Here is a 130007-nt window from a genome sequence, read left to right on the forward strand (position 1 = left end):
TACCCTGTACAGGACGACATGTTTTTTTGAAGTACAAATGCTCCATCAGGGACATATCAAATAAGGTTGAGTTAGTCTAGGGTTGAGGGCATGGAAACATGATCCAATAACCACAACTAGTATAAATGTATCCCATAATTCCAGGGGCATTCAACAAATGATGAAATTAGGCTTCAGATAATAATGGTTATAGTTATGTTATGCCATATTCAGTCTGAAGTAAAAAACAGGTAAGATTACTTATCAACCGTTAAGACAGTACAACAGATACATAAAACCTTTGGTCTGACTAGATTCAGATGATCTCAAACAATTCCACCTGTTCACTAAGGATTATATTTCTTCTTTAGATAAGCTGTTCCAATTCTGGCTTATTTGACCAAGCTTTTCCAACCTGGAAGCTAAAAGCTAGAGCCTCTTGCAGACAACCGTCTTATGTTAATTGTTACACCAGAGCTGATTGATGAAGTGCTAACAAGAGGTACTTCCTAGCAGCTTTTGTAAATAGTAACATTCTAAAAGGCACGACATACTGATCAAATGGTCATACAACAATGCATTACCATGAAAGATTAGAATACTTTATAAGCAAACTGTTCATTATAAGCACCCTTGGACAAGATAAAACTGTATAAGGCCTTTCCATTTAGACGACACCCATATGTAAGGCGCTAAGGGCTCTATGTGCAAGGTAAAAATCACTAGAAGTTCGAGCAGCAGCAACTTCTGCCTCATAAAAAATATGGTACCTGCTTGTTTATAGATTAACAAGAAAAACTCCCCAACAAGGACTACCAATAGCTTATGCCCATCAAGTATGAACTAACAAAACCATGGGATCCTTTTGGCTGTCTATGATCAGCGGGAGGACCATATTGGCTTCTCTTCTTGTCTGGCGTTTGTTTGCCCACCTTAAGAAAACTACTGACACTAAGAGAGCATCATCTATTCCAAAAGCATTTTGCATGATAATATAAAGATAAATGACTGTCGATCTGTGGATATTAACGATGAAAAGTAGAAAAGTTCATAACAGATTCAGCCATTGAATAAACTAATGGAAATTAAGTCATGAGAAAGAAAGAAATGCGTTTTATTTTGCAATACTGCCCCACTAACATAAATGGCTCCTATAATACAACTCAAAATTGTCCACAAGTGTATTGTGTACCCACCAATAGCAAAAATAACAGGGGAGCCATCAGGGTTCTGAATTTATTTTAGCTACTTCAACAAATTGTGACTAAGAGTGAACAAGTAAACGATCACTAGAGCTCTAAATGAACATTTCTAGCAAATAATTTAACACAAAAACTATCGCATAACCTTACACTTTATATTGGCACCTACTAGCCAGCAGAATCAATGATTGAAGATATAATAGAAGACCACTAGCTATATGTTTCCTCGACTAACTTGAACAAAAGGGACCACAAATTCACTTCATCATCCTGTCTGTTGCTTGGAGAATAAGCAATCCCTCAAAGAACCAACCTCTGGTACATAAAAATGATTTTTACCAGCAAGTCCAAGCAACCAACAGAATTCCATGTCATGGAGGACTCTTAGTCAATATATACAAGAGCACTTGAGATCGTTGAAAGCATATTGATTGGTGCATGATTCAAATCAGGTTAACCAAACCAAGACTGACCTATAATAAATAGTCAGTCATGTAACAGTAGGAGAGGAGGAAGGATCATGATCCGTAACACCATTACTGCCGTTACTGAGTTTTGCACTCGATTGTCTGATTCTAAAACTACCATATTTCACCGGCTTTGGTTGAAAAAGAGAGCTGAGCATTTTCTCCAAAGACTGTGCTGTATATTTTGCATACTTACTGGCACTCGCATCTTGCTCCACCAATGGCCCATAATTCTGCATGTAGCTCCTGTAAACGGGCACAATAGCCTGTACTATAAGTTGACATGTCTTCTCTCTCAGATCTTTCTCAACCATAACCCAATTGGACTGCTTCTTGTACATTTCATCGAAACTTTCATTGAATGCTTTCAGCCTTTTCTTAACCAGATCCCGAGCCGTGGCCCGCCCACCAGAGAACAGAATCAGCCCTTCCCTGCTAAGAAGAGAAGGAAGCTTCCCCCAACTCTCTCTCATGAAAATAGCGGAATAGTACTCCTTGTACTGTTCATGTTCCCTCAACCAAGAATCTCCCAATATAACCCCAAGCTTTGTGCCTTTCATATGCTTGTACAGATGCCAGTGGTTGTTCATCAAGAAAAGATGTGATAACACGGGATCATCATAACCCTTTGACCACACTTCCAAATTCGTCTCAATGGCTCGAATCGACCTCAATAACTCATCAATAAGAAGCCTATCTTGGAATTTTTCCTGCTTCCAACTCCGCTGAATGACCAAAGCTTGAGTCAATACCGGCTTGTAATCTTCCCCAAGTAGCCTATTACAGTAATCTGTAATAAAGCTCACAAGTCTCGGAACACTGCCGTCTGAAGGAGGAGCCGTTTGTCGCTGCAATTCCACTTGGACAAATAACTCCCAGAAGATATCACAAGCCCCTTCAACGACACTCTTAATCAGATCCCTAGTCAAGTTTTGGATTTCAGCACAGGCAGGACCCCCAAAAAGGCGGTTAAAATCCAACCTCAGCTTGTTCAAAGATGTAAATATATCTAACAGCTTCAGAAGCTTGATGGGATCCTTCTTACTCTCTGTAACAGTTTTCCCAAACTGAAGGAACGCAATAAAACCCGCTTGGGCAGCTATCTTAGCAAAGCAACCCATGCACACATCCAATCCCATCCTCTCAAAGACATCATTACAAAGCTTGTATTCGGCTTCAAAAAGGTGCTTCACGGCAAACTCCAAATGCTTACCCCACTGAGCTATGTAACCCTCTATACTCTGGACATCATTGAATTCCGAGACTGAAATCTCAAGGTAGTCCAAATTCAGCGCCTGCAAACTCGCCCTGACATTCGAACTCCGAACTTCAACATAAATACTTATGCACTTTTCAAGTCTGTTGTTTGCGATTAGTCTCCCGAGAATAGCATGTAGCTTCTGAATAACAGCCACAGGTAATTGGGATGGAGCAATACAAGCTGGTTCGTCAATCAAGGAAGACGAAGACATAGGGAGTGGAACACTGTTTTCAGTCAAGAGCCGCCGGAATTCACTCTCCAACCTGTCCAAAGCGGCCCCAAGAAGCCCTCCGTCAAGGTGACCCTTCTCCTCATACTGCAATTCCCTCAGGTACTTCAATGCCTTTTTCAAATACACAACATACCTATCATCTGCAACCTTATTGTCCTCCAAATACTCCACGATATCGTCTAACCACTGAATTGCCATCCCACAGTTATCACCTAAAAATCTCAACGCCTCTTCAAGCCTTTTGAGTACAGAGAGGTAACCAGGAAGATCCGATTGGGGATCTGACAACGACTTCTCTAGCCCATGGATGGCGTCGAAGACCTTAAGAACAGCGGCCGCAGGGACCACAGCTCGGTTGATGTGACCCCCAACGGCTACAAGTGCTTCTCTTTGCGCACGGATTGGTCGAACTGCGGCTTCTAGAGACGGTAATCTCTGATTAATCTCATCTAATCTAGGCCCAGCTCTCTCAAGAGCTAGCCCTAGGGCTTTTGATTTCTCTAGACTACTCTTCAGTGAATTCCTCCCAGCTGTCAAATTTTCCATACCATTGCTTTTCGCTGACCCCATTGGCACAATAAATCAAACTATATCTTCAATCCTCAAAAAGGAGGGAAAAAAAAAAAAAAAGAAAGAACCAAAACCTCCAACCCTAAAAATTTAAGAAAAAATCCAAAAATCCAGAAAAATAATTACTTAACACCACTATTTGAATCCTCAAAAACCCAGAAAAATAAAAAAGGAAAGAAAAGAAAAGAATCAAACTAGATGAACTACACCAAACAGCATCAAGAAAACACCTTTACTAGGGTAGCGTTCATCAATCTGGTTTCTCATAAAAATGAACCTCCATTTTAACCCCCCCAAACAAACCCTCACCAAACCAAACCCACCAATTGGAACAAAAACAACAAAAGTCAAATAACAACTGCCCAACGACACAAATTGAGGGCTCTTTCAAAGAATCAACGAGAGAGAGAAAGTACAATGGCAATGTGCTTGAGGAAACTCACAGGCAATCGAGGAATCAAAAGGGATCCAATCGAATCGAACTGGGGAAGTTGAATCAGAAGAATCTTTCGTTCATTCGATGCGATTGGGAAGAAGATTCAGGGAGAGAGAGAAAGAGAAACCCTAAAAATCTGAAACGGGAAAAAGGAGGCTTTTTTTTGCTTTCTTCACAACTTTGCTTCGCATTAGCTTAGTTGTGCCAAAGTGCATGACAGTAGTGTGTAAAAATGTGTATCGTGCTGTTTTTGTTTTCTTCCCTTTTACTCTCTCTGACTCTCTGTCTCTCTTTTTTCTCAAATCTCGTCTATCTAGTAGTAGTAGTAGTAGTATCTACCTTCAACGACCCGATTGTTACTTGAGAGGAAAATGAAAACGAAAGAAAAATCTTAAAATTTATTTATTTATTTATAATTTTCAAATTTAAAAATAATTGGCTTATTGAAATTTTTTTTTTTATACAATATGAATCTTATTTGATAAATCTCGATGAGTGTTTTTTAAATCTTAGTGGAACAGGGCCTATATTAGAGTAAATTTCACATACACGCCTTAAATTTCTCGTAATGGCAAGTACTTTTTGCCGTATGAAAAATGGTAGGGATGTTCAAAAAAATCGTTCGAATCGTAAAATCGGTCCGATTCGGACCAAACCATTCTATTTGATCTGGTTCTGCGGTCAGGTTATGGTTCCAAAAAAATAAGAACCATTAATTTTGGTTCGGTTACTGGTTCCCAATTAAAGAACCGTGGTTAGAACCGGACCGAACCGTTTAGAACTAATATATATAATTATATAAAAATATATATATGTGTAGAGATTGGTCTACTTTGTAAACATGGAAGAAGTTAGCACTGTTGATTTAAGTGATGTTTTGGGCATTGGAGCTTCTGTTCTTTACTTCAAAACGTGCTGCTATATTTTATAGTTTATGATATATGTTTAATTTTAGTCCTAAATATAATGGGTCATAAATGTTTTTCTGTCGCTGAATTTAATTATTCCATAAGTGGTTTTGGTTACTTTATTGGTGGTTTTCGTCAATGTTTTTCGGTCGAGTGTCAAGTATTTCGTGAACCATATTGGGTTTTGATTCGTAATAAAATGTCTATTATTATTTTATGAGTTATTTGATGCTTTAAAATTTTAATTTTATGAGTTTATATTTTGTGAATAAGGGTTTGGATGCTAATTGGATAGAACTGGAACCGAACCAAAATCGGACCAGTTTTGCGGTTCGGTTCTGGTTAGGTTCCACGCATATATTAGTTAGATTTGGTACCCGGCCAATTTCCTAGAACCGTTGGAAATGATTCGGTTACTGGTTTTCCAAAGAACCGGACCAATCCGAACCGTGTACACTCCTAAAAAATGGCAATGAGTTACATCTGATTTCTTTGTGTGTTTCACTAATACCCCAAATTGACAATTGTTTGTCAAAATGCATGATTAAAAAAGGTAAAATTTGTTAATGGTCTTTTATTTTTTACTCATAGATAGAACCATTTTGGTCATAAATTACAAATTTATTCTTGCCTCTGTCCCAATTTAATAGTCTCTTGTTCTATTCTAATCAGATAAAAAACTAGTTATATCTTTAAATCAGTAATAAATTTTATATCCAATATGGATCTTATTTAATAGATCTCAATTATTTGTATAATACAATATTTTTAAAATCACATAAAATATTATAACTTATAAGATATAATCAATTGAAAAGTAAGACAAATTCCCAAAATAGATTGTTAAGTTGGGACGGATAGAGTACTTTTGAATAAAAAATGAGAATTGAGAAATTTTATAATTTGTTTGTTATTAAGAGAGTAAATTTGACAATATAGGCTACCTTTGCCTGCTTATTACATCATGTGTTTGTTCGGACATTTGTTACTTTGGTGTCGGTCAGATCGACATTGAAATTGCAGGGTTTTGTAGTCATTTTTCAAACAGAAAGGGGTATCTATCTTCACAAGAAATCTCAAGGGTGTCAATTAAATTTATCCTAAATTACAAATGGATTCTCTCTACTGTTTTTTTTTTTTAATCCAAATGGGGTGGAGTTTGAACACTCACCAAATGAGGTGTCTATTACATGCTCCACCAAGGTAGAAGACAACTTCTTTCTGTAGGTCGCATCACCCTCTTTTTACTTTGAAAAATTATTAAGAGAGATACCATAGTTGTTGCAATCCCCCTCAACAAAGTGGGAGCAAAACAAAATTCTAAGTAATTAACTCACCCGGCTGGAGATACTTTAGTTGTCAGTTGGCCGGAGATAATTACTTAGCATTTTATTCTGCTCTCACTTTGTTATGTTTGTGCTTCAATACTTAGATATCCTATGTACTTAAAAAAGTGCACCGAAATTTCTCTATGCTTGGCGTTCCAGTTTTTAAAAAAGAAGATTTTGGGAAAAAGAAGGTAATTTGAAGGTCAAAAATCATGTGTTGACGCAAATAATTTTTCTACCAATATGGATCTTGTTTGATAGATCTCATTGAGATCTTTTAAAAGGTGCATAAAAAATTTAAAAAATTATTTTTTATTTTTGTTATATTTAATGTTGAAATTACCTTCTTTTTGAAAAAGAATGTTTTGGGAGAAAGCAGAACGGGGCCGGCCTTAGCATAATCAACATAACTCAAAAAGTTATAACCTAGGTAATAGTAGCTGGTGGGCTTTTATATACCAATCGATTCTTTTCTAATTTCCTGATATGGGATATTATTACAAGTTAAAAGTTCATAAAAAAAAAAAAAAAAAATTGCTATTAATGTATCCAATGTGATCCGGGCCCCTGCCCGGTGCAACTCACTCTTGTGTTGGAGATTGGTGTTATTTTGAAGTATCGGATAAAAAATGGATAATACGACTCCCTCCTCTCCAATGAGGGATGAAAAATGAGGGGATGGATAATAGGACTACATCCACCTTATTTTACCCAAATTAATTTAACGACTACTTCCGTTAAAAAATAAAATTAATTAAATGACCACCAAACAAGGAATTTAACAAAATTTGAAAACAAATTTTTTTATCTTCCATCCTAATTTTTTGTTTTTTTTTTTAGGGAGTTTGTGGAGAAGGGAAGAAACTTGTACGTATAATCTTTTCTGCACACTTTCAGATTTATAGGCTTAAAAAAAAAAAAAAAAGGAACCATTTGGGCCAATTGTAGCCGTTCAACGGTAGGACTTTCTACACAGTCAGATCTCCTTCAAGGCTCCAACTTTAACTCTCTCTCTATATCTAGCTCTCTCAAACCAGAGCTCCAAAAAGCAAACCAGAGTTCGAAACCCCAAACCCCCCTACTGCGGCAAACCCTCTGTGTGTGTGTTGAAACTACAAATTGCAAAACCCCAAATTGTGAAACCCTAGGTTTCCAGATTGGAGATGCTCCGGCAAGGTTGAAGCTCCGGCTGCGATCCCTCTCTCTAGCCTCTCTCGATCTCCGGCCGTGAACCCTCTCTCCGACCAGTTTTTCAGATTTCTAGATTTTCAGAGTTTTCAATTTCCAACAGGTTCAAGTTTTTCGGCCATTTTTCGACGACTTTTAGGTAACTCCGGCCATCCAATTTCTGGTACAAGTAGTTGGTTTTGGTGAACTATCCATCTTTGAATCTAGGGATGGATATATCCATCCCCATATACATCAAAGTCATTTTGCATCTCTATTTCCATTCCCCATTGGAGACCAGGTTTTTGCATTTGAGGATGAAAAATGAGAGAATAAATATTTATTTTAGTGTCAAAAAATGGTTAAAAGTTAGTTAGATGGATAATAGAACTCCCTCCTCTCCAATGGGAGATAAAAAATGAGGGGATGGATAGTTATTTTAGGATGAAAAATTAATTAACTTTTTTTTCATTTTATTTTTCCCCAAATTAATTAAAAAATAACATTTTTTAAACTTCCGTCCTAGTAATTTTTAATTTTTCGCCCACCTTAATTTTTACTTCTAAGCCAAAGCCCCAACGGGCATATTTTTAAGATTTAAAAAAAAACAAAAACAAAAAAAAACTCCAACGGCCCACCACCAATGCCTTTTCATCCATATTCTCTATGTGTGTGTGTGTCACAGTCAGAGAAGAAACGTAGAAACAAGGGGAAGAAACGAAGAAACAAGGGGTTTTGATCGGAAACCCAACTCACTCCAGCCCTCCCCACGATCTCTCTCTCTCTCTCGATCATCCATCCCCTGCCGATCCAAACCCTCATCCAAACCCTTGCATCCCGATCGGAAATCACCTCCAGATTCGACCCTAACTCCTGTCGGCGTCATCCACCTCACAGGCCCCCTCATCTCCTGCCTCCTCACCTCCAGATTCAAGATTTGTAGATTCTGGCAAAGTTCAAGTTTTTCCGGTCATTTTCCGGCAACTCAGGTATACTTCGGCCTTCCATTGTTTTGGTAAATTAGTTGATTTTCTGACCTGGAGGGGGATGGAAAGATGCATCTAGGGATGGATATATCTGTAACACCGTTTATATTTGAGGTGCTTAAATGTTATACTCTAATAACTTAAATGGGTAAAGTGTATTTTCTTTTAAGAGCTGTGCATGTGTGCCGTGTGTGAGCTGAGGTGGTGTGTGTGTGTGTTTTCTTTTAAAACAAAAGAAAAAAAAAGAAAACCCATCAGGAGGGTTGTTTCAACGTTAGAGAGAGAGAGAGAGAGAGAGAGGGGTCAGCGGAGGAAGAAGAAGGAGAAGAGAAAAGGGATTAGGGTTAGCCTTGAATTGAAGCTTATTAGGTAATTTTCATCTTCTTAGATACTGAAATTCATGTTTTCCATGCTAGGTCTTCCATTCTGTATCTAATATGTTCTGAATTAGAACCATGGGAGAGGGTTTCTAAGGTTGGAATTGAGTCTTATTTCAGAAAATTCGTGTATCACATGGTTATACTTAACTGTGTTTTGAGAAAGTAGTTAATCTGTCCTGTTTTTGACAAATTTTTCCCATCGATGTGCTGATCATGTTATTTTTTGATAATTTTACTGTAGATGCCTCTGTGAGTGTAGTTTATGCTGCAAAAATTTCAAAATTTTCTGAATAGTATGGAAAAAGATAAAAATCATGAATCGAACTGGTGTCTAATTCGCGTCTGGGCAGACAGCCCAGACACGTGTTGGAAAAACGGGCATAACTTCTTGCTCGGGTATCGGTTTTACGCACCGTTTCTTGATTCCGAAACTAGACTCATATATCTTTCTGAATATGTATGGTTTGTGTCGTGGTTCTTTCTAGATTATAGCAGTTTTTGAATTAAAGTTCAGGTTTTGGTACTTCTGAAATTCTGGACAGCTTTTGGCTTGTGTTCGTCATGAAATTTCTCAAGTTTAAGCATGCTGGGCGGACATGGGTTCTCATGAGTCTTAAACATGGATCAATTGGTGATGTTTTGGTGTTGGAATTATTGGAAAATATTGAGTATGTGATTTTTAATGAGCTTTCGATCGCAGACTGTTCTGCTGAAAACTGTGAATTCTGCTTTAGATGTGTAACTTCATTTGAGCGTATCTTGGTCATTCAGACTCCGTTTAGGACAAATTTTATATCAAAATTCATGTACCGGAGGTGTACTTTCTAATGATGGTGGTTTCATAATCTGGTTTTAACCCTATAAGAAGTTATAGGCAGAATACGACAGGCTGGTCATAGATTTCAAACCAAATGTAGGGGTTATGTGGTGTTTGAGTGTTACGCTTGTTTAGGGACACTTCTAAACCTTTGAGATAGACATGTTAGTATGCGTTAAGTATTGTTAATCTATTGTTGGTGTTATAGAGTATTGTTAGGAGGTAGTTTTGACGTTTAAGCGTTCAATAAACTGATATGGTTAGCTTGTGGTTAGGTAACAAGCCGATCAATTGGAGAGGTTCCGAAACTGTAAGTTTGGCATACCTCGGTCGATACAAGGTGAGTGTGTCTGATATGGCTCTTCCCAATAAAATATTGCTGTGGTGGTGAGTATACATCTTGCTAATCGTAGTAAGTCTTCAATATGGTAATCTTTAATGAGATATTATTGTAATGGTGAGTGTGTATCATACTATTATTGTTTAGCTTATGATATGTTGGGAATGTTCGCGTGTGAGGCATAAGTGTCGGAAGCCATATCGCTTATTTAACAATGGTTGGGAGCATGGTGTGTGGGACACGAGATTCGGTTGTGATATGTGTTTGATTCATAGATGTTATTCTATATTGAATTGAATTGATTGTTGGCTTAGTGCCCGGTGATTGGCTTCATGCCAAAAGGCTTTATGCCTTAAAATTATTGGTTGTGTGCCCGGTGAAAGGCTTTATGCCTTAAAATTATTGGCTGTGTGCCCAATGATTGGCTATATGCCAAAAGGCTTTTATGCCTTAAGTTATTGGCTGTGTGCCCGGTGATTGGCTTAATGCCAAAAGGCTTATGCCTTAAATTATTCGCTATGTGCCCGGTGTTACTCTTAATTTCTCGATAAACTGTTGACAAGTTGAGATTGTCTTTTAGCCGTTGGATATTACTGTTGTGTTGTATTTGGGGATGTGGTGGTTATATCTGTTATATACATTTGACTATCTCAGTTATGTTGGAAATTTACATTCTTCTTGTTATTCATTCGGTTGTTGCTATATTTTGTTGAGCATTTCCATATCTCACACACTCTGGCTTTCCTTTTTGGTCCGCCAGGTAGCAGGTTGCGTAGAGTGGGTCCACTACCGGTCATCGTGTTGAGAAGTGTTTGGGCTAGCATTAGATGATGTGGATGAACGAGTTGGTTGTAGGTAGTAAACTAAAAAGTTGATTTATGTTAGTTATAAATAAGTCGTTGGTGGATGTATTGAAGTGTAGAATTTTTAAAGTATTGTAAAACTATATTGTTGTTTAGTTGTGTGAGGTCGTGGTTGGTTGGTCGATACGTCGACTCATTTTTATGTTAAGTGATAAGTCTTCTGCTGGGTGTTTATTCTGATAGGTTGTGAGGTATGATTTGGTTTTATGTGTGGAATGCCACGTGGTCGTGCCGATTTGGGCCCACTTTGGGCGCCGTTTGCGGGGCGGGGCGTGACAATATCCATCCCCATCCCCATATAACTCAAAGCTATTTTCCATCCCCGGATCCATCCCCTTTTGGAAAGCTGGTTTTTGATTTAGGGCTGGATAATAACTATGACAACCCCTTTTCCATCCCCATTGGAGTTGCTCTAAGCTTTGCTCTGGCTCTCTTTTCCAATTCGAGTTCCAATCACCATCGCTCGTATGCCGACATGGAGGAGGAAGATAGAGATGGCGAAGGCGGAGGATGAGACAATGGGTTTTTATTTAAAATCGTAGGGATAAATTAATCTTTACCTTTAGGGCATTTTTGTCTATCTCTCTAGTTTAAATGAGTTGTATGGGGAAATAATGGGTTGCAAATAGAATCACCCAATGGAGAAATTCTTCGGTGCCGGGTGGGTATATCCCACGTGGTACCCGCTTGAAACATCTGGGTTGTCTAATACATTTTTGGACGGTTCGGATTGAAACCCTCTCTTCTTCTACCCCAACACTTTCTCTCATTTTTCCCTATCCAAATCTGAGCCGTAAAAAAATGCAATGGATGGCTTGGATGTGCTGAGTAGACTCCATGTGGTACCCACCCGACACTGAAATTTTTTCCCACCCAATGAGAAAACATGAGGCAATTCAGAAACGGAAGCCTAAGGTTGAATTTCTTGTGCTTCGTCTTCTAACCGTGAATTGATCTTAATGTAGCTCATGTGCATTCTAGGTTCACCTTCTATAAATGGACGCAATTTCGATCGAGACTCCAACAGAGTTGCTCTACATCCAGCAATCATCGATCTCTCACCTCGCAACATTGAATCCAGGCATCTCTCTCTCTCTCTCTCTCTCTCTCTCTCTCTCTCTGTTTAGGCTGTTTTTTTAAATGTATCTGTATGTTTGTGTATATCTTCAACATATCTCCACACTGATCGATAAATATCTGTAGTTAAAAGGATTTTCGGAAGCCTAGGGTTGAATTTCTTGTGCTTCGTCTTCTGACTGAGAATTGATCTTAATGTAGCTCATGCGCATTCTAGGTTCACCTTCTATAAATGCACGCAATTGCTAATTGATATTCTTATGACGTTTGGAGTACAAGTAATCACTGATTTGATCTGTTGCTGATATTTTTTCAACTGAAGATCTCTCTCTCTCTCTCTCTCTCTCTCTCTCTCTCTCTGTGTGATGAATTTTCTTCGTTCGATTTTGTCTGTGTACCTGATACATGTGAATGCGATTTCTGTTTGATCTTTCTTTTTTTTAGCTATGATAAGAAATGTGCTTGGTTGCAGTTGCACCAAAACAGGGTAACGCTTTTCAAACAAGTGACCTAGAGTTGATTCATAAAATTCAATAAAAGATTTAACGCGAGATATCTAATTGTTTTCACAGACTGTAAGCCTTTGATTTTTTAACTGCACTAGATACTTATAACAAAGATTGAATTTGATCCCCCCCCCCCCCCCCCCCCCCCCCCCTCCCTCTCTCTCTCTCCCCGTGTGTGTGTGTTTGTGTTAAATTGTTGTGTTGTATCATAACACAATTTTTATATGTGGTTTCTAACATGTTCTGTTTGAGGCATTTAGCCATTAAATGTGCTTTGGTTGCAAGTGTAACCATTGTAGAACAAGTGATCTAGAGTTCCTCCGTAAATTTCAGTAAATTTTGGACAGTGTGATGTCTATTGAATTCATTGAGTGTAAGCCTTGGATTTTGAAATTTTGATCAGTTGTTGATTTTTGTGTTCCATCCCCTCTAATCATTCATGTTACTCTTTATATTAGTTCTGGTGAAATCAATTTGATGTGTTTAATAGTTCAATATCCTGTTGGTTTTAGTGAGGATGCCGGATATGCTAAGTTGGGTGGCTATTTTTGTAATATTGCTTCATCACTTTATTTTGTTATAGATTCCGTTGTATTATGCATTGAAGTCCAATCTGTCTTAATTTGGATTCATGTGAATTATTCATCCAGAAGTCTTTGCATGGACCATCTATTAGTCTTGCCATCGATTCCACATGTAGTTCCTTTTTCTCTTGAGCTCAAATACTTATGGTATCGGTTGTTAGACTGGAAAGTAAACAAAATATACTTGGTTGATTATGAGATTAATTTATTATAATTTGCTTGATTTCTTTATGAAACTTCTTTTTTGCATTAGCTTTTCCTTGCAGTTGACCCTAAATTTAGGTCCTACCTTGGTAGCTTTAGTCATGGTTGAGGCAGATATGAGTTTGTTTAGCAGTAATAGCAATAATTTCTTTGCATGGAAGCTGCTCAATTAAGCTAAGTAGTTCAGATAGGCTTAATTTACTTGGAGCTTTTGTTTTCTATTGAGAAAAGAAACTGAATAGACATGCCACAACTATGTCAAAGGAAAATTTATTTGAACTGAATGGGAAAAACAGTATTGGCAAATTGACTAAAAATGAGAAGTGATAAACTGGTTATTTGGCATGGAAGCTGCTTGATGAAGCTAAGTGGTTCAGATAGGCTTAAATTACTTGTAGCTTTTTTTCCCCCTTCCACCGGACCAACTGACAAAACAAAAATGAATAGATATGTCGCATCTCTGTTGAAGGACAATTATGCAACTAGAAGTGGTAAAAACAGTCGAATAATAATAAGCTCCGAAGTTGAACCGCTGATGTACTACCAAATTCACTGAAATGTGAAGTGATAAACTAGGCTGCCATGTAGCTTTAGCCTTTAATAGCTTGTGGCTGCTTGTTTACTTGTCCAAACTTCAATAGTTATTGCTGATCTAGCCCTAGAACATACAAAATCTGCTTTGCAAAGCTCCTTGAAAGTTTGCATTTGCGTAATATATTATCTCCTTTTGATTTTGAAAGCCAATGTATCACCTGCTATAATAGACGTTACCCCCTCCATTAACATCTTCACTTTGTTGAGTTACCTATGGTCCCCACTGCTTGAGTTGTTTGGAAATGGGCCCGGCAATGTATATCAAACTATCCAACACCTTCCTTCATGTGCAACCCCAACTTGCACGTGGACGAATCTGAAGGGCGGTTTAGAGTCAATTTAGTCATCGTTCCCTTCAGCAAAAACATAGAAGTAGTATTTTACTGTAGCTATTAGAAACTGCTTGGTTATTCTTTCTTTTGTTATGCCTGCATGATTGTACTGTACATTCTGGGTTTTAATGTACCATAGACTTTTTTAGCACCCATCAGATGTGTCTTTCTGATTTTTGCAGAATTGAAGCACAAGATTGTACTGTACACTCTTTCGTCTCCAATTTCAGCTAAGCTAGGCTCTGGATTGATTATATGGTTCTGGGCAGGCTCAACATCCTCATGTTCATGATTCTCAGACACAAAGTTCTTCCTGTCAAAGAAGCAAAAACATGCAAAGGTATAGAGCGATTCGAGGAGTAAAAATGTGTTACAAAACTTTACAAAATCAAACCCCTCTAAGCAATAATTACAAATCATAAAGCAACAATTACAAATACATGGAAAATTACCAGCAGCTAACATCCCCCTTCTTAGAAACATATCCTTCTTCAAATTCGTCTATTTCAAACCAATATCTTCTACCAACGCTGCACTCTGAATTATCAGAACTCCTTCCGCTAGATGCCTTAGCCGAACTAGGCGTACTTACTTTTTCAGACCCCGCTTGTGGAATTGATGGCAGAAAATAATTTAAACAACTAAATAGTGAGCAAAGAAAGAACAAAACAAACAACAAAAGTCAAGAGGCACCTGCAAATTGTACCTCATAATCCTCATACAAATACAAATCCTCACAAGCATTAAGAATATTCTCTCTCAGACAAAAATCTTTCATTCCTATTATTGAAGCAAAAAGATGCAAAGGTCTAAGCAATGGGAGCGTTTCGAGGAGTAAAAAAATGTGTCACAAAGCTTCGCAAAAAGAAGACTTGTTAACAAAGTCAAACAGCCCAGAACAATAGCTTTCGCTAGGCGCATTTGCATATTCTGACTCATTAATCTAATGAAATGCGAAAATAATTTAAACAACCAAATGGTGAGAACAAAATAAATAACTGAAGTCAAGAAACAGTACCTCAGAACCCGCAAACGGAGTTTCATCAAATATCTACTTTAACCATTCATAGTCCAAACTATCGTCCGAGCTCGAGCGAGTTCCATGAGTTCCATCACAAACCCAATTTAACCACACTCATCGTCTGTGCTTGAGCTACTGCTGCTCGAAGCCAGAGGCTGGAGGCTGGATTTGGATTGAAGGAAACTTGACAGATTCTTTTGTCATGCTAAACAGCTCTATACAAAGACCAAAAAAATTATAAGAATCCCAAAAAAAAACAAAAAAAACTATACAATATTCTTATTGTTTAATCTGAGTTTTTGAAGTGCATCGGCGTGTTTCGAGAATGATCCAACGAGATAGGCGGCCTCTTTGACCTCCTTGCTGTTGGGAGAAGGCATCTTTCGGCGTTTTTGATTCTCAGACTATCTCGTCCATTATTTTGTTTTTAATGACTGCCATAGACGTGTCAATGTCTCAAATACTCTTTCGCCATCATCATTCATTAAGATTAGGAAATCATCCAAAAGCACGTCAGTGGTAAGATTCCACACCCACCGAACTCTCGGTGGATGGTTGGACACTATTCTCTGAGGCCAAGAGTGAGAAACTGCCAGCAAATCTTTCTGGTTTTCCGGGGGCAAATATGAAATTGTCTTGAAAATGAGGTTCATAAGGAAGACATACATATTATAAAGGTGATACATTTGGCTTTCAATCAGAGATACGATATTACACAAATGCAAGGCATGATCAGACAGAAATCCATTCACATATATTAATAGACAAAAGTCTACGAATTAATTACAACAAAACTAGATCGAACGAAGAAAATTCATTAGAGAGAGAGAGAGAGAGAGAGAGAGAGAGAGAGAGAGAGAGAGAGTTGGTGACTTACTTGTACAGTAAGATCCTACATGGTTTCCTAAGCACGTGGTTCTGGGGAAGTTATCTTCTCTTGTTGGTGACTTATTTGGTTTTTCTCCTGTGTAACGGTGGTAGTTGGGGCTATCGTCATGTCTTTCAGTATTTGAGGGAGAATTTTTCTTTATGGGTTCAAGATCTCCAAAACCACTGGCACCAACTGGAGACTCAATCTTTGTAGCGGTTGCACCCGGAAAACCAGAAAGATTTGTTGGCAGTTTCTCACTCTTGGCGTCAGAGAATCGTGTCCAACCATCCACCGACAGTTCAGTGGGCGTGGAATCTTCCCACTGACGTGCTTCTGGATGATTTCCTAATCTTAATGAATGATGGCGAAAGAGTATTCGAGACGTTGACACATCTAGGGCAGTCATTAAAAAAAATTAATGGACGATGAGCCTGAGAATCAAAAACGCCGAAAGATGCCTTCTCCCAACAGCAAGGAGGCCAAAAAGGCTGCCTATCTCGTTGGATTGTTCTCGAAACACGCCGATGCACTTCAAAAACTTAGATTAAACAATAAGAATATTGTATAGTATTTTTTTTTTTTGAATTCTTGTAATTTTTTTGGTCTTTGTATAGAGCTATTTAGCATGACAAAAGAATTTGTCAAGTTTCCTTCAATCCAGCCCCTGGCTATGAGCAGCAGTAGCTCGAGCACAAACAATGAGTGGTTAAATTGGGTTTGTGATGGAATTCATGGCACTTGCTCGAGCTCGGACTATGAACTGTTAAAGTGGATATTTGATGAAATTCCGTCTGCAGGTTTTGAGGTACTGTTTCTTGACTTCAGTTATTTATTTTGTTCTCACCATTTGGTTGTTTAAATAATTTTCACATTTCTCTAGATTGATGAGTCAGAATATGCAAATGCGCCTGCGAAAGCTATTGTTCTGGGCTGGGCTGTTTGACTCTGTTAGCAGGTCTTCTTTTTGCGAAGCTTTGTGACACATTTTTACTCCTGGAATCACTCCCATTGCTTAGACCTTTGCATCTTTTTACTTCAATAATATGAAGGAAAGATTTTTGTCTAAGAGAGAATATTCTTAATGCCTTTGAGGATTTGTATTTGTCTGAGGGTTATGAGGTATAGTTTACTCCTGGAACCCCTTCCGCTTGACTTTTGTTATTTGTTTTGTTCTTTATTTGCTCACCATTTTGTCGTTTAAATTATTTTCCGCCGTCAATTCCCTAGGCGGGGTCTGAAAATTTAAGTACTCCTGCTGAGGCGTCTAGCGGAAGGGGTTCTGATGATTCAGAGTGCAGCGTTGGTAGAAGGTATTGGTTTAAAATAGACAAATTTGAATAAGGATATGTTTTTGAGAAGGGGGATGTTAGCTGCTAGTAATTTTCCATGTATTTTGCTTCTTTGACAGGAAGGACTTTGTGGCTGAGAATCATGAACCTAAGGATGTTGAGCCTGCCCAAAACCAGATAATCAATCCAGAGCCTAGCTTAGCTGAAATTGGAGACAAAAGAGTGGAAATGGATCGAAACAAGTCTTCGGATGAAGAGAATTGATTGTTGAGTTTCTTCTGAATTGGAAGTGTTGGCATTGTTCTGTTTCTATTTGGCATTGTTCTGTTTCTATTTGGCATTGTTCTGTTTCTATTGGTGTTTGCTTGTTGGTAACCAAAAGGACTACTCCAATTGGATGTTGATATCCAATCATCATGAGTGTAATCAGGGATCAGGAATGGAGCCAGGAATTTCACCATGCAGGGGCGACTATGCATGCGAGAATAAAATATAAATACACATGCATAATCATGTAAATACATTAAAACTCAAAATAACATAAATACATAAATCGGTTTAACTAATGGGATCGATCTTATTGTATGTGTCTTGTTTTTCTTTATTGTTCATTTTTTTTCATTCATCACAACTGGACGAATTTGCTACACAGGTTTTTCATGTTACTTGATTTTACCAGTTAAAAAACAAAGAATTAGTAGAAGTCTAGAACAACAATTGGGGAAGACATATCTAGACATATCTACCTACAACTTAAATTTCACCAAAATTACTCAGAGTTTCGATAATCTCTTCTCCTCTATCTCTATTTTCTCAAAATTGCCTTTGAAATCTTATCAATTGGGGATGTTTGTGCCAAGATAGAGAGAGGGGATTTGGTGTGTCATTAAGATTTTAGGGCAAAAGAAATAAAATTGTAAAACACTAAACCCATCTGACGAAAGGTAGAAGTTTATTATTTGAATATTCACAATATTAACCCTATAGTTTTATTTTTTGTTATATTTTACCCCTTAGTCTTTAGTAATTAGTGTTGGTATCCTCGTAGTTCAAAGGTTACAATTTTTTTTTTTTTTTTCAAAATTCTACACAGAGGCGAGCCTATATACTTTTATAGGATTTTTTTTTATATATAATAGTAGTGTTTCTTTTTCTTTTTGCAGGGGCGCGACCACTTTTACTGGCCCCTCCCTGGCTCCATCGCTGAGTGTAATAAATAAGACATTGATTGGAAGCTTTTCTTCTAAGTCGCTGGAGCACTTCTTGATTTGTTGGTTATATCTGAATCATTTTTCAAATAAGTTGCATAATTGGATTCCTTTTTTTTTAAGTGAAATATATTGCGAGTAAAGGATTAGAATCGATCAGTTCGTAAGAAATGATTTGTTTGGAGATCACGCAAAAACAGATATGGTGATGATCTGATCCAAATATTCAATTACTGGGTCTAAGAACTAAATAGAGCATAATTGAAATTTTTGATCAATTACTTACTCATATTCAATTGAGCTAAATTTTTTAAACGAAATTTTACGGTTTCAATCATTGAAGGAAGGCCTATAATATGCCTCACAAATGCGTGTCAGGTTACTCTGATCAAAAGGGAATGAACGAGGATGAACTAGCTCAATGCGGTTATTAAGCAAATGGATAGAAACCGTAAACTGTGCATTATGTGAGTTGGGAGATTGTAACTTTTAACCATCTTATTACTACAACAAAGAATATAACACAAGCAAAATGAAAACTAGCACCAGAAAAATCAACTCGAAAGCAGTATGCAAAATGATCAAAACTTTTCATTTGCATTCCAAAATTACAAATAGATAGCATTCGGTTTAACATCGAATTGGTTGTACATGATGAACTTTTGCGCGTTATTCATCACGGAAAAGTACTCAAGATGGGTCTACATCTTTCCATTACCCAAGTCCTCAAGGTTGTGTAGATCGAGGATTTCCGGAGACATTTGTTGAGAGAAAAGAAAATGTCAAGGGAACGTCTTGTCATTGTGCGAAGAGATATCGCATTTTTTCTTTCCATCTACAGTACAAATTGCAGATCTCAACATAACCTGAAGTTCCACTAGCTTCACCGGTCCCCTTCCGCTCCTTCATGCAATGCTTCTGCATCAAGGAAACCAAATAGGATGTCATGCCTGGTTCAGAAGATCTATAATTCTAGAAAGCAAGCAAAGTAGTGCAAAGATTATACTGGAAGAATAGCTTTGCAACTTCTAACAAACTGGTTTTCCAGTTCATACGTCATTTAGGAAAAAGGAGGGGGAGAAGAGAGGAGCTCGTCGAAAGGCGTATAATGTGAAATGAATTTTGGTATTAGGTTAGTGCCATACAGCCTAGGGCCACATAGTCATGGAGTCCACTTCATTCATTATTTTAAGGAAGCCGATGAAAAACTATTCTTGGGGAACGATTTTTTACCGACGAGATGGATGCACTTAGAATTTTCCATTTGTCAGCATTGATTTTTATGGATGAGAAGTAATAGTCATGTGATCATAAAACAAACAAATAGCCAAATGATTTGGAAGAAGAAACACGTGGCAGTACACACATTAAACTTGTGCGACGAAACTATGCTTCGAAAGACAATGGATAAGCTGACAAATTGTATTTACCATGAACGGCAGATGCATGATCATTGATCAATACCACTACGGCTACTTCAGAATTTTTCAATAAAAACTGAATATCGTAGTTCTGCAAAATAGACACAACTCACAAAACAAGAAATTGTCAAAAGCATCTAGTTTTTCTGTCAACTTGCTCTACCAACAGCGATGCTATGCAAAAAAAAAAAAAAAATCTTGCTTTTTTCAACTACATTGAACAAAAAAAACACTCAAAAATTCCTTCTCCCCTTGTTCTGAGTAGTATTTGTCATTTTATGGAGAAAAGGCGAGAAATGAAAGGAAAAGAAAAGGTGACATGCAAATAGAAGAAGAATGAGTGACTTAATATTTTGCAACAAAGCCTTATTACCCGTTTATTTGTCAAGTAAAAATCATCACGAGTTAAATAACTACCTTAGCTACCGAGTGTGCTCATAACAACTGTTTTCCCCGAGTAAGTGGCAGCCAAGTAAACCTCTTACCATCACTTTTCATAAATACAGAACTCCAACACAATCACAATATTACGCGTGTAAACAAACAATTTAAGAGAAGTGTTGAACAGAATTTGAGCAGATGGCAAGTAATAAGAAGAAAAGAAAATCAATAGTGGTAATCATATATTAAACATTAGCATAACTCATTCCAGTTACGGATATAGATGCATATTGAGTTTGGAATTGTAATAGCTTCCCCACCTGAAATTATCTATTGGAGCCTGTAAACACCTCAAATAGTCTGCAGCAACTCATCCAGGAAGTTGTTTGCACAGATCGTGGAGTTGAAGCTACCAAAGGCTACAAATAAATTCCACCACAACTGTTTCGGAAACAACTAGCGGCAATTCTATTCTTTTGTTGAGTTGTCACGCCCTCAATTTTCAACATAAATAAAGATAGCTTTTCATAAATAAAACCCCTGTCACGCCCTCGATTTTCAACATAAATAAAGATAACTTTTCATAAATAAAACCCCTCACATTATCTTACATAATACCCCAAAAGAGTTCACCAAGTCCTAATCATTAAATTACAGATCCAACTCCAAGAGTTTGAATATATTACATCATAAAATAAAAAATAAAAATAAAATTTAGGTTCCATTACATTCCCAAAATGCATTTTATCAAAATGTCCATAGGTCTCTTTTACCACCTCTTTCGAGAATATCACTTGAATGCATGCACTTCGCTCTATGTTACTGCTCCGGGTTCATACCTGAAAAATGATAGGTTGAGCTACACTAGCCCAGCAGAGAAATCTACACAACCATTATATGCAAATGGGATGACGGGTAGAATGAATAACGGAGACAAGGTAAGGTATCTCAAAGTAGAAACAAAACATGATTAGTGATTGTCCCAATATCGACGACATAAATGAAGTACCGTGACTATCCATCAAGACTATAGGCTAACCACAACACCCTATTCCGAATACTCTATCCGCTCTTCGACTTCACTTTAGTCATAACGTCACACGTTTAAAGAAAAGAACCTGTTGATACATGACTCTATAGTGTTGTTTCGACAATCAATCATTTCTCTCATACATTCATCAAACAAACCCTTACGTTTACTCACATACATCACTCTTGCAATCCCACATCACACGTCATAAGCCATTGCTCTTTCCGGGCTGTTTATGGAGCCCTGCTACTCCTTACAAATACCTTCCTCACTAAAGGAACTAAATCACATCACGTAGTATAAGTCACCGTACCACAATTCCCCCAACACACCTCACAACTCAACCATTCATCTCAATCACATATAATGAATTCACAACAAAGACTTACTCACAAAGATGTGGTACGGACAACTTCATCTCAATCAAATCGCGATCATCACGTTATTAGTTTCTCATCACCATACAAGCACTCACATATCAAAAGATATTCTCTCACAACGATTCATAGATTTTCATCTTGCAACTCGCAAAATCATATAAGTTACGCAAGAGGTATACCACATATCAAACACAAAGAAATGTCTCACGTGTCCACGCCTAGCGTTGTTTAACTCAAAAGAGTGTTCTACGTGTTCGTTTTTCACATCGTATGTCAACACATATAACCTTCACCCACCTATATTCCTTATATCCTCTAAACCCTCGTTTCGGTGTCAAGCGACTCATACGGAACCCAATGACCACTACCAAGCGTTAAACATACCACTAGCCTCGTCAACTCATTCAACTAGTACTCAGGAGAACCTAAGAACACCCGTGCCTCACCCAAACGATTCTAAGGAAAAGGATTTTGCAACATATACGAACATATCCATCTTATTTTGGCTACCAAATCTTATTGGTTAAGAATTAGGAGACGAGACCACCACCATAGGAAAGTAAATTTCCGGTACATGAATTTCGATATAAAATTTGCCCAAAACGGAGTTTGGATGAAAAAGTTATGCCCGTTCGAAGTTTTGCCAAAATGCTGAATTTTTCATTTCCTACCGGTAGGACACATTTTCCTACCGGTAGGAGACCACAATTTCACGAAAATGACTCTATTGGACAGCGTTTCTACCGGTAGGGCCAAAACTCCTACCGGTAGGACTTGGGTTTTCAGTGCACGATTTTCAGATTTCACCAGAACAATTCCAACAACAAAACCAATGATCTAGGGTGCGATTAAAACACCAAATCAACACATAAACATATAATAGTTGTGAGAAATCCCTACCTCGAAATCGAAGAACGAAATCCAAGCCCAACCAAGCAAGCCCTAGCTCCGAAAACTCCGAATCATCTGAATACTCCTCTCCGAGCTCAAACCCACGAATTTCCAAGCTCTAGAACACTTGAATGCGAGAACTTTGCGGCGGATTGAGGTGACTTCGAGGTATTTTGGGGTGTTAGAGTGTGAGAGTTTGAGAGAGAGAGAGAACGAGAGGAGCTGAGAGAGAGAGATCGGGAGGAGAGAGAGAGAGGGTTGGGGATTTTGATCACCTGCACCCTCACACACACACAGATATACTAGGACACACACCAACCACACTTGCACTCCCTCCACTTTTAATCCTATCACATTGACCCCAAATCAAATAAATTCAACAAATTTCACATTTACTCGACAGTGTAACATTAATAAACCTTTAAACGATTTTTCGAAAATACGGGTCTCTACATCCTACTCTCCTTAAAGAAATTTCGTCCCGAAATTTGCATAGAATAGATGAAAGCACACCATCAATGGATTTCTTGTCCTAAGGGCCGTGTTCATCACATAACGCTTCGTATCCGCCACTTCCGTGTCCAAAATGCAAGAAAAGTAGAAAACTCTATAATGCCACAACTAACTAGCTTAGCTCCTTACTAAACAATTGCCAAGTTCCGATGTTCATACACGTCAAATCACGAAGTTGTCGTATTCATACAAATCATAGTCATGTTACCAACTAATTCCAGTCTCACAAACCATATCCATTCTCATTACTTCCGACTAACCAATTCTGGTTCCATGGACCGCGTCCAAACACAAAAGAGAATTTCATAACGTTGTAATTCAACAACCTTGTCAAGCAATACATAATCGAAACGTTCTAAGATTAACTCATCCATCCCAAGATTTACTAGATTCTTCGCGCACGCTTACAGGGAAATCAACTTTCATACATTTCTCCTTTTCACCTCATTTCTTTACTCCCCGACTTACTCAAATTATTAAGACTCACACAAGTAGAACTCTAATAGTTCTTAATACTAGTTCAAGACAAATTTCCTCAAAAGACAAATGCCGAGTAGTTGTTAAAGTGTCCAACACGATGAAGTCTAAACTAAACAATGATCATGAATTTCCAACTTATATTTTCCAAAGCCATGGTGAAGTGTTAGTTTTGATGAAAATTTTGCCCCCTCCTTGAAAACTCTTGTTCAAGTAGTTGCCAAACCATTGAAACATGCCCATGTGTGACAAAATTCTATAGAATTTGAAAGGAAATGTTCATTTCGGAACGACATTATCAACAATTAATTACGAACAGCTCACTTGGTCATTTGAAAATAATGACAATTTTGTCAACATGGAAATGGACTATGATGTAGCCGACTCCGAGTCTATACCGTTATCATTTTTGAAAATGAACTATGCAAAGATTCAACTTTCACCAAGCATTATCCCTTTCAGAAAATTTTTGAGTTCAAAATATGTACATCCGTAAGTGTAACAACATTCTAAACCAAGACCCACCACTCCACACATTTCACTATATTTACGCGGCGCTCCAAGTAAAGAATTCAATTCATGTTCGGCATATATCTACAACATTCATGTAGTCTTACTTATTCAATATCTCACGAAGGATTAATTAGACTATTAAAAATCTGAATAAGACCATAATCTATAAAGTAAAAGGCATGCAAAGAAATCATCAAATCATAAGGTATAACAAAATAAGAAGTTAAGATTAGAGATTTCAATCATCACATAATGTTACATCTAACTACGAGATTTGGGTCACCCCATTCAAACACTTCCTATCGATCATCTATTTAACACGTAGCAAGTACCTATACGCACATCATCATCTATCCAATATCGTGTTCCAAAAGCAAATTCCACAAGCTAAGATTACATTACAAGTTAAGCATGTAGATTAAAACTAAACAGCAACCAATTTCATACACAATTACCATAATAGACTAACCAGTTGCAAACTCACCGTACGAATTAATGGTTTACACATCATCGAACACATCTACGCATCAACGGGCTCACACAGTACCCAATACAACCACAGGCTCACATAGTGCCCAATACAATGGGTTCACACAGTACCCAATATAGTACGGGCTCACATAGTACCCAGCACACTACGGGCTCACATAGTGCCCAAAATACCACAGGCTCACACAGTGCCCAATATAGTACGGGCTCACATAGTACCCAGCACACTACGGGCTCACACAGTGCCCTATATGACAACAGGCTCACATAGTGCCCAAAATACCACAGGCTCACACAGTGCCCAATGCCATCACGGGCTCACACGGTACCCAATACAACCACGGACTCACACAGTGCCCTATCTCACCACGAGTTCACACAGTACCCTACACAACCACGGGCTCACATAGTGCCCAAACTTCATAACTCGTGGCTCTAAGAAGCCCAATAGTAATTTAGTTCATTTCAATCCCACAAGACCTTGCACGATTTCTATTCATTTTATCAATCTTGAGTATTTTCATCCCATTAGTCTAGTTGTCACAACACTTAGATTTTATCAGACAAGTTCATAGAGACAACTCTGCAATGCTATCCAACACTAGAATAGACCATACACTTCATAATAACAATCATTTGGCAATTAAGCACTTTGTATACGCATAAGTAATCTCAACATAACATATAAATTCACGTTACCTTGCAACGCGGTATGAGACGCATGACCCGACCCCGTGGGTCTTTGTACGCTCCCTCTGCTTGTCGATTGTGGACAATCTACCGCTAAGTGCCCCGGATGACGACATCGATAGCAAACCCGAGGTGGTCTCTGACCATGATATTCCTTCTCCTGAGGACAGCCTACTGCACGATGGCCCGACTGGCGGCACCGATAACACACAATTGTTGATCCCGAAGGAACTCCTGACGTTCTGGAAAGATTAGGTGGTTCTGAACTATGCTGGCTCGAGGTGGACCAAAATTGATCTCTTTGTCTCTTCCTGCCTTGGCTCCCAGATGTTTCTATAGATATGTTCTTGCTAATGGTTTGTTTCCTCGACTCCCGCACTTTCGCCTCCTCTGGTATTTCCTCAGTATACTCAATACTTCTAGCACACTCGATAATGTCAGAAAACCTTTCAATTCGTTGACCTACCACAAACTTATTGATAGACAGACATAACCCTTTCTCAAAACGCCTACATTTCCTACCATCGGTTGCAACTAACTCTGGCGCAAAACGGGACAAGGTTTGGAACCTAGTGGCATATTCTGAAACGGTCATGTCACCTTGATCTAACCTTTCGAATTGGTTTCTAAGCTGTTCGCGATACGACTCTGGAAAATATTTGTTTTCAAAAAGTGTCTCAAATTCAGCCCAAGTCAAACTTTCCTCAACCGGCTCAATTTCCTAATTTGCAACTCCAGCCGCCCTCCTAGCGTCTCTCCTTACACCTAAAACAGATTCCCACCACTCGTTCGCCTCACCGGTAAGTTGACAAGCTACTATACTCACCCGTAGGTCGTCCTCCGTAATCTTAAGGGCATTGAAGTTCTTACGAATTTGTGAAAGCCAATGGTCGGCCACAAGGAGGTCGCTACTCTCCCCATCAAACTGAGGTGGATTTCTACGGCTAAACTCTCTCATGGCTACTATGGCCCGACTGTCCGCGTTATCCCTAGGAGGTGGTTGCAAAAGATTAGCTGCCGCAAGTGCCGCTACAATATCCCTAGCAAGCTGATTCTGTCCTGCCCCCATTCTCGGATTCCCAATCCTACCCCGCCTATTCTCAGGTCTTGGAGGCATCTCACTACAAAGAAACAATGAAAAGATCATCAACAAAGGAATACACTGCGAATCTCCAACTCCACCAATCCCATCTAACAACTCTACGCCATTATACGGTAACATAAATGCAATGCCACATAGTTGGATACATATCAATCACTCAATAGCACATAAGTCATGCCACAATGCAATAATATTTTTTTTTTTGAACCCATGAGACTCAAAGTCTCCCCACGGTCTCAAGGTATTCTAAACTTATGCTCTGATACCAAGTTGTCACGCCCTCAATTTTCAACATAAATAAAGATAGCTTTTCATAAATAAAACCCCTGTCACGCCCTCGATTTTCAACATAAATAAAGATAACTTTTCATAAATAAAACCCCTCACATTATCTTACATAATACCCCAAAAGAGTTCACCAAGTCCTAATCATTAAATTACAGATCCAACTCCAAGAGTTTGAATATATTACATCATAAAATAAAAAATAAAAATAAAATTTAGGTTCCATTACATTCCCAAAATGCATTTTATCAAAATGTCCATAGGTCTCTTTTACCACCTCTTTCGAGAATATCACTTGAATGCATGCACTTCGCTCTATGTTACTGCTCCGGGTTCATACCTGAAAAATGATAGGTTGAGCTACACTAGCCCAGCAGAGAAATCTACACAACCATTATATGCAAATGGGATGACGGGTAGAATGAATAACGGAGACAAGGTAAGGTATCTCAAAGTAGAAACAAAACATGATTAGTAATTGTCCCAATATCGACGACATAAATGAAGTACCGTGACTATCCATCAAGACTATAGGCTAACCACAACACCCTATTCCGAATACTCTATCCGCTCTTCGACTTCACTTTAGTCATAACGTCACACGTTTAAAGAAAAGAACCTGTTGATACATGACTCTATAGTGTTGTTTCGACAATCAATCATTTCTCTCATACATTCATCAAACAAACCCTTACGTTTACTCACATACATCACTCTTGCAATCCCACATCACACGTCATAAGCCAGTGCTCTTTCCGGGCTGTTTATGGAGCCCCGCTACTCCTTACAAATACCTTCCTCACTAAAGGAACTAAATCACATCACGTAGTATAAGTCACCGTACCACAATTCCCCCAACACACCTCACAACTCAACCATTCATCTCAATCACATATAATGAATTCACAACAAAGACTTACTCACAAAGATGTGGTACGGACAACTTCATCTCAATCAAATCGCGATCATCACGTTATTAGTTTCTCATCACCATACAAGCACTCACATATCAAAAGATATTCTCTCACAACGATTCATAGATTTTCATCTTGCAACTCGCAAAATCATATAAGTTACGCAAGAGGTATACCACATATCAAACACAAAGAAATGTCTCACGTGTCCACGCCTAGCGTTGTTTAACTCAAAAGAGTGTTCTACGTGTTCGTTTTTCACATCGTATGTCAACACATATAACCTTCACCCACCTATATTCCTTATATCCTCTAAACCCTCGTTTCGGTGTCAAGCGACTCATACGGAACCCAATGACCACTACCAAGCGTTAAACATACCATTAGCCTCGTCAACTCATTCAACTAGTACTCAGGAGAACCTAAGAACACCCGTGCCTCACCCAAACGATTCTAAGGAAAAGGATTTTGCAACATATACGAACATATCCATCTTATTTTGGCTACCAAATCTTATTGGTTAAGAATTAGGAGACGAGACCACCACCATAGGAAAGTAAATTTCCGGTACATGAATTTCGATATAAAATTTGCCCAAAACGGAGTTTGGATGAAAAAGTTATGCCCGTTCGAAGTTTTGCCAAAATGCTGAATTTTTCATTTCCTACCGGTAGGACACATTTTCCTACCGGTAGGAGACCACAATTTCACGAAAATGACTCTACTGGACAGCGTTTCTACCGGTAGGGCCAAAACTCCTACCGGTAGGACTTGGGTTTTCAGTGCACGATTTTCAGATTTCACCAGAACAATTCCAACAACAAAACCAATGATCTAGGGTGCGATTAAAACACCAAATCAACACATAAACATATAATAGTTGTGAGAAATCCCTACCTCGAAATCGAAGAACGAAATCCAAGCCCAACCAAGCAAGCCCTAGCTCCGAAAACTCCGAATCATCTGAATACTCCTCTCCGAGCTCAAACCCACGAATTTCCAAGCTCTAGAACACTTGAATGCGAGAACTTTGCGACGGATTGAGGTGACTTCGAGGTATTTTGGGGTGTTAGAGTGTGAGAGTTTGAGAGAGAGAGAGAGAACGAGAGGAGCTGAGAGAGAGAGATCGGGAGGAGAGAGAGAGAGGGTTGGGGATTTTGATCACCTGCACCCTCACACACACACAGATATACTAGGACACACACCAACCACACTTGCACTCCCTCCACTTTTAATCCTATCACATTGACCCCAAATCAAATAAATTCAACAAATTTCACATTTACTCGACAGTGTAACATTAATAAACCTTTAAACGATTTTTCGAAAATACGGGTCTCTACATGAGTGCTTACTCAAAGCAAATAAATGGCAACCCAAGTTAAGCAACAAGATGAAATAGGCATAACCTGGCTATCACAACATTCAGACATAACAGAATCCTTTGTATGTTCTGCTGTAGAGTCCACCTTTTCCTTATTAAGTTGTGATCCCATATCCATCAAAACAGGTGAAATCCCTGAACCCTCATTTTTTCCATTTCCCTTCAACCCCGATTGAAACTGGTTATAACTCATAGCATTCTCCGCTAGCAATTCATTTACATTAACCCCCTCTTCATATACATGTTCCCTTTCGTCAACAGGGACAACCAATTATAAGCCTCGGTAACATTCAAAGCACCATCTTTAACTTGAGGTAATCCAGCAAGATCAACTGGCTTGAATACGAGGATCACAAGCGTCTACTTTTGGCTCTTTCACAGCCAAGTCATTGATTACTGGAAAACCATCACCAGCTTGATTAAGTTCAAGAAAGTCATCTCTCGCGGTCAGTTTAGGATCATACACTTTTGGCTCCCCTGACTCCTTTACCTCCCCATTCTTCTCAATATAATGAGATTTTTCATCCGAACTCTTGTTGCTACCACTGCTGTTAGAGCTCCCACTAACTCCACGTGATTCTTTCACAGACTCAACATAGTCAATACCAGCATTCTCATTGTCAGAATCATCATCGGGTTTCAAGTCCCATTCAATTTGAATAACATTGCTCTCGTCCATTACCATTTTCTGTGTGCTCTATTCCTTGCTGTCAATTTCTAACATAGGTATGCTCTCAGGGACAACAGTTGCATTGTCTTCCCTCCGCTCAATTTCTTCCTCCTCTCCCTCAGTAGATGGATTCTGGTGGTTATGGTGGTCCTCTGATGTATGAGGGCTAACTTCGCTGCTCTCTTTGTCATCTTGCATGTTCAGATCATCATCTCCTACCATAGTTTGATTCACTCATTTGAATTAAGGACCACATTGAGTAAAAGAAGAGGCGTCAAAATATACAAACAAGGTAATAACTAGGAACTAGAAAGATAGTAGTGTACTATTGGGATTTGGGAGAAAGATTGGTGTTTTTCCTCTCCTTGATGGGGCTGTGCCACAAGTTCATAAGCCTGGTACATGGAAATCCTAGTATTCACATAGAAGAAGTCTATATTTCGAGAATAAACCAAAGATAGGGAAAATATAAAATGTTTATTCAATTTTTGTGTATTGTTGGTTCTAACCAAAGCCCATGCACCTGTTATTAGACTTCATATAGCAACCTAATGAATCCATTACGGTTGAATGGTTGATATGAAAAGATTAGTGTTCTAGAAGTCGGCCTAGGCGTAGGGCCGGCCCAAGGGTTTTAGGTGCCCAAGGCCAATAAAAAAAAGTGTGCCCTTAAAGAGTTAATACTTAACAATTTTTATAGCAACAATCACAATACAAGAAAGCCAAACCAATATAAAGTTCTACTAATCATTATATACGAACACAAAATAAAAAGTCTCCAAATAGGTAAATACATATTATCTCAAGAACGCATGAGTGCCACTTGAATATTACTCGTCTTGCATTTCTAGAAGCAAAACTATTAATAAAATTTGTATAATCCACCTCTTTCACCAAGTCATTTTCAATTGATAACATGGCTAACACATTTAGTCTTTATTGTGACATGGTTGATCGAAGGTAATTTTTGATCAATTTCAATTTTGAAAAACTTCTTTCTCCCGAGGCAACACTAACCGGTATAGTCAAAAGCACTCTATACGCATTCCATGTATTTGGAAAAAAGTCCGCCATAAGTTTGATAAAATTGAGCACTTCAATTGGTTTCTGCACTCTTCTTGACAATACTTGTTTCAAGCATTTCAACTCCACAAACAAATCTCTCCCATCAATATTGGAAACCTCGCCATGCTTTAAAACTTCTTCAAGGTTGGTACAATGATTTTTCAAGCATTCATCTCTCGAACTCGCCTTTTCCAAATCAAATAAGAAACCAAAATTCTTCTCATATACTTCAAATTGTTGGAACCTATCTTTGAAGGAAGAAAGAGCTTTATCCACAATTACCAAGAAGTAATTCAATTTCATTGATTCTTCAACAGAGTGTGTCACCTCGTCCGTAACATCTTCATCAAATTGCTTCTTTCTTTGAATGATGAGCTTTTCAACAAACTTAGGTTCAATCCCCATTTCATTCGCCATTTCCGTAGCATCAACCATTGCTTCCGCAAAACTAACTTTTCTGTAGTTCTCAAAATAATCAATCAGGCCTTTTAACTTCTCGATAGCAAGGTATATGCACATGTCTTCACTTTGAAGAAATTTGCTCACAATGTTAACTGCAAACAACAACTTGTACCAAATAGCCATGGCAAACAAGAACTCAAAATTCTCAAGTTCGTTCTTTACAAAGGATTTAGCTTCACTTTGTGCTATCGACTCTGTCGTCATGTCGTTCGCCAAGTCTACCAAAGCATCTCTTAGTTTTGAGGGATGGTATCTTATCGGCTTGATGCTTTCAATGCGACTTTTTCAACGTGTTTGTGACAATGTCTTAAGCGTGAGACCCTTCACATCTTTCAAATTGTCTTTTAAAATTGCCCACCGTTGGACTGAAGAGGAAAACAACACATATAGATGTTGTACACTCCGAAAAATGTTTTTGCTTTAGAACAAGAGTTGACCATATCACAAAGAACAAGATTGAGACTATGGCAACCACATGGGGTATAGAATGCTTTTGGATTTACTTCAAGTACCCTTGCTTGCACACCCTTATTTTTTCCTTTCATGTTAGAGCCATTATCATAACCTCGTCCCCTTAAGTCACCAATATCAAGTTGAAGGCTAACTAATACTTCTTGAAGTGCACAAAATAGTCTCAATCCCGTCGTGTCATCCACCTTCAAAAATTCTAAAAAGAACTCACTCACCCTCACCTCTATTGGACTTGTTGAAATATCAACACATCATATGACGGACATTTGTTCTTCATGACTTACATCCGGGGTACAATCAAGTATAACTGAATAATATTTAGCGTCTTTGATTGTTGCAACAATTTTACTCTTCACTTCCGCCGCCAACATCTGTATCAACTCGTTCTGAATTTTGTGACTGAGATAATAGTTATGAATCTCACCCTTTTCAATTCGCCTCAAGTGCTCTTGCATTACTAGATCAAATTTTCCCATCATTTGAATAAAACATAAAAAATTCCCATTATTCCTTTGGTAAATCTTCTCATTTTCTCCATGAAATGGTAGATTATTCTGCGCAAGTGCTTCCACAAGAGCAATTTCTCTCAGTAATATCCCTCTCCAATGTTCCCTCTCTTTAATGACTTGTTCTTGAACACTTTTGTCAATTGTTTGATTCTTCTGAAATCTTCTCTCCAACTCAATCCATTTGTTCATGCACGTGAGGTGCTCCCAATTAGTTTCATGACTTTTAAGCCTATCACCAATATTTTTCCAATCTTGAAATCCACATTGGCCAATTGAGTCTTGTTTCCTTCATTCTTGAATAATTTGCAACAAAAGCAAAATACTTTATTCCAAGCTTCGAGTATACTAGCCATTTTCTATCATGTTTCTCTCCATTGGGTAAATGGCGAATATAGTGCACAGAAGAGAAATGTTTACTCTTCTCATTGTCATCCTTAGAAAAGGTAGCATCACCATTTCTTCTTACGGGTCCTCTTTCAACCAATAAGTCCCTTAATTTTTGATCCATGTTATCCCAATTACATGGATCATCAGTGTTCACAGGAGCGCATTCAACATTCAAGTCTTCATTTGGATTGACATCCCTCGAACTTTCATTACTACTCTCATTGACACATTGATAGGCTTTCTCACCCCCCAAATCCTCACATTTTTCTTCATTCACCAAGTTTTCAGCGACATCAATCACCAAATTTTCGTGTTCTTCGACTGAGCTTTGTACATTTTCGTTGCTTGAAAAAAACTTTTTAATAGCCCCTTTTTGAGAATTTATTAATGCTTCTGTCTTTTGCTTCTTTATTCTTTTCTGATGACCAGATAGTTGACGTTCAGGCATGATGCACCTAAGTAAGAATTAAAAAAAGAGGCTTATAACATTATTATTAATGATGCACTAACCGATAATCAGATAAATCAGATATTTTTAAATTTAAGCACACCAACTAATGTCAACTAAATCAGCACAAATCTAAGCACCACCAGCCAAGGCTCTGCATTTAATAACATATGTACAAATTTAAGCACCACCAGACAGGGCTGTGCATTTAACAACATACGTACAAATTTAAGCACCACCAGCCAGGGCTCTGCATAAGAAGAGAATACTTACCGATTTGAAACCTCGCAAGTCGCAAGCGAATGGGACTCTTAGACTCCGCAGTGTGTATTATACTAGTAGTATATAGTACTGGTCCTGCATTTCAATTTTCAATAATCTTAAACACAAATCAAGTGGAGAATAAAAAAAGCCCTAATATCACTATCACTAATCAACTGAACTTAATTAAAGAGAGTCTCACTTCTCAATGTTCTCATAAGCAATATTAAATTACAAACTTCATTACTTTAACACAGAGTGGCAGCTGGCAGTGCCCTTCGGGCTTCAAACCTTCCCAATTCAAATCAGTTGATTAGTATTGATTAATATTAGTATATTACATTACAAACTTCAAAGAGAGAACTATTGGCTATTGACTACTATTGAAAGTTTGAAACTGAAAGCACCAATCGGGAAAAAAAAATGACCTCGAGCTCGATTCTCGAACACAGACACAGAGGCCGTCCCAAAATCCCAATTCGGCAGCTCCCCCTTCAGCCCTTCATTTGGTGAAAGTCTCGAACACAAAGAAGGGTGGTTTGAAACTTTGAATCGATCGTCCGTTCCAGAACGGTTTCAATTTCAGCTTCACCTTGTTTTTTCTTCGTTAATATTTTTTTTTTGTTTTGGGTGAGAGTGAGACGGTGAACTGTTAGAGAAGAAGGGTTTCAATTAAAGACCATTTAGATCTCTTATTTACAAAAATGCCACTGAGCATTTTTTGGGCTTTGACTGGATCTGTGGACCACAGCTGGATTTTAATTGGAATGAGCCTTTTTTTTTTAGAAAATTAGAGGCCGGTCCTCCTTTATAGGTTTGGTTTGTTTCCAACCCTAAATATTATTATCGAGCCTATTTAGGTTCGGTTAGAGCATCTCCAGCCTTCACTTTTTTTTTCCTCAAATTTGAGTCAAATTTTGGGTAAAAACCCAATTTGGGTAGACACATCTCCAACCATCAAACCCAAATTTTACACATCTCCCTCTTTCTCTCTCTCTAACTAGCCGTTGGAGAAATAGGTTAAGGCAAAAGTTGTCTCAGATTTGGGCAAAAAAATAGGTAAAACCCAAAATGGGGAAGGGTTTGGGTCAAAGATTAGAGAGAGATTTTTGTGGTTTTTGCCCCATTTTTAAATTTGAGTCTTAAAATGGGTCAAGGCTGGAGATGCTCTTATGTTGCATTTTGACTTTTTTGCCCAAATCGACAAGGTGTGATCATTTCCTCTACTCTTTTTCTCTCTACAATAGATCTCGCGCTACCCCCGACGATTCAACTCCCTCTTCACCATCGTCGTCTTCGTGGACCTCTCTCTCGCCTCCCCGGACCAGCACAGCCTCGGTAACCCCTCCCGCCAACGCTGCCGGTGTCGCAGTGCCGAACACATCGTCATCTTCGAAGTGGCCGCCAAACACCTCGTCGTCATCTTCGAAGTGATCCCCTGAGTCCCTGACCCATCTTCTCCCACTATTCCCCCTTTCACAAACTTCAAGCCTGGGTTTCGAAAATTCCGAAAAAGAAAACAGAGAAAATTGAGGAGGCTGGACAAGAGTACACGGCAGCTCAGATTTTTGTACAGTAGTGAGGTATCTTTAACCTAGGAAATGGGTAAGCTTTGTTCACTCATATATTGGCTCTCAACATTCTTATAGTATTGTATTATATATATCATTCCCATTGTCATGTATTTTGATTTTAGAATTTTCGAGACTAGGCTTTGTTGTAGATTTCAGCTCTTTGTACAGATTTTCTCCTATTCAACAGAAAAATTGTACTCCATATTATAAGGATGTTGTGTGGTGAGACTATGAGAACTGTGTAGTTGGGCTATGTGAATTGTGTAGTGAGTCTATATGAACTATCAAAACTTTATGTGAATTATGTATTTTAGTGTGTGGTGGGACTATGAGAACTATGGGGTGGGGCTATGAGAACTGTGTAGTTGAACTATGTGAAGTGTGTAGTGAGTACTCTTTGTGAACTTTCAAAGTTTTATGTGAACTGTCTATGAGAACTATGTATTTTAGCATGCGGTGGGGCTCTGATAACTATGTGGTTGGACTATGTGAAGTGTGTAGTGAGTCTATGTGAACTGTCAAAGTCTTATGTGAACTGTCTATGAGAAATATGTATTTTAGCTTGCGGTGGGGTTATGATAACTATGTGATGAGGCTATGAGAATTGTGTGGTTGGACTATGTGAAGTGTGTAGTGAGTCTACGTGAAATTTCAAAGTCTTATGTGAACTATCTATGAGAACTATGTATTTTAGTGTGTGGTGAGACTATGAGAACTGTGTGGTGGGGCTATGAGAACTGTGCGGTGAGGCTATGAGAATTGTGTGGAGGGGCTATGAGAATTGAACAAAAATTGATCAATTTTTGTTCGTGTGTGTATTTTCTATGAGAACTGTGTTTTTTCTTATGAGAACTGTGTATTTTCTATGAGATTTGTGTATTTGTCCATGAGAACTATCTATAAGAACTATGTATTTTTCATGAGAACTGTGTATTTTTTATGAAAATTGTGTATTTTCTGTAAGAACTGTCTATGAGAATTATGTATTTTATATGAGAACTGTCTATGAGAACTGTGTATTTTCTATGAGAACACTATATTTTTCTATGAGAACTGTGCATTCTTCTATAAGAACTGTGCATTTTTCTAAGAGAACTGTGTATTTTTTATGAGAACTGTGTATTGTCTATGACAACTATTTATGAGAACTGTGTATTGTCTATGAGAATTGAGTATTGTTCATGAGAACTGTGTATTTTCTATGGCAACTACGTATTTTCTATGACAACTACGTATTTTCTATGAAAATTGTGTATTTTAGTATGTGCTGGAGCTATTTGAACTGTGTATTTTTTAGTTCACATAGACAATGATATTTTTGTCCAAAACAGGTCTCAGAATGAATAATAGTTCTTACGGGGACAGTTCTCATAGAAATAGTTATCATAGATAGTTCTCATAGGGACAATTCTTATAGAAACAGTTCTCATAGAGAGTTCTCATAGCAAAGGATATTTTTTAATCTTATATAATTTCATATTCAATATGGATCTTGTTTAGTAGATATCGTCGAGTAGGTTCCAAAAATATAATTTATTTAAAAAAATGAATATCTACAACAAAAGATATGACTTTTTAAAATTTAAACAATGTTTTAATAGTGCACCAATGCTCATGGAGCATTGGATAATTTTTCTATTCTAGATGATATCTAGTTCCGTCGCTGATGCGCGTGAAGGGGCATGGTTGGAATAAAAAATATAAATAATTGTGCAGGACTAAATTAAATCCGAATCTAATTTTTAGGGCCAGCCTAAAAATTCCCTTTTTTTTTTCTTTGATAGTGCCCAAAAAGACTTCTAGTCAAGCCCAAATACAAAAATTAGTGGAGTGCCCCTAAAATTTGGCCTTTTTGGGATGCTCAAGGCCCAGGCCTTGGGGTTGGGCCGGCCCTGCCTAGGCATTTGGTGGCCTAATAGTCGGCACCTAGGTGCTAGACACCCCTTTTCTGCTAGACTAGCGCCTAGTAATTTTTAGAACATCGGAAAAGACATGATAAGAGTATGTTGATTTATAATTTTACCCCTGCATATATATGCAACATTCAAGCCCTAACTCACCACTTCCATGGCCTCCACTCTCCAAATCACCATTATATGGTATCTCCTATTTTTTAGGGAGTTTATAAATGCAATTGCGAATTTACTGCATGTAATGTCTACTAAATGAAACACCCAAATTTTATAACAATTTGCTACATACAACCCAATAAATGTCCATGAACTCCCCAAATTACCCTTCCCTATCCTAAACCTAATTTTTCCCCCAAACTCTTGAACTTTTCTCCCCGTTCTCTCTCCCCTCATACCAAACCCAAAAGGGCTGAACCCAAAAATTGAAATTCTCCCCTTCCCCCTTCTCTCTATCTCTCTCTCTCCCCATTGTCGTCAGTTTCTTCCTCTTTGTTCTCCCATTCTCCATCACTCCATATACGAAAACCCCGTTCTCCATCACTCCATATACGAAAACCCTAGCGTGCTCTCTCTCTCTCTCTCTCTCTCTCTCTCTCTCCAGGTTTTATTTCTCCCGATTCTCCCTCTGTGTAGTCCTCATCTTCATCCTTTCACAGAACATCCGTACGAAATGTCTTGGGTTCAAATGATCGGTACTGGAATGAGTTGGCTACTGCAACGATCGGCAGTCGAAGGAGTTGTCTGCGACAACAATTGAACAACTGTTTTAGGTAAATCCATTTTACCTTCATCTAGTTTTTGCCCCACATTGTTGGGTTCGTTGGACGTCAATTTACTTAACTGCATTTTGATGTAATTTTAATTTCGATTTTGAACCATGAAATCTGTTATTCGTTGGAAATCGATTTACTTAATTATTCTAGTCTGGCCTCTTTATGTTAATTGTATGCATAAATCTAAATGAATTAGTTGCATATTACGTTTGTAGTGAAAAAAACCTGAAGTATTTTTTATTTGGAATTTTGTTGTTAAACTTGAGCTTAAAAAACTGCACTTTGTATGCGTACCTCCGCTCACAACATGACGTGGAAATCAAATGCATCCAAGAACTAGTCATAATTGATGTAAGAGTAAGACTAGAAGTGGAAAGATGTTATTGTTGGGTTAGACATTATGTTACTTTATTTGGTTTCTTTTTTTAAGTGTTTTGAATTTTTGTTGGCTTGCTGCTAGTGTTTGGACTAAAACACATTGTGGAAGTTGAAATTTTTAGTTATTTCCTTGACTACGTTGAATGGTAAATGATAATTCTTTATGTAAGATTAGATAGTCGTCGAAGGAGTTTTAGCACATAAATTTTTTCCGCCTATTTTTTTTTCCACTCTAGAGTTTGCAATTTTGGCATAATTTCAAATTTTAGAATCTGACAATGTTGGGACAGAACCAGGTTAAAAATGGGAGAGTGATGAGTTACCTTTTGCTGCAATTTCGGCTCGGAAACTACAACATCCATGGCTACCTCTTCCTTGTCAACTTCCATTTCCATTGCACAACCTTCCAATCCCCAATCCAAATGCACATTCCTCTCATATGTTTGGTCAAAGACTTCTTCTTTACCAATGGAGGGAGAGGAAGCAATGAGGTTTCCATTGACAGTAAGGAGGTGTGAGGTGAGAGTTCGGAGGCAGATGTGGATTAGGTTTATGGTGGGAGCTCCTGGAGCTTGTTTGTAGTCAACAACGGTGGTGGTGAACCTGGAACGGAACTAGAAGCAAGAAGATGGAAGAAAATGGGATTGAAATATGGTGGGAAATGTGGGTTATGGTGTCACGCCCTCGATTTTCAATATAAATATAAGAGATTTTCATAAATAAAACCTCACAATTATCCGTACCACAACCCAAAAGGATTTAACATTTCCATTTCCTTAAATTACACTTCAACGTCCAAAAGTTTACAAAAAGTACATCATCAGCTCAACGGGCCCAAAATCAACAAAAGTATCAAATGGAGTTACAAATACATCTTCCAAAAAGTGATTTACAAAGATGAATATGTAACTTCTTCAAATTAGTTTTCAAAACCATGTCCACGCCTAGGCACTCCAAGCATGCAATTATTACCCAAGGTTAGTACCTGAAAGATAATGTAAGGTCTGAGCTACACTAGCCCAGTAGAAAGCTCTAATCTAACAATGTATGCATGTGACATGTAGAAACGATCACAATATGAACAATGGCAACCGAATCCAATGGAAGAACAACAATAGCAATTCAATTCCAACCTTTCGTTTCCGAAACCAATCATGTACCTCAACGAACAACCATTGAAAGCACCACATGTCAAAACGTATTTCGTACATGTGTCATGAGCCGAAGCTCTTACTGGGCCAATTAAAGGACCCTAATGTCCTTTGCCAGGCACATTACCCATTCGGGATATCCTGCGGTATCAAATACGAGCATATAGCTCAAATCGGGCCAATTAAAGGACCTCGATGTCCTCTGCAAGGCACGGTACCCATTCGGGATGTCCTGATATGTTCTCGTCGTGTCCGTAAGTTTCGAAATCCTTTTTCTAACCAATCCGTACCGTTTAACTCCAACTTTGATTTATAAAATGATTTTCGTGAAATCAGGTTCAAATAGCATTAAAGTCATGGATACGTTCAACGAAATCATTAGGTATGAGTAATCAAGTCAAGAGATCATTTGGGAAGTATTAGAGTAGGTTGGATGTGATTGTAAACCAAAACAGTGAAGTACGAAGCAAAACAGCAAATACTGGAGATAAGCAACAGGTATCGATACCTAGCACAAAGGTATCGATACCATTTGGTCAAAATTGGTTCCAGACGCAAGGGTATCGATAACAATGATAAATGGTATCGATAACAAGTAAATTTTTGGCTTTTGGAGGTTAGAGGTATCGATAACAATACTAAGGGTATCGATAACAATGGGTTTTCTGGGCTTTGGAACAAGGTGTTATCGATAACAACGAAAATATTATCGATAACAATTGCCTTCGAACAGATTTTTAACAGATTTTCATGGGTTTCACAGCAGCAACAACATCAACAACAACAACCACGACAAATGGCAAGGCTCAAGCTCTAAGATACAAGGCACAAACATATATTGCAAGTTAGAACTCCCTACTTCAAGATTGAAGAACGAAATCAAAGGATCCTCCAAGCCCTAGCCCCAAATCTTGCAATCAAAAGGGATATGCCTCCACCGAGCTCAAACCAATGAGAACCGAGCTCCACTACGCGAAAGAATAAAGGATTGAAGGCTGTTTTTGTGTGGGTTTTGGGTGGCTTGGGTAGAATTTGGGTGAGAATGAGAGTGAGAGAGACCGAGAGATGGAGAGAAGGGAAAATGAATTCCCTGCCTCTCACCCCACACACATATATGCACACGTCACACATTTACCCTTCCAATGCAACATCTTATCACATTAGCTCCAATTCTCGATATTTTGAATCAATTTCCTCCTTTTATTCCTTATAAAATATTTAAATAAATTTTACGAATTTACGGGTCTTTACATATGGGGTATATGTTTTGAGTCTTGCTATCAATACCGACGCCTCTCGTAGAGAAATCGTACCGACGGCCGCGTCGGGCTGTCTCTAACCACCAGATGGCCAATCTGAGCTGTCCAAAAATTCTAAAAAAAAAAAAACGAGGGAACCCCCCGCGGGAATCAACGGCATTCGATGTGTGTAGGGTGATATACACGAAAAATAGAGTGTTTAGATCAAACACCCTACACACATTAGATGCTGTTGATTCCCGCGTGGGCCCCCTCGTTTTTTTTTTAAAGAATTTTGGACGGCTCGGATTGGCAGTCCCATGGCCCGAGATGGCTCGACGCGGCCATGTGGTTGTATGCAATAAAAGTAGGGGTATTTTTGTCCATTTTTGTAAGGGCATTTTTGTCCGAGCATTATTTACTTAAAAACAAGTTACATGCAGTAAATTCGCAGTTGCATTTAGAAACTTCCATTTTTTATCGGAAATTCTAATCGCAAGGAAGATTTGTAAGGAATCACATAAGGAAAAACGCGTTTGAGTTCATTTCGGGTCTCACAAAAATCTAAAAAATATCCATAAATTTTTTAATATTATTTTATGGGGCCCTGTAAAAAATTTACTCAAATGGATATTGGTATGGATTCGTAAGGGCGAAACTGCCTAGTTTGCACCTAAGAATTCAAAAATAATACTTATCAATATCCGTTGAAGGGTAATTTTTTATAAGTCCCATAAAATAATATTCAAAAATTTATAAATATTTTTATGCAAACTCATTTTTCCCAGGATCCCTGCAAATCTTCCTGATTTGGAAATTTACGAAAGAATGTTTTAAGATGGCGTGGGTGCAAAGAAAAGAGAGGGGCGTGACAAGAATTTCCCTGCTTCGACCCACAAGAAGATCCACCCAAGTGATTAGCCCCAAATCAAACAAATTTGGATGCGAGTTTGAGAGTTAACGAGGGTTTTGTGCGAATTAGGTTGATCTCTGCCACAATCCGCGGCTTTATTTAGCAAGCGGTGCTTTGAATCGACGATTGGGAAAAAACCCAAAACAGTCTTTCTATTTCTAGGGTTTCTCTTTTTTAAGATGTCTCTCAAGTAAAAGAACGATCTTTGTAGATTACTATAGGAGCTCAAACTCATGAGAACTTGATACCTAAATTACTCTTCAGAAATTCTATTTAGATGCGGTGATAGATGAATTAGTTTATCCCATGCGGAGGATAGCCCGGCGCCATGGATTTTTGGTGTTAAAATCCATGTTTTTCCTAGTTTAATGCAATAGCTATTTACGGTATGTATAATCGTGCTTTTTTCGTAACCTAGATTTTAGAACCTGCCTGAAAAACGCATTGTCTAATTGGGTTTTTGTTATATAGATTTTGTGTAGAGATTAGGAACATGCCTCGAAAAGTAAATTATGGAGTTGATTATGATGAAGACGACTACGATGATGGCTATGAAGATTACGACTATGATTACGACGTGCCAGAAAACTGTAAGTTACTTTTTTCAGTTATGCGTTTTGAATGTAGTGTGTCAATGGGCATCACGTTTTATTTTAGTTCATTCGGAGCATGCGCTAAGTTACCTATTTCGTGTCTCTTCCTTTCGCCCCTTCACTTCTATGTTCCGATTTGAAATTTGATGCTCAGGGGTCTTCTAGTTTTGTTCTTAAAATGGTATAATGAGATACCGTTAAACTTTATACTTCCGTACCAGCTTTTATGCTCAGATGTTTGGAATGCTCTGGTGATTCAAGGTATAGATATTGTCAGTCTACCAATTACTATGCGTTGTGACGTACTGGCATTACTAGGAGACAAGAGTTAGACTTATTAATGGTCACAGTCATAGCTTGAGTTCAATTTTGAAGTACAGAGTGTAAGATTGGGTGAGAATGTGATGTTTATCAAAACTCAAAGTCGTTTTAACCCGTGTCCAATTTTACTGTACTGAATATCAAATTAATCATCTTTAACTTTCAACCCATTCCTTAAATGATGTTAGTTTAGTGGATAGGAGTCATAGGAATAGTTTATTTGGTTGTTGATTCTGAGTTTATTTTATTGAAAGACCCGGAACAGAATATATCATTCGGTAAGTATTGTATGGTGGTAAATTTATTAACTCACTTGATAGTTGATAACTGTTTTTGGTTAGCTTGTTAGTTGCGAAGGGGTAGCACATCCTGTTTAACTTGAAAATTCAGAATTTGAGACCCTCACCAGATCATTCAGCCCTTTATTTGGTAGAAAGCATTTTTTTTGTGGGTATTAACAACCTCGGTGAAACCGATTCATGGAGCGGGAGTGAAAGCAAGAGCGAGAAAGTGCATCTGTAATCTGTATAAGTATTTTCAGAGCAGGAGTGAGTGGCTTCAAATTGCGCTTACCTATTATGCAAAGCAATATTTGTTGGTTAGCTTTCAAAACATGAAGGTAAAAATGTGGTTCTGAAGTAATATTGTGAAATCGCGCATTGCAAACACAAAAGTTTGGGGTTTGCAATCGCCTATAAAACCCGCACCAAAGTAAACGTAGTACCACATCAATGGCTTTTATGACTATGGACGCTTGTAGCCTCTATAAAAGCATCACTTGGGTTAGTCTCGGCTTTTACTTTGAAGTGTGCTAAATTGGATAATGTGTGAGATTCGTTAGTCTAAATAGAGTTCGTTTTTCAGATTGGAAAGTCGAGTTTTCCACAAAAATGTGGAAATTTGTCAAGAATTGTTTCCAAATCCATAATGCGCAATTAGAGCAAAGTTCGTGCACCTAACTAAGCAGATTAGGTGATATAGTTAAGAAGGAATTATCTGGCCTTTCTTGCAAAACACGAGGGTTCAGCAACCTAAACCAATAACCCGTTTAGTTGATCTATGATTCTATGGTGATTGTGTGGTGTCATCGGGAACTCAGATTCTAGTTGTAATGATCTGACAACTCCTTTTTGGGGACAGAGGATCCCAATTCATGTTGCCGGTGAGATCACTGTCTAGTTGGGTAGTCTTCGTCTTTTAGATTTGCTATCCCTCGGCAACTTTCTTAATATTCTATGAGAGAAAGGAGTTCTCAATGAAAACAAGAACACCGGGAACTACCAAACTTGAATTTAGGTGTATCAAGGGTGGGCATACACATGAGCTTGGGCTAGAACTGATTGGTATCAGCGTTCCAAGTATTTTAGGGGGTAGTTTTTTTCGTATTAGCAGACAAAATTGAACACTCTTCTCTTATGCTTGGTTTATTCTTATACTAGATTGCTGATATTTGGATATTTTGTGTGATAAAATTTTGTTTGAAGATCTGTCAGTGAAGTATATTTTCTCTGAGAATTTGATAATTGAGGTGGCTGTGGATGACCATTGGAAGCATTTTGTATCCGGATTCAAATTTTGCCTTGGTTTACGGTTTACTTTTACAAGGCACATCATGCCCTGTAGAAAGGGGTTATTTTGGTGATTAATGAGTAAACTGGCTGCAAATAACTATTTTCTTTTCTAGATTTCCTTCACTGATTTTGTATGTTATGAAATTCCAAGGCTGCCTCTGGATGTGGGATCTTGTAGGGGTTTCACTGTAGAAAGTGGGTTTGGATGTTTTAAAGTTGTATGTTTCGTTAGTTTGGTAGAGAAAGGTTTCTTAGGACTCCTTGAGTGTTTTGAGGGAGCGATTTGGAGGTTCACTCTCCTTGATATCCGAACATCTAGGCAGGTGCAGCAGTGCTGCAAGAGAAGTTCCTCAAGTGTAGATTTGTGTTTCCAAATTAAATCTGCCTTGCCACAATCGTAACCACTACTACCACTATTGTTAAGAATTCCATTGCTGTTATCAATGTTGTAACTGTTGTCCCTGCTGCCTGTTATCGTTGCCATTCCATCTACCAACTCAAGGTTGTCTCATCTTCTGTCTACTGTTCGCTATAAAGACTGTCTTATATTATCTCTTGTGTTTCTCCTCTTTGATCCTGTTTCCTGCCCTGTGGTAGGCTTCCTTTGGGCCTTTGGCCACCTTATTCTTCCTGTGGATATTACTTGTTGTAGCTGCATTCAGTTGAAGTAGTGATGTGGAAATATTACAAGTTGGGAGAACTATGTCAATTTTTTTACCTATTTAGTTTTCCTACTGAAACCTTCTCGGATTATGAAGCTTCAGTTTATTGTATGATGCCTACTTGATTGATACTGCATTGCAGTTGAAGCACCTGAGACAAAGCAGCAGACCACAAGGCCTGGGGTTTGGCGTTGCCCCATCTGCACATTTGATAATGAAGATAGTATGTCTTCATGTGATATATGTGGGGTTCTCCGTAATCCTCTAGTTAATACTCGCAGTGGTATCAAAAATAGTACAGGTAAACTTGATTTTAACTATGACCTTTTTCTTGTCCATTTCTTAGATGTGGTGAAGTGAGCTGCTGTATGGATAGGCCTATGCTAATCCATATTGCATGTGACAAGCACTCTTTACTTTGTTTTTTACTAGAGGTTTCTCATTCCCCTCCCTTCAAATACAACACACACCAACAATCCTGAACTCTAAAGTGGTCCCCATGCAGGCAGCTCACATCCTTTTAGGCACAAATTCCTAAGTTGCGTCCTTGTTATTGGGCTCATCTCATTTTCCATTTCCGCTTCATGGGATTAAATCTTTTCCATGCAGTTGATGGCATGAGCAAATATTCTGGAGCATCCGTAATGGCCAAGTCTCTTTTTGAATCATTGCAGCATTCGACACCCAACAAGACTCTAACTCTACAGCAACTCACTGATGAGTTTGTGATGGATGAGTGCAATAGCTCCTGTAAGCCTGGGGGACATTCTAATGAATTGCATAGGGTTTTTAGCTGACAAAAACATTACCGGTTCAATATAGGTGTGCACATATTCTGAGACATGATGTTGACCTGTAGAGATGACATGCCTATTAACTCATGTAAAAGAAACATGACCCAGCAGTGCATAGAGCCAGAGATAGTATAGTTTTTTTTTGAGTAAATGGTCATCTTTGGAGTCATACTTATCAGGATACCATTCTTTTTCTGACATGATTTCTGAACTTCTGTCATGACGATGACAGCCCCTTTCAAGTTTGATGCCCCGTCGCCAGATGATTTGGTATCAAAGGGATTGCGTTCGTCCAAAGCAGTTTTAAAAGGTATCCCCTTTAATGTTCTTTGAAACCTGGAATTTTCATCAAGTTATGTCCTGGCAAGGACAGCACCTTTTTTTTTTTTTCTTTCCCATTTTTGGCTCTTGCTCGGCTCTTGCTCAGAAGATAAAACTGCTCTCATTGAGTACCGAAAGACTATTGTGGAAACTAGCAATACTGTTTCCATAAAACATACTTGCATTGAGTTCTCAGAAGACAACATGAGCAATTTTTTAGTAAAACAATCCTACTTGTTTCTGTAGCTATCCAACTGGAATTTTAGCCTGACCAAATGCCTTGGGGAAGTCAATCCTCTCTCTACCCCCCCTGTTTGACCTAGGCTTTCCCCCTTTTGCAGCCGCGGGGAAAGCCTCGGTAAATTAGCTGAATTGTGGTTCCTCGTCTGGGCCAGAAAAAGAAATAAACGAATTTGTTTTCTCACTATCAGACTTAAAATATGTGAGATAAGGATATTATGAGTGATATTTCTTGTTTTTTCAACGTATTAGTTGGGTACGTACATTGATTTTTCCATCTATTTAGTTGGGAAATCTTGGTATCACTTACATGAACAATCTTTTTGTTTCTCTTCTAAAACTCACCATTTTTGTTGAGAAGCAAAACTAACATAACTGGAGAGCTATTTGTCTCATTGTTTCTCATCCTTCCTCACCTAATTTGTTATGCAAACATAAGTGAGAGTTCTCCCTCTCTTCATTTCATATCAGTATAACTTATCACCAAATCAGTCACGCCAAACCACTTGTTAGACTTTGACATTTCATATTATAAGTTTTTGTTAATTTTGGCAGCCAATAATAACAAGTTATCGTCTTCAGACGTTACTTCTAGTGTCACAGAGAAGAAAACTGCAGTTGGATTGCCCTCCAATGGTAAAAGATTTGCTAGCTCTTCAGCATTAATGTCAGAAGATAGTTATAGCAGTGTAGGGGAGAATGCCAGCTCTCCATCAAATGGGGTTCAGCAACAAAGTCTTTTGACTAGTCTGAATAATATATCCTTGAATGTCAAACCTGGATCCTCAAAGAATGTTAATGCAGGAAGAGTTATATCAAATGCTCACTATAAACCCGAAAAATGGATGCTACCTGAGCCTGTAGAAGATAGACTGACGCAACTGAATCTTGCCATTGTAAGTCAACTGTCTGTTTTTGTTACATCCACAGGGTTAAGATTATTTGTTTACATGCAGGCAACTCCTTGCTCCTTTTTTGGCATGTTTGTAATATCATCACCTTTCAATTTGTCATCGTAGGTTGGTCATGTAGATTCTGGAAAATCAACACTCTCAGGAAGGCTGCTGCAGCTCTCTGGGCGAATATCCCAGAAAGAAATGCACAAATATGAAAAAGAGGCTAAACTACAAGTAATAACTATGTTTCTTTTTGTGTCATCCTTTTCTGGCTGTTAAAGCTTGGTTTGATTTGAGTTTTTTGTTATTTAATCAGGGGAAGGGCTCCTTTGCTTATGCATGGGCGTTGGATGAGAGTGCTGAAGAAAGGGAAAGGGGAATAACAATGACTGTGGCAGTTGCATATTTTGATTCAAAACGGTATCATGTTGTTCTGCTCGACTCTCCAGGCCATAAAGACTTTGTGCCAAACATGATATCTGGGGCAACTCAAGCAGATGCTGCAATTCTCGTTATAGATGCTTCGGTTGGTTCATTTGAAGCAGGTATGGACATCTCTGGAGGGCAAACAAGGGAGCATGCACAACTTATTAGAAGTTTTGGTGCTGATCAAATTATAGTTGCTATTAACAAAATGGATGTTGTGGAATACTCCAAGGAGCGTTTTGATGCAATTAAAATGCAAGTTGGGACATTTCTCCGGTCATGTGGTTTCAAAGATTCTTCTGTATCATGGGTCCCTTTGAGTGCCATTGAAAACCAAAATTTGGTGGTAGCTGCTTCTGATAGCCGATTGCTGTCCTGGTTAGTTTGCCTGGGTCTATACTTAAATTCCTCACAGTTGTAACAGTGGGAAAATTTATCCTTGGTATTCTTGATATCTTCTTTCTAAATAGGAAACAGAAGCTGATGTTCGAATGGCAGTTTGAATGAACCAAAAAACAAAGAAACCGAAATCAAGAATTTCAGTTTTTGTCTTTTCCTCCTTTAGGTGCAGAAACAAATTTGAATTGAGATGCATAGGTATTTGGAGCTTCCCCTCTGAGGCTTGAACTTGTCCAAACTTAGGTCAACTCTTCAGAGTCTAGCTATAAAGTCTTGGTTGCTTGATATTTTTTATGATTGAAATTTGAAGCATGCAGTTGATGATTCATTATCTGGTTCAACCCAGGCTGATAGCATATATATTAGACAGTATGGTACTTGTGATTCAATGTGTTTTAGAGGTATTTTGGTGACCACACATTTTATCAGCTGATGATTGATTATCTGGTTCAACCCAGGCTGATAGCATATATTGTAGACAGTATGGTACATGTGATTCAATGTGTTTTAGAGGTATTTAACAAATATCACCAATTTGGTGACCACACATTTTATCCTAGAGACATGACTTATGAGAGGCGTGAGACCGGTGTCATGCATAGTGTTCATCTATTAGGTTCATTTCCTCACATTAATGTCATTCTTATTCTGTTGTATTCATCCATTACTTGGTTCATTACTTCATTTCTCCCTTGATACATTCACTCTACCTAGACCTCTTGGGAAGCATTTCGACACATATCATGGGCCTATGGACTGATGTAACTTCAAGCGGTTTCAGGATGAATGAAATTAAAAAAATTCCAGCAGCTTTAAGCTTTTAAAATTGTATGATGCAATCCTATTCTTTGGGAGGCCCTAGGTGTGATGCCTAATGGTTTCTAGGTGTGAGGCCTAGACTTCTCTTCTCTATCTTCTGTTCACAGCTTTGAAACAGCCGCTGTTCTCTGTTTTTGTCGTCCTTATTTCAATTCTGTCCTACATCAATTGTAGTGTTTAAATTTTAAACTAGTTTATAGTCCAAATTGATGCTTTGTAATGTGTCAGAAAATGCACTTTTTTTTTTGGGGTTTTGTGGCGATTATGCAATAAAATAAAGTTTAAATTACAGGGCTATTTAAATTTTGTGACTTGTGTCTGATCGGTAGTATTGGGCGCATGTCCTAGCCCTCTTTGGTCTGTCAAGTGTCCAATGTTGGTACCTGATTTATTTTGAAGAGTTCACGTGACATTGCCTTATGCAAACTATGCTTTTAACCAAGGAAAAGGTTACTTTTTAATCAAGTGAGCCTACTGACTTAGTAGGTGACATTGCTAGCTTGCATGAAATTTATGTTTTGCTTGAATTTCTGGATACTTCAATTGGTTATTTCTTTCTTTTGAAGTCACTAGTATGATATTATCCTGAATTTTATTGTCTGGATTTGATGAAGTTCAAAATCCGTCTGATTTAAAATTGCAGGTATAAGGGACCCTCACTGTTGGGTGCAATAGATTCTCTCCGGCCACCTGCTAGAGATTATTCAAAGCCTCTAGTGATGCCCATATGTGATGTTATCAAACTGCCACCGCAAGGGCTGGTGTCAGCATGTGGGAAATTGGAAGCTGGAGCGCTTCGAAATGGATCTAAGGTATAGAAGTCTTCTTGTTATTTTAGGTTGTTGACGATTCAGTTTTAATTAGCTCTGTGAATCTTTTCCCTCCTTTTGGTTGGAAGGTGGAGTGTTATGCCTTCATATATATTTAATTCACCATTCTCTATCTTGAATTTGATTCTTAATTGGAAATAAAGTAGTTTTTGTATGCCATTTTTCAGCTAATATATCATGTCCTTGAGAGACTGAATTCTGGTTTGCATCCTTGAATTTTGAAGCAAATGTTTTCGAAACCTTCGAAAGCTTAATGTTGTTACCCATGAGGAAATGACTCGTAATTGTTTCATGATTGCGTTTTAACTTCATCGTTTCAACTCTCTCTCTCTCTCTCTCTCTCTCTCTCTCTCTCTCTCTCTCTCTCTCTCACACGCGCGCGCGCGCGCATGCATGTGTTGGGGCGGGCATCCTGTCATATTTTGTTCGAGTCATGTCATTTGGGGTGTGTTTGGACAAAAGTAGTGTTTTTCTAAAGAATGGATGCTACTCAGGTTTCGTGATTTATTTTTAGTTTTTCGTCAAAATATTCAGGATTAAAAATTCGTCAACAGGAGGAATCTGGAAAATATAAAAATATGAACTGAAGTTAAAAAAAAATCTAGATAATACAAGCCTAAAGACACTAAAAGACAATGAAAAACTATCTTTTTCGAAGAAGTGAACTTCGAAGTGGATCAATCGTGTACAATTCGGGTTAACGTTACCCAGAAGTAATCTGTTATCCTGATCCATTTCAGATACGTGAGTCCAACCTGAATCCAATATGCAAGTTGATCCCAAATTTGTCTCCTTGAAGTTATGAGTTACCGGGTCAGGTCACATGTTTGTTCGTGTCAAAAAGTAATCGACCCATAGGGTTAACTTTGTTTTGTTTGAGCCGTGTTAACATGTAATGTCAAAATTTTCCACCCCTATGCACGTAGGAGTTAAGATGACTGTGAATGAGGCTTTCTTGTGGGATTTGAAGTACAAAGGAGGTTTAAAAAAGTTATTTCTCTATGACATGTTATCCTGGAATTTGGAAACACACTTTGACTTGTTTCTCGGATTCCTATTTGTTTTGACTATGGTACTGCATAAAACACCAAATTTAGAAACTTAAGACTTCTACTTCTATAACTCGTTGAAGTCATGGTTTGAATCGCAACGGATGTCTGTTGATTTTATATTGTAGGTTCTAGTCATGCCATCAGGAGACATAGGTACGGTGCGTTCCTTGGAACGTGACTCTCAGTCTTGTACCATTGCAAGAGCTGGAGACAATGTGGCCGTTTGTTTGCTCGGCACTGATGCAAGTCAAGTGATGGCTGGGGGTGTGCTATGTCACCCCGATTTTCCAGTTGCAGTGGCAAAGCATTTGGAACTGAAGATTCTCACTTTGGATGTTGCAACCCCAATTTTAATAGGGTTCCAGGTAACGAGGAACAAATTTTCGTTTCCTTTACAGCTGAAATGTTTCTATATGTGTCTGTTTTATAGGAGACCAAAATGGAACATTGGTTCGCTTTCGGAAATGCAACGTTTCAGCCAATGCATACTAAAACACAACGGAACATATGGAATATTGAGCTGTTTCAACATTTAATAGAAACGTCCAACAATGATATTTTCATACATTTCCATATGTTTTAATGTTTCCATTATCTTTGACTATGTTTTAGGGGAAAAAAAATTGAAAAAATCGGAAAGTTTCAAGAACTTTTCCTTTTCTAGCTAACCGAACCAATATATTGAAACATAATTCTGATCCTTATAGGCATCTGTATTCCACGTGAAGGAAAAATGTTTTTTTTTTTTTGCTCGGCAGGAAAAATGTATGTTTTAGTTGTGAGAGTTTGGTTTCTAACCAATACACTTATTCACTTATTCTTTTGCTTGGCAATGAGAAGTTGGAATTTCATATACACCACGCCAGGGAGGCTGCAAGAGTTGTAAAGATATTGTCATTGCTTGATTCAAGAACCGGGAAGGTGACGAAGAAGGCACCACGATGCTTATTAGCCAAGCAGAGTGCGGTTGTTGAGGTTTGTTAAATGGAAATTAGGTTGAATTCCTCAAATTGGTCGCTAGCAATACATGAAGGCTTATATTCCTCAAAATTATGTTGAATTCCTCAAATTGATATAGTCGTTTTATGTCTCTTATTTCAGGTGGCTCTTCAAGAAGCAGTTTGCGTAGAAGAGTTCTCGACATGTAAAGCTCTTGGGAGGGTGTTCCTAAGGGCCTTTGGAAGAACAATTGCTGTTGGTGTCGTGACTCGGATAATAGAGGAGCAGCGGGAATAGTGTTTGTTTCGGTGCAGGAGACTCCTATGTCTTAAATGAGATCATTTTGGAACGGGTATTTTTGTTTTGGTACAAGAGAATTCAGTGTCATCAAATCTACGGGCAAAATACATGCTGTAAGAACTGGTGCTATACTTTCTAGCCTAGAGTTAATCGACAATATTTATTGTTGATAACGAAGGTAGATATTTCTTTGGTAGGGTATGGTGTTGTACAATTACAGAGTAATTTCTTGCATGCATTGAGCTGGTTGGTTCCCAAAGGCAATCTGTAAATTCTTTTATTTCTTAATTTGTTCATAAAAAGAGGGTTCAAGAAGTTCAAACCTACCCTCTCTCTCTCTGTATGTATGTATGTGTGCATGCGCTAGGTTTTTGTTATGGCAGCAAAGTTTCTTTTCTTTGTTTTCCATGACCTGCTCTTTGATAGAAACACAGGCATCCACATCGCACACTGTCAGAAAAGTTTAGTCTCTGGAAACTGCCTCAAACAGGTTCATTGCGAAAGAGAGGAATATTAGCAGGTTTGTGGCCTCTGAAACTTTTTTTTTTTTTTTTAATCCGCGTGGCCTCTGAAACTTCACTCTCCATTATTGATTATTTCCGGAACAACAAAAGGAAACACTGGTTGCTTCTGTCTTTTTAAGTAGGAGTAGATTGATTTCTACTATTCGCGAATTTGCAAGGAAACAGCAAAGGGAAAAAAAAAATGGTAGTCATGTTTACTGAAATTCAAATTTCCCGTCATCTACTATATAATAAGGGCAAAAACAATTACTATGTATTGATTTTCAGAACTAAGACGCAAACAATTATCTAAAAGTATCATATAATTACACTTGAAGTGTTGAAAATGTTCACTACAAATAAATCTGTTACAGAAAGTGAAAAGCACAATGGCGCCGGCATCATCCCACTTCATGATAATGATATGTAAAGAAGCATCTCCTTCAAAATAGCTGCCATCAACTCCAATTTTATTGTCTTCATACCCTGTAAGCACATTTTAGATGTCATAATGATGATATTTACGGTCAAGCGAATTGTCCAGAATAAGCTGATCTCACCTCCATTGCATATCAAGCCTCTGGCTCTTGCAAGGATATGACAGTTTCAAAGGCTCCAACCAGAGCTTTCACCTTGTTCTTCCTCTTCTCTCGAAGCTTACTGGCTGTCTCCTCTATCACATCGTTGTACGCCTGAGTCTCCTTCTTCCCTTGCCGCTGCTGTTGCTGCTTCCCTGCTGTATTTTCCATCTGTGTCTTTGTTTCTGTCACAGTATCTACCACCTTCTCTCTTTCTTTGCACTCCGTTTGGCTTCCTTCACCAACCTCCTCCTTCTTGTCCAAGGACTTGTCTTTGGAATTTTCAGTTGCGCTCTCTTCTCCTTCCTTGTCATCACCATCAACTCTCTCTTCTCGGAGACTCTCATGACTTTCATCTTTTCTGGTTTCTTCAACAATTTCTTCGCCATCTTCAGCTCCTTCCACGTGGACATCCAGAGATTCATTTTGATTTTCTAAAACATTTGAAGGCTCAAATGTCTTAATTTCCTGGTTTTGATTTTTCACCGTTTCAGCTGCCCTGACTTGTGAACTTCCTCCAGTGTCGGCCTTTATATCCTCCTTTTGATCTTCTTCCAGTATCGGAACATGAGGTGGCAATTCACTTTTGCTCTCCTCAGCCTGTAGTTCTCTCTCTTCTTCGACATCAGTGACAGATGATTCTTGTTCCTCTTTATGACATTCAACCAGTGGAGCAGTGTCTGCTGTTAAATCTGGCAAACTACTAGCTTTGGTTGGCAGAGTAGCAGCGCTAGCAGTAGCATCGACATTTTGCTTCTTGACAGCGGTCGTCTTCTTATTGACAGAAGATAACGCATGAGATTTCCCCGCATCCCTATGTGCTTTCAAAAACCTATCCTGGTGGGGTTTTGACACAGAGGAGCTTGTTTTTGGCACAATGTTAGATGAGGACCGGACCACAGTTTTGTCCTTGGGATGAACCATGGTGTGAGATTTCTGCAAACCAGAGTTAGGTGACGGAGGCTTGTCAAAGGACCTTCTTCTGTTGAGAGCAGGTTTCTGGGCAGTGTTGTTGGAGGTGGTTTGTGTCTTGCCTTGAGTAGAAGGGTTAGGAGCTGAGCTCACAGTAGGCTTCAAGTAGTTTGGTATACGTTTCTCGGATGTAGTTGTTAAAGGCGCGTGTTTTTGATCAGGAGGGCGGCTTGGGGAAGGTGCACTGGGGCTTCTTCTACTGTTTGTGGCGGTATCAGTGTGCCGCGGATATGAAGGAGATGTTCCCCTCTTCTCCTTCCCGGGACCATGCTGATCTTTTGCTCGTGTTGCCATGCATCAATATCTAGGAATTAGTTCAGAAGACCCTGCATCCAGAATCCATAGTACATGGAGCTAAACTCTGAGAGAGAGAGAGAGAGATGATTCAACTCCTAATGAATTGAAAAGTCAATATTGCTTCACTATTTACCCGATGCCTCTTATTTTTACTTATTAGCATCATGCATCAACCAACATAAGGTTCAATTCGATCTCTTTGTAGGCTTTAATCCGATCCGATATTCCACCAACACTAAGTCCGTTCATGGGTCGCGTTGCACCACCTAAGCATCACTTTCAACAAGAGGGATGGCTATTGTGTAGTCTTATACACGTAAAATCTATATCTGATAAGCTAAAATATAAGGTAGGTAAAATATAGGCATGCAAGGTGAAAGGATAAATTGTGCTTGGAATAGACGCAAAAAACTGCAAACTAAGAGTGGTGCTTGTCATCACAATATGGTCCAAGGAGACATTAAATTGAAGGAGACGTTCAAGGAATTACCAAAGCATCGACTGGAGAATACAGGCCATTCCTAATGGATTGGGCGGATTACTTCGTGTAACTAATCTTAACATGTTTTTGCTTCTGAAAGCATTGGCAGATTATGTTTGACTAAAAGAGTTCTTTCATAGTTCCTTTTGCAGCAGAAGTTCTTTCTACGTATGATGACAAGAGCCCTGCAAAACTCCAACTAAAATTCTAGTCTCCCAAATTTAAAAAAAGTTCCTCATAAAATGGGAAATGATTCGTTTTTTGGCTCGGCAAATGGGAAATGATTCTTGAAGACATACAAGTAGGAATCATCAAAAACCAATTTCCCCAATTAGGCAGATCAAACCTTGGTGTGTTTTCCTTACATATTTTGGTTCTCTAAGAGCATCTCCAGCCTTCACCCATATTTTTTCTCAAATTTGAGTCAAATTTTGGGTAAAAACCCATTTTGGGTAGACACATCTCCAACCATCAAACCCAAATTTTACGCATCTCCCTCTTTCTCTCTCTCTAACTAGCCGTTGGAGAAATAGGTCAAGGCAAAAATTGTCTCAGATTTAGGGAAAAAAATGGGTAAAACCCAAAATGGGGAAGGGTTTGGGTCTAAGAGCATCTCCAGCCTTGACCCATTTTAAGACTCAAATTTAAAAATGGGACAAAAACTACAAAAATCTCTCTCCAATCTTTGACCCAAACCCATTTTGGGTTTTACCCATTTTTTTCTCCAAATCTGAGACAATTTTTGCCTTGACCTATTTCTCCAACGGCTAGTTAGAGAGAGAGAGAGAGAGGGAGATGTGTAAAATTTGGGTTTGATGGTTGGAGATGTGTCTACCCAAAATGAGTTTTTACCCAAAATTTGACTCAAATTTGAGAAAAAATATGGGTGAAGGCTGGAGATGCTCTTAATACTTTCATGTGCGTTTTGTGCCCTTCTGTTATGTGCAAATAATTACCAAAATCACAATCAAAAGAAGAAGAAATCAAAAACCATAAAATAAAATACCAAAAGAAGAAAGCAAAAAACTGGGATCGGGCAAGAAAATAAGAAGAAAAAGTAAGTTCAAACAAACTCTTCTGCTGTACAGAGTGATTCTTAGGGCTGAATTTCCCAAATTTCTTTAACCAGGTTGCGTCTCTGCATTTTTGCAAAACATTCACATTTTGGACGAAATTTTCCTCAATGTATTTTCTAATAAAGCATCTGATACACCCATAAATTTTTTCCAGAAAAGCTTTCAAAACACCATAGATACTTTCTATTCTACTATATATCAATTTCTTAATAAATTACCAACTAGTACGACAATCAAAATCAATATCTGTCTCTTTGTTGCCTTATATGTCACTACAAATATGCATAACTTAAAACCACCACATTCTATGCAATATTTTTTTTTTTCCCCGAATCTGTTCACTGAGGGGCCAAATATAAAACCATAAAAGGTGAAAAGATTTGAGTTTACAAGGTACACTTTTGAACATGATTATGAATCACAATCAAGGGAACTTTAGGAATCTGAACTCTATCCTATGAAAAAACAATAGAACTACATTGAAGCATCATTGTCAGTTTTCGCGTAGGATTTCAAAAGCAATACGTTTTTTCAAATTGCCATCCTCCTGTACTACTAGGCCAACCCCTCCGGATGAAGAACGATTAACAGAAAGGTTTCCATAATTCGTTTCCTTTTTTCATATGGACCGATACCGAAAGGCAAGGAAAAAAAAATCGTAATATGCCTAATGCACCCTACCCAGGTCATAACAATTGAGATTGGTTCATAATTACTGTTTTCAGAACATTTTCAATAGTCTTGTTTGACGGATTTCAAAACTTGATGTCAAGGAAATCTTCCAGAAAAAGAAGTAATTTCTAAGAGAAACAATGGAAAGGAAGCCATTTTCAATCAACAGTAAAACAAGATGGGAAAATGATGAGCGTTCTGTTTCCAAAAAACTGTTTCATTTGAAATGCCCAGAAACAGAAAATGAACAGGAACATTATTAGACTCCAACCAACCAAACAAAAAGACTCCAAAAACAAAAGACAAAAGGAAAAAACCAACTGAATGGAAGATAATAGGAAACAATTTACAAAGAGGGTTACCTCTAGTTTGCAATAATCAAACACAGACACAGTGTCATGGGGTATAACAAGAAAACATGAAGAGGAGAGAGAGAGAGAAATGGCACGAAACCCATTGAACCATACCTTGTGCAAATCATCTCATGAGAAAAAGAGGCTCTTCTTCCACCAGAAAATTAGGAAAAAAGAAATGAAAATCTGGGAATTATGGGTTAGGGATGGGTGTATATGAAGAAGGGGAAGGAAGGTTATGGATTGTAGGAAGTAAATTATAGGAAAAGAAGATCGGATTTGAGGGTTTGGCCATTTATGTTTGGTTGGTTAATTAATGGTCTCGTCTGAGCGTGAATTATGCAGGACCCAAGATCGTGTCACTAGAGGGTGGGGAGGGCAGAAAACAACTCACAACAATATTTTCGTTCAATCACCCAACCAACCGAAACAGGAGGTTTGCCATTACAACAAAAACAAAAACACCTTCTGAAAACAAAAACAAAAACAAAAAACCAAAAAGTGCCTCCATTGTAGTAATGGAAAGTTTAATGGGTGCTCATGAGGTACCAATCACCGTGACGGAGCTGCATAGGGGCTGAGGGGACCGGCACCATCCTAATTTATTAAAGTAATGTTATGGAGTAATTATTTGTATATAACTAGCATAAAAATTCCTCGAAATCTCAATAACTTTGATTGCATCTAGTCAAAAATTAAAGTTAGGTATCATTTGTTGTTTAAATTTTCTCAACTTCTTTCAATAAAACAAAAAGAGAGCAAAACATTGGCCATGCAACTGTGGACCGAAAAAAGATTCTCGCGTAATGTACTGCTCTATTCGTCCCAATTTAAATGTCTTCTACAAGAATTCGTGCATTTTCAAACCAAAAAAACATATTTCCACATTTTTTTTATTTGCTTACACCAGATTAAAGTACTCAATAAACACTTTAATTTGGTGTAAAAAAATAAAAATAATAACATGTAGAAATATATATTTTTTGGATTTGAAATTACGAATTTTTGTAAGGAACATTTAAAGTGGAACGGAGGAAGTAGTATTGTAACTAAAGCTGCACTTTATAATATATACATTTCTTTAATAAAAATATTTTTCTTGAGTTAACGATCTTTGAACAAAAATCATGACTCTGTTACTGCTGTATGCCAACGGTGCTTAACAAATAGTTACATCATATATTTATGTGGGTCCTCTACGAGGGCAAGAAATTCCAAGGAATTATTGGGTGGTTTTATCCTATATATTTTTTACAATTTTGAATTCATTTAAATTAGTTTAATTTGCACATATAAAATTTTAATTCATAAAAGGAGTATTTCCTTCAAAAATGGGAAAAAACTCTTGCCCCAACTTGCAAGTTTGACGAATCTATTCTGAAAAAAAATAGATAAATAATATTGTGCTTGTTTTATACAAGAAAAAGGGAAAAAAATAATTTATAACTTTTTTTTTTGTTATCTCGTATATCGAACAAATACAATGCTAGCCAGTAGCTTAGTAATCCATCTATAGATATGACCTTCCGAAGGGCGCAGTTGGTTTTTGGCATGGGATCGTCCGCGTGTGTTCCCATATGGTATGGAGTAGCTGTGCTGACACATTTCATCTCAATTTCTTCCTTATCCATCAAGATTCGAGAGAGAGCGACAAGACCTGATAATGAAAGGGTAAATTACATTGACATGAAGTTACACTATCCCCCCCTATATTCCTTAAAATCACAATGCCACCCCCTGTTTGGTTCCTTGCACTCTTGTTTGGGAGCCCCATGATTTTTAGTTTTTGCATTTTTCTTTTTGTAATTTTGGCCTTTTGAATTAGGGTCAGATTGTATTATTGAATGTGTAAAGTGTTTAAGAGATATTTGCAAAAAGAGTGGTGTTTAGGAGATATGTACAGAATATATTACGTAGGCTTTTATGTTAACCAAAATGAGAAAAAATGAAATATAAGAAGTCAAAAAGCTCCCTCAAATCTACCAATCTTAGAATTCATTTTGGGAGGGAAGCCATATATACAAGCAAAAGCAAAAAACGAAAAAATGAAAAAGTGAAAAATAGGCATCCAAACAGCCTTACTGCAAACACTGAGTGTTAAAGCATCTAACTTAAAATCAATTGACAATGGAAATAAAGACCACCTAAACCCATGTATTTGTTTTTTAGATGATAACTAACCTATATGAAACAAATTCCAACACTCACTTACACGTGCAACTCCTGACTCGCACTTGAAGAGATTAGCAAAGGATTTTGAAATACGGATCACAACAAAATTAAGGCCCCGTTCCAAAACACCTTCTTAAAAAATAAATACTTATTTCACATTTTCAAACTTAAAAATAATGTAAATGAAAAATAATTTTTTAATTTTTATTACACCGTATTAAAGATCTCAATGAGATCTATCAAACAAAATTCATATTGATAGGAAAATAATTTGCGTAAGCACATGATTTTTGAGCTTGAAATTGCCTTCTTGAAAAATAAATACTTATTTTCCTTTCCGGAACGGGGCCTAAGTGCAACCATGATACAACAAAAGAGAACAACCTTCAAAGACTCAACTCTGATTTGATGTTAAAGTATCCAACTTAAAACCAATTGACTATGAAGGAAGATGCTACCCAAGTTCATATACTAATTTTTGAGGTGATAACTAACCAATATGAGACAATTTCAACAATGAGGGCTTGCCAAATAGCTATTACAGTAATACACAACGCATGCTCTTATTTTACATGTTTAGCACTACTCTGAACTACATTTTCTTAAGAAGGCTTTTGTGACTACTAGAATAATACATAACTTCAAAATTTCATGAGGAAAAAGGCACAAAAATACATTGCAAATTACTAGTAAATTACAAAGTAGAACTAACAAACAACCACAAGAATGTATAACTCAACTTTATTTGGTATGCACTAGTTCATACGCCGCAAAAATTCATAGCCAATGCTACAGAAATACATCTATTGTAGTGTGGTACATTTCATGTGTACAATACGTCGACGTGGATTTTTCCTCAGACAGAAGCTTTCTAATTTGGTCTTGGCTTCGATAACCTCCCATCAGTAGCCTAACAGTACACATCAGGACAATAGTAGGGAAACCATCGCATTGGCAGATTCCGGCCCATCATTGTTTACACTTGGTACAATGTTTTCAGGAGATATAAATTTCACAAACTCTTTGAGTTCAGTAAAACTGCAATGCTCACTGTATGGAACTTCATACCTGGAGAATAGGGAAACAACATATCGACTAGTCACACTTGCTTTTGCTAAGTATCTACAGAATTATGTGAACTTTAATTTACACGCACACAATAGTAGTTGCCAAGGAATTGTGCAACTATTATGATCTGGAAAATAACCAGTTATCTTTGTTAACCGTACTGTTGTGACTATGTCCATTGTCCAACATTCACATCCAAGTTCCAACAATAAAAAACAAAGTGAGGTAAAGCATTGAGATTTGAGAAATTTGCATGAAGCATTAGACTTGACAGTTACAACAGTTTGAGGCAAATCCAACAAAGATGAGCTTTTACACGAAAAAAAGAAGGTTGAGCAGGTAGATGCTAGATTGGTTCAGTTCAAATTTATTCAACATAAACCATAATTGGACCTATTCGAAACATGAGGACAAATGCTTGAATTGCTTGGCTTTTCAAAAATCAAAAATCATAATCAATATGGCAAATAATCTTCGGATACTCTACTTTTAATGCTCTGCCCAAAAGCCAAATAAACTAAACGTGCCAGCATCACTAACTACAGTTCAAGCATAGTTGACTTGATTGGAACAACAATTTTAAGATGCTGTTACTACCATATACACAATAGGAATCAAGTAATAAAAGGCACTTTGCCGGTCATACTTATCATAGAAAGAACGAGGATGAACATTGCCACCGAGTGAAGGATTACTAGAACTTTATCAATTCACCGGAAAGCAAGTGAAATAAATTCTAAACGTACATGTGCAGCAACTTGTTAGGACAATAGCAATTGCATCAAGAAATAGAAGTTTGGGTAGGCAACTAAGGCAACTAAGCAAGTATCTTCCTATGATTCTATCCGGGGCCATCCTCAGCTAATTATTTCAGAATAATTTGACCAGAGCTGAGGGTTTGAGAAGAAACAGAAGTAGTTCTAAAAAATTACAAGGGCCTCAAATTGTTAAAAACTAGTAAAACATTACCTAACAATGGTACCCTGCTGCCACCTTCTTCCTGAAGACTTCTTCTTTCCTTTGCCGAATGTCCAACCAGTTGGGGAGAAAGCAACTATAAGACTGAACCGACGCTGATCAACAATGCCAAGCATAAGTTAGTGCAGTAAAAGAGGAAAAAAAGAAAAGAAACTTAAGGTGAAACATAAAATGGGATCTCTCTTCTTGTTTACCCCCCTTTATGTTCAAGTGGACCATTTCTAATGCTATTTTAAAATTTTAATCCTTCGGCTCACCCAAGTGCTTGTAAAATATGGAAGGGTTGTTTAAGTTTTGGTACAGAAGACAAAAGGTTCTCCTAAGTTCTGTGTATGAGTATGTTCTTCCCCATGATATTTGTCCTTTGTTTTCAAAGAATTAAAGGTCTTGAATCCTTGGTTTTGTTAAAGACTTCAATAGGCACAAAATTTCAACAAGTTCATGAATTCTGACACTTTTTGTCTTAAGGTTATTCTTTGTTACTTTTTTGCGGATCTCGGTCTCCTAAACTTTGAATATGGTTTACCTATCTAAAATAATAGAACCGAGGACTTGAGAAGCATATGCCTTAGGCTTTACAACTTGACACACCGGGGGGAAGAATGCCTCACATTGTGTTTTTACTTCTTAAATCACTGGCTAATAGCCTAATACTTCTCTTTATTCAGGTAACCTCGTTCTTTTGGCATAGCCAGTATGGCCTTCCACATATAATTCTAATTACGGAGTCGTCAAAAAGCCTAAACCGATGTCACGTACAAGAAACCTCAAACTCATGAAACAACTTATATGAAACGACTATGTGCACCCATACCGCATACTGACTAGATATGCATTTCAATCTTTTGAAGCTCGCTAGTGTCCACATAGGCACAACATGAATGTGGCTCTCCTCTTCATTTAATGTGAACCACCGCATATCTTCGACAGAAAGCCCCAAGCATTCCAATAGACGTAGCTTAGCTGCAGGGACGTAGACTTTTTTACGGAGAACACGAGCCACCTCTAGAAACAGCCTTTCCTTTCCTGTTAGATAAAAAAAATGTTTTAAGGGCACGTGAAGAGATGCGCCATACAAATGCTAGAATCAGACATGACCTTATATGTAGTATGCACACTTTTGAACCTGGAATTCCATTCGAACACCAGAAGAATAAATCTCATCAGCAGAAAACACCCCTTATGAAGGAAATATGGAGAAAACACTTTCTTTCTTTCTTATTCGGATTTGTAACAAAAACTTCAAATAATTGGAGCACTAAAAAAATGGCCAAATTCTTCATCGCATTGGCATATTGGAATTGGCACGAGGAAAGCGAAAGAGAGAGTAGAGCACTACCAACAGTGTAGCTACCAATCAAGAAAAGAGTTTCGGGGTTGAAAGCTTCAGCTTCGATAGCCTCAATGACGAACTGAATTACATCCTCCTGCTTTGGGAAGTCGTACTGCATTGGATGTGAACAAACTTCAATATTGACTCATGTGAACCATTATCTAACTTTTAGACATTCACAATACCCAATAGAAGGTTAAGTTATCACATTCCAAGATGTAAACATTATCCAATGCATTTAGTGACTCATGTGAACCATTATCCAACTTCTATACATTCACAATACCCAATAGAAGGTTTATCACATTCCAAGATGCATACGGACAAACTTATCAACATGTTAACTTGCCTCATTTTGTATCAGTCACTGAATGTGTGCTTGGCTTCTAATATAAACAACTTGAGAGAAAGAAAAAGATGAATCATGTATCTAATTGACTGCTTATGCTGCAAGTGAAATAAAAACAGAAAATGTCACTTGTTAACGGTTTGATAAGGAGCAGAATAGAGTATGCCCATAGCTTATTGTACAAGTTCTTTAGCACATGAACTATGAGATTATCCACCTTAATTTGGTACCCCAACAAAAGGCCAAAACCCATGCCTCACTATAAAACCCGAAGTCTCAGTCAATTGCACAGTTGCCATTAACTGAGCACAACTCAATAGTCAAGAAAACTTTGTAATGTCAGCCCCAAACAGATCTCTATGAACAATCGTCACGTCCCAGAGAAAGCTCCTAACATTTAGATCTGCGATACTGGGAAAACTCAGTAACTAGAGAAACAGCTACTAGTTTATGCTGCAATGTCATCTCTTCAAGTAAGGTTTGGGCTACTCAGCACGAAAACAAAAACGGAACAAGGTTTGAATGTTGGTTGATGGACTTTGAAACAAGTTCTATCCAAGGACACCACCATGTTCAGTGAGAAGCAAATAAGCTACTTCACACGCAAAAATGGGAAATTTTTCTAGCAAGTAGATGCAGTTTGCTCCCCAAGTCCAAGAATGAGAACCAACTCTTCAATAAACTGTCACCATAAATTTACCTGGGGGTTACAGTAGGTAGTATCAAGTATGAGGGTTTGGACACGACTAGTCTGCAGAACAGAGATCTTTGTCATGTTCTCACAGAACCGAAAATCTCCCGTGTGTAAAACAGCCTGGCCATGTAAAATAGGAAACAAATCAATTTCAGAATGAAGATGAATATACAAGCAAAACAACCGTACATTGTTTCAAGTCAATTCCAAACACACCTTGCCACTGGGTGATTCAAATAGTATGAGTATGGAACCTGGGCAGTGGTTTGCATCAAAGCATGTCACATCAATGCCAGAAATACTGATCTTCTGGTTGATTGGTAAAACTTCTAATTTGTCCCAGGGAATCCCAATTTTCATATTTACTAGCCTTGCTGTGATAAGTGAGCAATAAATCTTCCCATGAGAAAAAGACCTAGAGAGACCTTGATAATCTGCAAAAACAAATGGAAACAAAAGCTTTGGATTTGCTGGGGATGATGGTGTTATAGACAAAGCAAAGACAATAGAGTTGACAGGTGAATGTGGATTACAACAGGTGGCTATTGGTGGTGGTCCTAGACCTTCATTATGGGTTTGACGGTGACTACAAAAGCGAGACTAGCAGACTATAACCAGCAGCCAGTGGAACCCACATAGGTTAATATTTTATTACATGAGGAATCTCAATTCTTTGCGACCTCAGTAGCAATCTGAGAGTTGAGCAGGTAGTTTATGGCAATGCAATTCATCTCTAATTGGTTTCATATAGCCGCATCTTAAACTTTCTGTTCGAATTTCAGAGGCTCTGTGCACATGTGACTCTTATTAAACCCTAGCCCAAGGATAACAAGACATGGTATTGCAAGTCTATGATCAGTAGTCTTCTCCAACCAATGCCTCAGATCATAATATTGTTCTACCAAAGTCAATGCATTCAAATATTAAAAAGTATAGTTCAAGACATAACTCATCTGCTAGATATAATCCCATGTATTATGTAAACCAACAAGAAAACAGAAAGAATAAATGCATCAAACAATAAGATGGTAGTCAAGGAAAAACAAGATGTAACTGGGTTGACTCATAAATGTACGTTAATAAGCAACTAACATAATTCAGAAGTACATGTCCCTGTAACTACAATGCCTTTTGCATGGCACCAAATAATACAGCTAAAATACTAATGAGTAAAAGTGGACTCACGGTCTATATGAAAGTGAGTGAGAAACCAATGCGAACAATCTCTTCTAAGATATTTGAATGCATCCTGCACAGAAATTTAAGAAAAATGGAAATGCATCATGAGAGACAAAAGGCAGATAAAAAATAACGCACAAGGAAGAAGTGGAAAACAAGTAATTTTCCTTGTCAATTCCATGCATCCCTGCAAATTTGATGAACCCCAACGGCAACCAGTGGAAGATTGTACAAAGCCACCTTTGTACACATTGGTTCAAACTCATGCCATTATGTATCATAATGCCACGTACATTTATTATAGAAGCCAAATATGAAATAAGCTACCCGAAGGAAGCCTTTGGAAAACAAGAATATAGGAAATGTAATGACCTATAAGTAATCCAGCACACTTTTATCAGCTTTAGCACTTCTCAAGGGTAAGCAGGCGCATTTGGTGAGACAAAGAGAGAATCATAATAGCAGTTTTGATTACAATTACCACCAGACAAACAAATTAAATGGCAAGTATTATAGATGGACAAAAAAAAACTTACCACTCGAAATGGAGTTCCTGGTACTTGGCACCACTGGGGAATGTCCCTTAGTTTCTTATGCATGATATTTTTTTTAACGACTTTATGCTTACGCCCAGCATTTGAGGGACTTCTTTCAACCTCACGTCGTTCGCTAGAAGAAGTGCAATCCTTTCTCCTGTGACCAACAGAACCAGGAAAAAAATCGGTAATCAACTTGTTCACAGCTGGTCTACTAGTCTCATCAATTGCATCTCTACAGGCATCAGTTCTTATCTCTGCTGTGTTGGTACTTTGTTTCCTAAGTTCACTGAGAGCATGAACAATCTTTTTCCGAGGACCAAGTGCAGTAACACCCATGCTGAAGAGATCCTGCACAGGAATCAGGAATCTAAGGGGTAAAAGTTGCAAAGTAGCAAAAGCATTAATATTAATGGGTATAGAAGTCTGCAGCAGCAACAAAATGCGTCAAAAAGCCTGAAATATGGGATGGATTGATTAGCTTCATTGACAATCCAAGCCCAACCTAGAATTTGAATAGGCAGCCGCCGCAGCCCAAAACCTAAGCACGGGTACGGACACAGGACATGGAGACGCAAACTCGTCATTTCTCCACCAAAAAATAGGACAGGGACATGTTAGGGACATGTCAAACATGAAGTACTCCCTCCATCCCAAAATGGATGACAATTTCAATGCTTTTGTTGTCCCAAATTCATTGTCTTCCAACTCTGCCCTTCTCTTTAACTAATTAAGCTATCAAAGCAAAAGGACAAAATGAGTAATGATTGATGGACATTTTGGGATAGTTATAATTTTAAGATAGTAATGATTGTATATCTTAAATTCTTTAGAATTCCTAAAATGGTCATCCATTTTGGGACGGAGGGAGTTTATTAATATTCTACCTATATCTTAGGATTTCATAAAAAAGTTGAAAACATTATCACTATCAAACTGAGATAAACCAAACATAGTGTTAACATTAGGAAGATACAACTCAATAGTCACTATGCAAGTATTTATGAACAAAACATAAATGGCAATTGACTCTCAGCCAATTATTAAAACCTACATTTTGACCTCTTAATGTATCCCCAATGTATCCTAGAGTCCACAAACGTGTCCGACTAAAAGAAATATACAAAATACCGAACATGAATTTAGCCTTTAGGTGTGTCCAACACATGTTCGGGAGTGTCATGTCGTGTTGTGTTCATGACCAATGTGTGACACTTGTTAGGCTCAGATACATAAGGCCAGTAGAAGTGTCTATGCTTCTTAGCCCAAAACCAACCTTAGATGCTGGCTGAAACATGGGTGTGGCTATTAGTTAAAGTGCCAAACAAAGAATCTAATAAGCTGACTACAACACCATCCAACACTTCTTTCGTTTGAGGTAGCTCAATCAATCCCAGAGCATGTTGATAGTCATAGCATGTGGGGCTGTACAGTAGGACATGTATAATCTTTTTACAGGAATGTGTATCATAGCCACATATCATTTTATACGATTGATATAAAAGTTCTGAGCACTAAAAGTGGAACAACCAAATCCACTTAACACAGGATGAGGTAAACAGGTAAACCGTAAACTAGATGGTCTAAATTGTTACTCAACCTCACGTGCTAAGAACTAAAATTGCTGACAATTGAAAATAACTTGACCGTGCATTAAGCATTGAAGGCTTAACATAAGGTTAGTATAGGCAAATTGGAGAACCTATGATAAATTTGCAAAATTGAGCTAGCCATGTTTCCCCCTTGCAGCTGTTGCTTTTGTTCACTACATGCAAAACCAAAACAAAACAACGAAAGAACTAAAATGTTTTGTTTCTACTTTGAGTAAACAAGTCTTGGTCATTTCTTGTTTCTGAACCATACCTCTTCTGTCAACCACTGTAAAGTGTCCCAATCAATTTCTTCCTGAACGAAAATCTCCTCGTATCTAGCAAGTCCCAGATTGCGTAGCCATTCTAGAACAGGGTGCACATCGGTGTTTTGCCGACAAGCTTTAATAGGAGATTTATTAACAACTTGCCCATGGCAATGAGGTTGTACATCATTATTGGCACGAACCACCTGCCAGAAAGAGAGGGTAGAACTCCATTACAGAACTACAGATATATTTAACATATAAGAAGGAACACGTAAATTCATCAGTGCCAACGAAGTCCAAACTCCACGCACGAGACAGTGAAAGGGCCTAGTATTATTTGGAGGAATGATGGACCATCACATCTGTAAAAGCAAAAACTTGGATACTCTATAGTAATGCTTTTTTTACCTGTGTAAACCTTAGTCCCACATCGGAAGTAGTTGATAATGAAGGGTTTTATTAACATACATTGGATGGCTCACCAATAACGAGGATAAGTCAGGCTAACGTAGGTGATATGCCCATGTTGGACAGTTCACTTGATAAAGGGTAAAGAATTTGTGCTGACAATCGACATGTGTAATAGGACGTACACCACAAGTAGAACTCTAATAATATACCTGCAATGCCCTATGAAGCATTTTAAACATCAGGCTACCCAATATAGTAAAAAACTATTATTGCCAATTATGAATGGTTTGTAGGCCCTTGTCTCCTAAAAATGGACTTATGATGAATTTAACATTTTAAACTTATGTAGTTGCACAACACTTCATACAAATATACTAGCACACGACACTTTTTACGCAAGTTCCAAAAAAATGTCTAGGGCCAAATTATTTATCCTGGTGGAATACTGCATGTTTGTGAGTGATTGAACGAGTCACGAAAATCAGGTATTTTTTACGCGAAGCAGAATAAAGAAATTTTAAACTGAAGCAGAAGAATTACATCGGGAGCCTCCTCCTTGTCAAGGCAGTCATTAGTATGAACCTGTCGTAACTCATCACTCAAACAAGATATGTCAGCCCCACAAAGCGGGCAATGCACTAGACTATCACCGACACCGCAGTGTTGGCGAACACACGCAGCAGAAAAATCTTCACTTCTGTTTGATCTATCGTCGTCTGCTTTCTCAGAACATAACTTGAGTAACACATCAAGCTGTGTGCAATGCTCCTCTTCCGACTCTTCACCAGTTTCTTCATCATTACTAAAAGAATCACGGACTATCGACTTCAGTAACCTGGACTCCAAAGAATTAGACGGATAACAAACCCCTCTCTGATCCAATCCCTTTCCCTCGGAAAAACACTTGGAAGTAGTAGTTGTATCAGGAGGAGAGACAATATCCTCTACGGTCGACTCTATCGAATCTAAGCCGCAATCAGCGTATGCTGCTGCGAATCCATAATCCTCATCATTCGAAGCACGTGCGGCGGAATCTTTGGGTGAGTAGATGATAGATGGTTTGGCTAACAATGGGGTGAAATGGGTTTTTGAGTTAAATCCAGGGTTTTCCTTGCCACTGATAGAGGCTTTCACTTTGGGTGTCGTTGATGAGCCATGAATGGTGGAATCCAGGGGTTTTTTGGAAGACTGCGAGCAGCTAGGGTTAGTGAGAATTGGTGGGATGTTGGTGCTAATCTGGGTTAGAGGTAGTAGATGACAGCAGCTGGGATCTTGCGATTCGTCGTCGTCGTGGTTAGGTGGAAACTTCCACAGGAAAGGAGGTTTGGGTTTCCCGGAGTTGGAGGCCATGAGATGAGATGGAGTGAGAGGAGGTCAAGAGGTCTGTTTTGGGAGTGGGGTTTTTCTGTTTCGAAATTTTGAATAATTCATGCCCAGGGGGAATATGGAGGGAACTCATACTTGTTCAGCCTGATTGAGGCTGTGAGCTGTGCACCCGCTATGGGCCCACTTTGGATCTCATTGTTTAATCGGAATCGTTTATTTTGTTCGTCTCAATGTGTGTGTATTTCACACAAAAATCTCAGTTGATTAGACATCAATAACTATTTGATCGGTGAGCATTTAACTTACAGTTTTGTTAAAATAAAAGGGCAAATTATAGTTACCCCCTCTAACTAACCCTCGTGGACACTTACCCTCCTCTAACTTTTTTTTTGGCACTTAACCCCCTCAAACTAACTGAAATTCAAACGGTCATAACTTCTTCGTCCGAAATCGAAAATATGCAAATTATATATCGATTTCGAGGTCTTGAAGTCAGCTTTCTAATAACACCAAAATCACATTACAATTCAAAGCACACAGAAAGTTATGATCAAAACGGTCTTTTTGTCTACCAGCCCTTACTCTTTTGATCATAACTTTCTGTGTGCTTTGAATCGTGATGTGATTTTGATGTCATTAGAAAGCTGACTTCAAGACCTCGAAATCGATATATAATTTGCATATTTTCGATTTTGGACGAAGAAGTTATGACCGTCTGAAGTTATGACCATTTGAATTTCAGTTAGTTTGAGGGGGTTAAGTGCCAAAAAAAAAAAGTTAGAGGGCGGTAAGTGTACGCGAGGGTTAGTTAGAGGGGGTAACTATAATTTGCCCAAAATAAAATTCACCTACAACTGTTCCACCGCTGGGGATTTAAGTACCCTAGTTGAAAAAGGGAAAGATATTGGAGTATTTCATTTAAATCTAGAGGGCAAAGATGCGTAAACATTAGAGAGTAAGGAACCCCATGGAGACAGGTCGGACATATCACTGGAAATGGCTTTTCTTGCGCTAATATGCATTACCCGATTACGATCATTGTTTTACAAAATTAAATTCACACGAAAGGAAGGAGTCCCTATGTGTCAAAAAATTCTGAATCAACACCACAATATTGGAAGGCGGAATCATAGTGTTTTTTCTTGGTGAAAATTCTCATGAGATCTTAGTTCTTAAAATTTGTACGTAATGACATGAACATGATATCATAACCGGAAGTTCATAGTCAAAGGTGATAGATTAAAATACAGAGCCAATTCCGATAGAACGTCCCATTGGTATGTGTCCAACTAAACAATGCAGCCACAAATACATCAAGAATCTTTTACATAACTCTGACCCCCAGAAACTTGGATTCTCCAGAAAGAAAGTCTACGATTACAACATTCACGACATTTTGATACAACACATGTCTATGTGAAAGTGTTTCATTGGCAACTAGATGGATTGCTAGTTTTCATTTACTAATGAGACACTGCCGCATATGCATGTTGTACAAAATGTTCATGATATTGAGTTCCTAGACCTCCTCTCTTCCCGAGTCACGATAACTTAAAAAAAGAAGGGGTTGTTTTCTGAATCTTTGCGGTGTACTTGGATTCTCCCAATAACTACAAAAGTGTAGCATTCTTGAATCTAAATGGCGCAATGGTGATGAAACTAGATTTAAAAAAAAAAAAAAAAAGAAGAAGAGGGAAAGACTGTAGTTATAAGATATCTAATATGTATCCTTCATTTGATTTGGATATTTTACTTGTCTCATTCGCGTGCAGTAGGTCTTCTTACCATTGTATTAGATGCACATAGTGAAATGTACTAATATTTATTATATCTGAATTTTGTTGCCCTGCCAATAAAGAAAAAGATATCTAAAGGAACTGTCAGTCTTGAGTTGTCTTTTATTCAAAGGAAAAGATGTACTAAATTCTATTGTTTCCTTTTGCTTTTATTGTTTGTGTGATTCTATCCGCAAGGAACTGTCACTGGAATTGTCTTTTATTCAAAGAAATAATTTTTGTCAAAAACATCAAATTTTTTACGTATGTTAATAGGTAAAATGAGTCCTTTCCATTTGGAAAAAAGAAAGAAAATTCAGTTTTTGACAAGAATAAATATTTTTCAAGTTCTCATTTGTTTACCAAGCAATCTTTTGAAACGCAAGGAATACGAAATCGAGCACAATTTTGCAAAGAAATAGCCACTTATTTCTCGAGAATTGATGGAAAACATGCTGCTCAACATCATTTGATTGAAAAGTTGACCCAACCCCTTACTGTTTTTAGAAACCCTTCACTTCAACTTGTATTTTCTCACCAAAAAAAAAAAAAAACATGAGATAAAAAAATTCACCCCATTCCGCTAACTAAAATAAGTACTTATTTTTTGAATTACAAGTAAATAGGTAATGTATTATAAGAGAATGACATGTCTCGTAAAACGAAAAATAAGTACTTAAAAAATAAGAACCTTAGGGGAACGGGACCACGTTTGTACCCTAATTCAAGTTGATTCTATTTCACTAAAGCAGGGCAGGGTCGGGTCTAGAGTACTTTAATTTGGCACACGACACAGCAAGATTGACGAATGGGCCACGCTGAGCACGACACAACCCAAACACCTCTAAATAGGATCAAAATCAACAATTACTGATCTTATGCTAAGCTCAGTAGCCTTCAATAAACGAAATTCCTAGGTCCTCTACATTTTACACTTTTACCTTCAAGAGAAGAATTAACACCAACACAAGAAGATTCAAATATACAGTACTTCAAACAAACATAACAAGTATAATCCGACCAATATGCCGTACACCCTTTAACTTTCTCTTCTATATAATCAATAAGTTTTATACTTCTATGCAACAAAATTTTCCTTTAATACAGCAAAAAGGATCTTTACTTTTCCTGTATTTAGCATTGCAACAGGGAATTTTACAATATAGAACAGGAGGATCTCACCATGCAGAGAGAAGGTAAACCTTATAAAGGCTAACAAACTTTTGTGGTCCAACAATATTCAGAGCTGATATTTGCTGTATATACATTCATATATAGCCGGCTATACACTGTAATCAAACTTCAATTACCTATCACGTAAGATGGAGTCAGTCCAGGAAAGCATGACATCCCGGGCAACAGATGGTAAGTCTGCATTTAACAGAAGTTACCGCACTCAGAAAAACATGAACATTAATAGGAAACACTGAAACAGCATTTAAGTTCATACGAGATTTTAACAACCTAATTATTGAGCCGAAGAGGAAAAAAACTAAATTGATCAGTGCTCAAACTTCCACATTCAATGAAATTTTACCTCGTGCGACCTCCAAAGCCATTGAGGGTATATCTATTTGGTCTTCAACCAGCCTATATACATCAACAAGCTACAAGAGACACAATTATCCACATTTGAGAAATCCCATAATCGAATAAAAATTTGAAAATAGAAAATAACCCTTTGTTATTAAGTACCTCTTGAATGTGAAGCTTGGAGTCTTCAGTCAAAGCAAGAAGAAGCTGCCTTCGAATTCCTTCATCAATTAGGAAAAGGCGAGCACCGTCCTTGATGGTGTCTGTCAAGTCCAATTTCCTATCTATCTGCCAGTTTTTTGACCCCTGCCTGCCAAATAGAAGCAAAAAAATGAATGGTAGATTACGAAAAATTCAAGTGGGGTAGAGCATTTGGCTACCAGAAAGTAGAAACAGGCCTCTTAATCAGAAAGAAAAGAAAATAGCAAGTGTTCCATAAAGATACGTACGTCTTATTCACTTGCAATGCAGGATTGCTGCTCATCTTTGTCACATTTTCCTTTGCCAAAACAATAAGATTTTCAAGCCGTTTCCACTGGAAAAGATCATCTTTGAACAATACCTAACCCAGGAAACATATTGTATCCAAGAGAGGAACTCATAAGTTCTTATAACAAGAATACTTCTAAGGACCTGAAATGAGGAAACCTATAATTTGTGCAGATTATAAGTGTTCGCCTAATCGTTCAAGAAAGATCATCAATATAACAATTCAAGAGGCCTCCATTAGACACGCTAGACTAGATTATTTGCATGATGCTTTATTATGAAGTGTGAAGAGGTTTATAGCATCCAGAAGACTAGAACAAATTGGACAAAGAGGAATAAAGGAACAAGAAATTACTCAAAGGATTGAGGTAAGCAATCTGACATTCGGAGTAGGATTTACAATTGGTAGACAGTATTATATATTAGGGATGGAATTTGGTTAAATATGTTAACATCTCAATCATTTACCAGTTCAATGTTTTGTAAAACCCTGTCGATATCTACATGCTAAGGAAATCATTTTGTAATCTGTTTTGGAATATTAGGATGTGCAAACTACAGGAAACTCCCTGAGCTAGAGGAACTTGAAGCCATAAAGTCTCTGAACCCCACAACACTAAAATAAACCAGCTTCATATAAATAAGAAGTCTCTCCTCAGTCATCTAACTATTACACCATACAGACGGCAACTTTACAGGTGAGAAGTCCTTAGTCAGGGTTCCTGACTGATTGGTAATGCCGATGAAATGAACAGAGGAAAAAAAATGTATGCTTTATTGCTTTCCTGTTTTCTATATATAAACCCAATTTGCTTTAACATGGTATCAGAGCTAGGTTTTCTGAGGCTTTTCCCCTCTATGCCATAGTTGCACTTTGTTTCGTTGTGATCCATGTGTTCCGGATCTTTTGTTGACCTCTCCACGTGCAAGTCGGGGGTTGCACGTGAGGGGGAGTGTTGGAAATTGTCCCAAATCGGTTAATTATCTCATCCAAAACTAGTTTTATGAGCCTGGGCGGCCTCTCCACTCATTATCAATTGGTTTTGAGTTGGATGCTTACAATATATGAACGGAAACTTTTTTAGGCTCCGTTTATGCCAACCTAACCTAGAAAAATACATGAAAATCTGTTTTTGCAAAAATTATAGTATTATTTAATTTTTGGTTTTGGTTTTGGTTTTGGTTTTGGTTGCTAATTCGAAACATTATGCAGAAACTAATATTTTTGGATGGATGAATTGGTTACCCAACTTAACGCAAGCCAATTAAACCACAATCATCCCATGGATTTAGTTTACCCAAATGGATTAGGCATCTCATCAGAAAATCTATGTGGTCTTTGACTGAAAGTACATCATCACATGGAAAAAAAAAAGGGCAAATAGAAATGGATGCACAATTGCTATATCTATTTTGTACTGTATGTACCTATTTCACCGTCGTTGACATTGCATGGTTATTGCTGACATGGTTACTGGTGTTAGAGAGAAATCATCAACCTCATTAACTTGTTCTGTTGGAAATTTTCCCACGTCGGTTAATTATCTCCTCCAAACCTAGTATATGAGCCTGGGCAACCTCTCCACTCATTGCCAATTGGTATTGAGTTCGATGCTTAAACATGGTATCAGAGCTAGATTTTAGGAGGCTTTTCCCCTTTGTTTGTGTCATAGTTGCACTTTGTTTCGTTGTGATCCGTGTATTCCGAATCCTTTGTTGATCTCTCCACGTGCGAGTGGGGGGGTTGCATGTGAAGGAGAGCGTTGGAAATTGTCCTACATTGGTTAATTATCTCCTCCAAAACTAGTATATGAGTCTAAGCAGCCTCTCCACTCATTGGCAATTGGTATTGAGTTGGATGCTTTAATAGGTTCAATGGCACGAGAACTATGGCTGGTGACTGGTGTTGAATCTTCAAGTGCAAACTGTTGCACTCTTTCTCTGGTTCGTATGAAGTAATTATTTTTGCAAAAAGGATTTTCCTAGTTGTAAGGGTTCTTATGCGCATAATTTGCAGTAAACAATTTTCGGAGTAAAAATTTACAACTTGAAATCTAACTCAACTTACCATGGCGATCCGGTAAGTTGTTTTTACTACAAACTCGAGTTTTAAGTTCACCACAAGTAGAGAACAACAGTTTGCACTTAAAGGATCGACACAAGCCAATGTACCTTTGCCATTGACCAAGTCGAAGAGGTTGATTCAAGGTTTCTAAATCGCAGTATTGGGATAATTACCAATATTGGTGTTGCGGCTATTTGTTGACTGATATCAAATGATGCATAGCTAAATAACAGAAATAGCGGTACTACATTTAGAACCGTGGGTTGGTGATTATTTTCCATCATCTGTGACCATATCGGGAATAACTATTGTCAAATCAAACCAAACCGAGCCTTATGTCCCAGTCACTTGGAGTCGGCTACATGAATCATTTTCCTTCAGTGAGCTCTGTCAAGGGCCACTTGTTCACACAAACCCATTATACTCATATCTTTGCGCACAACAGCATCTAATGTCAATTTAGGTTTACCCCTCCTCGTAGCATTGCTACCCAAAGATATCATATCCGCTCTCTTAACTACTGCATTTCCCGGTCTATGGTAGACATGCTCAAACCACCTTAGCCTATTCTCCCTCAACTTCTCCTCTATAAGTGCCACTCCTACCATCTCATGAACCGTTTCATTTCTAATCCTGTTTCGTCTAGTCTTACCACACATCCACCTCAACATTCTCATTTCCTCTACACTCATCTTGCTCACCTGTTGTTTTTTAATAGGCCAACATTCTGTCCCGTTAAGCATCGTTGGTCTGATGGCAGTTCTATAGAATTTTCTCTTCAATTTTGTGAGTACCCTCTTGTCACCTAGTACACCAGTAGCACTCCTCCACTTGAGCTACCCACTTGGATCCTATGGGTCACATCATCGGCAATCTCTCCATCTCTATTAATAATTGAGCCTAAGTACCTAAAATGATCACTCTTTGGTATCTCCTGGTCTTGGATCATCACTCTTTCTTCATGCGCACTGCTGGTACCACTAAACTTGCACACCATATACTCAATTTTACTCCTACTTATTCGAAAACCCTTTGACTCTAATACTTCCCTCCAAATTTCTAGTTTCGTATTAACACCTCTAACAGTTTCATCTACGAGAACATTGTCATTTGCAAACATCATACACCATGGGAAATCCTCCTGAAATTGTCAAGTCAATTCATCCATAACTAAGGCAAAGAGGTACGGGCTCAAGACTGACCCTTGATGCAATCCTACAGTGATTGAAAATTCACTCGTTTCCCCTACTGGCGATCTAATGGTAGTGACGGCCTTACCCGGTTTCATCCTTTTCAAAACTTTAACCACTTCAAACTTTTGTATTCTCCGATAAAACTCATATTCTATGTTCTCGTCAGATACACACTTCCTCCCCACCAAAGCCTTATTCATGTTTCTAGTTTAACAACTTCTCGAAATACACTTCCATCTATCCTTGATCTCCTCGTCTTTCACCAACACCACCGAATCAATACCTTTTTTACACTTAACTTGAGAAACGGCTCTAGCTTTCCTTTCTCGTAGCTTGGCAAGTTTATAAATAATCTTTTCTCCATCTTTACTATCAAGACTAAAGTAGAAATTCTCATAGGCTTTCAACTTGGCATCTCTAACGGCTTTCTTAGCTTCCTTGCTAGCTTGTTTATAACCCTGAAAATTTTCCTCATTGCAGTCCTTTTGCCACTTTTTGAAGCACTCATTCTTGGCTTTTACCATGGTTTGAACCTCGTCATTCCACCACCATGTCTCCTTAGAAATTGGACCTTTTCCTTTTGACTCCCCAAGAACCTCTTTCGATATTCTTCTAATACCGTCAACTATGGTATTCCACATATTGTCACTATCACCTTCCATTCCCCACCGTACTTCTTGAGACATTCTTTCCTTGAATACCTCTAGTTTCTCCCATCTTAGGCCCCACCATTTAGTACGTGGGCATCTAGTTTCCTTTCTCCTTCTATTATTCCCCTTGAGACGAATATCCAACACAAACAGTCTATGTTGTGCCACTAGACACTCTCCGGGAATAACCTTACAATCCTTACATGTCAAGCGGTCTGCGCTTCTAGCAAGCAAATAGTCAATTTGGCTTCTATTGGCTCTGCTCTTAAAGGTAATTAAATGCTCTTCTCGCTTCCTATAGAGAGTATTCCCCACTATAAAGTCAAAAGCTACTGCGAAATCTAAAATCCTCCAACCACCTTCGTTAAGGTCACCAAATCCAAAGCCACCATGCACCTTTTCATACCCTTACTTATGCACTCCCACATGACCATTGAAATCACCTATTATAAATACCTTCTCCCCAAAAGGTATCTCTTGAATCACGTCATCCATCTGCTCCCAGAATTGTTGTTTAGTAAGATCATCCAAGCCTACTAGGGGTGCGTAAGCACTAATAATATTAACTATGCTCCCTCCGATCACAAGCTTAACTAAAATAATCCGATCTCCTTTCCTCGTGATTGTAACTACCGATGCTGTGTTTGGATGAGTTTTTGAGAAATTTTGTAGGGTTATGAGTGGAGAGAGAAATGAAAGTAATGATTGAAAGTAGAGGTAATGATTAGAGAGAGATAGAGAGAGAAATTAGAATAATGATTGGAGATGGGGGTGAGTAATGATTAGAAGTAGGGGTAATGAGTATTTTTTAAGTTGAGAATTTTTTTTCAAAAAGCAATCCAAACAAAGCACGAATCTTTCAGATGTTTATCTACTACGACACCTACCCCATTTCTATGTCTATCCTTACCCGCATAGTACAGCTTATAACCTGTGTCCTCTATCTCCCTAGCTTTCTCCCCTACTCACTTAGTCTCTTGAAGGCAAGCTATACTAATCCTCCACCTAAGCATGGTGTCAACTAGCTCCCTAATCTTACCAGTCAATGTCTCTATAATCCAAGTTGCTAAACGAATCCTATAGTCCTGTGCTTTTGCTCTCTACATGATGTACTTTCAGATAAATATGTATCCCTACAGGTTTTGTGATGAAATGCCTAACCAATTTGGGTGTACTAAAGCTTCGATGTTATTGTGATTAATAAATAGATATTTAGGTGATCTGCATATTATATTATTCTTACATTTAAAAATAATACTTGGTAGCCACCAAACATTAGAAAATGCTAGAAATAAAACCATTTTACTGGAAAAACATTACACAAAAAAAAATTCCTATGTAAACATTTACTTTCTAAAAAATAACCTACGAGCCGATGTTGGCATGTGACACAATCAAAGTCGTAAAAATGACTTGCCACATTTTCCGTAGTAAGTTGTTTTGGGCATTTGTAAAATATTTAATTCAAAAACTATTTACCGCAAATTATGCACAACGAAACACCAGAATTTAGGAAATAGTTTCAACAAACATATTTAATGTCTATAAAACGGTCCCTTAGTGTACTTGGAACCAGAGTTATTGATTCCGTACTATACCGGTCGGTACATCCCGTTCCAAAAAGAAAACGAGATAGTGGACACTCTATTCCGTCCCAGGAAAAATTCCGACATTTTTCGGACTGTTCCGGCTATTCCGGGTGATACCGGTGTATTTCGGTCTTGTTCCGTAGTTCCGGCAATACAAAAATAACGTCGAGCTTTCTTTGATCTGGGTCAGCCTCTCTTTAATGGAGGAAGTTGCAGCAGATCAGAATTCGGAACAGCGAAGGAAATCGACTTTTGTGGTTACTACAGCCCCTAGTAATGGTAGGAAACATGGAGATGAAATCCTGGCCCTTGAACCTAATCTAACGGTAGGAAAAAGGAGAACAAAAGCCCTCTTGTCAGAGCTTTGGAAACATAAGAATTTGTCTGGGATTGCACAGTACAACTACAATTTCTACTTTATTGCATAAGAACCCCAAACAACATTTATTGTTTCTATGGAATAATTTGTTTGAATATTGTTATTCTAAATACTAATATTTTGTCGAATATTTTTCATTTAATAACATTTTATTATGCTCCACATAATTAATTTAGTTTCATATGTATGCATGTTACTTGTACATGTAATACATAAATATATTAATAGTACTAGATTAGAAGTATATAAACAAATATATCGCGGTAAATCTGAAATGGAACCGAGATATACACCGGTATCGGTATGTACCGTTCCGGTAGAGAAAACAGTACGCTGGCCAGTACAAGATTGATAACTTTGCTTGGAACGATGTCTATGTATGTCAAGATACATTCTCGAAACCAGACTACACTATTGCTCTTATCAAGGTTGTAGATACCATTCCGTACTAGACCGGTCCAGCCAATACATCTTGTTCGATCGTAAAACCGGTACTGTTAGACCTATCACTTAATAATATTTGGAACCTCTCCACTCATTGCCAATTGGCTTTGAGATGGATATAAAATTTCTACATGGTATCAAAGTTGGGGTCCATTCCACCCCACATTTTATAAAATTCACAATTCACACCCTACGATGACAAACCAGCAAAAAGGTTGCACGATGATAGGACCCAAATGTGGCCAAATGTGACAGACCTCAAACGCGGCTGCACGTGAAGGGATGTTAAGAAAATAGAGTCCCACATTGCTTGGGAGTGGAATGGGTGCTTAATAACATTTGGGACAACTCCACTCATTGCCAATTGGCTTTGAGATGGATATAAAATTTCTACAAGACCCCTATTTCGTTCCAATTAAATTTCTAGCCATTCTTGGTTTATTTCTCCCTACCGGGAAGTTTTCTGTCGTATCTTCTGCTGCAATACCGGCACCAGAAGTGAAGTACGAAAGAAAAGAAGAAAACTCACCTTTTTAGCCATTCTGTGTTATCCATGATAGGACAAGACAGTATGTTTCATCATTAGGCGGGGTCCACTTGGTGACCTCTTGTGTTTTTTAATTGTTTTTTTCAAGTACGGACACATTGGATATTTTCTCTACAAGTGGCGAGCTAATAAGTGTGGGATTTCTAAAATAGAACTGTTCTAGAATTATTTTGTATATACAAAGTGCATATTCATAGTAGGTGAAGTAAATTTAGCCATAAAATTCTACCATTTGAATAACATTACAATATGATATTGACAACTATAAATATGATATGGTAGCGAAATATAGTTCGGCACCCGTAGGTACCATACCAGTAAGACAAGCAGTACCACAGCTGATACGACATTCAAAATCTTGGCTCTAATATCGATGCTTCTAAGGTGATAAGATATTTGAAAGTCAAACCATAGTACATTTTTAGAAGTGACCATTAACTACAAGTTAACTAATACATTTACAATTTATGCTTCTGCTATGACATTAATAATTATACAAATAAGCAGGATAACTAACTCGTTTTGTATAAGCAACCTTTGGTACCAATTGCTATTGGCCGGTCGCAAGGTCAAACCCTTTTAAGGTGGTGCTTAGGTCATGAAAATACGTAATCACAAGTTTTGTGTCTAAAACTATAATAACTGCAGAACCTGCTGGTTATTGGGGCAATATCTCGATTCAAGGCCGCTATGCACAAAAATATAATAAATACCTCTAAACATTTCAACTCGAAATACTACTACAACAGTAATAAACAAGAAGTAGACTGGAAAATCTCTCTGCTCAATCATTCCAGACTGACCTGTATGAGCCGTTCTCGTAGGGCAGGGTTAGGGTCGGTCAGAAGCCGCTTCGCTATATACGGATAGGCAACCTAGTACACTGCATGCTTTTAGTAAACAAACATATAACACAGACTAGACATTGAACATGGACAGCAGGATTTAGAATTTGGAAACACTACATAATTTTCTGTAGCACTTAAATAGATAATTCTGCAGGAAATATTTTTCAGGCTAAAAACAAATACGTCCAATGAGCCAATGCAATCATATTGTGAGTACAGTCTACGATAATATTTAACTATTGCTTCCATTCTGTTTATTTGCATGAAAAGTGCCAGGATCCCAGTAGCCTCATTTGATTCAAACCATATTTTTTCACGAGCAGGATGGAAAATGTATCTGATAACGCTGTTTTTCATATATAAAATGCATACAACTACTTCATCAGTGCTTGCATCTCCGTGTTTCTGGACATATCTAGTAAAATCAAGAAGGCAGCATTGCAGAAACAACTGATAGTGTAGGTTTTAGTCCCTGCATGTTACTTGTAGTAAGAAATCTTTATGTGAATAAACATTTATTCTTCCCATCACCACAAGGATGTTTCGTTTCCTATGTTGTCTGGATAAAGAGATATTAATGGTTCGCACTGTAGCTCATTATACCTCCCCATGTCTTGTAATCTTGGGCAACGGACTTCCCAAATGGAATGACTTTCAAACCCTTTGATCCCTTGTCCAATGAATGTGTGTCATATGCATTTTATGGTCCTTGAAAAAAGTGGCTTCATTCCCAATTTCACATATTTAACAGAAACACAAATATTGAACTGAAAAAATAGGACAGATAAACAATCTCTCACCTCAAGAAATTTGAAATCAGGTTGAAGCGTGAAACAAATGCCCTCCTGAGTCAATAAAGACCGTATAACAAGAGAAAATCTCTCCGGAATTCGGATGGGATACTGGTATACCAGTTGATTGAATTTCCCTTCAGCATTGAAGACACACATCAACTGAATATCAGTTACTATACTGTGGTAAACAGGCAAAAACAAAAAATAGAGAGAGGAGGTAAATCTGAAGTAAAGAATTAAAGTTCAAACGAAGTGTCATCACTTATTATGGACTTAAACAATTGATTACATGGTCCTCTGGCATCTTATGAATACTAACTCAAGACAATGGTAAAATATCAAGCCTAAACTTGAAATATACTCCCTCCGTCCCGCAAAGTTTGGCACTTTTGTGCTTTTACTTGTCCCATAATATTTGGCTAGTTTGAAAAGTCAATAGAAAAGTTAGGTGAACTTCCCACTTTACCCTTTTCTTTTGCACACTAGACAACAATCAGTTCAAACAAACAAATCAATTTTGAATTTGGGAGCCACAAATCAGCGCCAAAACTTTTGGCATCTGACACCCAATTTGAAAAATAGTTGTGAAAGTATTTTTTTTAAGACAAAAGTTGTGAAAGTACACATTGGTAACATTGGAAAGTTTGCTCATTAATTGTACATCAAATTTTTTCTCTTAAAAGTTGGATTTCCCAAAAGTGCCAAATATTACGGGACGGAGGGAGTATCTGTTTGACAAGCTGGCCTAAAGATAAATAAGGATGGTCACAATAGGCAGCAAGTCATGTCACAATTAGGAGCCACAATACTAACATTTACTCCGAATATTCCAAGTTGTGATAATTGTCAACAAAGTCTATCCTTATGGTAACAAGCGCACATCTTGCCCGAAACAAAACTGAACCAAAGATCAATCATAAGCAGAAAGAGAAAAACCTAGAATGAAAAACTGCAAAACAAAAATTGGACATATAGTTTACCAGTAACACTTCTGAAATTAAAATCAGAGAGTCCTTTGCCAGCAGAGTTCTGCCAGATTGCTTCCAGAGCAGGTACAATGGGGGCGACATCAGTCCCGCTAGCCAGGAAACCAAGCCTTGTGAAATCATTTGCCATCTCAACGTAGTCCTCATTCACAGCATGGACAACAGCATCAATTAAAATCTGTTTGTTTTGCTGAAAGAGAGACAGAAATATTAGTTCCAATATATCCCTCAGAGATTTCTAAACTCAAAGTAGATTAACAGGGAAGCAAACCAAAAGCTTTTGTGTTTGGAGAGCAATGTTACATAACCAAACCATACCGACCCTGAAGTCCCAATCAATTGGGCGTTTTCTCCATTGAGCTTTGTCAAGGGCATCCTGTTTCGTGATATCCAATAAACCTATATCCTTTCGAAGGTTTGTAGGTTTACAGTTGTCAATGTGTGCTTTGCCTTTAAACGAAATTTCGCTTCTACTTCTCCCTTTTCCGCCATTCATACCAATCCTTTGCATCTATTGCTACTAAAGGTTGATATTTATGTTTCATTCATTGATGATTCTAGCCAATCTAGAAGGGTTGATTTCATGTCCCAGAAATCTGACTTATTAAACCTGTAACACACGTTCCATTCATCGTTCAAACTTAGTTTTCCACTCGATTGTTGTACTTTTCTTGGTTTGATTTTTAAGTCAAAAGGAAAACCAAAAAATATGCCTTCCAAAGTTATGCTTCAGCTTAAGATTTTCCCATTGGTGATTGGCATATCAGAATTGCATTATACAGCAACAAAAGTAGCTATAATGGGAAAAACAAGAGCTTAATGCTTTCCTATATTTTTAGGACCATCATTTGATATCTTTATTTCTGCCTCAACAAATCTTTTTTTTTTTCACAAGGGCTCGTAATGTCTTTCTATGGGATCGCGGGTCTATTTATTCAATCGATTCTATGGGCTCGTAATGTCTTTCTATGGTGCACAATTTTGTGGAATGTAGGTAGTGGTTATGATCGATTCAATCGAAAAGAAGGAATAGCGTGTCTTTTTCGTTGGGGATTTCCTAGAAAAAATCGTCGTGTCTTCCTCTGATTTCTTATAAAAGATATTCAGTCCGTTAGAATAGAAGTTAAAGACGTTATTTATGCTTGTCGTGTTCTTTATATGGAAATCAAAGGTCAAATGGCCATTCCCTTGACTCGTACTGATGAGAATTTTACTCCACGCGAAGTTGAACAAAAAGCTGCTGAATTGGCCTATTTCTTGCGTGTACCGATTGAAGTTTTTTGATAAAAATGAACTAAAGAATGAAGACTTTCTCAGTAGGAGAGAAAAAAAAGTAAAGAATCGTCTTTTTTCTATAACATAACGTTGGCTTTGTTTGGTTTAAATTTTAGAAAGTTATTTTTGAAAGTTGGAGTGGTAATGAGTGGAGAAAGATAGAGAGAAAGATTTATTGGAAACTGTGCCAAGAGTTAAAAATAACTTTCAGAATGTTGAACCAAACGGAGTGAACATAACTGAACTTTCTTCAGAACGTTCACTCGAGCCCACGCAGACGACGTATACGGAACAACCCTAAAATGAAACTTTTTTTGTGGACTTTTATGTGTATGAAAATCCACTCAATTGAGTAGCAAAACAATTCAAAAAAAAATGTCAAAAAAAAAGCCTTCACTCCACTTCTCTATCTCGCATCTATAGTATTTTTGCCCTGGTGGATTTCTCTCTCATTTGATAAATGTTTGGAATCTTGGGTTATTAATTGGTGGAATACCAGTCAATCCAAAACTATTTTGAATGATATTAAAGAAAAGGATATTTTACAAAAATTCATAGAATTAGAGGAACTCGTCCTCTTGGACGAAATGATCAAGGAATATTCGGAGACACATTTACAAAAGATTGGTATAGGAATCCACAAAGAAACGATCCAATTAATCAAGATATACAATGAGGAACGTATCCATACGATTTTGCACTTCTCGACAAATCTAATCTGTTTCATTATTCTAAGTGGCTATTCTATTCTACATAATGAAGAACTTGTTATTCTTAACTCTTGGGCTTACGAATTCCTATATAACTTAAGCGATACAATAAAAGCTTTTTCTATTTTTTTCTTAATTGATTTATGTACCGGATACCATTCAACCCATGGGTGGGAACTAATGATTGGCTCTATCTAAAACGATTTTGGATTTTTTCATAATGATTAAATTCTATATGTTCTTGTTTCCATCCTTCCACCCCTTGTAAATGCAATTTTTAAATATTCGATTTTCTCTTATTTAAGTCATGTATTTCCGTCACTTGTAGTGGTTTATAATTCAATGAATGAGTGACAAACGATCCACTGATATTTATCCAATAATAATCTTTATTACTTTCTAGTTGTACATAAGAAAAGCATTTTAAATACTAAATCTTTCTATTTCTAGCCATTCCGAGGATTCATCCTATATCAAGTAAATAGCAGAATCGTGGATAGGGAACTATATCTACCCAATTTATTGTAGAAATTTTCGGGATCAATGGTTGGACCATGCAAACTAGAAATACTTTTTCTTGGATAAAGGAACAGATTACTTGATCCATTTCCATATTGCTCATGATATCTATCATAACTCGGACATCTATTTTAAGTGCATATCCCATTTTTGCACAGCAGGATTATGAAAATCCACGAGAAGCAAAAGCTTAATGCTTTCCTTATTTTTAGGACCATCATTTGCAGAAACCTAATGGACTACCTTTTAGCAATAATAGGAAAATAAAAACACTTGTGACCCATGGCCACTCGCAATATGCAATTCACCATCACATAGCCACACATAAATTTGCCCAGTGTGAACTAATGAAATAATACATTCTACCTGAAATAAAAGTCTTAGTTCAACCAAACCTTTATAATAAATCAAAATCAAGAAAGGGTGAACTAATATGCAATTCACCATCACATAGCCACACATAAATTTGCCCAGTGTGAACTAATGAAATAATACATTCTACCTGAAATAAAAGTCTTAGTTCGACCAAACCTTTATAATAAATCAAAATCAAGAAAGGGTGAACTAATATGTTGGTTGAGAGGAAACGAACCTTTACTTGTCCAAACATTATGCGGCATGGCTACAGGAGAATAATATTACCCTTAATATCTTAAAACTTAAAAGTGCGTATATTACCTGACTTAAGACTGCAACATTCCCAAAATCCACATATGCAATACGTCCATCACGCATAGCAAAGATATTTCCAGGGTGTGGATCTCCATGAAATAAACCGAATTCAAGCAATTGTCGTAGAGCAGCACTCACTCCAACAGTCAAAAATCCATTTACATCAATGCCTGCTTCCTTGATAGCCTGAGTTAGATGGAGGATCCTGAAATTAATATGACAGGCAATATCTTAAACTATAAATCAAAAGGATAGCATGCCAACCTGTGGGTCAGTACACCGTATACCATCAATCCATTCCATCACCAAGACACGTGCACCAGAAAGCTGCTTGTACACCCGAGGAATTTTAACAGTAGGATCATTTTGGAAGTTCTCCAAAAAATCTTCAATATTTTGCGCTTCCTAAAACAAAAGAGCCAAAAGTACTAAGTTGGTGTGCACACGTAGCTACAAAAGCAAAGTAACTAGATTTTCATTTTTCCTTTGTGGTAACACGTAGGGTGTATAGAATGTGCAACGAGTCTACTTCCAAAGTTCTATTGCCACGGGAAAACCATAATGTGCACCTAAATTAATCTCATGCCCCTCAAACCCGCAAAACTTTCACATGCAAGTATTTGTCATGGTATTTCAAATCTATTACTTCACATAATTGACCTTTTGTCAGAAACAAAGGATAGGAAAGGACAATACCAAAGTATAGTCTAGCTCCTCCAAGAGCTTCTCCCCAAATTCATCAACTATAAGCTCTGAATTGCACCCCAGTTTCTGTAGACTGATGCCATTCAAGAACGAAGCAAGGTTGCGAAAAAGAAAAAGGTCCCGATAGATTATGGGCTCTATTTGAGGCCTTTGAACCTGTGAGAATATGAAGTTGGACATCATCTTAGCGTGTGAAAAATTGTTTTAAAAAGAGCCAAAAAAATTTAAGCACATACATGTTCACTTGAAAGAACATTCACAAAACATATCAACGTTGCAGAGAAATAGGAGATAAGCCAAAACAAATGAAATGTAATGCTGAATGAAAAAACAAAGAATGGAGCCGTAATATACAATTACCCTAGGCAGTGACAAAAGTCAAGACTCCTCTGACCATAGCTGACGATTTCCAACAAATAACAGAATGATATACTACTGCCAAAGCAAGAAAATTTACAACAAACAATAAAATGTATGTAAGTCATTAAAGTAATACTGCCAAAGCACGAGAATCTGCAAGGATTTCTACTAGATTAACACATGCAAGGTTAAAGGGATAGTTTCACCTAAAAGCCCAAGACGCATGGACACTTCCACGTAGGAATGATATCTGTCTGAGGCATGCATCAAACACCGACCCTTTCACAGTTCATGAATGTGGCATGTTTTATATTTGAAACTTCATTATTCAGAAACTTTGACACTTAGTGGACACCCATCAACAAAACTTAAGAGGTGGATCTCTTAGTAAGAGCATCTCCAATTGCCTCGGTACTTCATTCTCGCCGCTTAGCCGAGCCAAACACCCAAAATTGGCTCCCAGCAACCTCGCATCCCTCCTCGCCATTACCTTCGTCGCTACACTGGCTTGCCTCTTCCATCGTCTCACTGTGGCCCCCCCCCCCCCCCCCCTCTCTCTCTCCACTGGATCTTGCACCGGAAAAATGAAGTTGATCTGTACCACGCGAAACAAATTGCCGCCGGAAACGGGTCAGAAAAATCACTGTGAGAACGTCGGAAAACGAGTCAAAGTCATCGCCATCGCCATCGTTGGCTCTGGCAAAGACAAACAATCTCTGTGATGTCGTGTTTTTGGTTAGGTTCATCTGGGGTGGGATTGGGTAGTATCAATTACTGGATGTAGTGTCATCGTGTTGATTTGGAATTAATCCTTGATCTGGTGCTAAAACCCTTGGTTAGGCTGTTGGATGGTGAAATTATTTGGAGGCTAGACAAAGTAAAAATTGTCACTTTTTCTAGCCAATTTGCTTAGGATTTGCTTGAGGCTGTTGGAGATGCTCCAAGACTCATCTTAGACATTCCTGGGGGTTGGGAGTACAAGTCTTCTTTCTTTTTTTTAATGATTCTAACTGGAAGTATAACTCAGCCAACAAATATATCTTGACGCATTTCTGAAAACAATGGATTACATGCATCAGAATGAGATACATAAAAGCATGCTATGAACAACATCTTTTAAGGCAATTGACACGAGTCCAAAAGTATTGTGAAAGTACAAGTGTTTGGGATAGAGTATTTTTTTTTTTTCCCCAAAATAGAGGGTCCATCTTGCAAAAGGGAGAAGTATCATCAGTATAGGCACAGCTCCACACACAACTATGAGCGCAGGATACATTTCCCAAAACTGATTCCTTTCCCAATTAACTTTTCTTCAACACCAGAAAAGGAAAACCATGAAGATTTTCAAGTACATCATTTTAGGCTTCTTTTCCTTTTCTTCTTTGGTTCAAGTTCTTGAAAACACAAGGGTTTCTACAAGCTTTCTCAAAAGGTTCCTCATACGAAAAGGTAACGAGACAGTTTCTGGAATTGCTCCAGCAAAACCTCTGTTGCCATTCTCCTTTCCTTCTTGTAGAAACATCACTCTAGAAGGCCTTGAGGAGATTAACCAACTAATTATTTCAGCAATGATGAACAGCACCATCCATGATATTAAACAAGTTTCACATGCCTAATGAAATACAAGCTTCAACATGATAAAAATTTAGTGAATAAGAATATTAAATAATAACACAACAAGGACTTTACCAGATTAACTTGTTACAACCTTAATAGCAACTTCCTCTCCTGTGGTACGCAGAGTAGCTCGGTAAACTTGACCAAGACTCGCAGCCGCTATAGTTTCCGAGGAAATTTTGCTGAAAACAGCTTCAAGGGGTTGACCCAGTTCTTCTTCTATAATGCTGAAGGCAACCTAAACAATTGTTAAGCACTCGCTGTGTTCTCTTCAGCATATAAGAAAACAGCCTATTAAATAAATTAGCTTCAAATATCAGTTCAGTACCTGGTTGGGAAAAGGAGGAACATCGTCTTGAAGAATACAAAGTTCATTCATATAATCTTCTCTAATAATGTCAGGTCTGTTTGCAAGAACCTGTTATTTGGGGAAAAAAAAGTTTAAGGAAACCAGTAAGCCAAAGGCCATGACTTCATATCCAAATATAGAAGAAAAGAAAGAGAATACTGAATGGTTCATCTAACTGCCTTTTCCTTCAGTTTTTGGAAGGAGCTTGAGGGTCTTAAACTGTGTAAAATTTGTAGCGAAATATTTTTTTCTGGTTGTGGTGTAACTCAAATCTTCCAAGGTTTCATCAATTAAAGTAAGCCAAAAGAACCCACATTCCCGTCCTGTCTAGTTTTTGAAACACTAGGGTCAGCCTACATAGAGCTAAAAACCTATAGGGTCAGCTACATAAACAGAAAAGAAATGCAATATACAACAACGACAAATGAACACTTAAGAAGGATATAGGGAGCATAATGAGGACAAACCTGCCCAGCTTTGATGAAGGAAGGGCCTAAATCACACAAGAGATTTCTAAGCTGCCGAGCACGAAAAGGAACAACTTCTTCATCACGACCCACCAAAAAATCGTACGACAAGGTAGACCAATAGAATCCCAAATTCCAAACTATCTCAATTCCACGGCCGATAAGAGACAGAATGGCCCCTCTAGATTCCAACACCTTATTCCTCACCTGACAAAGCATATCAAGAACAATACTCTGGTAAACAAAAATTTGAACCTAGGGTGATGCCAGTGTAGTCATGGTGGGGTCAATTGACCGTATCAAGAGGCAATAAACTATTTTGTTTTAACAGGGGTTAATTTTTTACCAGCTTTCATTTCAGCGTCATTTAATCATACCCCAGTTACTTTTTGGCAGCAGTAGAAAGTACCATAGTGTAGACACCAAAATGGGGGACCAAAAGATGAATGATTGGGTCACACAAATTACAAAGGATGCATTTGATACTATCGACAAAAAGGCAATGTTCTAAAACCCGCCAGGCAATAGTCGGGCGGACTAATCAAGGCCTAGAGATTAGTCAATTTTTCTATTTTTTTAAATAAAAAATCTTCCCACCTCCCCAAAAGTTTGAGGAAGAAATGACACAAGACTACGAAGAAAAGAACTAAGACAAGTAACAACTAAATAGCCGATCAAAAAAGAGTAACAACCAAATATCTAGTAACAAGTAAGTTCGTGACAAATAACTAATCAAATACAAAGTTCGATGCTCAAAATTCAAATAGGCATGTGATGTATATATCCTTTTTGCTAAAATAACACTTAACGCCCTGTATTTTTTAACCTTGCACATTTAACCCTAAACATTTAAAAACTACGAAATAGATCGGCAGACTAGTCCCACCTAGCCGACTAATCCCTACCTAGCCGACTAATGTACAAAATGCAAAATCAACACTTAGACCCTGAAATCTAAGCATTGAGAGGTCGCCAAGTGCCGCCTAGACTGACTTTTAGAACACTACAAAAAGGTCATTATGCTATGATTTCAAGACATCAAACCTTGTCGAATGCCTGTACAAGGTTGACTCACCTCGATTAATTACCGGTTCTAAAAATGCTAGTCATGAGCATCATAAGCCTCTAGACTCATTGCCAGTTGGATTTGTGCTAGCTGCTTCAATATGGTGTAAGATTTACGCTTACAGGTGGCTTTTGAACAACACTCTATCTTGTTAATAGCTAATTCTCACTTCGCTTGCTCCACGTGCGAGTCGGGGGTCGAGCGGGTAGGGGTATTAAAGTTTGGCTTTGTCCCATCTCAATTAATTATATCAGCCTCTCCATTTATCTCAATCCATTGGCAATTAATTTTGAGTCGAATGGTATGACAATGCAATTGCAATATTTCCTGTATTTACTTGGTGGTATTTTTTTGTTTTTTTTTTTTTTCCTGTCAAGAGCAATAGTATCTGTAAATTAAAAAGTTTCTATTTATGATTTGACGGGTTCAATTAATTTGTTGTTTGTCAAAAAGAGATGGTTAAATGTTAATTAGCACAAAAGTTACTTTCCTACAACATCGGTCTAACAAAAATTTCTCGAGTCCCCAATTGAATCAAATTAAACAACTAGAATATAGATTGGGAAACAAAAAGCTAAACGTAGAATATAGAGATTAGAAGAGTCTAAGCCCTGTTCTTCCTAATTTATTGTTTTGGTAGTTTCTTCTTCCTAAATTACTCTTCTTCTTTTCTGATTGGGATTCAGCTTGACGAGAGGAGTCTAAAAAATGAGAAAACTATTAAATTACGACCAAAAGGAACACAAAGGTTCACTAAAGACGAAAAATTAATTCACACATTACAACGAAAAGCTAAACTAAAAATTATAAAAAGTAAATAACACCGCAAAGAATACCAGAGTTTAAGAAGAAAAGAACTCAGCCGTGATCTTGCTGTTTACGAGTTGTTTTTCTTACCGTCTCGGGTGAGTACTTACGGAACGGAACACAAACCCCGCGTTCAATATCCAGCTGTTCCAAAGCACTACTAGGCGGCGGCTTTCCCAACTCTACCAATCTAGTTGCTGCTGCTGCTGCCGCAGTAGTCGTCAAACTTCTTCTTCTCCTGCTGCCGTTAACGGAACCCCAGTACCGCTTCGTCTTTGTTCGAGTTACAGCACCGGTGCGTACGCGGTAGCGACTATTGTAAGCCGATGACGTTGTAGGCGTGTTGTAAGCGAAGAAACTGAAATTGGATAGTGAAGGGCATACACGATCGGTCGATAATATCAATTCCATGGTTAGTATAAACTACTGGGAGTGGGAACCCTGTATCTAATCTGGGAAGATGAGGCGAAAGACGTGGGGGAAAGAAGAGGAGAGACGTTTTGAGAGGTGAATCAATTTTTGAATTTGGGTTGTGATAGGAGGAGGGCATGAGTGTGTTTTTGTCGGGTGCGGAAAATTTGATGATCATGTTCGTGTGGAAGGGGTTCAGCCGATTTTTCTGTCATGTCTCACTATGGTATTGGTATTGGTATTGGGTATTGGGTATGAATGCTCCCATAAGGCTTTGTTCGGACAAAAAATCTCATTTGGCTTATTGGCAATTCCCCAAAGGCTACCTCTAATGCCACGACACTATTCTTTAGTGCCACGACCATTTATGCCATTTACCCCTTTTACCCTCAAATTTTCTCTCGAATAAATGCTTCTCTCTTTTCCGTCCATGGCTGCCTAGGAGGCTCCGCCTCCAATTCCACCCCACCCTCTTGAAAAAATACCGTATTTCTTCACAATTGAATTTAAGAACTGACACAAACCATGGAATTACCAAACCCCCCCCCCCCCCCCCCCGCGCTCTCTCTCTCTCTCTCAGATTCTCTGCACTCATACACACACAAGTCTAGATGTACATCAATACAAAGAACAAAGCATCAACATCAAATTCTGGCTAGTAACGTCGTCATCAAAGATATCTCTTCAGTTCAGCGGCCTCCCCGTTCCCGATTAATCAACACCCAATCTCTTTGCTCAACAAAGCCGAACCGCCGCCGTCTCCCCTCCAACTACCGCGGATGGTGTGAAAATTTCTTTAGGAGAAACTAGAAAGAACTCAGGTGATACCATTTCCTATGTTCCCCATATTTCTCTGACGAGTTTTCAGTCCATTGAAGAAGGGCCGTTGTTTTTGGATTTGAATATTTACAAGAAGAGAGAAAAGGTTTTTTTGATTTGCTGCAATTTTGTCGTTGCACTCTATTTGTATAAATATGCGCATAGATTGTGGGTAATGATGACGTCGGTAGGATTTACTGGACTGATAAAGGGAAGAAAGTGTTCACAGCGCGGGGGGGGGGGGGCCGAGGAAGGAATCAAATAGGAGAGAGAAAGAGTCAAACTTGAGGATAAAATCGACCTAGAAACAGTTTTGTCGTGGCATTGTAAAAATTGGTCGTGGCATTAGCGCCACCCTTCCCCAAAAAGCCATTTCCCTGACTCCCCCGTCTGACACACACACGAGATCCGACCCCACCACAGTGTTCCAAAAATACCCCTTGTTGGGAAGCCAGAACAAGACAAATATCCAGGGCAATTTGGTAATTTCACGTCTCTGTTGTCCAGCTTTTTAAGGTTGCCTTTTTTTAGTCAGAGATTTGATGGCTTTTTTGACTTATTTCCGGCGGGAAAGTCAGCTTATTTTTTTGGCCGAACAGGCCCTAAATATAAGGGAAAATGACGGAAAATGACGGTTAAGGACGTGTTTTGATAATTAATATCCGTTAAGGACAATCTAAGAATATTTATTAATGCTAAAAATGTACTTAAAAGGTATATTAATTATCAAAACACGTCCTAGACCGTCATTTTCCCTAAATATAAACTTTTAGATTTCAAAATAGAACAATTTTAATTTATTGAAAAATTTTAAAATCAGCCCAATAGGCTGATTATAATGAGTGTGTAACTGTATATTAAAGAGTATAAAAAGTACATAAAAATACGTGTTTTTCTTGTCTTCTAGTGTGCGTATCGTCAATCCAGTGGGCTGATAATAGCAAGACTGTAGATCAAAATCACTCACAAAATCAGATGATTTTATGATTTTTTCTGTAGGAGACACTTACCACAATGTATGATTATATTTACCACAATGTATGATCACACTTACCATAATATATGATCATATTTATCACAATGTATGTCTACAATATATACTCAAACTTACCGTAATGTATGACCACAATCCATAATCAAACAGTTGAGGGAAAAATGGCACATGAATGCCCTAAAATCGAACTGGGGCATCATAGCTGAATTTGTTGATCAAAGACCTTCTTTTTTTTTCCAAATGTTGTATACATCAACGAGGGTTAGTGGAGTGTGAGTAGATTAGTCCACGGGGTATTTTAGAAGCTAACCATAATCCTGAATTTCAAATGCCCATGACAGAACTCGAATTTTGGCCTCCCCCACAGGGAGGACAAAAGTTATCAACTGGGAGGAGTCCATTGGTGAGCGAAGACCTTGGGACATAGGATAGACCACACAAGAAAAAGTTTTGAATCTCTCCCTCCATGGCACTTCCAACATCGATTTCATAAAAAAAATTCTCCTCGCCGGTCGCTCTCCTTCACCTCTCCACCCCCTGATAATCATCCCCAACCAAATCTACTATCCATTGCCCCCCCCCCCCCCATCGCGCCATCGCCGTTCCCCCCCCCCCCCCCCCCCCCCGGTTCGTTGTTGGGCTAGATCTAACGATGAGATGAAGTTAGGGTGATTTGACTCCCTTCAGCAAATAAGTCTCCAAATTTTGTGGCGGCGTTTGTGACATCTCTAAGACCAGAGGTTTCTTTTATGTTTTTTTCTTCATTTTCTAGTCTAGTTTTTTATTTTGTTTCGTCTAGATATTTTTGTCCAGTTTCTATCCAGATGTTTAGGCTGGTTTATGTCCGGATGTTGGGGTTTGATTCCTGTCTCGACGGGTTTCTCCCCGGGGTTTTGTTCCGGTCTAGTTTCTCTAGATCCGGGGACTGATTTCCATCGGGTTTTATATTGTCTTTGATATGGAGCTATGCCATCCTGAGACGTCTAGTGTCTGGGTACTAGTTTTAGTTAAGCTGATCTTTGTTGATTACGATGTGGAATGAGCGATATCTCTTGCATAGGCGCTAGACATTAGCTTCGTCTCTTTGTTTTTTCTTTTATATCGTTACTTTTAGGGCTTAGTTGTGGTTCTATATCTATGTATTCGGATAGGAATCATTTTATGTCGCATAACTTGATATGTATTCGATACTAATCAATAGATGTTCTATGGCTTATTTAAATGGATATGCTTCTTCTGTTGAAAAAAAAAAAAGAATTACTCCCTCAATCCTACTGTATTTTTATTCTTAATTAGCATTTTTTGCTATGTCAAAAATATTGTTCCACTTCAAAACCAAAATGGTACTAGTAGTTATTAAAAGTTTTACTTTACCCTTCTACTTTTAAATCATTAATGCTCACAAAAATTTAAACGAGTAATTGGACAAATAGTACATGCAATGATGAAGGGTAAAATGACAAAATGTGCTGATTGAACATGGTTTAGTTTTGTCTATGTTTTGTTTTTTTTTCATTTCTTCAGATCAACGACTTGTCATGATTTGTGAGAGTTTTTGTCTCTCGTCTTCTCGAGAGTTTTTTGTTTCGTCTTTGGACGAAGATTTTGTCTGCAGATCAGGCACTTTCGGAGACGATGTTGCTTCACAATGATATCTGTGTTAACAGTGCTTTTACCCTAGATGATGTTTTTAGTGGGACAACTCGTATGGCTTGTCAGTTCTGTAGTTTTTGGAAATTCATTGGTGCGTCCATACTTGGTTGGAGTCCATATGATCGTTTGGGTATTTGTTGTCTATCTTTGGCTAGCACTTTTTCTCTCTTTGAGATTGCTTATTCTAAGTATGAATATACAGCAAAATGTGAGTGTTGTTGTTTGCGTAAGGCTACGTCTGAGTCGGGGTGAAAGACATCGACTGCCTTATGCTTTCTTGCTTTACAATAGTTAAATGATTAGTTTGGTTTTGTCTAAATTTTTTGTAATGAATTCCGTTATGTAAGTGCCGTTGGGCAATTATTAATATAATCTTCTCAATTCTATAATGAAAAAAGGGAACTGATTTTCGCGTTTCACTTTTTACTGATGGCGCTCCAATTTTAACGTGAAATTACTAGTAACTTCATGAACAAAGTGGAGCGCCATCAGTAAAAAGTGAAGCGTGAATATCAATTTCCTAAAAAAAAGCAAGTTTATGTATCCAAACATAGTCATTTTATTCCATTTCTCAGCTATATTAATTTCTTTTCCTGTCCTAATTTCTCCTCTTCTTTTTTTTAGATGACAAATACAGCAACAAAACAAAACAAAACTAAGGAGGCCTATTCTTTGCTAAGAAGCCCTCCATCCCAGGCAGAATACAACCTGGACTAAATACAAAATTCCTAGCCAAACAAAACTAAGGAGGCCTATCCTTTGCTAAGAGGCCCTCCATCCTAGGCAGAATACAACCTGGACTAAATACAAAATTTCTAGCTAAACTATTTGATGCAAGCCAGTGAGCAACTCGATTATGATCTTTGTGCACCCATGAGAAGCTCCACTCCTTTTGAGATGCCCAACATTTCATATCATCCACTAGCACTGCAATTTTTGAAGGGCACTGATAATTCTTCTTCGTTAGATAGTCAATAACCTCTCTACAATTCAACTCAAACATTGCTGCTTTAATCCCTATATCCATTGCCATACCACAAATTATCTGAAGTGCCCATGCTTTTGTGAATAAGGTCGAAGAAGCTATTACTTTCCCAAACCTCCAAAACAGAGCTAGTCCACCACTGTCCCTGGCTAAAAAGCCAAAGGCAGCCTTGCTGCGGGAAGACGAGAATGCTCCATCACAATTGAATTTAATGACTGAACCAAGAGGGGGGCGCCATCTCCCCACTCTGGATGCTTCAATACACTTTTCCGGAGCCTTTACACCTTGAAAAACTGCCTGGAAGTAATCAGAATTTGCAAGGCTTGCCATCACCACAGTTCGCTCAGGGCATGGAAGCACTCCATTGAAGATACTGTCATTTCTTGTTTTCCAAATTGCCCAACAAGTTTGAAACAAGAGGCTCACCACTTCTGGTCCAGCTTCCTTTGCCAAACTTCCACACAAAATCTCTTCTACCCACTTATCAACTGCGTTTATCCACCGCTCTTGAACCCAGTAAGTTAACCCACTCCCAAACCAGACAACAACAGCCCACGAGCACTTGAATAAAATATGCTCAATTGTTTCTGCTTTTACTTCACAGATGGGACACAAACGGGAAGAAATGCATTTTCTCCTAAACAAATTTTCCTTTGTCGCAATCCAGTTACGAACAGTCCTCCAAATAAAATGACGCATCTTTGGGATAGTGGGTATAGACCATAGCTTTGTCCACACCTTCTTAGGGATACTCCGAGAATAGGAAGGCCTTTGATCTTTCCTTCTAGCTTTAGTATCATACACTTGATAGTAACCTGACTTTACTGTATATTTCCCTGACTTATTGAACTTCCAAATGATCCTGTCTTCATTGCCTGCAAGGCTGATGGGGATCTTCAAGATGGCTTCAGTTTCTTCTTTGGATACACAGCTCCTCAGCTTTCCTTCCTTCCATGCCATGGCAGGACTATCAATAAAGTCTGAAACTTTTTTCCATACATAATCAGTGGGAGGGTTAGAAATGATTCTCCCCTCTTGCCAATTAGGAATCCAATTGTCTCCCTAGAACTGAATAGTCTCCCCATTGCCAACACTCCATCTAAGGCCCTTATCAATAAGAGCTTTCCCTTCCATAAGGCTACCCTAGAGCCACGACGGTGCACCCCCATTCTTTGCATCCATACATGACCCATTGGGAAAGTATAGGTCTTTAAGGACACTGACCCAGAATGCACTAGGGTTCAATATCATTCTCCAGTATTGCTTTGCTAGGAGGGCACAATTGAAGGATTCGAAGTCTCTAAATCCCAGACCACCACAACCTTTAGGAGTAGTAAATTTGTCCCAAGATCCCCAATGAATCTTCCCTCCATTTTGTCCATTCTCCCACCAAAATTTACCAATGACAGAGTTCAACTCAGCACACATAGATAAAGGCATCTTGAAGCAAGTCATGGGATACATTGGCACAGCTTGGACAACTGACTTGATGAGGATTTCTTTGCTAGCTTAAGGGAGGCCCTTCTTGTTCCAACCTTGAATTTTTTTCATGATCTTAACCTTGACAAATGCTAGAGATTTCTTCTTCGATCTTCCCCAAAAGGTGGGAAGGCCTAGGTACTTGGCGTCAGCATCCATCTCATTCATTCCAAGGAGAGCCTTAATCTCATCCCTTATACTTGTCTGAGTATTTGGAGAGAAAAACAAGCTTGATTTCTGGGTATTAACCTCCAAACCAGAGGCTTTTGGGGAAGGCCTAGGTACTTGGCGTCAGCATCCATCTCATTCATTCCAAGGAGGGCCTTAATCTCATCCCTTATACTTGTCTGAGTATTTGGAGAGAAAAACAAGCTTGATTTCTGGGTATTAACCTCCAAACCAGAGGCTTTACTGAAGCAAGAGATCAATTCCCAGAAGTTGGAGCAATACTTTGGTGTGGCATCCAAGAAAACTAGGGAATCATCCGCAAAGAGCAAGTGAGAAACAACGGGGCACTTTCTTTGGAGCAATGTTTTGTTGCATGTAGCCTTATTCATCAGTGAAGAAAAAACATTAACCGCAATGAGAAAAAGGTAAGGAGACAATGGATTCCCCATTGCTTAATTGAGGGGTTTTTTTTTTTTTTATATCCGCATTGCTTAATTGAGTTCGATATTCTGTTGATTGGGCCAACCATAAGCACATCTAACAATCAAAATTCTCACTAGTACCTCTATGTAATCCGTTGAGTTCAGTACATTGAACTCGTTTCTGAGTACAATGGTAGAACTGCCCCTACACAGTGAGCCATCACAATCAAAATTTAAGTTTTTTGCAGAATAATAGAAGTTTTAGGTCTCATTCGGCTCATTCGGTTTATTTTTTTTCTTTATTCAAATTTTTTTTGCATTTGTTAGTTTTTCGTTGATTTTTTGAGGATTATTGCTTTCTTATGACGAGAGGAATCTAAAAAGTAAAAAATTACGATCGAAATCCAATTTTTTTTAATAAAGAAGAAAAAATTAGCATATTGGCTTATTTTCATCTTTATTTTAAAAAAATAGATTTTGATCATAATTTTTTACTTTTTAGATTCCTCTCGTCATGACAAAACAATAATTTTCAAAAAATCGATAAAAAACTAACAAATGCAAAAAAAATTTGAATAAGGACAAAAAAATAAGCCAAATGACTTATTTGGCCAAATGAACCCCTTATTTATACCCCATGCATTAACTGTAAGAACCCATAGCGTAAAAAATGAGAAAAGGAATTGGCATATCACGAAACGTAAACAGTTAAGAGTTAGCAAGTTGGGCTGGCACAGGTCGTTACAGGTGGTATATACATCAGATTTCACCAACCGGAAGTGTGAGACATGCTTGGGTGGGCCGAATAAGTAAGCTCGAGGTGGTTGTCGTGCTTGGGTGGGTCCCACATGAGACGAGCTTGACGTGCTTAAACAAGTACTTGTCTCGCATCGCTTTGTGAGTGAAAGTGATGGACCATGGGGCGCAATGGGAATGTTGCGATCTTAATTGGCCAAAAATTGGAGACATCACAATTCATGAGGGAGACATCAAGCATATCACACACTAACTGCTTATCATTGTCACACATGTTGGAGGAAAAGGTGACACTAGATTTATCAAAATTTATTTTTTGACCGAGGCTATTCCATAACTCTCCAGAATTCTCTTAATTCTCTCACAGTTCTGAAAATCAGCCTTTAAAAACAACAAAGCATCATCCGCAAAAAAGATATGAGATAGCTTAGGACAATGACGATTAAACTTAATGCCAGTGATTCTTTTTTCCTTTCTAGCTGTAGTAATTAAATTGGAAGCACATCTTTAATCAACACAAAAAGATAAGGGGATAACAGATCACCTTGTCTTAAGCCCCTACTAGGATTGATATGGACCCTGGCCTCCCCATTAATAACTACTGCAAAGCTTACAGTCGAGATGCACTGCATAACCCACTGGATCCACATGGAGTGGAATCCCATCTTTTCCAAGAGGGCTTTATGAAAATCCCATTCGACCCTGTCATAAGCCTTGTTGAAGTCCAATTTCAGCGCCATAAATCCATCAAGCCCCTTCCTCTTTAGCTTCAGGTAGTGCAAAGCCTCATGAGCCACAAGTACATTATCTTGAATCATACGCCAAGGAACAAAAGCAGATTGATTTAGCGAAACCACCTTTTGTAAATGGCTCTTCAGCCTATTTGCCATAACCTTTATGATAACTTTAGCAGAGAAATTACAGAGGCTAATAGGACGGTACTGACCAAGAGACTCTGGGAACATGACTTTTGGAATCAAAACTATGTTAGTGCGATTGAGCTCTTTAAGCATGTATCCATTTGAAAAAAATCTCTTAACTGCTTTACACACTTCCTCCCCCACCTTGTCCCAATACCTCTGAAAGAAAAATCCAGGATAACCATCAGGCCTAGGGGCCTTCAAAGATGCCAATTGGAATGCCACTTTCTTAATCTCTTCAACAGAAACTTGCTCGATCAATTTGGCATTCATATCCTCAGAAATACAACACTTAACATTCGCCAAAACTTCTGAAAAATCCCTAGGCTTAGAGCATTCAAACAATCCAGAGAAATAATTATGAATTAAGTTATTGATACCATCTTCATCCTATACCCAATTTCCACCTCCAGTTTTGAGCATAAGAAGTTGGTTCCTCTGCCTCCTTTGGTTGATACAGGCATGGAAGAAAGTAGAGTTCTTATCTCCATAAGTTAACCAATTAACTCTAGACCATTGATGAAGCGCCATCTCTTCTCTCAACAGCAGCACCTCAATCTTCTTTATTAATTTCCTTTCCTCTTGAAGATTTTCCTGTGAAAACGGTGCCATTTGAATACTTCGTAACCTCTCTTGAAACCTTTTCAGATTCATCTTATCCTTGCCAAAAGTTTTCTTGCTCCATTCTAACAAGAACTCCTTGCATTTCTTGAGTCTCTGAACCAGCCCATAGAGATGAGAGCCCTGTTGAGATTGAGTCCACACCGAAGTAATAATCGGACTGCATTCTGAATGGGTAGACCATTTAGATTCGAACTTGAAAGAAAAAGGTTTTCAGAGGAACGCTGCATTTAACTATCAAGGGGCAATGATCAGAGCCCACTTTAAGTTCATGCAGCACCTGTGCAGGAGGAAAAACATTTCTCCAATCAACCGTAGCCATTGCCCGATCCAACCTGACTCGGATATTATTATCCCCATCTTGATTATTAGACCAAGTGAAGCTAGGCCCTTTGAACTCCAAGTCCATGAACTCACAGTTCGAAACAAGACCATGAAACTGATCCAACCTTCCTCTACTGCACGGATTTCCGCCCTATTTTTCAGCTTGGGAACTGCATTCATTGAAATCACCCATATAAAGCCAAGTTAGCCTGTTTTCTCTTGCAACTGATCTCATATAGTTCCAGAAGCTCAGCCGATCAACCCAAACAGGAGGAGCATAAATAAAAGTAATTAGAAAAGGAGTACTAATTCTAGGCCAATTAATTACGCAACGAAAAATATTTTTGGATTTAAATCTAACATCAATGGTTACCTTGTCAGACCACCAGAGAGCAAGACCACCCAACTTGCCAATAGGATCCACGTAGCACCCGTCATTATATTGGAGTTTCCTTCTTATTCTTTCTAGTGTGCTCCTCTTATTCTTAGTCTCCATGAGGAACACAACTAGAGGACGATGGGTTGTGCACAACCCTTGTAAGATCTGGAATGTTAGAGGTCCTCCCATCCCCTGAACATTCCAGCTGAGCATCACCATTGGACTTGTGGCTGTTTAAGGCCAGCCACCAACCCCTTTTCACCAATACCCTCTTCCAAAACTGCATCCCTTCCCCCTTCAGATAACACCCGAGGATGATGAGGGCTCAAATCCACTACAATATTGATATCCACAAGGTCTGAGTCATGGAGCTGCACCTCGATTTTACTACCCCTGCTCAGCCCTCCTCTCGATCTCCCTCCCCTTCTCCCCCTTCCTCTGCCACCCCTGGCTCTGCTCAAGCCCACGTTACTACTCAAGGGAGCTTCTGACAACTCACCATCTTCCTCTTCCACAATTTGATTGGAGCTCTCACGATCCAGAAGTAGCAGCTGTTTCTATTTTTTCCCCTCAAGCTCTCCCCCTGGGAACAATTAGATTTTCTTTTAAGGTTTAAAACCTTGTTGAAAGCTAGCACCAGGCCCTCCTCTCCCCCACTTTTTAGACCCACTAACTTTTCTGGACCAGAAAGCATCGACACATCAATGTCTAGACTCCTAGGCCTATCCCCTTCCACAAGGCCCAAGTTGTCATCCATCTGTGATTCCCTTGGGCTGTCAGGTTCTTCCACATAGTATTGGGCCCTCTTATTTCCAGAGTTATCCCCACACAAATTAAGGGTCCCAATAGAAGAATCAGAATTTTGAAACAAATTTTGCTGCGACCCTAGCAAAAATATCCTCCTCGGATAAGGAATATTCTCCCCTCCCTCTGGCTCTATTGTCTCGACATGTAACGTGTCCTTCTCCCCATAATTCGCACGCCCATCCCAACGCTCCTCTATGCCACGTGTCTTCTCCAAATCAGGCACTCGAGATTTGCCCTTTTCCCCTTCCACGCGCCCCTTCGACGACCCAGCACACGCGCCACCATCCTCATCCCTCTTATGTTAAAGATCACCCTCTGGATACACTAGCTTCTGCAATGGCTGGTCTCCATAGTTTATGGTCTCAATAACGGCAGACTCTGCTCTTATACTTCCATCAAAGTCCCAAGTCTTCACATCAAAGCTTCTCTTATCTTTGCATTCATTAACTGCATGACCCACAACGCCACATCTAAAGCAAAAATCAGACAGCCTCTAATACTTGTAGCGAACCCATGACTCTCCTTCCAATGGCCATCACAGGAAGAAACCTTTTTTGAAAGGTTTCGTGATGTCCACCCAAACCCTCACCATCAAAAAATTTGCTAAACGCCCTTTCTCTCCTGGTTCTTCCACATCAATAATTTCGCCCAAGGAGCGAGCAATCGTCAACCCCAGTTTTGAATTCAGAAAACCTAACGGGAGCCCGTGGATCTAAACCCAGAAGGGGTTGAAATTAAAGTCCAGCTCACTGAACGATTTCTTCTGATCCCATTTCCTCAAAATAAGAAGGGACCCCATCATCAACCAAGGGCCTCTGCTTTTCACCCTGCATAGATCCTCTTCTTTCTTGAAACCAAAAGCATACACATTGTCCTTCCATGGCAATATAGAGAACTCCTCCTCTATACGCCACGCCTTCTCAATAACCCTTGAAACTCCAGTTTTGTTCAAAATCTTTGAGGAGAGAATCTTACCCACCAAAACGAATCGAGCACTCTGTGGGCACTCCTAATAGCTCTCATCTAGTGCTATAACCTCTGGTTTCACCATGACCAGCTTTGCCATAGTGAAAGATAAAGATCGCAAAAGAAAATCAGAAACGGACTCAAACCTGGACTGAAGAAACCAGATGGGAAAATAACAGAACAAGGTAAAAAGTAGACGAAGTATTTTCTTGGGAAAAAAAGTGGAAAAAAGGGGAGTAAAGGAGTGGAAAAGAAGGGGATCAAGAAAAGAAAATGGAGACTCGGGGGAGGAGATTCGAGAGAAAAGAAATCTCCATTGAAGGGAGAGAGGGTCTCATGTAGAGAGACAAACTCTCATGTAGAGAGAATAGGAATTAGTTCATCACAAAACATAAGCAGCCACTCTAGAACTTGAGAATAACTTTTTGAGCCACATAATTAAGGCTAAGGATTGAAAGGTTAATTGGCATATTAACCCTCAATATATTAGACTTTCAACAAAGCTGGAAATTGATATGAGTATATAGTATTCAGCCAAAAAGGCATAAAAAAAATGCAATTAGAGCATCCGCAATATAATTAATAATCAAAACTTGCCACGTCAGCTTTTGATTATTTATTTAGAGGGTTGCTAAAGTTAGCAATGTAAAGTCCCATATTGTTACTTTTAATTATTCAAATGTCCAAATTTGATTATTGGTTAGGAGGTTGCTAACTTTGATTATTACAATATAAGCATTTTTTTAAGCACACATTGCTAACTTTAGCAATCTTTTGATTTTGATTATAACGTTGTGGATGCTCTCAGTCTCGATCATAGATTTAAATATCAGCCGCTACGTAGCGATTTTTCGGACCTCCAATACTGCTAATATGACTGCTGTAAAAAATTAACACCCCGTATTGGCCAATTCCCGATATGTATCCCTTTGGATCCAATTTTTTGCTCGCTTCATGTGGGCTACTACGGCCGCTTCAGGTGTATGGCCCCATGATAATTTACAAAAATTCACGATCGCTACACTCGATGTCCACTACGTATTACGCATTTGATACTCCCGCTATCGCTACACCATCATTGCTACCCCTACGTAGTGTGCTACAAATATTAAAAACCTTGATCCCGATTAATAAAATCACAAGACTTAGTTTTAATTGTTTCAGAATCTAATGGCTTGTGACACTTTGACCCCTTTTTTTTGATCCGCCACTTTGACCTGGCATAGAGTGATTTCCAACAATATGTTTAGTGCTCCTTGTAATTATATCACCATGAGTAAAACTAGAACGGAACTAAAACAAATATTTCGGTAATACTTTATTCAAACAATTACACACACACACACATATAGTGTGTTATACATTTATTTCATGTACATATAGTTATTATTATTATACAAGAAAGAAAAGGATCTTCGAAAACAAACAATACGATTTCCTGTTACCATGGATCACAGAAGGGACAGGAAAGCTACTTGTCTTCTGGGTTCTGGGCTGACATAGGAATATTTTCGGGATGTGAGGGTGCCATGTTGTTGGGATGCTCACTCCTTGTTGGTCATAATGCTTTCATACCCAAATCCTTTTAACTTTTTCAGAGATTAATATTTTTTTTCCTTTACCGTTTAAAAAAAAAAAACCCATAATACACCTATGCATGCGACCTAGATGTACATATGACAACACTTAGAATGGGACGGATGGAAGCATATGGCTTAAACAAAAGGATATTATTTGCTGTCACAAATTTAAGGATAGACTCAAGGGAGAGGAAAACTATGAAGTACGTACGACACTATGGGACACTCCATGCATGCGACCTTTTCAACTATATATGTCCTTAAAAGTAGGTGTGTATTGCAGCAGTTTCCCTCGAACACAGACTCACTAATAAGGTAAGTAATATGATGGATATATATATCATGCGTCCCGGACGTGGAAGAGGTTGGGATTTTTGACAACAATGTCGTACATGTGGATGGAGTTGAACTTGGAGAAGTCCCTAGGAAGAGAAATCAGATCAATGGAAGATGGCTTGTGGAATTGGAAGAGGTCCGAGTCTCCGCCCCCGTCGTACCTCTCCCATCCCAAGCCACTCAGGATTCGCTCCAGAGAGGAGTAAGATGACACTGCTTGCCCCGTCGGTAGGTGCACCAACACTTTTCTCCTCCCGGAACCGCTGTTGTTGCCTTGCCCTGCTGATGAGCCACCGCCTCCTCCTCCTGAGTGAATCACACCATTCTTGAAAACCCATACGCCTGATGACATTTTATTTTTCAACGTATAACTAAGGAACAAGCTATATATATGCAACGTAAGCCGATGGTTCTTGGAGTATTTTAGTTGGTATACCAGGTAGGATTTTTTTTTTTTTTTGTGTGTGTGTTTTTTTTTTGCAGATTGAATATGGCTTGTTGGGACTGCCTTCAAGGGGGGATATATATAGGAGTTATGGGTCAGATAAAACAAGAGGAAGCTCCGAGGATTAGTCCGGTTGGTTTGTAGGTTTGCTCCCTATATATATTATTGACCAGGATTCAATTGGTGGATAAAAAAAAATCAAGATTCAATTGTTAGAATTAGGTCGCAAGAAAGTAATTTTTTGTGAATTCTTAATCACGGCGTGAATGCTTGATCTGCTTTTGACTGGACTGGGGAAAAAATTAGTTAAGGTGTATATAAGCTCACTCGAAAACTCCTAACCGTGGAACCAAAAAATCTATAATACAAATCGCGATGGTGTGGTGGCCCACACATTTTTCCTACATAAATCTTCACCGTTGGCTTAATACACATTTTTCTGCATAAATCTCCACCCTTCATTCAACCCTTGGCATTGAATGACTTAGATTGATTTCATCCAATGGTTGATTTTTTCAGTTTGAATGTTCAAATTTTGGAAATGTTCAGTCAATATTCACTCACCTACTTTATGGGAATCTTAATTATTGGCATGGCAAATTTTTGAAAAGATTTGATTGGAAGAAATAATATAATGGCAGATTTTTGGGTGATAGATTTTTATGGACAACTTGATTGGAAGTTTGATTATTGGTAATGATTTTTGATTGCCAATTTTTGTTAATGAAAGCTCGATTGAGCAATATAGTCTTTGGCGATTATTCTCATAATTTTTGATTTTCTCTCTCCCCCTAAATGTTTTCCTTCCAATTCTCTTTTCCGTCTCCCTAACCCTCGCATTCTCTTCGGTTCTCTCTCCATAGATATGACTCTTAGTTGTTTAGAAAATTAGTTCTTTGTTCACTATCCACGGTGAATTCTCTTCTTTTTTTCGGCCACTTCTTTGTACTCTCTTCACGTTGTTTAAAAAAAATGGAAGTTGGGGTTAATCAAAAAATTCTTCCAACAACCATATTGCACGGGCCTCATCTCATATTTGAAATTGTCAATTTTATACTATTTGAACGCCAATTTTACAGCTTTTAGTGATTAGTTTTAATTCCATTGTTATATCCATCACAAAAAAGTACTTGCAATTTCAAATTTCAAATTCCTTTTGCAATCATAACCTCCTCCCCCTTCTCTCTCTGTGTGCACGCGTGCACGTGTGCTAGGTTTCGATGGGTTTCTCATTATTTTTTTTGTGCCAAGGAATCCTTTTTTGTTTTATTAAAATTTTCGTCCAAGTTTCTACCGTCGCTCACAGTTCAGTGGTGACTTCTTAATTTTTCTTTTTCTCTCCTATACTGCAAGCCTTACACTTTGATCTTGCCAATTTTACAGCTTTTAGTGATTAGTTTTAATTCCATTGTTATATCCATCACAAGAATTTTAAATAATGTATTCGGAATGGAGACATCAGTAATTGTGTAGTTCTTTATACTATCAACTTAATTAAATTGGCTGATAGATTTTTTTTTTTTTTTTTGGCGGGGTCACTTTACTTGACTAATTTTCAAGAGATTAATCTAATTCTCGCCTAGCGGGGGGCCAAGAAAAAGGAGAGTCCTATATTTGCAGTTGAGGAACTATACTCTAATCATTGTATGGCTTGGTGTCTTGCTTAAAACCCTATTTTTGTAGGTTTTTTGTGGGTCAAATAAAGAGGTTGCAAATTGAAGGATCTCTAATTTTTAAGTTTACCTAAATTTTTTTTAGTTGGCTACGAAGTAACCAAGAAATGTTGGCAGAAGGGACATTAGTTGGAGTGATCAGGAAAAAAAGAAAGGAAATTTAAGGAAAAAATTTGTTTCATGATCAATTTAATTACACACACTTACTAAACACATGTTTGGTTTATTTTTTTCGCAAATTTTGTCAAACGGATATTGAAAAAGTATGGTCATGGTCAATAGTAACAGCGGGTAATTGATTTTAGATTCGTTGAGATTATATTTTGTCGTGCCTTTAGAAAAGACAATTAGTTGATGAAGCTTGCTTTAAAATGTGAATTTTGAGATCAGACGATTTGGATTAAAGCAGTTTTTTGTTCAAACTTTGAGGGCACGAATGTGCGCTTTTATTTTTTGCATAGTTGGAATTCTTTGGCAAGGGTTGAAATATTGCACATGAGCTTAGTATTAATTTATGTGTGCCAATTGTTTAAGCGTGTGCTAATTATTCAAGACGTGTGTTAATTCTCTACCTCCACTACCTGTAAAGCAGGGTTTTAAGGCCCCTTTCTCACTTAAAGATTTGACTTTTTCTTTGATCTTTTGATCCGGTTTTCCCATTTAAAAATTGCCCAGAGGAGCAACACCAAATCAGAGGAGAGACTGGACTCGTTGCAAGTTATTTTCCTTCTTTTTTATTAGCAGAATTTAGGTGTTTGCATGAATGCCTCAATGGAATAAAGAACTCTGTTTGCAAGAATTTAGGTGATTCTTTGAGCCGTGCCTTCGGATATGGGTATGCACTACAAGAACTTTGTTTGAACCTAATTTAAAAAAAAAATTCTTCCGTATAAATTAGCTTCATGCATTGGCAAGGGTGGTCAATAGTTTCGTAATTCATTTTAATTGTAATCAAAACGCGTTGCGTCATGTTTTCAGACACGGACAAACCCTAGTAATAATAACAAAACAAGAGGGAGATAGTATTGGAGTGGGGGCGCTGGATCGGAAAAGGGGTGCATGTTTGGGGTTGGTTTAGGTAAGGATATTGTGGGTCCCTTTTGGCTAAAAAATGAGGACACGAGGTCCTTAATTAGCGGGGAAAATTGTTCCTTCTTCAAGGAGCATCGTCACGTAGGTGCTCTAGAGTCCATCAAAGCTCATGATGTGAGGTAGAAAAGGTTTTTAAGCACCGAGTGGCGATATTCTAGGGGCACTAGATAATCACGAGAAATTTTTGGGTACTCGGTAGGTACCACGTGGTCATGCCCAAGAAGCCCAATTAGACCGTTCAAAAGTGTATTGAATAGCCCAGATTGAAATTCTCTCTCTTCTCTCACCCCACCACTCTCTCTCCTCTTTCTCTTTTTAAATCCAAACCGTCCAAAACTAAAATGGATGGCCTAGATGCTGGCACCACGTGATACACGAAAAATTTCTGGATAATCTTTACAGGGGGCACACCTATATTTTGTCCGTTGGGTTTTGTCATTCTCGTGCCAGAGAATCATAGGGATAACTCTTGGTAGAATTTTCTAAAGTCAAGTCAATAAAAAACAAAGGAAAACTGCTGGGCTGTGACCACTGCCCACACGTGATGTTCACGTGAAGACAAGGAGTGAGATTTTTGATTTTGTGGACTCCTGAGAGTCAAGTCGGCATGCATGCATGTGCTGGACGCTGGATTAGCATGCAAATCGAAGAAGGTACGTACGTACGTACACTCAGACTAAAGGCGAAACGCCCATGTGCTTGAGACCGATATATGCACTCTCTCTCTGGTGACTATCATATATACGTGTTTCACGCAACGCCGCGCTTTCTATTGATTTTTTGGCCGTATTTTTTCATCATCTACTTGTGAGCTTGAAACCGATCGATGATGGTCGCACGCCACTATTAGCGCATACAGATGGCGAGTTTATATAGCTGATCTATTTGTGCCTCGGCGGGGAAGCTTTTGCAAAGGTCATTTAGTTGTTCAATAGTATTAGCAGGTCCTGTAATTCATATTTTAGCTGGCCAGAATGTTTCATTAATAAAATAACTATTGGCAAACCTCAAGAGAGAATTAAGGGTGTCCTATTTCAATTAAGGTATATGCTCATTCTATGAAGCACTGACACCTTCGATGTATTTGCAATGTCGGACACGGGGACACGGCAGGATACGCGGGGACAAGTTTGGGACATGCCACGTGGTGTGTCCCATAATTTAATTTAAATTTTTTAAAGGAAAATGGCTGGGGACACGAGCTGGGGACATGGGGGGGGGGACACTGATGGGGACACAACAGGGGTCAAAGTGTATTTTTTTTTAAATTTGGAGGTCAAATTATAATTTTTTTTAAATATTGGGGATCAAACTATAATTTTAAAAAAATTCAGGGGTTAAATTATAATTTTTTAATAGGGTTGTATTGAACTTATAAATGTCTTGTTTTGTTTGAATTATATTGGAACTATAGATTTTTGTTTCGTCCACATTTTGCCATTCAAACTTAGAAAAAAATTGGAAAAAAATATAAATAAATAAATAAATATACACGTGGTGTGTCCCTCATCGTGTTCGTGTCTCCATTTTTTTAGAATTTCCGTATTCCCATGTCCGTGTCCGTGCATCATACTGCTCTTTGATTGGTTATACGAAATTTGATAGTAACCTGAAAGGAGAAGTGGAACTAGGATGAAAATGCTTATTGCAAACTAACTATTAATAAAGATTGTAAAATACAAATGTGAGGTGGCAGTTATATATTTGACCAACTGGATTTTTGGTTTGGGAGACTTAGCCAAAAATTCCTCATATTTACATTTTTTGAGTTCAAGGACAAACACCTTTTGCAATCAACAATAAGAACAAATGTGCCTAAAACCTAGGATATCCTACGAAAGTGTCTAAAACTCTAGAGTACCCTATGAAAATGCCTAAAACACTAGGGTATCTTATACATGAAAGTGCCTAAAATCCCAAGGTATCCTATGAAAGTGTCTAAACCATTAATTAAAACCCTATAATAGGAAAATGCATCCTAAAACACTATGAAAGTGTCTAAACATGTTCTAAAAAAACTCAAAAAGTTGAAGGACTTCCACTGAAAACTATTTTGCTAGCGTCATTCCCTTAAATGAAAACTATTTTACCGTCCGTATGGCTAATTTTCCCTTAAAACATTTGCTTCAAATAATGTTTGAAAACAAAATCGTTCATTGTTCATATTATGCTTTCTGCAAATATGAATTCCAATAATTTCCAAACTATTGTGTTGTACACTTTGGAAAATGTGTTATCTCTCCCAACAAATTTCAATTATTTAATGTTTGAATAGTTCTAAAAATTACTACTTCAAAGCAGAGAATTTCTGGGATGGACATGTCTGGGTAGCGCATCGTTGTTGATGAAATTTCTAGCTTTATTTTACTCCATCAGTCCCGCAAAAATGGCCCCTACGACATAACGTACGTGGAAGTTTTGGGAAAAATCTGTGCATATTTTTACAAAATTCTTTGGACTAAATTAAAGAAAAAATTAAGATCGTTAATATGGAGTTAAAAAATTTGAAAAAATAAGAATAGAAGTACTTTCTTTTTTAATTAAAAACTACACATCCCATGACTCAGCGGTGATCAGAGTGGAAAATGGTAGTTGAGAAGGTCGTACTTGCTTTTATGGGACGGATGTAGGGCCGGCCAAGGGTAAGTCTCGTAAGTCTACGGGCCTAGGCAATCTTTGGCATGGGGCAACCAAAAAATGTCCCATGTTGTGGCAATTTTTCGGATAGTGTTTACTAGGCTAACTTGAATCAAACTGAACGAGTAACTGAATCGGGGTTGTAATGTAAATAGTCTATGATGAATTTCGAGTAGAAAGTATTGATACATTTCTCAGGGGCAAGGACCGATTTGTGGTTTCTTGGCGTCCTTTTTGTGGGGTCCGACAGCTCGTGGAATTCATGGCGGCGCGGTTGCCGATTAGTTGTCGTTTGGTGGTGGTGCGTAGCCCTGGTGGCTGCTTGGTTGTGGCGGTGGAGGGCATCTGTTGAGGTGGTGTTGGTGTTGGTAGATGCTTAGGTTAGGTTTAGGTTTTGGTTCTTGGGCTAGGCTTGGCCTTTTTCGGCCTTGCCCTTTTGGGTGTTATGGGTTTGCCCTTTTAGGTATTTTAGGCTTGGCCCATTGGCTATTTTTCTTTTGAGGTTGGATTTTTCTTCCCCTCTCCCCAGTTTGATGTACTCTTTATCAAATTTTCTTAATAAAATTGTTACTTTTATCGATAAAAAAAAAAGTTAAAGTACAATGATTTAATTAAAAACTTTGCTTCAAAAAATGTAGTAAGAAGATGTTGTTTTGAATCTGATCGTGCTAATTATATAGCATTATAATTGGGATTGTATTTTGATTTTGATCTTTTTATGTAACTCAAACTAAAAGCACAATGTAACCTTGAATTATTTTTTTTCACTTGTAAGTTATATGTGTTTTTATTTTTCATGACGTAATAGTAGCTGAACAGCCAAATTTGAGGTAGAGCTTGAACAACCTAAATATCGAGGTCCGTAGTGGACGGTGGGGCAGTGAATGACAAACATGAGAGGGGAAAAAATCTGAACACATCGTTATCTACTTAATTAAATGATCGTGAACGGAAGGACCACCGCAGTTAAGTGCCCGGTGTAGTTATTTTCGTTTTACGTTTTCCTTGGAACCCTTTCTTTTGTAAGTTGCACACAAGTTTGCTATGTTGACCACATGTCATCACATGGGCTGCGGTCCTCCACTTTGATTAATCTTGATCCAATGAGGCTACCGACCATATATAGCTACCGACCATGGGTACCGATGGGTATGCAGGGTTCAATACGGATTCAACACGGATGATTCGAGCCGTTCAATAATTTTAAAATAAAAAACTGAGTGGGCATGTGAAAATCACCTCAATCCAAAATGTGTAGAAATGGAAAGATCGGATTGTGGTGATTTTTTACGGTAGCCCACTTGATTTTTTATTTTAAAAATTATTGAACGGCTCGAATCATCCATGCGGGACCCAAAGTGGGTCCCGCGTGCTCGTCGGTACCCGTTGTCGATTTCTGTAGCAACTTCCATCTTGGTCTTGGGCCAAAATACCTATAGAAACTTGTCGAGTCCAATCAATCGCTAGCGCAAGAGAAAGGCTTCGTTTGCTAGCATTTATAATCTAACTTAGTTATTTGCTCAAAAAAATTGATGATTGGTTTTCAGTATCAATTATAAATAATCACTTATTTCGCTTCTCTAGCTTATTTGACCCAAAAAATGAGATTATTTTTAAGCTTCAATTTGTGACTTTTTTTATAGCTTATTTAAAGCTATAAAAATACGTTTTAAAAAAAAAAAAAAACACTTATTCAAGAGCACCATGATTAAGGTTTATCTAGACATTTACTTGGTAATAAGCTATTCTATAACTTATTTAACAAAGCTGAAATTTTATTTTTAGCTTATAAAAAGCTACACCAAAATATCACCAGCTTATTTTAAGTTTTCTAGGTAAATAATCATAAATGAATAATCTAACTTATAAGTAATAACAAACGGGGCCAAAGTCTATGCGCACAAATTTACCTATATGAATCCGAACATAGTGCATGTATCTAAACTATCCAATATACACGGGCCTCATATTATTTTGAGAGATTCAAATACATTGGACAATTTTAGACACATTTATGTCCGATTGTATACACCATGATAAGCACCCAATAATGCTTATTCTCGATGCTTAAGTCTTTAGTTTTATCGTTTTATGTTTAGTTAATTTAGTTTTTTATTTGATATTCCACGTAGGGTATGTCATTTACATTTTGTAGGAAAATCGCTTAATAAGAGGATTTTAAAGCTTAAAGCAAGCCGGAGGCATCCAAGACTCAAGATGACCAAGGATGGAGCCACCGAGGCCCAAGAACGAAGAGTCGAAGACCCGTCGGGTGGCTAAGACCATTGGAAGCCATGCCGGAGGCCAAAAACTGGAGATTCAGAGTTAACGAAGGCGGCATCGATACAAGGATTAGCCTGTATCGATACCAGTTTGCAAGCAGAATCCAAGAAGTTCGTAGACATTGGGTATCGATACAACCATTCCTTTATATCGATACCGAGTTGCTACAGCAATTGAGAGGAAAAGACTGGCTAAGACCATTGGAAGCCATGCCGGAGGCCAAAAGCTGGAGATTCAGAGTTAACGAAGGCGGCATTGATACAAAGATTAGCCTGTATCGATACCAGTTTGCAAGTAGAATCCAAGAGGTTCGTAGACATTGGGTATCAATACAACCATTCCTTTGTATCGATACCGAGTTGCTACGGCAGTTGAGAGGAAAAGACCAAAGCTGTTCAGTATTGATACACCATTCCTTTGAATCGATACCGAGGGCCTTCGTAGTAGATTTTTAGGGCGTCTTTGGGATATTTTGTACACAAATGAGAGCCAGTATATAAGCCTCATTATGTCACATATCTAGGGAGACTAGATTTCATTGCACTTTTTTTAGATCTAAAGTAGGATTTCATTTTCTTGTTGCTTACTCTTGCTTGTTCTTCATTTTCTTAGTTAATTCTGCACTTTCCTTCCTTATTTAGTTGTAATTTGCTATTTCAATTCGCTCTTCATTAAAGTTGTTGCTACGATCTTGATCTATCTTAATCTCTAGTTTAATTTGGATTCCGTCATGTTTTCAATATTCAGCTTTCTTGATTCAATTTCTAACATGAGTGAGTAGTTAATTAGGTTTGGTCATGAGGTGATTAGCACTCCATGACTTGGATTAATCATGTTTTTCTCTCAATAAATCTTTAAGTTAGTTGGGAAATCAAGGTAGTTCGTGTTTGTCTATCAAATCTTGGCGGTGTTAACTTCTTTGATCATGCGTAGGCAAGAGCGAGCCTACTTGCCACGCATAGATGCTTAGAGCTATGTCATCCCTTGCGTTTGCTAGATGAATACTAGAACTAGCTTGGTATTTTGGCTCCTTTTCTAGTAAATGGGCTTAATGATAAATCCTCTGGGTGGGGAGATCGTTGATGCGTATCTCAACCCAAGTAATCTGAGAGAAAAGCTGATTGATTCGAGCTGTGGGTGTTGAAATCCCCTAACCTAGTCGCTTAGTTTAAATTTTTTTTAAATCGCATTTCTACCGCACATTTAGTTCATTGCAAACTATTCCTAAAGTTAGCCGTCTCAAGGCCACAATTCTTACATCTACAAATCCAATCAAGCCATGATGATATTCTCTTTGGTACGATCCCGGACGTCCGGATTATTCTGCTTCAATGGACGTTTTTAGCCCTACGCTTGGGGTGATCATATTGATATATATCGACGGACGAAGCACACCATATTTGCATCCGTAGCATTGTTTTTAGCACAAATGCTTTTTTTTTTTAGCAAGAGGTAGTACCATTTCATTTCAAACATCCGAAGGCATTACAAATTCCATCACAAGATACAAGAGTGAACTAAAACTATCAAAATCTAGACGCGAGCACATGCACATGCTAGCAGGATCAATGACACATACTACAAAAGCAGACCAACAATGAGGTCAAACCAGTCAAAGATACGATAGTATAGATCCCTAGGAAAAACAGCTCAAACCAGAATAAGCACAAGATGAAATTGGTAACTATCACCCAGAAAGGGTGAGAAAGTCTCACGAAGGGGATAAAGTCCCCCTAAAAGGGAAGCAAAATGAAAAGAAAAGAAAAGAAAAAAACGTAAATAATGAGGAAAACAATTCGGCCATTTAGGATGTCTCTGGAAGCTACTACGTCGATTCTCACGACTTATTCATCGGAGGAGCTTAGACGAGTCTCCTCGCTACACTTCAACACCATATCTGACCTCAGAGGGGCCGAAGATAGGAGAATGGAGGCGGTAGAAGGAGGCAGTAGATGAATGGGTGGAAAGAGAGAGAGAGAGAGAGAGAGAGAGAGAGGGGGGGGGGGGGGGGGGGGGGGGGGGGAGGTGAAGGCGGAGAGAAATAGGAGAGTATTTTTAGAGAGAGAGAATCTGGTGTCGATATAGCTTGTTTAGCACAAATAGTTCAATTCGATGATTTCTTTCGAATTTCATTCAACTCATTTACTTTGGAAAGGAATGGTTATCGTATCCTGTCGTATCATCATAATTACTCCCTCCGTCCCATAATATTTGTCCGGTCCGCAAAACGGAGACGTAAAAATAATACAATTTTTGTAAGAAAAGTTGGAAAAAATTTCAACAATTTACTAGATCTTGATGAGTTCTTTTAACTTATGAAAAAAAATTGAATTTTTTCTTGAAAGAAATACATTATTTTATAGTCCTCGTTTTGCGGACCGGACAAATATTATGGGACGGAGGGAGTATGTGTCAAAACTCTCAAGCTATGTAGATTCTCTTATCTTTTGTATTGTTGTGTCATGTCATTTTGAATTAGTATTTGACTATGTTATGTATAGGGGTGCACACGATTTGGATTAGTTTGGTTCTGTAGAAATTCAGGATTATTCGTTGTTCCAAGAAATTGATGGATTACTCCAAACCAAAAGTTCTATGCACCAAACTAAACCAATCCGCGAACCATGGTTCGGTTCACTGTTCATCCTTGATTAACTTGGACTACGCAAGGTAACTTCTATTTCCAATAGTAACTTACTGCTCTCTCATCCGCTCACTTATTGTTCGAGAGAGAGACTAAAGACACATGTCTGTAAGTTTTGAAAATTTCGCGACAATAGTTTAAGAAATCTAATGAGATAACTTGAAAAAAATGTGCAAAATCATGGATCCGTCGATAAAAAATTTATCGCTTCGCAGTTTACCAACACATCAAGGAGTAATAATTTATTGGCATTTTTTAGTTACCACTGGTAATAGTATCATTTACCAGTGCTTAAAAAACATCACTAAAAGGGTACTATTACCGGCGGTTATAAGAAATGCCAATAAAGGTATCCTTTAGTGGCGATTTTTTGACCGCCGGTAAAGGGTACTATTATCGGCGGTTGTAAAAATGCCGGTAATAGTACTTTTAGCGGCATTTTTCATACCGCCAGTAATAGAAATGTCGGTAAAAGTCATATTTGGCGTAGTGATACCTTTGCGCCCTAGAGAGGTTGGGCACTAGAGTCATCACGATTTTACCCAGGTTGTTTACCTAGTCACCACAGCTTCACCTGAATCTCTTCCCTAGAGTTAACTTCAAACTCGTCGCAGCGGCCGAGCTCTTAAAGTTACTTGATCCCACATGATCGTCTACATAGTGCTCTGATACCATCTATAATGCCTTACGTAGACCACTGGCCCAGTTACTTGTTAGAGCCTAGCCACATGTCACGCCCTCAATTTTCAACATAAATAAATAATCCATTTCAATAAATGATCCTCGCACAATATATATATTATACCCAAAAGAGAATTTTCAAAGGATTATTTACAAACCAAGTTCCCCAAGTTTAAACATTTACAACATTGGCACCACGGCCCGAATTCCACAGCTAGTTAAAAGAGTAAAATTTAGAGGTTACATAATATCTGAAATTAAAATACTTTAAATAAATTTACAATTTCATATTTCCAAGAGATCATACAAAAGACGATGAAATCACTTCTCGGTGGCTTTCAAAAGAGATGAGATCAACCATGCACACCATGCACTTCGCGTCATGGTCTTTGAGATATACCTGAAAATGATAGGTTAAGCTACACTAGCCCAGTAGAAATTTCTGTACTCAAGCTATATGTAAATGTGATGAAACATGCAATAAGAGTGAAATGATTTTCAATGAACGATCGAAAATACAAAAGGCACAATAAACCGACGAACAACGACTACAGAATTCAATACGTCTTATAGATATGCCTAGCCATTTATACATCAATCTAGAGGTAGCGTTAAACACACATCAATCAAAATGACAACGACAATTTCTCAAACCAATTCAAGTCTCCTCAAATGAATGCCACACTTGACTTTCTCATCCTTTACCATTTACCATCAAGCCTCTTTTCATAAAAGAAAACATTCCTTTTTGATTTTCAAAATAATTTTGAGAAACACTCTCGACCTCTACGGGTCAAACTCCGTTGATTCGAGTTTGAATAGCCAGAGTCCGTTGATTCTGCGCACGAATACCGGAAACCGTTGATTCGCTCAAGAATAGCCGGAGGATTTTAATAAAAATTCTTTTTCAAAAAAAAGACAAGTTCCTTTCTTTTGAAATCCTTAGTAGAGTCAGTTGTTTATCTCTTTCTTTAACGGTCATCAACTCAAGTAGCAAACAGTTCAAGTAACAACGTATACTTCTAACATCAACTTCAACATTCTTCATTTTATGAGAAATTCAACTGTGTTACCACCCCATGCGTGACAGTGAACTCTCTTTCTACCCAGGTTTCCGTCTTACCACACCTTGCGTAACGGGCCCTCTAGAGTCTCCGCATTACCACACCTTGCGTTGCAGGACCCTCAATTCAAAATTCACAACTCACATAAACACATAAGCATTAACAATCCGAATACAATGAGACAACACTTCCCAAGGTCACATGCTTTCATTCATCGTCATTCAATTATAAACTCAAAAACATGTCCTTTTGTACATCATTAAATACCTTAGGTTCACGTTATCCCTCAAAGTCTATCACGACGCCTTATGTCACGTACCGAACCCAAAAATGACTCTACAACACATCATCCGCTAGATTTTAAACGAGAATCTTATAGATTAGGTGCCAAAAGAACCTAGGAAGGTCAATAAAACGAAGCACGAGGATACGAGTTACTCTATTCTCATCTGGACCGTTAGGAAAACCCCCATCGACCAACGATGTACCCTACGATATACTTTATAGCCTACGGTACTCAATAACGCCTCCATAGTACATTTCTCAATTCACCAATCATCACGTCATTTAACAATGCTTAACAAGTCTATATCGATCATTAAGACGTACCACAACATCTACTTTAATCAACCAAAAGCATAAAATAATCTACGAGTATCCTAACTATTTAATTCTACACCTTTCTAAGCTACGACGAGGGCCCAAAATGATCGATTGGTCAATGAACCTTTCGAGGTACGAACAATGAAGTTTGGAAGTGATTTGAAACTATTCAAAAGGTGTTTGAAGTGTTCGGGGTTCAAACGGGCACGAGAAGGAACAAATGAATCAAATCTGTCCGGAACAAAAGAGGGGTATTGATACCCCTGGCCGAGGTATCAATACCTGGCCAGCGTCTGGTCCAGAGAAGAGTGGGGTATCGATACCCCTTTTGAGGGTATCAATACCATGGACTTTTTCTGCAGATTTTCAGATTTTCAACAACGCAACTCCAACAACAAACAACGAACCAAGCACGATCAAAGCACATAATCAGCCCATAAACACATAGAGAGAGTAAGAAATCCCTACCTCGAAGTCGAAAAGCAAACACGAAGAGAGATCGGGCCACGCAAGCTCTAGAACTTAAATCTCGAAATACGCCAAGCACACTCCTTGTCGAGCCGAACCCAATGAACAACGAGCTCGAGAACACGCGAGGAAGGTAGAATGATGGCTGTTTTTCATGGGTTTTGAGTTTGGGAGTGAGTTTAAGAGTGGAGGAGTGGAGAGAGGGGGGGGGCCGAAGGAGAGGGAGAGAGATCGGGAGAGTGGAGAGAGAGTGAATTGGGGATTTTAATCCCCTACATCCCCCCACACACACATACATATACTCAAACACATACTAATCACACTTGCACTCCCTCAACTTTCAATTCCCTCGTTTCAATCCCTAATTCAAATAGCCACAAAATAAACCATATTCTCCTAATTAGTCAATTAATAAACAATTTAAATGATAAAAAAAATACGGGTCTCTACACCACACATCGAAATGCTTAAGCTCAACTTACTAGTAGTAATTTACATGGTTCTATATATACCCAGGATCATCAATGTGGAATTCTGATGTGGGGTGGGGTGGGGTGCAGTGGCGGAGCGAGGATTCGGGCCGCGAGGGTGCCACCGTTCAATGAAAATCTAGTTAGATATGTGTGCGGAAAAATATGAGGAAGAATGTCAAGTAGAAAGTCATAAAATTAGGTTTTTGTCATGGGTCTTTTTTTGTGAAATAAAAGCTTACTCAGGGGTGAAGCCCCCAGCCCCAACTCCCCCAGCGTCCGAGTTTTAAAATTTTATTTGGTTTATAACTGATTTTAAATATTATTGGTAATTATTCGTGAATAGCTACTTATAATCCTAATAATTTTAGTTTGATTTGATATAAAACCCTGTTATTTTACATTCTCATTTGTCAATTTCTTTCATAAAAAAAATAAGCATGTGACAGTTGAAGTAATCTAAAGAAAAAAACTAATTGATATTGGTATACTTTAACTGCATAAGGCTACAATAATTTCAATGTATAAATGTAATGTATTGGAAGACAAAAATCTTATGATATAATAAGTATACGTTCTGATAAAAAATATATGTCTATTAAGCCGGCTCCCTTGAGGTTAAAATCTTGGCTCCGCCTCTAGGCTTACTCCAACTCTGGCATTCATATGGAAGACATAACGATACTAATTTTTCTAATTCTGAACCAATCATTCTCTAAATTGTAATTTTTACATGATTTGCACAAAGTATTAAGTAGATTTTTTTTTTGCATACCCGTAAATACCTAATAGAACCACATTAGTTTATAAAAAAAAAAAATTATGTGTTCGAAAGTGTGGGTGACACCTACGCCATCCCATCTATGTGAACACCGTCACAAAATAAAATTGACAAGTAGCTCCAACAGCAACTGCTTTCTACCTTGACAAACACCACAAAAAATAACTAAATTGACAAGTTTTAAAAGTGCCGAAGGCAACAGGAAATTCCTCTCTCACTCTTAAAGTGTAAAAAAAGAGTAATCTTGTATTTTATTCATACAAATATAAAAATCGACATATTTATGAATTCATTTTATATGTCCATTCACACAAACAAATACTATTTGTAAAGAAACATGCAGTAAAAATTGGGGCACCTGCCTCTCCAATTAGTGAAAAAGAATTACATATCTTGCGGGAGTTTAGGGAAAAATTTACAATGAGAGAGAGAGATGTATTTGGTCACCAAAAACGATAATGAATCCGTGACTAAATTGTGGTCTCGTGAATGTTTGGACGCCAGGCGGCGTTAATATTGACCAAGTATAGCTTGAGAGAGCAATACCCTTCTGGCTTTTGGTCACCAAAAATGGTTTTAAAAGTGCGGCAATTTATTGTACTGTTGCCGTCGTTCGACGCGAGACGAGACCATAACACTCAGGTTTTTTAATTCTCCCTTTCAGCTGTTACTAGTTCAGTTAGGTTTTTATTAGTATCTATTAATGTCTCACAGCCCTTGAGAATATTCAGTTATGGACTGCATTGGTTTCTCAAATCCGAAACCAATCTTCATCATAAATGAGGGCTTGAATTAGAAATTTCCCCTATTTTCCCTGTCTACTAGTTAAGTTAGGTTTTCTGTTTCTTGGAGGCATGTGGGCAGGTCTGCTATAAACCTTTTGCTTGATCCTGAACTGGGGTTTATTTGCTGAAGTTCTTTGTACAATGCCTAGTTTTGCTTTCTCTGTTGAATTGTTGTCTTGGTTTTTTCGTGTCCTGTTTTTCTGCTACAGCTAGGGGGTGTCCTAGTGAAGTGAATTGTGTTTTTGTCCAGGCCATTCACATTATTAATCTTAGCAATCATTAAATGATTATCCAATTTTGATAATGTCATTGACTCATTGGAGATATCCTTACTATTCAATTGATAGATTTCCTTGTTTTACTTCTCAGTTTTTGACCCATGCTCTTCTCTTGGCCGTCTCACATTTCGTGTTTGGGAGGGAAGGGGAAACGGCAATTTGCAGCTTTGGAATTCAAATCCGGACTTCAAACTCTATAGAATAGCTGGTCATCTACCTGGTTAACATCTTAATTTGTCTTGTCTGCTTCTGCTTGGATAAGCTTGAGAACTTGTTAAACATGCAACAACTTCACATGAATAGCTAAGGCTTAGTTGCATGAAGCGGGGAGTGGGTGATATCCGAATCGGGGTGACCGAGTGGAGGTAGGGGAGCGGCGAATTGTAGAAGTTGTTCATTTGGGTGCCATAGAGGAGCGTTTAGGATTAACTTCTGAAAAGATAAATGGGAAAGGCTACAATATACACCCAATCATATGCACCCCAAAATGTTAGTAATTCGTAGAGAAAATGTTATGAATCATATTGCTAAAAAAGTACGGTTTTAGTATAAAAGTTATGAGACGCAGCAAAATATTACGATCTTAGTGAAAATGTTACCAATCCTAAACGTTACGAATTCTATTATTGGAAAGTTACAATTTTTTAGTTTAAAAGTTACAAGATGCACCAAAATATTATGAATCATAATGAAAATATTACGAATTTTATTGGTGAAAGGTTACTAGTTCTAGAATAAAAATTACAAAACGGACTAAAATATTATGAATCAATTATACAATAGGTGCATATGGTACATATTTTTAAAGAATGTGTATTGTAGACTTTTCCTAAATGGAAAATAGTAGATATTATACAGTAATTCGTGATTGTGTGATGTGCCAACCTCAAAATTTGTTTATTAAGTAAATGAAGAAGTTTGAGTTAATATTTTCAAGTATCTCATCAATACTTCATATTTTCTCTTGCTTGGCATATTTCGCTTCTTTTTGTTGTTGTTGTTGTTGTTGGGAGTTATATACCTAACAGTAAACAAGTTCTATACTAGGTTGAGCGGACTCATTTCTTGATTGGGAGCAAGGTTTTTAGGGGAGTCTGACTTGGGATGCAACTGCGAGAGCGAGGTTCTTTGGTGGATTTGCCACCCAGGTTCCAGCAACTAAGAGCTAAGGTACCATACATCCATTGTATGGGTTGATATAAGTGCAACCTTACTCACCTTGCTTCAGCCAGGTTTCAGATTTATATGTATAGGAGTAGTATTTTGTGTTTCTTGTTTCCTTTTTCAAGTAATACATTTAAGTGAACTAATGTAATGAGTTTCTTTTTCTTTTTTTTCCCATGGTACCGTTCACTGATTGTCAGGTCAACTTCTCCTAAAAGTTTCAGATAAAGACTTTGTTTGACGTTTCTGAATCCTTGTACTACTCTTTCTGGCTTGGGGATGGCAAAAACTATTGAATAAACTAACCTTGATGGGACAAATTTGGGAAGCATTAAGCTGGTAGGGGTGAATTACAAGGTGGAAGGTTAAGTCAAGTTGTGTTTTGGACAAGGGTGTCTGGAAGGCTATGCCGATTCATTGGTGATCGATATATGTGAAATTACTTAAGTACCCTCAAGAAAATAATTTATTTCCAATAATGACTATCATATAAAAGGTAGACGATATCTTACTAGGGTTTTCTGCATCTTTAGGTGTTCCTCTTATAGCGGTCAATGTTGTCTCCCCCTATTTATGCTACACCCATCTCATACCACCACCTTCATCTTTTGAACTACCTCTCTCCTTTTTCTCTTTTTTTTTTTTTTGAACAACAAAGAAGAATCCTGTGCCACTCCGGAATAAGAACGGGGCAAGCCCGAAACCCCCATAATACATTTACAGATTACACCCTAATGCTCTCTAGTGCTCTTCTTGCAATTGAAACACCCTCAAAAGCATTAGGTCGAACCCATGGGTTTGGTATGTTCTCGGATATCTCTTTAATGTTTTGGTGAACTAGTAAATTCTGTGTGTGCACTCGGGCACTAGCATACAGATCTCTGTCTCTCTAATAATAAACTCATTACATGCTTTGTTAGGCTACTTTATGATCCAGATCGATAGATTTTGGAAGTCATATGATTTGTTCCTTGTTAAATGTTATATGCGACGAATTTTCCATTCCCGATATTGAATCCATTCCTAATTCTTTTTATTTCATTTGTTTTTTTGATGTAATAAGTTCATAGTGTTGTTCTAGCGAATTATTAGAGGGGACTGTCCATCCATAGACTTTTTAGAGGAATGGTAAAATTCATAGATATCTTAAATAAGAAAGTATAACTATACATGTCCATACACAAGCCAACCACATCAAAAAACAAAGTAATGAGGAAAAGAACAAAGACCCAAGAAGACAAGCAAACCCAGACCAATCAAACCCCTTATCTTGGATCCTAAAAATTTAGAAAACTAGCCTTCAACACCAAACATGCGAACCACAATACCTGCAAAGACAAAAGTTAAGGTCCAGAAAGCAAAGGTAAGTCAATAGAAAGCATGGTGTTGCGGGATACGAATGTCGGTATTATTAGAATAGTTAGATTAGCACCTTGGAAGAGGGGTTGAACTCTTTTTTTTTTTTGCTCGGCCAAGGGTTGAACTCTTGACCTCCTTTTTCGTAGCACCTAAGTGCACCCCTAATGTCGTTGGGCCAAAGGCCTCTTGGCACTTGTGCATGTTCTTAGTTAATGTTAATATAACTTTTCACGTATAGGCATATATGGATGCAGAGTCCCCATAAACCTAGTTTTCGTGAATAATTATTTCTCTTTCATTTGTTTTATTATATATATACAGAAAACTTCTAGTGAGACGAGAGCAAGTGTAAGTTATATATGGTCTCTAATGGTGAATGAGGTTCAAGATAAGTATGGTCTGGACCTCTGTCTCAAACTGGCCCTTTCCTCTTAATTTTGTTAGAATTATCTTTGTAGTTTGTTTTCAACATCAAATTAGAGCATTCTATCTCATTGTTTCTGTGAAAAATTTCTTCCTCCGATATGATTGACTTGGAATTCTTATGGATCTCTCTCTCTCTTTCTCTCTCACAGAATGGGCCACACAGTGACAACAGCTGTTTGCTATCGGATAGGGGCAAGGCTTTGGTGGTGTGTTGGAGGCCATTTACATGGATTGTTGTTCATTGCATTTCATTCAAAATCCAACGAGGTGATAAGGCATTCATTCAAAGAAGGATTGGATTATGGCAGGTAATTAAGTGTATCTGAAGAAGAAAGGAAACAAATTTATATATGTATTTATTGCTCACTTAATTAATTCTCCAATTTTGCATTTGGTATGAACTAGATGAGAAATATTTTATCAGCTTACAATTCGTTATCGTGAATACACAAATATGAATTTCCTTTTCCACAATTTTCTTAATGTCATGCAGCTGGCCTATTAATGGCACGAATTTGAGAAAAATTATAATGAAGGGTGACGTTATCATTGTTCAACAATTGAGGTTGCGGGTATTTGATGACTCAAAGTGTCCACAAAAATAACCCCTGTACCCGCCATTTTGTACATAATTTTGTTATACACTACACCTCAATTTTCTTATGAGCTAGTGTGACGATAGTTGGTCCATGTTGGATAAATTTTGGATATGCTAGTAAATGTCTAGCTAGCACAAAAACATTTCCAGTCTTTTCCTCACACGTGACTCATACAAAATATTTTGTTTTGCCACGTAAAATTGCTCTGTTAAACTTAGCGCGTGATCTGCCCTTCAATTTTAACTAGCAGGTTATGGAATTGGATTAAAAGTACGTATCTTTCTTATGGATGCAGGGAGGAGGGAATATTAGAGTTCAAAATTCAAAACCCTAGGTTCTAGAACATGCCAAGCCCACTTATAAAATGGACCTTAACCTCTCCACAGAAACAACATGCACCCATTGGAGAAGGTGTGAAAATTAACCCAGGAACCCTCTACGCCTATAAATAAGCCTTCAGTGCAAACCCGACCTTCACCAAAGGAAGCAGCCTGAAACTCTCTGTAAACTCCTGAAATGAGAAGTTGTGGAGGATTCAACATAGATGGAGCCAAAGAAGAAGCCGACAACGGAGAGGAAGATGAAGACCCTCCCTCAAAACGGTACCATCCATGGATTAAGTTATCGGATCAGTGATTTACCAGATGTTAGGTACGGAACTACATCTCTCCTTCTCCTTCTCACACACGATTATTTTTACTGTCTGTTTTCTATCAACAAGAAAGTAGTAGAAATATTTTATGGATATTGACAAGACTGTGTTCATCATGTGAACAGTGTTAAAAGTTTTCCCGCCCGGCACTGCTCCGGTTCTGCGTTCGTGGCGTGCGAAAGAAGGACTGCACGTGTTCTGGCACTAAAACTTGGCCCTCCCGAAGATTCCCCTTGGATTTCATCGAGCTACGAAATACCAAGACCGGATCTGTTGTTTAGCTCCTCCTTTTCAACCTGCACATACAGACATGTTTAGTTGGAATCTTTCAATGGTTTCACTAAACTGTAGGGTGCGGATTGATACCTAAAATCTAAAGATAGAAGACACACTCGGATATCCATCTAAATTTGTGTAGGATATCCATCTAAATTTGTGTAGGATACGAGGACATTATGTAATTCATTTGATTTTGTGTACGGATACGAGGACATTATGTAATGATTTGCTTTCGATTTTCCGATGTATTGGACATTTTTTGTTGGTCCTCTCATGTAAGTTCTATACAATTCAAGTTATAAGGGTATGAAGATGTATTTGCTTTGTATTATTTGTTTAGTTATCATTATAAGTTCATGTTTCCTTCAAAAAATGGTTCATATCTTTTCTTGGTTAAGATCTTCTCTGATCCAAAATGGGACCTATTATGATCTCATTCGATGATACAAATCGTTGATTTTGCAAGTACAGAATTCATTCCAATTGATATATCAGTCCAATAAATCTAATTTTTTTTGCAGAGTTCCTAGCTAGATCTCCAGGCTTCTAAAGGGAGAACGGCATGAAAGAACTCCTGCTTACTAACTGGCCATTAATTCTTAGATATTATTAACTCTAAAAGTTGTCATTTTCATATAAGAAGTAATTAAAATCCTAGCAGGAGAGGACATTTTTTCCATTCTGAAGAATTGGAGTATCACAAATTTACCATTATACTACCTAGTTACCTCATTCCTTTCATTACGATCGATTGATGCTTGCGAAGAAAACCCCATCGAACCAGAATAATTTGCTCCCTATATGGCCAAACTAGCACTGGTAATGAATAGATGATAGTATTATGTCCTATCAAATTCTTTCTTGTTGAAAATATAATACTTGCTCTTTATGTTATAATAAAATAAAATAAAATTGTTGCACCTATAAATAAAATCAATTGCTCCTAGCTTGTGATAATGGTAACGAATGGGTGACAGCTATACGTTTTACGATCACCAATTGTTGCTGCTATAAATAAAATGAATCCCTATATGACCAAACTAGCACTGGAATGATAACGAATGGACGAAGGAAACGGGAATGGATTTGAGTGTAAAGTATTACTGAATTTAAGTTTTTAAAATGTAACAACTGGGTCGAGCGCCCATGCATTCATGAAAAAAAAAAAAGAGATTGGATTATCGTTGGTAAGGTATCTAAAAGAAAAAGGAAACTATTTTAGATGTAGTTATTGCATTCTTAATACACACGTACGCACTCACATATTCTATTGGGGCCACGGGAACATTAGTACAAAGCATTCATTAAAAGAATGAGCGGGCTATAGTAGGTAAGAAATCTTCAAAGAAAGGAAATGTGTTTATAGTTAGTTATTACACTTAAATATTCCCCAATTTCCTAATGGGTATGAAATGTCAAGATGATGAATTATCATCGGTACAATTTATTGCCCTTTGAACCCAAATAAGGCCGTGAAAAAAAAAAAAAAAACCAAATAAGGATTATTCATATATGGGATTCACAGATAAATGTAAGTATGTGTATATTTATTTGACGGGAGTTCCACAAAACAAAAGGCCAAATAAGTTGGTTTTGTCCTTATTTGAATTTTTTTTGTCGCATTTACTAGTTTCACGCCAAATTTTTGTAGATTATTGATTCATCTTGACGAGATGAATCAGAAAAGTACGGTATCTAAAAGAAAAAGGAAACGACTTTAGATGTAGTTATTGTCTTTCTTTTCTTTTTTTTGAATCAACTCACATTCAATTCATTTCATAACAAAGCCCGAAGGCAATACAGATTTCATCAAAAGATACAAGAATGAGTGAAAACTACCCAGACTTCGACACAGGCACCCCCTGTAGAAACAAGACTGGCGAAATTGCCAGATGAGAACCAATCTAGGTCTAGATAGTAGAGAATCCCAAAACGGACCGGACCCCAACTCAAACCCGATAAGCGCAAATGAAATCTGGACGGCAAGAGCCGTTCACCGGAGCAGAAGTCGATCACCATAAACAAAATCGTTCACCGTAGCAAACCCCTCCACCGAAAAACAAGCAGCCGAACCTCAACCCACCAACTACCAACCAGTAGCCGGACCTTAACCCAACAGCCGGACGAAAACCAGTAGCCAGACCTCAATCCACCAACTACCATAGAAACAAGGGCAACCCAGACCGGTAACAGACCGGACTAAGCCGATAAATAAGCCAGACTGAAACCAGCCGGAAAAGAAGTTATTGTCTTCTTAATACACACGCACTCACATATTTTATTGGAGCCACATATACTAGTGTACACAGAACATTAGTACAAGGCATTCATCATTAAAAGAATGAGCGGGTTATAGTAGGTAAGAAATATTCAAAGAAAGGAAATGAGTTTATAGTTAGTTATTACACTTAGGCCTTGTTCGTTTTAATTTGGATTATGGATTTTGAATTCTAATCATTATCTTATTTTTCTCAAATCATTACTTTCATTTTTTTTTCTATCTCTCTCCAATCACTTCTTATTTTCAATCATTAATCTATTTCTCTCTACACTTATTATCTAGAATTGCAAATCGAAAATTCCAAAATGAACATTATCTTAAATATTCCCAATATCCTAATGAGTATGAAATGTCAAGATGACGAATTATCACCCGTACAATTTATTGCCCCTTGATCATAAAGATTATTCATGTATGGGACCCACAAATAAATATGAGTATGTGTATATTTATTTGACAGAAGTTTCACAAAGCAAAAAGGCAAATAAGTTGGTTTTGTCTTTGTTTGAATTTTTTTTGCATTTGGTAGTTTTGCACCAAGCTTTTGTGATTTATTGATTTGTCTCGATGAGATGGATCGAAAAAGTAAAAAAAATTGACCTTTATCCAAATAATATCCACTTTTCTTTTTTTTTTTGAACGGCGAAAATAATTTTTATTAATTTTTGAAATTGTTACAAAGATTAATTGGATAATGAGAGAATAAAAAGTCTAATCTAAGACCCAAGCCCTTCATTGGCAAAAAGTCAACCAAGGTTACACCCAAAGGAAGCAAAGCCTCAATACCTACGGGCCTAAAAGCCCAAATAAAAATAGTTAATACAAATAGGACACAGCCCAGCATCCAGAAAGCTTAAAAGCTCAAATAACATGGACAAGCCCAAACAAACATCAAACCCTAACTACACAATTATCTGCCGCCAACACCAAGTCCCACCCAACCCCCACCACTGCAACCCACCGCTACAGCACCGCCACCTGTCGCAGAGTTGACAAGAAACACTGGAACCATCGACGGCCGTTGCCTTGCAAGCTGTTAGGCGAAGAAACCGATCAACCCAGGAGAATGACTGGTGGAGACAAACGGGCATCACCCTCAAGGGCACGGAAACTGACCTAGCCCTTAAGAAAAATCGGCTGCCCCAACTGGTACAACAGGCGGTCGATCATCCAAAAATGGGGAAGAGAGCCAAACAAAGGTAGCAACGGTGAACAAGAGAAACAACAAACGGAAGAGAGAGAGAGAGAGAGAGAGAGAGAGAGAGAGAGAGAGAGAGAGAGAGAGAGAGAGAGAGAGAGAGATGATGGAGGAGCAGCAAAGGTAGCATCAGGAAGATGGATCGACTATATGCAAGGAAGAGATCATCGGCGCGAGCTCTATCGCAAGAAATTGAGGCGCCGTGAACCGGTCGTATAGCGCCAGGCCCAAAAATGCTCCAAAGACCCCAGCAGAAGAGACGACACCAATTGATCGGCCACCAAACACACCACCGCCAATGCTGAACCAACCAGCAACCACAACAGCCACCAACACCGCTGCAGACGCTGGATCCAACAGCAACCGCACTTGCAAAAGAAAACAAAGGGATGGAGGCCCGGGGGAGGAGGTCGCCTCTCCCCAGGTGGTGGAAATCTAACTGGGAGACGAAGGGTTGGGGTAGAGAGAGATGGTCTCAATTTAGAGAACCTCAACAAATTCTAAACCAAATTAATAATATCCACTTTTCAGCAACAAAAGTAAAAAAGGTTGGCTTTTTTTTGGCTATAATCTTGGATATTTTTAAAAATATTTAAGTAAAAGTAAAAAATTTAGGGTTTTTCGATTCCTCTGATCGAGACGAATTAATAATACACAAAAGTTCGGCGCAAAAGAGTTCCACTAAGGTAAAAGGTCCTTATTCAATTTTTATAGCGTACGTTAGCTAGCTTTTCGCCAAACTTTTGTGGATTATTAATTCGTCTTGATGAAAGAAATCGAAAAAGTAATTTTTTTTACTTTTATACAAATATTTTAGAAAATATTCACTTTTTAGCCCCAAAAAAAGTCAAAAAGTTTGCTTTTTTGGACTTAAAATTGGATATTTCCAAAAATATTTGGAGGAAAGTAAATTTTTTTTACTTTTTAAATTGGAGGTGGATTATCTGCAGTCCAACTGCAGAGAGTCCATGCAGTTTTATCACAACCGTTCATTTTTTCATCCAACGATCCAAACTTTGAGAAACTTTTTTGGGGAAAAATTTAACCGGAAAAGTTTTTTTAAAATCTCGACCGTTCAAAACATCATTCAACGACTGCGAACACTCCAACCTCATCTATACATCATTCGACGACTGCGAACACTCCAAGCCTGGTACTTTTGAATTCCTCTTGTCGAGACGAATCACTAATCCACAAAAAGTTTAAAGCAAAACTAATGAGCGCGAAAACCACTTCTAGTGAAATTGGTTGTTCATCTCCCTCCTCTAGTAGTGATCAGGGTTCGAGTCCCACAGGAGGCGGGCGCTTTGAGGCTAGGGCTATGGATAGTCTCTGAACGCCTCTAACTCTAACACCTCCACTACCTCCCCCTAGCCTAATATATATAATGTTGGGAAAAAAAAATATTAATGAGAGCGATTTTTTTATTAAATAAAGACATAACTTCCAAAAAAAGTGCTTAAATTTAGGGCGCTGCTATTCGCAGCCCTTTATTTTCTCCCATAGCCCACTACATTTCGGTAAATGGTTGTTGAAAATCATACATAACAATTCGGTAAATAGCTGTTGAAAACAAGATTATATTTCGGTAACTACATGTCGAAAATATGTTCAATTTTCGGTAAACAACTTCTGAACATACATTTTCGGCGGTAAATAGCTGTTGCAAAAAATCTTATATTTCGGTAATTGGATGCTGAAAATATATCTCAATTTCAGTAACTAACTGTCGAGTATAATTGAAAATTTTTAACGGGTTATGGAAGAAAATAAAGGGCTGCGAATAGCAGCGCCCTAAATTTAAGGGCAAATTTCACTCAAACTCCCTGAGATATCTGACAATGACAGACAGTACCCCTCAATTTTGAAAAATGACAAAGAGCTCCCTTATTTCACACTTTGGGTTTCTTCCGTTAGTGAGAGGGACCAAAGAGGACATGAGCTGATTCATTTGCTTTTACGGCTCTTTTAGAGCTTTCATTGAAAGCCCTAAAGTCAAAAATTAATTATGAACCTCTAGTATAAAATGACAAAAAAAAAATGTTTGTACTGGTTCAAACAGATTAAAAATTGAAACACTTTTGTATCTGCTCTTCATTTAATTTTACTGCTCTCTTAGGGCTTTTATTAAAAGCGCTAGAGCTAAAAATTAATTATGATTGTTTAAGATAAAATGATCAGAAAAATAAGATCTTCTCATCGATTCAAACGAATTAAAAATTGGAGCACTTAAATATCTATTTTTCAAATAGGTCTATGGCTCTCTTAGGGCTCTTATTGAAAGCCCTAGAGTTAAAAGTTAATTATGACTCTTTATGATAAAATTATCAGAAATATAAGATCTTTGCATCGATTCAAACGAACTAAAAATTGGAGCACTTA

General features: G+C 38.0%; 6 protein-coding genes and 4 long non-coding RNA genes across 18 annotated transcripts; 3 read left to right on the top strand and 7 right to left on the bottom strand.

Moving 5' to 3' along the window:
- Positions 1 to 1072: 1072 nt before the first annotated feature.
- On the bottom strand, positions 1073 to 4368 carry LOC131332215 (exocyst complex component EXO70A1). Its single transcript, XM_058366297.1, has one exon. The coding sequence runs from the start codon at positions 3709 to 3711 to the stop codon at positions 1672 to 1674; it is 2040 nt and encodes a 679-aa protein (XP_058222280.1). The 5' UTR covers positions 3712 to 4368; the 3' UTR covers positions 1073 to 1671.
- Positions 4369 to 8795: 4427 nt separating this feature from the next.
- On the top strand, positions 8796 to 11084 carry LOC131332219 (uncharacterized). Its single transcript, XR_009201622.1, has 2 exons — positions 8796 to 10073; positions 10834 to 11084. It is a non-coding gene; the product is annotated as an uncharacterized LOC131332219 (long non-coding RNA).
- A 1118-nt stretch (positions 11085 to 12202) lies between these two features.
- Positions 12203 to 51727, top strand: LOC131332220 (uncharacterized). Of its 6 annotated transcripts, none has more exons than XM_058366304.1 (12): positions 12203 to 12230; positions 14416 to 14517; positions 44595 to 44753; positions 45062 to 45202; positions 45479 to 45556; positions 46363 to 46703; positions 46827 to 46937; positions 47020 to 47507; positions 48991 to 49159; positions 50355 to 50594; positions 51070 to 51204; positions 51331 to 51727. In XM_058366304.1, exons 1-12 carry the CDS (start codon positions 12218 to 12220, stop codon positions 51463 to 51465), a joined length of 2112 nt encoding a protein of 703 aa, XP_058222287.1. In that variant the 5' UTR covers positions 12203 to 12217; the 3' UTR covers positions 51466 to 51727. The 6 variants fall into 6 exon arrangements, with proteins under 6 accessions (XP_058222287.1, XP_058222291.1, XP_058222286.1 ...); XM_058366303.1 differs by lacking the exon at positions 12203 to 12230 and adding an exon at positions 41777 to 41895 and having other exon boundaries at positions 14450 to 14573; XM_058366305.1 differs by lacking the exons at positions 12203 to 12230; positions 14416 to 14517 and adding exons at positions 41217 to 41691; positions 41777 to 41895.
- LOC131332222 (uncharacterized) lies at positions 19257 to 29427 on the bottom strand. Its single transcript, XR_009201623.1, has 3 exons — positions 29118 to 29427; positions 20745 to 20843; positions 19257 to 19540 (listed from the first exon to the last, which is right to left on the bottom strand). It is a non-coding gene; the product is annotated as an uncharacterized LOC131332222 (long non-coding RNA).
- Positions 51728 to 52185: 458 nt separating the features above from the next.
- Positions 52186 to 56889, bottom strand: LOC131332221 (uncharacterized). Of its 3 annotated transcripts, XM_058366311.1 has the most exons (4): positions 56515 to 56877; positions 55358 to 55437; positions 52532 to 53835; positions 52186 to 52457 (listed from the first exon to the last, which is right to left on the bottom strand). In XM_058366311.1, exon 3 carries the CDS (start codon positions 53813 to 53815, stop codon positions 52544 to 52546), a length of 1272 nt encoding a protein of 423 aa, XP_058222294.1. In that variant the 5' UTR covers positions 53816 to 53835; positions 55358 to 55437; positions 56515 to 56877; the 3' UTR covers positions 52186 to 52457; positions 52532 to 52543. The 3 variants fall into 3 exon arrangements, with proteins under 3 accessions (XP_058222294.1, XP_058222292.1, XP_058222293.1); XM_058366309.1 differs by lacking the exon at positions 55358 to 55437 and having other exon boundaries at positions 52532 to 53847; positions 56515 to 56876; XM_058366310.1 differs by lacking the exon at positions 55358 to 55437 and having other exon boundaries at positions 52186 to 53847; positions 56515 to 56889.
- Positions 56890 to 59280: 2391 nt separating this feature from the next.
- LOC131332223 (uncharacterized) lies at positions 59281 to 68424 on the bottom strand. The gene is made up of 10 exons (XM_058366312.1): positions 67519 to 68424; positions 66573 to 66770; positions 64710 to 65060; positions 64180 to 64243; positions 63211 to 63428; positions 63001 to 63114; positions 61958 to 62063; positions 61433 to 61644; positions 60610 to 60713; positions 59281 to 59640 (listed from the first exon to the last, which is right to left on the bottom strand). Exons 1-10 carry the CDS (start codon positions 68326 to 68328, stop codon positions 59496 to 59498), a joined length of 2322 nt encoding a protein of 773 aa, XP_058222295.1. The 5' UTR covers positions 68329 to 68424; the 3' UTR covers positions 59281 to 59495.
- Positions 68425 to 71103: 2679 nt separating this feature from the next.
- LOC131332224 (protein ACTIVITY OF BC1 COMPLEX KINASE 1, chloroplastic) lies at positions 71104 to 90769 on the bottom strand. The gene is made up of 14 exons (XM_058366313.1): positions 90234 to 90769; positions 88271 to 88477; positions 87783 to 87872; positions 87546 to 87692; positions 85469 to 85633; positions 85037 to 85177; positions 84779 to 84958; positions 81591 to 81786; positions 80617 to 80744; positions 79772 to 79843; positions 72062 to 72174; positions 71775 to 71922; positions 71617 to 71686; positions 71104 to 71450 (listed from the first exon to the last, which is right to left on the bottom strand). The coding sequence occupies exons 1-14, from the start codon at positions 90552 to 90554 to the stop codon at positions 71386 to 71388; spliced, it is 2043 nt and encodes a 680-aa protein (XP_058222296.1). The 5' UTR covers positions 90555 to 90769; the 3' UTR covers positions 71104 to 71385.
- Positions 72959 to 79765, bottom strand: LOC131332225 (uncharacterized). Its single transcript, XR_009201624.1, has 2 exons — positions 78821 to 79765; positions 72959 to 78480 (listed from the first exon to the last, which is right to left on the bottom strand). It is a non-coding gene; the product is annotated as an uncharacterized LOC131332225 (long non-coding RNA).
- Positions 90770 to 103137: 12368 nt separating the features above from the next.
- On the bottom strand, positions 103138 to 104254 carry LOC131332226 (flowering-promoting factor 1-like). The gene has a single exon (XM_058366314.1). The coding sequence runs from the start codon at positions 104113 to 104115 to the stop codon at positions 103768 to 103770; it is 348 nt and encodes a 115-aa protein (XP_058222297.1). The 5' UTR covers positions 104116 to 104254; the 3' UTR covers positions 103138 to 103767.
- A 14771-nt stretch (positions 104255 to 119025) lies between these two features.
- On the top strand, positions 119026 to 124475 carry LOC131332227 (uncharacterized). Of its 2 annotated transcripts, none has more exons than XR_009201625.1 (5): positions 119026 to 119246; positions 119759 to 119887; positions 122766 to 122924; positions 123511 to 123866; positions 123993 to 124475. It is a non-coding gene; the product is annotated as an uncharacterized LOC131332227 (long non-coding RNA). The 2 variants fall into 2 exon arrangements; XR_009201626.1 differs by lacking the exon at positions 119026 to 119246 and adding an exon at positions 119281 to 119468.
- The last annotated feature ends 5532 nt before the right edge of the window (positions 124476 to 130007 follow it).

The sequence above is a fragment of the Rhododendron vialii genome, chromosome 7a (assembly GCF_030253575.1).
Source record: "Rhododendron vialii isolate Sample 1 chromosome 7a, ASM3025357v1".
NCBI lineage: Eukaryota > Viridiplantae > Streptophyta > Magnoliopsida > Ericales > Ericaceae > Rhododendron > Rhododendron vialii.

Coding starts and splice junctions, on each gene's coding strand:
- LOC131332215 (XM_058366297.1), bottom strand. CDS start 3,711: ATGGGGTCAGCGAAAAGCAATGGTATGGAAAATTTGACAGCTGGGAGG.
- LOC131332220 (XM_058366303.1), top strand. Junction 49,160..50,354: donor CGCTTCGAAATGGATCTAAG/GTATAGAAGTCT, acceptor TTTATATTGTAG/GTTCTAGTCATGCCATCAGG. Junction 51,205..51,330: donor AGCAGAGTGCGGTTGTTGAG/GTTTGTTAAATG, acceptor CTCTTATTTCAG/GTGGCTCTTCAAGAAGCAGT.
- LOC131332221 (XM_058366310.1), bottom strand. CDS start 53,815: ATGGCAACACGAGCAAAAGATCAGCATGGTCCCGGGAAGGAGAAGAGG.
- LOC131332223 (XM_058366312.1), bottom strand. CDS start 68,328: ATGGCCTCCAACTCCGGGAAACCCAAACCTCCTTTCCTGTGGAAGTTT. Junction 61,645..61,957: donor GATTGGTAGCTACACTGTTG/GTAGTGCTCTAC, acceptor TTTATCTAACAG/GAAAGGAAAGGCTGTTTCTA. Junction 59,641..60,609: donor CAGCAGGGTACCATTGTTAG/GTAATGTTTTAC, acceptor CCTATTCTCCAG/GTATGAAGTTCCATACAGTG.
- LOC131332224 (XM_058366313.1), bottom strand. CDS start 90,554: ATGGAATTGATATTATCGACCGATCGTGTATGCCCTTCACTATCCAAT. Junction 87,693..87,782: donor TTCCTCCTTTTCCCAACCAG/GTACTGAACTGA, acceptor ACAATTGTTTAG/GTTGCCTTCAGCATTATAGA. Junction 79,844..80,616: donor CTGATTTCAAATTTCTTGAG/GTGAGAGATTGT, acceptor GCAGTGTACTAG/GTTGCCTATCCGTATATAGC.
- LOC131332226 (XM_058366314.1), bottom strand. CDS start 104,115: ATGTCATCAGGCGTATGGGTTTTCAAGAATGGTGTGATTCACTCAGGA.